The sequence below is a fragment of the Aristolochia californica genome, unplaced genomic scaffold, assembly GCF_029961685.1.
Source record: "Aristolochia californica isolate CCGP_79_NKW_82.1479 unplaced genomic scaffold, dmAriCali1.0.hap1 SCAF_2, whole genome shotgun sequence".
In the NCBI taxonomy this organism is placed as follows: domain Eukaryota; kingdom Viridiplantae; phylum Streptophyta; class Magnoliopsida; order Piperales; family Aristolochiaceae; genus Aristolochia; species Aristolochia californica.
In genome coordinates, this window is record NW_027181881.1 from 15,247,833 (window position 1) to 15,392,011 (window position 144,179).

A 144,179-nucleotide genomic window follows, 5' to 3' on the forward strand; every position below is an offset into this window, starting at 1 on the left:
TAAGTGTTGACTCCCTATCCATAATTCATTTATTACAAAAATATAGCCCGTTACGCATGATTGACCAATAAATCAGTTTAAAATCATCTATGATTATTAGGTCAGCTTTTTGTAAATGGGCAAAATAATGGCATGTTTGACTCGGGTAAATATCCTACCACAAGTTCACTTGAGAATTTAACGAGCATTAGTTATTCTCTTTAAAAGGTTTGGATCCATAGGTCATTTGCATCTTTAACATGTTTCAAGCATGCATATCCATATTTAAAGCATGTGTAGAAATCTCTTTCTTATAAAATTCCAAGCTATTAGGGTTGAACTAGTGGAATTTCCCAAACTTGGATAAAAAAACTTTTTTTTTCATTTGAGGTGTGTGAATAAATCTTTTTTACTTACATTTGTTATTCATTTAAATTTTTTCCATTCATAAATTCTAAAATTTTCATTTTGTTGTGATTTATTTCCCATCTTTTTAAAATTGTTTAGGGGATCAGGGGAAAGTGAAAACTCAAGTTTTGATTAAAAAAAAGCATACATCTAAAATGAAAATGCACAAATGTAAAGAGAGATAATTCCAAAAAGTGTGTAATTTTTAGGGATTGTATACTCGTTTAAGTTTTTATATATTTTATTTTCCAATCGTTGGGAAAAGGGGGAAGCGGGGGATTTTTAATTGAGTGTTGACTCCTAATCCATAAGTCATTTTGTGGTGTGTGAATAAATTTTCCTTACTTACATTTGTTAATCTTTTAAATTTTTTCCATACATTAACTCTAAAATTTTCATTTTGTTTTGATCTATTTGCCAACTTGTCAAAATTGTTGACGAGATGAAGGGAAAGTGAAATCTCAAGTTTTGATTTAAGAAAATAGAATACATCTAAAATGGAAATGCAAAAAAGTAGAGAGAGATAATTCCAAAAAGGGTTTGTAATTTTTAGGGATTGTAAACTCTTTTTAGTTTTTATATATTTTATTTTGCAATCATCGGCAAAAGGAGAAGGTGAGGGATTTTTAACTGAGTGTTGAATCCCAATCCATAAGTCATTTCTTACAAAAATATAGCCCATTATGCATGATTGTATGATAAATCACTTTACAATCATCTATGATTGTTAGATCAGCTTTATGTAAATGGGCAAAGTAATGGCTTGTTTCACTCGGGTAAACATCCCACCGCACGTTCACTAGAGAATTTAATGAGCATTTGTTATTCTCTTTAAAAGGTTTGGATCCATAAGTCATTTGCATCTTTAACATGTTTCAAGCAAGCATATCCATTTTTAAAACATGTTCTTATTAAATTCCAAGCTATTAGGGTTGAACTAGTGGAAATTCCCAAACTTGGATAACAAAACTTTTGTCATTATTTGTGGTGTGTCAATAAATTTTCCTTAATTTCATTTGTTATTCTTTTAATTTTTTTCCATACATAAACTGTAAAATTTTCATTTTGTTCTGATCTATTTGCCATCTTGTCAAAAGTGTTTACGAGATGAAGGGAAAGTGAAAACTCTAGTTTTGATTTAAGAAAAAAGTATACATCTAAAATGGAAATGCCAAAATGTAAACAGAGATAATTCCCAAAAGTGTCTGTAACTTTTAGGGATTGAAAACTCTTTTTACTTTTTATATAACATGTTTTGTAATCATCTGATAAAAGGCGAGGCGGGGAATTTTAACTGAGTGTGGACTCCCAATCCATAAGTCATTTCTTACAAGAATATAGTCCGTTACGCATGATTGACCGATAAATCGGTTTAAAATCATCTATGATTGATAGGTCATCATTTTTTAAATGGGCAAAATAATGGCTTGTTTGAATCGGGTAAATATCCCACCACACGTTCACTTGAGAATTAAATGAGCATTTGTTATTCTCTTTAGCAGGTTTGGATCCATAGGTCATATGCATTTTTAACATGTTTCAAGCTTGCATATCCATTTTTAAAACATGTGTAGAAATCTCTTTCTTATAAAATTCCAAGCTATTAGGGTTGAACTAGTGGATTTTCCAAAACTTGGATGACAAAAATTTTGTGATCATTTGTGGTGTGTGAATAAATTTTCCTTAATAACATTTGTCATTCTTTTAAACTTTTTCCATACATAAAATCTAAAATTTTCATTTTATTGTGATCTATTTTCCATCTTGTCAAAAGTGTTTACGAGATGAAGGGAAAGTGAATACTCTAGTTTTGATTCCAAAAACTGTCTGTAACTTTTAGAGATTGTAAACTCTTTTTAGTTTTTCTATTTGAGGTTTTGCAATCGTCGGGTAAAGAGGGAGGCGGGGGATTTTTAACTAAGTGTTGACTCCCAATCCATAAGTTATTTCTTACAAATATAGCTTGTTACGCATGACTGACCAATATATCACTTTAAAATCATCTATGATTGTTAGGTCAGCTTTTTGTAAAAGGGAAAAATAATGACTAGTTTGACTCGGGTAAATATCCCACCTCACAGTCACTTTGAGAATATAATGAGCATTTTTTTCTCTTTAAAAGGTTTGCATCCTTAGGACATTTGCATCCATAGGACATTTGCATCTTTAACAAGTTTCAGGCATGCATATTCATATTTAAAACTTGAGTAAAAATCTCCTTCTTATAAAATTTCAAGCTATTAGGGTAGAACTAGTGGAATTTCCAAAACTTGGATAAAATTTATTTTTTGTTCATTTGAGGTGTGTCAATAAATCTTCTTTACTTACATTTGTTATCCATTTAACTTTTTTCAATTCATAAACTCTAAAATTTTCATTTTGTTGTGACCTATTTGCCATCTCTTCAAAATTGTTTACGAGATCAGGGGAAAGTGAAAACTCAAGTTTTTATTTAAGAAAAAAGCATACATGTAAAATGGAAATGCACAAATGTAGAGAGAGATAATTCTAGAACGTGTCTTTAATTTTTAGGGATTGTAAAGTCTTTTTAGTTTTTATATATTTTATTTTACATTCGATGGGAAAAGGCGGAGGCAGGGGATTTTTAATTGAGTGTTGACTCCCAATCCATAAATCATTTCTTTAAAAAATATAGCCCGTTACGCATGATTGACCAATAAATCACATTACAATCACCTATGATTGTTATTTCTGAATTTTGTAAATGGGAAAAATAATGGCTTGTTTGACTCGGGTAAATATCCCATCGCACGTTCATTTGAGAATTTAATGAGCGTTTGTTATTCTCTTTAAAAGGTTTGGATCCATAGGTCATTTGCATCTTTAACATGTTTCAAGCATGCATATCCATTTTTAAAACATGTGGAGAAATCTCTTTCTAATAAAATTTCAAGCTATTAGGGTTGAACTAATGAAATTTCTCAAACTTGGATAACAAAACTTTTGTGATCATTTGTGGGGTGTGAATAAATTTTCCTAAATTACATTTGTTATTCTTTTAAAAAATTTCAATACATAAACTCTAAAATTTTTATTTTGTTGTGATCTATTTGCCATCTTGTCAAAATTGTTTACGAGATGAAGGGAAAGTGAAAACTCTAGTTTTGATTTAAGAAAAAAGTATACATATAAAATGGAAATGCACAAATGTAGAGAGAGTGATAATTCCAAAAAGTGTCTGTAATTTTTAGGGATTGTAAACTCTTTTTAGTTTTTATATATTTTATTTTGCAATCGTCGGCAAAAGGGAGAGGTAGGGGATTTTTAACTGAGTGTGCACTCCCAATCCATTAGTCAGTTCTTAAAAAAATATAGCCTGTTATGCATGATTGACTGATAAATCAATTTACAATCATCTATGATTGTTAGGTCAGCTTTTTGTAAATGGGCAAAATAATTGCTTGTTTGACTCATGTAAATATCCCACCACACGTTCACTTGAGAATTTAATGAGCATTTGTTATTCTCTTTAAAAGGTTTGGATCTGTAGGTCATTTGCATCTTTAGCATGTTTCAAGCATGCATATCCATTTTTAAAACATGTGTAGAAATCTCTTTCTTATAAATTCCAAGCTATTAGGGTTGTTCTAGTGGAATTTCCCAAACTTGGATAACAAAAATTTTGTGATAATTTCTATTGTGTGAATATATTTTCCTTAATAAAATTAGTTATTCTTTTAAATTTTTTCCAAACATAAACTCTAAAATTTTCATTTTGTTGTGATCTATTCGCCATCTTGTCAAAAGTGTTTATGAGATGAAGGGAAAGTGAAAACTCTTGTTTTGATTTAAGAAAAAAGTATACATCTAAAATGGAAATGCACAAGTGTAAACAAAGATAGTTCCCAAAAGTGACGGTAACTTTTAGGGATTGTAAAAACTTTTTAGTTTTTATATATCATGTTTTGCAATCGTCGGATAAAGGGCGAGGCGGGGGATTTTTAACTGAGTGTTGACTCCCAATCCATAAGTCATTTGTTAAAAAAATATAGCCCATTACGCAAGATTGATCGATAAATCAATTTCAAATCATCTATGATTGTTAGGCCAGCTTTTTGTAAATGGGCAAAAAATGGCTTGTTTGACTTGGGTAAATATCCCACCACACGTTCACTTGAAAATTAAATGAGCATTTGTTATTCTTTTTAACAGATTTGGATCCATAGGTCATTTCCATCGTTAACATGTTTCAAGCATGTATATCCATATTTCAAACATGTGTGGAAATCTCTTTCTCATAAAATTCCAAGCTATTAGGGTTGAACTAGTGGAATTTCCCAAACTTGAATAAAAAAACTTTTTTTTTCTTTTGAGTTTTGTGCATAAATATTCTTTACTTACATTTGTTATTCATTAAAAATATTTCCATTCATAAACTAAAAAATTTTCATTTTATTGTGATCTATTTGCCATCTTGTCAAAATTGTTTACGAGATGAAGGGAAAGTGAAAACTCTAGTTTTGATTTAAGAAAAAAGTACACATAAAAAATGGAAATGCACAAATGTAGAGAGAAAGATAATTCCAAAAAGTGTCTGTAATTTTTAGGGATTGTAAACTCTTTATAGTTTTTATATATTTTATTATACAATCGTCAGGAAAAGGGGGAGGTGGGGGATTTTTAACTGAGTGTTGACTGCCAATCCACAAGTCATTTCTTACAAAAATATAGCCCGTTATTCATGATTGACTAATAAATTACTTAACAATCATCTATGACTGTTAGGTCAGCTTTTTGTAGATGGGCAAAATAATGGCTTGTTTGACTTGGGTAAATATCTCACCGCACGTTCACTTGAGAATTTAATGAGAATTTCTTATTCTCTTTAAAATTTTTGGACCCATAGGTAATTTGCATAATTTCCATGTTTCTAGCATGCATATGCATTTTTAAAACATTTGTACAGATCTCTTTCGTATAAAATTCCAAGCTATAAGGGTTGAACTAGTGGAATTTCCCAAACATTGATAACAAAAATTTTGTGATCATTTGTGGTGTGTGAATAAATTATCCTTAATTACATTTGTTATTCTTTTAAATTTTTTACAAACATAATTTCTAAAATTTTCATTTTGTTGTGATCTATATTCCATCTTGTAAAAATTGTTTACGAGATGAAGGGAGAGTGAAATCTCAAGTTTTGATTTCATAAAAAAAAATACATCTAAAATAAAAATGCACAAATGTAGAGAGAGATAATTCCAAAAAGTGATTGTAATTTTTAAGGATTTTAAACTCTTTTTAGTTTGTATATTTTTTATTTTGCAATTGTCGGGAAAAGGGGGAGGCGGGGGATTTTTAACTGAGTGTTGACTCCCAATCAATAAGTAATTTCTTACAAAAATATAGCCCGTTACGCATGATTGAATGATAAATCACTTTACAATAATTTATGATTGTCAGGAAAGCTTTTTGTAAATGGCCAAAATAATGGCTTTTTTTTATTGGGGTAAATATCCCACCGCACGTTCACTTGAGAATTTAATGAGCATTTTTTATTCTCTTTAAAAGGGTTGGATCAATAGGTCATTTGCATCTTTACCATGTTTCAAGCATGCATATCTATTTTTAAAACATGTGTAGAAATCTCTTTCTTATAAAATTCCAAGCTATTAGGGTTGAACTAGTGGAATTTCCCAATACTTGATCACAAAATGTTTTTAATCATTTGTGGTGTGTGAATAAATTTTCATTAATTACATTTGTTATTCTTTTAAATTTTTGCAATAAATAAACTCTAAAATTTTCATTTTGTTGTGATCTATTTTCCACTTTGTCAAAAGTGTTTATGGGATGAACGGAAAGTGAAAACTCTAGTTTTGATTTAAGAAAAAATTATACATCTAAAATGGAAATGCACAAATGTAAAGAGAGATAACCCAACAATGTCTGTATCTTTTAGGGATTGTAAGCTCTTTTTAGTTTTTATATATCATGTTTTGCAATCGTCAAATAAAGGGGGAGGCGGAGGATTTTTAACTGAGTGTTGACTCCCAATCCATAAGTCATTTCTTACAAAAATATAGATCGTTACGCATGATTGACCAATAAATAATTTTAAAATCATCTAGGATTGTTAGGTCAGCTTTTTTTAAAAGGACAAAATAATGGCTTGTTTGACTCGTGTAAATATCCCACAACACGTTGACATCAGAATTTAATGAGCATTTGTTATTCTCTTTAAGTCAATTCTTACAAAAATATAGATCGTTACGCATGATTGACCGATAAATAAGTTTAAAATCATTTGTGATTCTTAGGTCAGGTTTTTTTAAAAGGGCAAAATAATGGCTTGTTTTACTCGTGTAAATATCCCACAACACGTTGACTTGAGAATTTAATGAACATTTGTTATTCTCTTTAAAAGGTTTGGATCCATAGGTCATTTGCATGTTTAAAATGTTTCAAGCATGCATATCCATATTTAAAATATGTGTAGAAATCTTTTTCTTATAAAATTCCAAGCTATTAGGGTTGAACTAGTGGAATTTCCCAAACTTGGATAAAAAATTTTCTGGTTCATTTGACGTGTGTGAATAAATTTTCTTAACTTACATATGTTATTCTTTTAAATTTTCATTTTGTTGTGAAAACTCAAGTTTTGATTTAAGAAAAAAGCATACATCTAAAATAGAAATGCACAAATGTAGATAGGGATAATTCCAAAAAGTGTTAGTAATTTTTAGGGATTGTAAAATCTCTTTAGTTTTATATATTTTATTTCTTAATCGTCGAGTAAAGGGGGAGGTAGGGGATTTTTAACTGAGTGTTTACTCCAGATCCATAAGTGATTTCTTAAAAAAATATAGCCCGTTACGCATGATTGACTGATAAATCACTTTACAATCATCTATGACTGTTAGGTCTACTTTTTGTAAATGGGCAAAAAAATGGCTTGTTTGACTCGGGTAAATATCCCACTGTACGTTCACTTGAGAATTTAATGAACATTTTTTATTATCTTTAAAAGGTTTGGATCCATAGGTCATTTGCATCTTTAACATGTTTCAAGCATGCATTTCCATTTTTAAAACATGTGGATAAATCTCTTTCTTATAAAATTTCAAGCTATTAGGGTTGAACTAGTGGAATTTCCCAAACATTGATAACAAAACTTTTCTGATAATTTGTGGTGTGTGAATAAATGTTCCTTAATTAAATTTTTGATTACTTTAAATTTTTTCCATACGTAAAGTTTAACATTTTTTGTTTTCTTGTGATCTATTTGCCATCTTGTCAAAAGTGTTGACGAGATGAAGGGAAAGTGATAACTCTAGTTTTGATTTAAGAAAAAAGTATACATCAAAAATGGAAATGCACAAATGTAAAAAAGAGATAATTCCCAAAAGTGTCTTTAACTTTTAGGGATTATAAACTATTTTTAGTTTTTATATATCATGTTTTTAAACCACGCATATCCTTTTTTAAAACATGTGTAGAAATGTCTTTCTGATAAAATTCCAAGCTATTAGGGTTGAACTAGTGGAATTTCAAAAAATTGGATAACAAAACTTTTGAAATAATTTGTGGTGTGTGAATAAATTTTCCTTAATTACTTTTTTTATTCTTTTAATTTTTTTCCTTACATAAACTCTAATATTTTCATTTTTTTGTGATCTATTTGCCATCTTGTCAAAAGTGTTTATGATATGAAGGGAAAGTGAAAACTCTAGTTTTGATTTAAGAAAAAAGTATACATCTAAAATGGAAATGCACAAATTTAGAGAGAGATAATACCAGAAGGTGTCAATAACTTTTAGGAATTGTAAACTTTTTTTACTTTTTATATATAAGGCTTTGCAATCGTCAGGTATAGGGGGAGGCAGGGGACTTTTAACTGAGTGTTGACTCCCAATCCATAAGTCATTTCTTACGAAAATATTGCCCATTATGCATGATTGACCAATAAATCACTTTAAAATCAACTAGGATTGTTAGGTTATCTTTTTGTAAATGGGCAAAATAATGGCTTGTTTGACTCGGGTAAATATCCCACCACACGTTCACTTGAGAATTTAATGAGCATTTGTTATTCTCTAGAAAAAGGTTTGCATCTATAGGTCATTTACCTCTTTAACATGTTTCAAACATGCATATCCATATTTAAAACATATGTAGAAATATCTTTCTTATAAAATTCCAAGCTATTAGGGTTGAACTTGTGGAATTTCCAAAACTTGGATAAAAAGACTTTTTGGCTCATTTGAGGTGTATGAATAAATCTTCTTTACTTAAATTTGTTATTCATTTAATTTTTTTTCCATTCATAAACTCTAAAATTTTCATTTTGTTGTGATCTATTTTCCATCTCTTCAAAATTGTTTACGAGATCAGGGAAAACTGAAAACTCATGTTTTGATTTAAGAAAAAAACATACATCTAAAATGGAAATGCACAAATGTAGAGAGATACATTTCCAAAAAGTGTTTAATTTTGAAGGATTGTAAACACTTTTTAGATTTTATATATTTTATTTTGCATTCGACGGGAAAAGGGGGAGGCTGGGGATTTTTAACTGAGTGTTGACTCCTAATCCAAGAGTCATTTCTTACAAAAATATAGCCCATTACGCATGATTGATCGATAAATTACTTTACAATCATCTATGGCTATTGGGTCACCTTGTGGTAAAAGGGCAAAATAATGGCTTGTTTGATTCAGAAAATATCCTGTCGCACGTTCACTTAAGAATTTAATGAGCATTTGTTATTCTCTTTAAAAGGTTTGGATCCATAGGTCATTTGAATCTTTAACATGTTTCAAGCATGCATATCCATTTTTAAAACATGTGTAGAAATCTCTTTCTTTAAAATTCCAAGCTATTAGGGTTGAACTAGTGAAATTTCCTAAACTTGGATAACAAAAATTTTGTGATCATTTGTGGTGTGTGAATAAGTTTTCTTTAATTACATTTGTTATTCTTTTAATTTTTTTCCATACATAAACTCTAAAATTTTCATTTTGTAGTGATCTATTTGCCATCTTGTCAAAAGTGTTTACCGGATGAAGGGAAAGTGAAAACTCTAGTTTGATTTAAGAAAAAATTATACATCTAAAATGGAAATGCACAAATGTAAAGAGAGATAATTCCCAAAAGTGTCTGTAATTTATAGGGATTGTAAACTCATTTTATTTTTTATATATCATGTTTTCCAATCGCCGGGTAAATTGGGAGGCGGGGGGTTTTTAATTAACTGTTGACTCCCAATCCATAAGTCATTTGTTACTAAAATATTGCCCATTACACATGATTGTCCGATAAATCAATTTAAAATCATCTATGGTTGTTAGGTCAGCTTTTTGTAAATGGGCAAAATAATGGCTTGTTTGACTATGGTATAAATCCCACCACACGTTCACTTGAGAATTTAATGAACATTTGTTATTCTATATAAAATGTTTGGATCCATAGGTCATTTGAATATTTCACATATTTCTGACATGCATATTCATATTTAAAACATGTGTAGAAATCTCTTTCTTATAAAATTCCAAGCTATAAGGGTTGAACTAGTGGAATTTCCCGAACTAGGAAAAAAAACTTTTGTGTTAATTTGAGTTGTGTGAATAAATTTTCATAACTTACATTTGTTATTCTTTGAAATTTTTTCCATACATAAACTCTAAAATTTTCATTTTTTTGTGCTCTTTTTGCCATCTTGTCAAAAAAATTTACGAGAACAGGGGAAAGGGAAAACTCAAGTTTTAATTTAATAAAAAAACGTACATCTAAAATGGAAATTCACAAATGTAGAGAGAGATAATTCCAAAAAGTGTATGTAATATTTAGGGATTTTAAACTCTTTTTAGTTTTTATATATTTTATTTCGCAATCGTTGAGAAAATGGGGAGGCGGGGGATTCTTCATTGAGTCTTGACTCCCAATCCAAAAGTCATTTCTTAAAAAAATATAGCTCATTATGCATGTTTGATAGATAAATCACTTTACAATCATCTATGATTGTTAGGTCCGCTTTTTGTAAATTGGCAAAATAATGACTTGTTTGAATCGGGTAAATATCCCACAACATGTTCACTTGAGAATTTAATGAGCATTTGTTATTCTCTTGAAAAGATCTGGATCCGTAGGTCATTAGCTTCTTTAACATGTTTCATGCATGCATATCTATATTTAGAACATGTGTAGAAATCTCTTTCTCATAAAATTCCAAGCTTTTAGGGCTGAACTTGTGGAATTTCAAAAATTTGGATAAAAAACCTTTTTTATTCATTTGATGTGTGTGAATAAATCTTCTTTACTTTCATTTGTTATTCATTTAAATTTTCTCCATTGAAAAACTCTAAAATTTTCATTTTGTTGTGATCTATTTGCCATATCTTCAAAATTGTTTACGAGATCAGGGGAAAGTGAGAACTCATGTTTTCATTTAGGAAAAAAACATACATCTAAATTGGAAATGCACAAATGTAGAGAGAGATAAGTTCAAAAAGATTCTGTAATTTTTAGGGATTGTAAACTCTTTTTAGTTTTTATATATTTTATTTTGCAATCGTCAGGAAAAGGGGGAGGCGGGGGATTTTTAACCGAGTGTTGACTCCCAATACATATGTCATTTATTTCAAAAATATAGCCCGTTATGCATGATTGACCGATAAATCACTTTAAATTCATCTATGATTGTTAGGTTAGGTTTTTGTAAATGGGAAAAATAATAGCTTGTTTGACTCCGGTAAATATCCCATTGCAAGTTCACTTGAGAATTTAAAGAGCATTTGTTATTCTCTTTAAAAGGTTTGGATCCATAGGTCATTTTCATCTATAACATGTTTCAAGCATGCATATCCATTTTTATAACATGTTTAGAAATCTCATTCTTATAAAATTTCAAGCTATTGGGGTTGAACTAATGGAATTTCCCACACTTGGATAACAAAACTTTTGTGATCAATCATTTGTGGTGTGTGAATAAATTTTTCATAATTACATTTTTATTCTTTTAAACTTTTTAAATACATAAACTCTAAAATTTTCATTTTGTTGTGATCTTTTTGCCATCTTGTCAAAATAGTTTACAAGATGAAGGGAAAGTGAAAACTCTTGTTTTGATTTAAGAAAAAAGTATACATCTAAAATAGAAATAAACAAATGTAGAGAGAGATAATTCCAAAAAGTGGCAATAATTTTTAGTGATTGTAAACTCATTTTAGTTTTTATATATTTTATTTTGCAATCGTCGGGAAAAGGGGGGAGGCAGGGGATTTTTAACTGAGTGTTGACTCCAAATCCATAAGTCATTTCTTACAAAAATATAGCCCGTTATGCATGATTGACTTATAAAATACTCTACAATCATCTATGACTGTTAGGTCAGCTTTTTGTAAATGGGAAAAATAATGGCTTGTTTGACTCGGGTTAAAATCCCACTGCACGTTTAATTGAGAATTTAATGAGCATTTTTTATTCTCTTTAAAAGGTTTGGATCCATCAGTCATTTGCATCTTTAGCATGTTTCAAGCAAGCATATCCATTTTTAAAAAATGTGTAGAAATCTCTTTCTTATAAAATTCCAAGTTATTAGGGTAGAACTAGTGGAACTTCCCAAACTTGGATAACAAAAAGTTTGGGATCATTTGTGGTGTGTGAATAAATTTTTCTTAAATACATTTTTTATTCTTTTAAATTTTTTCCATACATAAACTCTTAAATTTTCATTTTTTTGTGATATATTTGCCATCTTGTCAAAATTGTTTTCGAGATTAGGGGAAAGTGAAAACTCAAGTTTTTATTTAAGAAAAAAACATATTTCTAAAATGGAAATGCACAAATATAGAGAGAGATAAATCCAAAAAGTGTATGTAATATTTAGGGATTGTAAACTCTTTTTAGTTTTTATATATTTTATTTTGCAATCATCGGGAAAATGGGGAGGTGGGGGATTTTTAATTGAGTCTTGAATCCCAATCCATAAGTCATTTCTTACAAACATATAGCCCGTTTCACATGAATGACCGATAAATCACTTTACAATCATCTATGATTGTTAGTTTAGCTTTTTGTGAATGGGTAAAATAATGGCTTGTTTGACTCGAGTAAATATCCAACCCCATGTTCACTTGAGAATTTAATGGGCATTTATCATTCTCTTTAAAAGCTTTGGATCCACAGGTCATTTGCATCTTTAACATGTTTCAAGCACGCATATCAATTTTTAAAACATGTGTAGAAATGTCTTTCTTATAAAATTCCAAGCTATTAGCGTTGAACTAGTGGAATTTCCCAAACTTGGATAACAAAACTTTTGAAATCATTTGTGGTGTGTGAATAAGTTTTCCTTAATTACATTTTTATTATTTTATATTTTTTCCATAAATAAAACCTAATATTTTAATTTTGTTGTGATCAATTTGCCATCTTGTCAAAAGTGTTTATGAGATGAAGGGAAAGTGAAAACTCTAGTTTTGACTAGTCTTGATTTAAGAAAAAAGTATCCATCTAAAATGGAAATGCATAAATGTAGAGAGAGATAATTCCAAAAAGTGTCTGTAACTTTTTTGGATTGTAAACTCTTTTTAGTTTTAATATATCAGGTTTTGCAATCGTCGGGTAAAGGGGGAGGCGGGCTACTTTTAACAGAATGTGGACTCCCAATCCATAAGTCATTTCTTACAAAAATATAGCCCGTTATGCATGATTGACCAATAAATCACTTTAAAATCATCTATGATTGTTAGGACGACTTTTTGTAAATGGGCAAAATAATGGCTTGGTTTACTCGGGTAAATATCCCACCACAAGTTCACTTGCGAATTTAATGAGTATTTGTTATTCCCTTTAAAAGACTTGGATCCATAGGTCATTTGCCTCTTTAACATGTTTCAAACATGCATATCCATATTTAAAACATGTGTAAAAATATCTTTCTTATAAAATTCCAAGCTATTAGGGTTGAACCAGTTGAATTTCCCAAACTTGGATAAAAAACATTTTTTGTTCATTTGAGGTGTGTTAATAAATGTTCTTTACCTAAATTTGTTATTCATTAAAATATTTCCTTTCATAAACTTTTAAATTTTCATTTTGTTGTGATCTTTTTGCCTTCTCTTCAAAATTGTTTACGAGATCAGGGGAAAGTGAAAACTCATGTTTTGATTTAAGAAAAAAGCATATATCTAAAATGGAAATACACAAATGTAGAGAGTTATAATTCCAAAAAGTGTCGGTAATTTTTAGGGATTGTAAACTCTTTTTAGTTATTATATATTTTTTTTCGCAATCGTCAGGAAAAGGGGAGGCAGGGTATATTTAACTGTGTTTACTCCTAATCCATAAGTCATTTCTTACAAAAATATAGCCCATTACAGATGATTGACCGATAAATCACTTTACAATCATCTATGACTGTTAGGTCAACTTTTTGTAAATGGGCAAAATAATGGCTTGTTTGACTCGGGTAAATATCCCACCGCACGTTCACTTGAGAATTTAACGAGCATTTGTTATTCTCTTTAAAAGGTTTGGATCCATAGGTCATTTGCATCTTTAACATGTTTCAAGCATGTATATCCATTTTTAAAACATGTGTAGAAATCTCTTTCTAATAAAATTCCAAGCTATTAGGGTTGAACTAGTTGAATTTCCAAAACTTGGATAACAAAAATTTTGTGGTCTTTTGTGGTGTGTGAATAAATTATCCTTAATTACATTTTGTTATTATTTTAAATTTTTTCCATTCAAAAACTCTAAAATTTTTATTTTTTTGTGGTCTATTTGCCATATTGTCAAAAGTGTTTACCAAATGAAGGGAAAGTGAAAACTCTAGTTTGGATTTAAGAAAAAAGTATACATCTAAAATGGAAATGTACAATTGTAAAGAGAGATAATTCCCAAATGTGTCTATAACTTTTAGGGATTGTAAACTCATTTTAGTTTTTATATTTCATGTTTTGCAATCGTTGGGTAAAGGAGGAGGCAGGGGATTTTTAACTGAGTGTTGACTCCCAATCCATATGTCATTTGTTACTAAAATATAGCCGTTTACGCATGATTGACCGATCAATCAATTTAAAATATCTATGGTCGTTAGGTCAGCTTTTTGTAAATAGGCAAAATAATGGCTTTTTTGACTTTGGTAAATATCCCACCACACGTTCACTTGAGAATTTAATGAGCATTCGTTATTCTATTTAAAAGGTTTGGATCCATAGGTCATTTGGATCTTTAACATGTTTCAGGCATGCATATCCATATTTCAAACATGTTTAGAAATCTCTTTCTTATAAAATTCCAACCTATTAGGGTTGAACTAGTGGAATTTCCCAAACTTGGAAAAAAAACTTTTGTGTTCATTTGAGGTGTGTGAATAAATTTTCTAAACTTACATTTGTTATTCTTTTAAATTTTTTCCATACATAAACTCTAAAATTTTCATTTTTTCGTGATCTGTTTGCCATGTTGTCAAAAATGTTTACGAAATCAGGGGAAAGGGAAAATTCAAGTTTTGATTTAAGAAAAAAACTTACATCTAAAATGGAAATGCACAAATGTAGAGAGAGATAATTCCAAAAGTGCGTGTAATTTTTAGGGATTGTAAACTCTTTTTAGTTTTTCTATATTTTATTTTTCAATCGTCGGGAAAAGGGGGAGGCAGGGTATTCTTCATTGCGTCTTGACTCCCAATCCATAAGTAATTTCTTACAAAAATATAGCCTATTACGCATGATTGACCGATAAATCACTTTACAATCATCTATGATTGTTAGGTCAACTTTTCGTAAATAGGCAAAATAATGGCTTGTTTGACTCGGGTAAATATTCCATAGCATGTTCACTTGAGAATTTAATGAGCATTTGTTATTCTCTTTAAAAGGTTTGGATCCATAGGTTATTTGCATCTTTAAAATGTTTCAAGCATGCATTTGAATATTTTAAAACATGTGTAGAAATCTCTTTCTCATAAAATTCCAAGATATTAGGGTTGAACTAGTGGAATTTCCCAAATTTGGATAAATTTTTTTTTGTTCATTTTATGTGTGTGAATAAATCTTCTTTACTTACATTGTTATTTATTTAAATTTTTTCCATTTATCAACTCTAAAATTTTCATTTTGTTGTGATCTATTGCCATCTCTTCAAAATTGTTTACGAGATCAGGGGATAGTGAAAAATCATGTTTTGATATAAGAAAAAAACATACATCTAAATTGGACATGCACAAATGTAGAGAGAGAGAATTCAAAAAACAGTTTGTAATTTTTAGGGATTGTATACTCTTTTTAGTTTTTATATATTTTATTTTGCAATCACCGGGAAAAGGGGGAGACGGGGGATTTTTAACTGAGTGTTTACTCCCAATCCATAAGTCATTTCTTACAAAAATATAGCCCTTTATGCATGATTGACCGATAAATCACTTTACAATCACTTATGATTGTTAGGTCAACTTTTTGTAAATGGGCAAAATATTGGCTTGTTTGACTCGGGTAAATATCCAACTGCAAGTTCACTTGAGAATTTAATGAGCATTTGTTATTCTCTTTGAAAGGTTTTGATTCATAGGTCATTTGCATCTTTAACATGTTTCAAGCTTGCATATCCATTTTTAAAACATGTGTAGCAATCTTTTTCTTATAAAATTCCAAGCTATTAGGGTTGAAGTAGTGGAATTTCCCAAACTTGGATAACAAAACTTTTGTGATTATTTGTGGTTTGTGAATAAATTTTCCTCAATTACATCAGTTATTCATTAAAATTTTTTCCATACATAAACTCTAAAATTTTCATTTTGTTGAAATATATTTGCCTTTTTTGTGTACGGGGTGGAGGGAGAGCGAATAATCAAAGTTTTGATTTAAGAAAAAAGTATACATCTAAAATGGAAATGCGCAATGCACAAATGTAGAGAGAGATAATTCTAAGGAGTGTCTGTAATTTTTGGGGATTGTAAACTCTTTTCAGTTTTTATATATCTGGTTTTGCAATCGTCGGGAAAAGGGGGAGGTAGGGGATTTTTAACTGAGTATTGACTCCCCATCCATAAGTCATTTCTTACAAAAATATAGCCAGTTACGCATGATAAATCATTTTACAATCATCTATTATTTCGGTCAGTTTTTTTTTAAATGGGCAAAATAAGGGCTTGTTTGACTCTGGTAAATATTCCACCGCAAGTTCACTTGAGAATTTAATGAGCATTTTTTATTCTCTTTAAAATGTTTTGATTCATAGGTCATTTGCATCTTTAACATGTTTCCAACTTGCATATCCATTTTTAAAACATGTGTAGAAATCTTTTTCTTATAAAATTCCAAGCTATTAGGGTAGAACTTATGGAATTTCCCAAACTTGGATAACAAAACTTGTGATCATTTGTGGTGTGTGAATAAAATTTCTTTACTTACATTTGTTATTGTTTTAAATTTTTTCCATACATAAACTCTAAAATTTTCATTTTGTTGTGATCTATTTGCCATCTTGTGAAAAGACTTTACGAGATGAAGGGAAACTTAAAACTCTAGTTTTGATTTAAGAAAAAAGAATACATCTAAAACGGAAATGCAGAAATGTAGAGAGAGATAATTCCAAAAAGTGTCTATACCTTTTAGGGATTGTAAACTCTTTTTAGATTTTATATATCAGGTTTTACAATTGTCCGGTAAAGGGGGAGGTGAGCGATATTTAACTGAGTGTTGACTCCCAATCCATAAGTCATATCTTACAAAAATATAGCCCGTTACGCATGATTGACTAATAGATAACTTTTAAAATCTTCTATGATTGTTAGGTCAACTTTTTGTAAATGGGCAACATATTGCTTGTGTGACTCGGGTAATTATCCCATCACACGTTCACTTGAGAATTTAATGAGTCTTTGCGATTCTCTTTAAAAGGTTTGGATCCATAGGTCATTTGCATCTTTAATATGTTTCAAGCATGCATATCCATTTTAAAACATGTGTAGATATCTCTTTCTTATTAAATTCTAAGCTTTTAGGGTTGAACTAGTGGAATTTCCCAAACATGGATAAAAATTTTTTTTTGTTCATTTGAGGTGTGTGAATAAATTTTGTTTACTTACATTTGTTATTCTTTTAAATTTTTTTCCATTCATAAAATCTAAAATTTTCATTTTGCTGTGATCTATTTGTAGAATTTAGGATCTCATGAAAGGAACTTTAGATCAACAAGAAAGAAGAAGAAGAAGAAGAGAGAAGGACAAGAAAAGAAGAAGAACGTGGAAGGAGAGAGTTTGGATTAAGGGAGAAGAGGGTTGCGTCAAAAAGAAAAATGAGGGATGGACGAATTTGTGGAAAGAGAGGAGAGTGCTTCAATGCCCTACCTCTTAGCCAATGCCTTTATTTATAGTTTTACAATGCCCTTAGGGCTACAACTTGTTAAAACAAAAGACATAACAGAAACACATATTTACACTTCTATGCCATCTTTATGGAAAGTACCATATTTTACACATATGCCACTCCTTTGACGTGTGGGCTTCTTGTCTTGAGCTCGTGGGCTTGAGCCCATCTTCCAACACTCCCCCTCAAGCTAGAGGAGAAAAGACATCATAAATACCCAGCTTGCCACATATAAACAATAGGATTTTAGATGTAACGGGTTTAGTGAGAATATCAGCTACTTGCTCTTGAGATGACACATGTTTGAGAGAGATTATTCGTGCTTGAAACTTCTCCCATATAAAATGACAATCCACCTCAATATGTTTAGTTCTTTCATGAAAAACTGGATTTGAACTGATATGAATGACTGCTTCATTATCACAATGCAGATTCATGGACCCCTTTTTATAAAAACCTAGTTCGGTAAGAAGGGTCCTGACCCATAAAAGTTCAATAACGGTATGGGCCATAGCTCTGTATTCTGCTTCGGTGCTAGATCTTGCAACCACATTTTGCTTCTTACTTTTCCATGTAACCAAGTTTCCCCCAACCAGAGTACAATATCTTGTTGTAGATTTTCTATCATCAGGAGATCCAGCCCAATCTGCATCTGAGAAGCCTTCTATGTTGAAGTGCCCATGTTTTTTATACAAAAATCCTCTTCCTGGAGCTCCTTTTAGATAACGTAATATTCTCTCTAAAGTCTGCTAGTGGGTAATTTGTGGTTTGTGCATGAATTGACTCACCACACTTACAGCATATGATATGTCTGGCTTAGTTACCATGAGATAAATCAGTTTTCCCACGAGTCTTTGATATTTGCCAATATCAATATCTTCTTCATTTGTGGCACATAATTTTACATTTGTATCCATAGGTATGTCAACTGGTCTACAACCCTTCATTCTTGTTTCTTCAAGGAGATCCAAGACATATTTCCTTTGAGACAATATTATCCCATGTTAGGATTGAAGAACTTCTATACCCAAAAAATATTTAAGCATACCAAGGTCTTTAGTCTTGAATTCCTGACATATCATCTGCTTCACCTCTTGTATGCTCAAAGCATCATCATCGGTTAAGATAATATCATCCACATATACGGCCAATAATATTTTCCCTTTGACCATATCTTTATAATATACAGAATGATCAACTGAGCACCGATGAAAACCAAACCATAGGAGTGTTTGACAAATTTTATCAAACCAAGCCCGAGGGGACTGCTTAAGCCCATATAAAGACTTTTTTAACCAGCATACTGACTCCCCCTCAACCACATAACCAGGTGGTTGAACCATATAAATTTCCTCACTCATATCACCATTTAAAAAAAGCATTTTTAACATCCAACTGATAGACGGGCTATGAGGAGTTAGCAGCAATAGATAAGATGATGCGTACCGAATTCAATTTTGCAACTGGAGAGAAGGTCTCCTCATAATCTATCCCATAGCACTGTGTATATCCCTTAGCAACCAGCCGAGCATTAAGACGAGCAACCGATCCATCCGGATTATGTTTAACCAAAAAAACCCATGACAACCCACCGGTCTTTTACCTTTCAGGAGTGATGTTAAGTATCAGGTTTGGTTTTCGTATAAGGTGTGCATTTCTTCATCCATAGCCACCTTCCATCCTGGATGTCTTAGGACCTCCTGATTCGACTGCGGAACGGAAGTAGAAGAAAGGGACGCAAGAAACTGAAAACACTCGGAAGACAAGCGATGGTGAGACATAAAATTTGAGATAGGATGCAAAGTAGTACATGAGCGACATTCTTTTCTTAAAGCAATAGACCGAGTATCAAATTCAGGCCCATACATAGGAGGAGAAGGACTTACCTCAGGTGGATATGACAACTCCACAGGTGAAGGTACGGCCGGTGCATCAGGGGATGGTTTCACTTCAAGATTGAATGACACAAGTGGACAAGGAGTAGTAGAAGGACAAGTCCATCCTGGAGGAGCATCATGGGAGGAGTAGAAGGGGGTGTCCTCAAAGAAAGTCACATCCCTAGAGATAAACATCCTCTGAAGGGTAGGATTGTAATAGACATAACCTTTCTGGGTGCGAGAGTACCCCAAAAAAATGCACCTCATAGACCGAGGATCAAGTTTATTTTTATGTGGGAATGTAACATGAACAAAACACGTACATCCAAACACTTTCAAAGGAAGAGAAAAAGGATCATCACCATTAAATAACACGAAGTAAGGAGTTTTATGATGAATGATTGATGAAGGTAACCTATTAATTAGAAAGCATGTTGTAAGTATAGCATGAGGCCAATAGAAATAGTGTACCTTCATGGAGTAGAGGAGGTCCCGAGCAACTTCAAGAAGATGACGCTTCTTTCTTTCAGCAACACTATTTTGTTGAGGAGTATAGGCACATGATGTTTGATGAATAAGCCCATTACTCTCACAAAATGATTTGAAGTCATGAAACATGTATTCCTTAGCATTATCAGATCTAAGGGTTTGAATTTTCTTCCAAATTGTGTCAAGACCATAGCATGAAAATTTTTAAACAAAGAAAGAATTTTGGAACGCTCTTTAAATAGATATAACCAAGTCACTCGAGTAAAATAATCTACAAAAATGACAACATATTTAACTTGGGAAATATTTGAGACAAATAAAGGGCCCCCATACATCAGAATGTACTAGCTCAAATAGAGCAGTACTTGTAGTTGTAAGACGAGGAGAATATGTACTCCTGACATGTTTACTTAATTGACAAACCTCACAGCTGAAATTAGAAAGTCCTTTTAAAGATGGAACCAAAGAACAAAGTGAAGGGGTAGATGGATGACCAAGTCGGTTGTGCCAAAGTTGGGCCTCAGATGTGGTGGACGATAATGCAGCTAATGGTGGAAGAGTGAAGTAGTACAAACCCACCTTTTCATGGCCACCACCAATCACCCACTTCATAGTGAGATCCTGAAAGACACAAGAAGACGGTGAGAAGGTGATAGAGCAATTTAATTGTTTGGTCAATTGACTAACCGAGAGTAAATTTAGAGGAAATTGAGGAACAAACACAACATCTTGAAGGGGAATAGATGAAGTAAGAGAGGAGGAACCTTTGCCAAGGACCTTGGTTTGGGTACCATCAGCAATAGTAACAAATTTATGAGGATAACAAGGATATAAGGACTACAACAAGTGTTTGTTACTTGATAGATGTTCGGAGGCCCCGGAGTCGATGATCCAAGAGGAAGAGGAAGAAGAGGAAGAAAGCATACCTAAGGCAATAGTAGTGGCAGCAGTAGATGATGAGGGAATAGATGATTCCATGAAGGACTTCATTTCTGAAATGCAGCATAGTCCTCAGCCGTAAGAGTCACATTTCCGGATGATGATTCAGCCTTATCTTCATTTTTCTCAACGTGAACCGAGACTGGGTTAGCTGTGGCCCAATCAGGATTGCCATGAAGTTTCCAACATGATGCCACAAGGTGGTTCTGACAGCCACAATATGTGCAAAGTTGAGGCTCAGTACGAAAAGAATTCTGAATCGTTCTACTACTTCTATTTTCCGCCCCTCTCATTGTTCGACCCCTCTCATATTTCTGCCCCATCCTCGGGATGAGGAAGATGTTCCCCGTTTTCCAGAGAACATTGCTGATGGAGCATCAATAGGAGAAGGAGGGGATGGATCCGGTATCCGAAGTAATGTAGCACTAATATCATCGAAGGATGGAAGAGCAGAAGAACTTAGAAGCTGAGTTTTGGCCACCTCAAGGTATGGTTTAATATTCGATAAGCAAATGGCTTCTGCCAAAGCTTCTCTTTGTCGTTCTTGAACGACAATATCAGTGGAATATGGCTGAGCTAGTTTCCATTTTTGAAGAAGACCTCAAAACCGTGCCAAAAATTCGTGAATATTATCTCCATGTTGGGTATGCAGCATGTTTTGTAAGACATCATATATTTTTTGTAATGACACAGTGCTTGAGTAAAGTTTGGCACAAGTGTCCCATATGTTCTTGGCGATTTCCAAGTGGACCACATTGTTGGCCACCTGCTCTTCCATGCTATTAATGAGCCAACTTATCACCATGTTATCATCCTTAACCCACTTATGGTAGGATGCATCTTCTTCATCAATCAGAGGAGGAAAGTTAACAACTTGGCTCAAGAGGTCATGAGTAATAAGAACCCTTTGAACCGATTGTGAGTAGCTCATGTAATTGGAGAGACCTCTAAGTGGAATTGTAGTAATACGGAGTATATCACTCTTATTACTATTGTATCCAATCTCCATGATGAGGCAAGTAAAATATGGAGGTCAAGGGAAAATGCCTTCTTCAAAGAACAATTACTCAATGTAATTTGAAGAACCCGTAGACCAAATCAGTCACCAACAAAAGAGAACAAGAACCAATTTATTTCACGGGGGAAAGCACCAAATTATCAATAAATTTGTGCCTTTAGAAAGTGATAATAATATCCAGCCATCACTCAACTTCTCTTGTATTCATAAGAACAAAGAGAAGAAAGTATATGCAACCAATTAGGCCTTAATCCAAACTCCAACACAAACGAGCAATAAACAAAATTTAGAGAAGATTTAATGGCAAACCAAGACACTTGGAAGAGATTTATCTTCGGGTCATGGGAGACTTCAACATAAACAAAAATTCAATTGTTGAAGTTAAAAAAAAGGGAACTACAAAGGGTACATAATTGCTAGAATTTCATCGAACATATAATGGGCATCCAACAACATAACACAAACCCATGAGCAACCTTAAGTAGGAGAAGATACAACAACATGTGCTGGAATTCTACCTCAAATGAGATGGATCCAAATTACATAAAGGTAATTGAATTTCACCTACCAATCTTAATAAGATGGAAACAACAAAGGATCTTGATCACTCTTGTAATTGATTTACAAGAAGTCAAGATTATAATATCAATTTAGTCATAGAAATAAATCTTTACAACATATAAAGATTTATCTTGACTTGATGTGACTAAAAATTCATGAAGTAAAGAAAAACAGTAAAAAGGAGTATGAAAATAAGAAAAGGAAACAAAAAAAAAAACGTAAATGAGAAAAGCATGAACTTATCTCTTCATGACTGAACTCCTTTTACAACTTCTTGAATAGATTTCATAATAACTCCATGAAAAGTGATCCTAAACTCCTTGCTCTAATACCATGTAGAATTTAGGATCTCATGAAAGAAACTTTAGATCAACAAGAAAGAAGAAGAAGAAGAAGAGAGAAGGAGAAGAGAAGAAAAAGAACGTGGAAGGAGAGAGTTTGGATTAAAGGATAAGAGGGTTGCGTCAAAAAGAAAAATGAGGGCTGGATGAAGGAAGGAGAGTGCTTCAATGCCCTACCTCTTAGCCAATGCCTTTATTTATAGTTTTGCAATTCCCTTAGGGCTACTACTTGTTAAAACAAAAGACATAAATGAAACACATATTTACACTTCTATGCCATCTTTATGGAAAGTACCATATTTTACACGTATCCCACTCCTTTGACGCGTGGGCTTCTTGTCTTGAGCTCGTGGGCTTGAGCCCATCTTCCAACACTATTTACCATCTTTTCAAAATTGTTTACGAGATCAGGGGAAAGTGAAAACTCAAGTTTTGATTTAAGAAAAAAGCATACATCTAAAATGGAAATACAAAAATGTAGAGAGAGATAATTCCAAAAAGTGTCTATAATTTTTAGGGATTGTAAACTATTTTTAGTTTTTATATATTTTAATTTGCAATCGTCGGGAAAAGGGGGGAGGTGGGGGATTTTTAACTGAGTGTTGACTCCCAATCCATAAGTCATATCTCACAAAAATATAGCCCATTACGCATGATTGACCGTTAAAACACTTTACAATCATCTATGATTCTTAGGTCAGCTTTTTGTAAATGGGCAAAATAAAGGCTTGTTTGACTCGGGTAAATATCCCACCGCACGTTCACTTGAGAATTTAATGAGAATTTATTATTCTCTTTAAAAGGTTTGGATTCATATGTCATTTGAATTTTTAACATGTTTCAAGCATCCACATCCATTTTTAAAACTTGTGAAGAAATGACTTTCTTATAAAATTCCAAGCTACAAGGGTTGAACCAGTGGAATTTCCCAAACTTGGATAAAAAAACTTTTGTGATCATTTGTGGCGTGTGAATAAATTTTCCTTAATTACATTTGATATTCTTTTAAATTTTTTCCATACATCAACACTAAAATTTTCATTTTGTTGTGATCTATTTGACATCTTGTCAAAATTGTTTATGAGATGAAGGGAAAGTGACATCTCAAGTTTTGATTTAAGAAAAAAGCATACATATAAAATGGAAATGCACAAATGTGGAGAGTGATAATTCCAAAAAGTGTTTGTAATTTTCTGGGATTGTAAACTCTTTTTAGTTTTTATATATTGTATACTGAAATCGTGGAGAAAAGGGGGAGGCGGGAGATTTTTAACTGAGGGTTGACTCCCAATCCCTAAGTCATTTCTTAAAAAAATATAGCCCGTGACGTATGATTGACCTATAAATCACTTTACAATCATCTATGATTGTTGGATCAGCTTTTTTTAAATGGGCAAAATAATGGCTTGTTTCTCGGGTAAATATCCCACCGCACGTTCACTTGAGAATTTAATGAGCATTTGTTATTCTCTTTAAAAGGTTTGGATCCATAGGTCATTTGCATCTTTAACATGTTTCAAGCATGCATATCCCTATTTAAAACATGTGTAGAAATCTCTTTCTTTGAAAATTCCAAGCTATTAGGGTTGAACTAGTGGAATTTCCTAAACTTGGATAACAAAAATTTTGTGATCATTTGTGGTGTGTGAATAAATTTTCCTTAATTACATTTGTTATTCTTTTAAATTTTTCCATACATAAACTCTAAATTTTTTTTTGTTGTTGTGATCTATTTGCCATCTCGTGAAAAGTGTTTACCAGATGAAGGGAAAGTGAAAACTCTAGTTTTGATTTAAGAAAAAAATATACATCTAAAATGGAAATGCGCAAATGTAAAAAGAGATAATTCCCAAAAGTTTTTGTAACTTTTAGGGATTATAAACTCATTTAGTTTTTATATATCATGTTTTGCAATCGTTGGGTAAAGGGGGAGGTGGGGGATTTTTAACTAAGTGTTGACTTCCAATCCATAAGTTATTTGTTACAAAAATATAGCCTGTTACACATGATTGACCGATAAATCAGTTGAAAATCATCTATGGTTGTTAGGTCAGCCTTTTGTAATTGGGCAAAATAATGGCTTGTTTGACTCGGGTAAATATCCCACCACACTTTCATTTGAGAATTTAATGAGCATTTGTTATTCTATTTAGAAGGTTTGGATCCATAGGTCATTTGCATTTTTAACATGCTTCAAGCATTCATATCCATATTTAAAACATGTGTAGAAATCTCTTTCTTATAAAATTCCAAGCAATACGGGTGAACAAGAGGAATTTCCCAAATTGAATAAAAAAAATTTGTGTTCATTTGAGGTGTGTGAATAATTTTTCTTTACTTACAATTGTTATTTTAAATTTTTTCCATACATAAAATCTAAAATTTTCATTTCGTTGTGATCTATTTGCCATCATGTCAAAATTGGTTACAAGATCAGAGGAAAATCAAAAATCAAGTTTTGATTTAACAAAAAAAGCATGCATCTAAAATGCAAACACACAAATGTAGAGAGAGAAAATTCCAAAAAGTGTCTGTAATTTTTAGGGATTGTAAACTCTTTTTAGTTTTTATATATCATGTTTTGCAATCGTCGGGTAAAGGGGGAGGCCGGGGAGTTTTAACTGAGTGTTGACTCCCAATCCATAAGTCATTTCTTTAAAAAATATAGCCCGTTAAGCCTAATTGAACAATAAATCACTTTAAAATCATATATGATTGTTAGGTCAACTGTTTGTAAATGGGCAAAATAATAGCTTGTTTGACTTGGTAAATATCCCACAACACATTCACTTGAAAATTTAATGAGCGTTTGATAGCCTCTTTAAAAAGTTTGGATCCATAGGTCATTTGCATCTTTAACATGTTTCAAGCAGGCTTATCCATTTTTAAAACATGTGTAGAAATCACTTTCTTATAAAATTCCAAGCTATTAGGTTGAACTAGTGGAATTTCCCAAACTATGATAAAAAAACTATTGTGATCATTTGTGGTGTGTGAATAAATTTTCCTTTATTTCATTTTTTATTCTTTTTAAATTTTTTCCTTACATAAACTCTGAAATTTTCATTTTGTTGTGATCTATAAGCCATCTTGTCAAAATTGTTTATGAGATGAAGGGAAAGTGAAATCTCAAGTTTTGATTTAAGAAAAAAACATACATCTAAAGAGAAAATGCAAAAATGTAGGGAGAGATAATTCAAAAAACTGTCTGTATTTTTAGAGATTGTAAAATCTTTTTAGTTTTTAAATATTTTATTTTGCAATCGTCGGGAAAAAGGGGAGGCGAGGGATTTTTAACTGAGTGTTGACTCCCAATCCATAAGTCATTTTTAAAAAAACAAAATAGCTCGTTACACATGATTGATGGATAAATCACTTTAAAATCATCTAAGATTATTCGGTCAGCTTTTTGTAAATGGGCAAAATAAAGGCTTGTTTGACTTGGGTAAATATCCCACCACACGTTCACTTGAGAATTTAATGAGCATATGTTATTCTCTTTAAAAGGTTTGGATCCATAGGTCATTTACCTCTTTAACATGTTTCAAGCATGCATATCCATATTTAAAACATGTGTAGAAATATCTTTCCTATAAAATTCCAAGCAATTAGGGTTGAACTAGTGGAATTTTCCAAACTTGGATAAAAAAACATTTGTATTCATTTGAGGTGTGTGAATAAATTTTCTTTACTTACATTTGTTATTCTTTTAAATTTTTTCCATACCTAAACTCTAAAATTTCATTTTGTTGTGATCTATTTGTTGTGAAAACTCAAGTTTTGATTTAAGAAAAAAGCATACATCTGAAGTGGATATGCACAAATGTAAAGAGAGATAGTTCCAAAAAGTGTCTGTAATTTTTAGGGATTGTAAATTCTTTTTATTTTTTATATTTTTTATTTTACAATTGTCGGGAAAAAGGAGGAGGTGGGGGATTTTTAACTGAGTGTTGACTCCCAATCTAGAAGTCATTTCTTACAAAAATATAGCCCTTTACATAAGATTGACCGATAAATCACTTTACAATCATCAATGCTTCTTAGGTCAGCTTTTTTTAAATGGGCAAAGTAATGGCTTGTTTGACACGAGTAAATATCCCACAACACGTTCACTTGAGAATTTAATGAGCATTTGTTATTCTCTTTAAATGGTTTAGATCCATTGGTCATTTTCATCTTTAACATGTTTCAAGCATGCATATCCATATTTAAAACATTTGTAGAAATTGTTTCTTATAAAATTCCAAGCTATTAGGGTTGAAGTAGTGGAATTTTCAAAACTTGGATAACAAAACTTTTGTGATCATATGTGGTGTGTGAATAAATTTTCCTTAATTGCATTTGTTATTCTTTTAAATTTTTTCCCTACATAAACTCTAAAATTTTCATTTTGTTCCGATCTATTTGTCTTCTTGTCAAAAGGGTTTACGAGATTATGGAAAAATTAAAACTCAAGTTTTGATTTAAGAAAAAAGTATACATCTAAAATGGAAATGCACAAGTACAGAGAGATAATTCAAAAAAGTGTCTGTATTTTTTAGGGATTGTAAATTCTTTTTAGTTTTTATATATTTTAATTTACAATTGTCGGGAAAAGGGGGAGGCGGGGGATTTTTAACTGAGTGTTGATTCCCTATCCATAAGTCATTTCTTACAAAAATATAGTCTATTACGCATGATTGCCCGATAAATCACTTTACAATCATCTATGATTTTTAGGTCAACTTTTAGTAAATGGACAAAATAATTGCTTGTTTGACTTGGGTAAATATCCCACCGCACGTTCACTTGAGAATTTATTGAGGATTTGTTATTCTCTTTAAATGGTTATGATCCATAGGTCATTTTAACCTTTAACATGTTTCAAGCATGCATTTCCTTATCTAAAACATGTGAAGAAATCTGTATCTTAAAAAATTCCAAGCTATTAGGGTTGAAGTAGTCGAATTTGCAAAACTTTAATAAAAAAACTTTTGTGATCATTTGTGGTGTGTGAATAAATTTTCCTTAATTAAATTTTTTATTCTTTAAAAATTTTCTATATATAAAGTCTAAAATTTTCATTTTGTTGTGATCAATTTGCCTTCTTGGCAAAAGTGTTTACGAGATCAAGGGAAAGTGAAACATTAAGTTTTTTATTAAATAAAAAAGTATACATCTGAAATGGAAATGCTCAAATGTAGAGAGAGATAATTCCAAAAAGTGTCTATAACTTTTAGGGATTGTATACTCTTTTTAGTTTTTATATATCAGGTTTTGCAATCATTGGGTAAAGGGGGAGGCGAGGGATTTTTAACTGAGTCTTGACGCCCAAACCATAAATCATTTCCCACAAAAATATAGCCCGTTATGCATGATTGACCGATAAATCACTTTACAATCATCAATGCTTCTTAGGTCAGCTTTTTTTAAATGGGCAAAGTAATGGCTTGTTTGACTCGAGTAAATATCCCACCACACGTTCACTTGAGAATTTAATGAGTATTTGTTATTCTCTTTAAAAGGTTTAGATCCATAGGTCATTAGCATCTTTAACATGTTTCAAGCTTGCATATCAATATTTTAAATATGTGCAAAAATCTCTTTCTTATAAAATTCCAAGCTATTAGTGTTGAACTAGTGGAATTTCCCAAACTTGGATAAAAAAACTTTTGTGTTCATTTGAGGTATGTGAATAAATTTTATTTTTTTATATTTTTTATTCTTTTAAATATTTTTCATACATAAACTCTTAAATTTTCATTTTTTTGTGATATATTTGCCATCTTCTCAAAATTGTTTACGAGATCAGGGGAAAGTGAAAACTCAAGTTTTGATTGAAGAAAAAAGCATACATCTAAAATGCAATTGCACAAATGTTGAGAGAGATATTTTCAAAAATTGTATGTAATTTTTAGGGATTGTAAACTCTTTTTTAGATTTTATATATCAGGTTTTGCCATCGTCGGGAAAAGGGGGAGGCAGGGCATTTTTAACAGTGTGTTGACTCCCAATCCATAAGTCATTTCTTACAAAAATATAGCCCATTATGCATGATTGACCAATAAATTACTTTACAATCATCTATGATTGTAAGGTCAGCTTTTTGTAAATGGGCAAAATAATGGCTTGTTTGACTCGAAAAAATATCCCCCCGCACATTCACATGATAATTTAATGTGCATTGGTTATTCTCTTTAAAAGGTTTGGATACATAGGTCATTTGCATCTTTAACATGTTCCAAACATGCATATCCATATTTAAAACATGTGTAGAAATCTCTTTCTTATAAAATTCCGAGCTATTAGGGTTGAACAAGTGGAATTTTCCAAACTTGGATAAAAAAACTTTTGTGTTCTTTTGAGGTGTTTGAATAAATTTTCTATACTTACATGAATTATTCTTTTAAATTTTTAACATACTTAAACTCTAAAATTTTCATTTTGTTGTGATCTAATTGCCATCTTGTCAAAATGGTTTACCTGATCAGGGCAAAGTGAAAACTCAAGTTTTTATTTAAGAAAAAAGCATACATCTAAAATGGAAATGCACAAATGTACTGAAAGATCATTTCAAAAAGTGTCTATAATTTTTAGGGATTGTAAACTCATTTTAGTTTTTATATATTTTATTTTGCAATCGTCGGGAAAACGGGGAGGAGGCGTGGGTTTTTTAACTGAGTGTTGACTCCCAATCCATAAGTCATTTATTACAAAAATAAAGTGCTTTATGCATGATTGACCTATAAATCACTTTAAAACCATCTATGATTTTTAGGTCAGCTATTTTGTAAATGGGCAAAATAATGGCTTGTTTGACTTAGGTTAATATCCCACCAAACATTCACTTGAGAATTTAATGAGCATTTGTTATTCTCTTTAAAAGATATGTATCCATAGGTCATTTTCATCTTTAACATGTTTCAAGTATGCATATCCATATTTAAAACATGTGTAGAAATCTCTTTCTTATAAAATTCCACGCTATTAGGGTTGAACTAGTGGAATTTCCCAAACTTGGATAAAAATTTTTTTGTTAATTTCAGGTGTGCGAATTTTTTTTCTTTACTTACATTTGTTATTCTTTTAAATTTTTTCCATACATATCATTTTGTTGTGATCTATTTGCCATCTTTTCAAAATTGTTTACGAGATCAGGGGAAAGTGAAAACTCCAGTTTTGATTGAAGAAAAAAGCATACATCTGAAATGGAAATGCAATAATGTACATAAAGATAATTCCAAAAAGTTTTTTTAATTTTTATGGATGGTAAATTCTTTTTAGTTTATATATTATAACTTACAATCGTCGGGAAAAGGGGGAGGCGGGGGATTTTTAACTGAGTGTTGACTCCCAATCCTTAAGTCATTTATTTAAAAAATATAGCCTGTTACGCATGATTGACCGATCAATTAATTTACAATCATCTATGATTTTTAAGTCAACTTTTTGTAAATGGACAAAATAATTGCATGTTTGACTCAGGTAAATATCCCACCGCATGTTCACTTGAGAATTTAATGAGCATTTGTTATTCTATTTAAATGGTTTGGAACCATTGGTCATTTTCATCTTTAACATGTTTCAAACATGCATATCCATATTTAATACATGTGTAGACATCTATTTCTTATCAAATTCCAAGCTATTAGGGTTGAACTTGTGGAATTTCCCAAACTTGGATAGCAAAACTTTTGTGATCATTTGTGGTGTGTGAAAAATTTTCCTTAATTACATTTGTTATTCTTTTAAATTTTTTACATGCATCAACTCTAAAATTTTCTTTTTGTTGTGATCTATTTGCCTTCATTTCAAAAGTGTTTACGAGATCAAGGGAAAGTGAAAAGTCAAGTTTTGATTTAAGAAAAAGTATATATCTAAAATAGAAATACACAAATGTAGAGAGAGATAATTCCAAAAAGTGTCTATAAATTTTAGGGATTGTAAACTCTTTTTATTTTTTATATATCAGGTTTTGCAATCATCGGGTAATGGGGGAGGCAAGGATTTTTAACTGAGTCTTGACTCCCAATCCATAAGTCATTTCTTACAAAAATATAGCCCATTACACATGATTGACCTATAAATCACTTTACAATCATCAATGATTCTTAGGTGAGCTTTTTTTAAATGGGCAAAATAATGACTTGTTTGGCTCGAGTAAATATCCCACCACACGTTCACTTGAGAATTTAATGAGCATTTGTTATTCTCTTTAAAAGGTTTGGATCCATAGGTCATTTGCATCTTTAACATGTTTCAAGCATGGATATCCATATTCAAAACATGTGTAAAAATCTCTTTCTTATAAAATTCCAGGCTATTAGGGTTGAACTAGTGGAATTTCCCAAACTTGGATAAAAAAACATTTGTGTTCATTTGAGGTGTGTGAATAAATTTTCTTTTCTCAAATTTGTTATTCTTTTAAATTTTTCCCACACAAAAACTCTAAAATTTTTATTTTGTTGTGATCTAATTGCCATCTTATCAAAATTGTTTACTAGATCAGGGGAAAGTGAAAACTCAAATTTTGATTTAAGAAAAAAGCATACATCTAAAATCGAAATGCACAAATATAGACAAAGATAATATAAAAAGTTTCTGTAAATTTTAGGGATTGTAAACTCTTTTGAGCTTTTATATATTTTATTTTTCAATCGTGAGGAAAGGGGGCGGCGGAGGATTTTTAACTGAGTGTTGAGTCCCAATCCATAAGTCATTTCTTAAAAAAATATAGCCCGTTACGGATGATTGATCGATAAATCACTTTATAATCATCAGTGATTGTTAGGTCCACTTTTTATAAATCGACAAAATAATGGCTTGTTTGACTCGGGTAAATATCCCACCGCACGTTCACTTGAGAATTTAATGAGCATTTGTTATTCTATTTAATAGGTTTCGATCCATAGGTCATTTTCATCTTTATCAAGTTTCAAGCATGCATATCCATTTTTAAAACATGTGTAGAAATCTCTTTCTTATAAAATTACAAGCTATTTGGGTTGAACTAGTGAAATTTCCCAAACTTGGATAACAAAGCTTTTGTGATCATTTGTGGTGTTTGAGGTGTGTGAATAGATTTTCCTTAATTAAATTTGTTATTCTTTTAAATTTTTTCCATACATAAACTCTAATATTTTCATTTTGTTGTGATCCATTTGCCATCTTGTCCAAATTGTTTACAAGATGAACGGAAAGTGAAATCTCATGTTTTGATTTAAGAAAGAAGCATACATCTAAAATGGAAATGCACAAATTTTGAGTGAGATAATTCCAAAAAGTATCCGTAATTTGTAGGGATTTTAAACTCTTTTTAGTTTTTATATTTTATTTGGCAATCGTCAGGAAAAGGGGGAGGCGGGGGACTTTAACTGAGTGTTGACTCCCAATCCATAAGTAATTTCTTAAAAAAATATAGCTTGTTACACATGATTGATCGATAAATCACTTTAAAATCATCTATGATTGTTAGGTCAACTTTTTGTAAATGGACAAATTAATGGCTTGTTTAAGTCGGGTAAATATCCCACCGCAAGGTCACTAGAGAATTTAATGAGCATTTGTTATTCTCTTTATAACGTTTGGATCCATAGGTCATTTGAATCTTTAACATGTTTCAAGCAGGCATATCCATATTTAAAACATGTGTAGAAATTTATTTCTTTTAAAATTCCAAGCTATTAGGGTTGAACAAGAGGAATTTCCGAAACTTGGATAAAAAAAAATTTGTGTTCATTTGAGGTGTGTGAATAAATTTTCTTTAGTTACATTTGTTATTCTTGTAAATTTTTTCAATACATAAGCTCTAAAATTTTCATTTTGTTGTGATCTAATTGCCATCTTGTCAAAATTGTTTTCGAGATCAGCGGAAAGTGAAAACTCAAGTTTTGATTTAAGAAAAAGCATACATCTAAAATGGAAATGCACAAATGTAGAGAGAGATAATTTCAAAAAGTGTCTATAATTTTTAGGGATTGAAAACCCTTTTTTTATATATTTTATGTATAAACGTCGGGAAATGGGGGAGGCGGAGGATTTTTAACTGATATTTGACTCCCAATCCATAAGTCATTTTTCACAAAAATATAGCCCGTTATGCATGATTGACCGACAAATCATTTTACAATCATCTATGATTGTTAGGTCAACTTTTAGTAAATGGACAAAATAATAGTATGTTTGACTCGGGTAAATATCCCACCGCACGGTCACATGAGAATTTAATGAGCATTTTTTATTCTGTTTAAAAGTTTGGATCCATAAGTCATGTGCATCTTTAACATGTTTCAAGCATGCATATCCATATTTAAAACATGTGCAGAAATCTATTTCTTATCAAATTCCAAGCTATTAGGGATGAACTAGTGGGATTTCCAAAACTTTGATAATAAAACTTTTGTGATCATTTGTGGTGTGTGAATAAATTTTCCTTAATTGCATTTTTTATTCTTTTAATTTTTTTTTCATACATAAACTCTAAAATTTTCATTTTTTTGTGATCTATTTGCCATCTTATAAAAAGTGTTTACGAGATCGGAGGAAAGTGAAAACTAAAATTTTGAATTAAGAAAAAAGTATACATCTAAAATGGCAATGCACTAATGTAGAGAGAGATAATTCCAAAACAGTGTTTGTAACTTTTAGGGATTGTTAACTCTTTTTAGTTTTTATATATTAGGTTTTGCAATCGACGGGTAAAGGGGGAGGAGGGGGATTTTTATTTGAGTCTTGACTCCTAATCTATAACCCGTTACACATGATTGATCGATAAATCTCTTTATATTTGGTCAGCTTTTTGTAAATGGGCGAAATAATGGCTTGTTTGACTCGGGTAAATATCCCACCACACGTTCACTAGAGAATTTAATGAGCATTTGTTATTCACTTTAAAAGGTTTGGATCCATAGGTCATTTGCATCTTTAACATGTTTCAAGCATGCATATTTATATTTAAAACATGAGTAGAAATCTCTTTCTTATAAAATTCCAAGCTATTAGGGTTGAACTAGTTGAATTTCCCAAACTTGGATAAAAAAAAATTTGTGTTCATTTGAGGTGTGTGAAGAAATTTTTTCCGTACATAAACCCTAAAAGTTTCATTTTGTTGTGATCTATTTTCCTTCTTGTCAAAATTGTTTACGAGATCAGAGGAAATTAAAAACACAAGTATTGATTTAAGAAAAAAGAATACATCTATAATGCAAATGCACAAATGTAGAGAGATAATTACAAAAAGTGTTTGTATTTTTTAAGGATTGTAAACTCTTTTTAGATTTAATATATTAGGTTTTGCAATCGTCGGGTAAAGGGGGAGGCAGGGGATTTTTAATTGAGTGTTGACTCCCAATCCATCAGTCATTTCTTAGAAACATTTAGCCCGTTACACATGATTGACCGATAAATCACTTTACAATCATCTATGATTGTTAGTTCAGCTTTTGTTAAATAAAGATTTGTTTGACTCGGGAAAATATCCGCCGCACATTCACTTGAGAATTAAATGAGCATTTGTTATTCCCTTTAAAAGGTTTGGATCCATAGGTCATTTAGTCTTTAACATGTTTCAAGAATGCATATCCATATTTAAAACATGTGTAGAAATCTCTTTCTTATAAAATTCCAAGCTATTAGGGTTGAACTAGTGGAATTTCCCAAACTTGGATAAAAAAACTTGTGTTATTCTCTTAAATTTTTACCATACATAAACTCTAAAATTTTCATTTTGTTGTGATCTAATTGCCATCTTATCAAAATTGTTTACCAAATCAAGGGAAAGTGAGATCTCAAGTTTTGATTTATGAAAACATCATACATCTACAATGGAAATGCACAAATGTAGAGAGAGATAATTTAATAGTGTCTGTAATTTTAAGGGATTCTAAACTCTTTTGAGTTTTTATATATTTTATTTTGCAATCGTCAAGAAAAGGGGGAGGCAGATCATTTTTAACGGAGTGTTGACTCCCAATCCATATGTCATTTCTTACAAAAATAGTGCCTGTTACGCATGATTGACCGATAAATCACTTTAAAATCATCTATGATTGTTAGGTGAGCTTTTTGTCAATGGGCAAAATAATAGCTTGCATGACTTGGGAAAATATCCCACCGCACATTCACTTGAGAATTTTTTGAGCATTTTTTATTCTCTTTAAAAGGTTTGGATCCATAGGACATTTGCATCATTAAAAAGTTTCAAGCATGCATGTCCATTTTTAAAACATCAGTAGAAATATCGTTCTAATAAAATTCCTAGTTATTATAGTTGAACTAGTGGGATTTCCCAAACTTCGATCACAAAACTTTTGTGATCATTTGTGGTGTGTGAATAAATTTTCTTTTATTACATATTTTATTGATTTAAATTTTTTCCATACTTTAAACTCTAGAATTTTCATTTTGTTGTGATCTATTTGACATCTTGTCAAAATTGTTTACGAGATCAGGGAAAAGTGAAAACTCAAGTTTTGATTTAAGAAAAAAAATCATACATCTAAAATGCAAATGCACAAATGTAGACAGAGTTAATTCCAAAAAGTGCCTATAATTTTTAGGGATTGTAAACTCTTTTTAGATTTTATACATCAAGTTTTGCAATCGTCGAGTAAAGGCGGAGGCGGGGGATTTTTAACTGAGTGTTGACTCCCAATCCATAAGTCATTTCTGACAAAAATATAGCCCGTTATGCATGATTGACCGATAAATCACTTTACAATCACCGATGATTGTTAGGTCAACTTTTTGTAAATGGAAATAATAATGCCTTGTTTGACTCGGGAAAATAATCTCCCGCACATTGACTTGAGAGTTTCATGAGCAATTGTTAGTCTCTTTAAAATGTTTGGATACATAGGTCATTTGCATCTTTAACATGTTTCAAGCAGGCATATCCATATTTAAAACATGTGTATAAATCTCTTTCTTATAAAATTCCAAGCTATTAGGGCTGAACTAGAGGAATTTCCCAAGCTTGGATAAAACAACTTTTGTGTTCATTTGAGGTGTGTGAATAAATTTTCTTTACTTAGAGTTAATATTCTTTAAAATTTTTTCCATACATAAACTCTAAAATTTTCATTGTGTTGTGATCTAATTGCCATCTTGTCAAAATTGTTTACCAGATGAAGGGAAAGTGAAAACTCATGTTTTGATTTTAAAAAAAATCATACATCTAAAATATAAATGCAAAAATGTAGAAAGAAATAATTCCAAAAAGTGTCTGTAATTTTTAGAGATTGTAAACTCTTTTAATTTTTATATTTTATTTTGCCATCATCGGGAAAAGGGGGAGGCAAGGGATTTTTAACTGAGTGTTGACTCCCAATCAATAAGTCATTTCTTAGAAAAATATAGATCGTTACGCATGATTGACCTATAAATCACTTTCCAATCATCTATTATTGTTAGGTCAGTTTTTTGTAAATGGGCAAAATAATGACTTGTTTGACTCGGGTAAATATCCCCCCACATGTTCACTTGAGAATTTAATGAGCATTTTTTATTCTCTTTAAAAGGTTTGGATCCATAGGTCATTTGCATCTTTAACATGTTTCAAGCATGCATATTCATATTTAAAACATGTGTAGAAATCTCTTTCTTATAAAATTCCAAGCTATTAGGGTTGAAATTTCCCAAACTTGGATAAAAAAAATTTTGTGTTCATATGAAGTGTGTGAATAAATTTTCTTTTTTTACATTTTTTATTCTTTTAAATTTTTTCCATCCATAAACTCTAAATTTTCATTTTGTTGTGATCTATTTGCCATTTTGTCAAAAATGTTTACGAGATCATAGGAAATTGAATACTCAAGTTTTGATTTAAGAAAAAAGCATACATCAATAATGCAAATGCACAAATGTAGTGAGAGATAATTCCAAAAAGTGTATGTTATTTTGAGGGATTGTAAACTTTTTTTAGTTTTTATATATCAAGTTTTGCAATCATCGGGTTAAGGGGAAGGTGGGGGATTTTTAACTGAGTGTTGACTACCAATCCATCAGTCATTTCTTACAAAAATATAGCCCGTTACACATGATTGAGCGATAAATGACTTTATAATCATCTATGATTGTTAGGTCAGCTTTTTGTAAATAATGTCTTGTTTGACTCGATAAAACTATCCACCGCACATTCACTTGAGAATTTAATGAGCATTTGTTATTCTCTTTAAAAGGTTTGGATCCATAGGTCATTTCATCTTTAACATGTTTCAAGCATGCATATCCATATTTAAAACATGTGTAGAAATCTCTTTCCAACAAAATTCCAAGCTATTTGGTTTGAACTAGTGGAATTACCCAAACATAGATAAAAAAACGTTTGTGTTCATTTGAGGTGTGTTAATAAATTTTGTTTTTTTACATTTGTTATTCTTTTAAATGTTTTCCATTCATAAACTCTAAAATTTTCATTTTGTGGTGATCTATTTTCCATCTTGTCAAAATTGTTTACGAGATGTGGGGAAATTGAAAACTCAAGTTTTGATTTAAGAAAAAAACATACATCTATAAAAAAATGCATAAATGCAGCGAGAGATAATTCCAAAAAGTGCCTGTAATTTTTAGGGATAGTAAACTCTTTTTTGATTTTAAATATCAGGTTTTTCAAATGTCCGGTAAAGTGGGAGGCATGGGATTTTTTAATGAGTGTTGACTCCCAATGCATATGTCATTTCTTACAAAAATATAGCCCATTAAGTATGATTGACCGATAAATCACTTTACAATCATCTATGATTGATAGGTCAGTGTTTTGTTAATGGCTTGTTTGACTCGAGAAAATATCCCGCCACACATTCTCTCGAGAATTTAATGAGCATTTGTTATTCTCTTTAAAAGGTTTGGATCCACAGGTTATTTCATCTTTGACATGTTTCAAGCATGCATATCCATATTTAAAACATGTGTAGAAATCTCTTTCTTATAAAATTCAAAGCTATAAGGTTTGAACTAGTGGAATTTCCCAAACTTAGATAAAAAAATATTTGTGTTCATTTTTGGTGTGTGAATAAATTTTCTTTACTTACATTTGTTGTTCTTTTAAATTTTTTCCATACATAAACTCTAAAATTTTTATTTTGTTGTGATCTAAATTCCATCTTGTCAAAATTGCTTACAAGATCAAGGGAAAGTGAAAACTCAAGTTTTGATTTAAGAAAAAAATATACATCTAAAATGGAAATGCACAAATGTAGAGAGAGATAATTTCAAAAAGTGTCTGTAATTTTTAGGGATTGTAAACACTTTTCAATTTTTATATATTTTATTTTGCAATCATCGCGCAAAGGGGGAGACGGAGGATTTTTAACTGAGTGTTGACTCCCAATCCTTAAGTAATTTCTTACAAAAATATAACCTATTACGCATTATTGACAGACAAATCACTTTACAATCATCTATGATTGTTAGGTGTGCTTTTTGAAAATGGGCAAAATAATGGATTGTTTCACTCGGGAAAATATCGCACCGTACATTCACTTGAGAATTTAATGAGCATTTGTTATTCTCTTTAAAAGATTTGGATCCATAGGTCATTTGCATCTTGAACATGTTTCAAGCATGCACATCCATTTTTAAAATATGTGTAGAAATCTCTTTCTTATAAAATTTCAAGCTATTAGGTTGAACAAGTGGAATTTCCCAAACTTGGATAAAAAAACTTTTGTGATCATTTGTGCTGTGTGAATAAATTTTCCTTAATTAAATTTGTTATTCTTTTAAATTTTTTCCATACATAAACTCTAATAATTACATTTTGTTGTGATCTTTTTGCCACCTTGTCAAAATTATTTACCAGATGAAGGGAAAGTGAAATCTCTAGTTTTTATTTAAGAAAAAAACATACATCTAAAATGGAAATGCTCAAATGTAGAAAGAGATAATTCTAAAAAGTGTCTGTAATTTTTAAGGATTGTCAACTCTTTTTAGTTTTTATATTTTATTTTGCAATCTACGGGAAAAAGGGGAGGTGGGGGATTTTTAATTGAGTGTTGACTCCGAATCCATATGTAATTGTTTACAAAAATATTGCCCGTTACGCATGATTGACCGATAAATCACTTTACATTCATCTATGATTGATAGGTCAACGTTTTATAAATGGAAAAAATAATGGCTTGTTTGACTCGGGTAAATATCCCACCGCATTATCTCTTGAGAATTTAATGAGTATTTGTTATTCTCTTTTAAAGGTTTGGATCCATAGGTCATTTGCATCTTTAACATTTTTGAAGCATGCATATCCATATTTAAAACATGTGTAGAAATCTATTTCTTATAAAATTCCAAGCTATTAGGGTTGCACTAGTGGAATTTCCGAAACTTGGATAACAAAACTGTTGTGATCATTTGTAGTGTGTGAATAATTTTTCCTTAATTACATTTTTTATTCTTTAAAATTTTTTCTATACATAAACTCTAAAATTTTGATTTTGTTCTGATCTATTTGCCAGCTTGTCAAAAGTTTTTACGAGATCAGGGAAAGTAAAAACTCGATTTTAGAATTAAGAAACAAGTATACAACTAAAACGGAAATGCACTAATGTAGAGAGAGATAATTCAAAAAAGTGTATGCAACTTTGAGGGATTTTAAACTCTTTTTAGTTTTTAAATATCAATTTTTGCAATCGTCAGGAATAGGGGGAGGTGGGGGATTTTTAATTGAGTGTTGACTCCCAATCCATAAGTCATTTCTTAAAAAAATATAGACCGTTATGCTTGATTGACCGATAAATCACTTGACAATCATCTGTGATTGTTAGGTCAGCTTTTTGTAAATGGGCAAAATAATGCTTTGTTTGACTCGGGTAAATATCCCACCACACGTTAACTTGAGAATTTAATGAGCACTTGTTATTCTCTTTAAAAGGTTTAGATCCATAGGTCAATTGCATCTTTAACATGTTTCAAGCATGCATATCCATATTCAAAACATGTGTAGAAATCTCTTTCTTATAAAATTCCAGGTTATTAGGGTTGAACTAGTGGAATTTCAAAAACTTGGATAAAAAAATTTTCTGTTCATTTGAGCTGTGTGAATAAATTTTCTTTACCTACATTTGTTATTCTTTTAAATTTTTTTACATACATAAACTCTATAATTTTCTTTTTGTTGTGATGTATTTGCCATCTTGTCAAAATTGTTTTCGAGATCAGGGGAATGTGAAAACTCTAGTTTTGGTTTAATAAAAAAACATACATCTATAATGGAAATGCACAAATGTTGAGAGAGATAATTCCAAAAAGTGTCTATAATTTTTAGGGATTGTAAACTCTTTTTAGTTTTTATATATTTTATTTTGCAATCGTCGGGAAAAGGGCGATGCTGGGTATTTTTAATTGAGTGTAGACTCCGAATCCATAAATCATTTCTTACAAAAATATAGCCCATTACACATGATTGACCGATAAATCACTTACAATCATCTAAGATAGCTAGGTCAGCTTTTGGTAAATGGAAAAATTATTACTTGTTTTACTCGGGTAAATATCCCTCTACACGTTCACTTGAGATTTTAATGAGCATTTGTTCTTCTCTTTAAAAGGTTTGGATCCATAGGGCATTTGCATCTTTTACATGTCTCAAGCATGCATATCCATATTTAAAACATGTGTAAAAATCTCTTTCTTATAAAATTCCAGGCTATTAGGGTTGAACTAGTGGAATTTCCCAAACTTGGATAAAAAAAGTTCGGTGTTCATTTGAGGTGTGTGAATAAATTTCCTTTACTCAAATTTGTTTTTCTTTTCAATTTTTTCCGTACCTAAACTCTAAAATTTTCATTTTGTTGTGATCTAATTGCCATCTTGTTAAAATTGTTTACCAGATCCAGGGAAAGTAAAAACACAAATTTTGAATTAATAAAAGAGCATGCATCTAAAATGGAAATGCACAAATGTAGAGAGAGATAATTCCAAAAAGTGTCTGAAATTTTTAGGGGTTGTAAACTTGTTCTAGATTTTATATGCCACGTTTTGCAATCGTCAAGTAAAGAGGGAGGATGGGGATTTTTAACTGAGTGTTGACTGCCAATCCATAAGTCATTTCTTACATAATTGTAGCCCGTTACGCATGATTGACCGATAAATCACTTTACAATAATCTATGATTGTTAGGTCAGCTTTTTTTAAAAAATGGCATGTTTGACTAAGGAAAATATCCCGCTGCAGTTTCACATGAGAATTTAATGAGCATTTGTTATTCTCTTTAAAAGGTTTGGATCCATAGGTCATTTCATCTTTAACATGTTTCAAGCATGCATATCCATATTTAAAACATGTATAGAAATCACTTTTTTATAAAATTCCAAGCTATTACGGTTAACTAGTAGAAATTCTTCTAAACTTGGATAAAAAATATTTTGTGATCATTTGAGGTGTATGAATAAATTTTATTTACTTAAATTTTTTATTCTTTTAAATTTTTTCCATACACAAAATCTAAATTTTTTATTTTGTTGTGATATAATTGCCATCTTATCAAAATTGTTTACAAAATCAGGGGAAAGTGAAAACTCAAATTTTGATTAAAGAAAAAAGCAAACATCTAAAATGGAAATGCACAAATGTAGACAGAGATAATTTAAAAAAGTGTCTGTAAATTTTAGGGATTGTAAACTATTTTGAGGTTTTATATATTTTATTCGCAATCGTCGGGAAAAGGGGGAGGCGTAAGATTTTTAACTGAGTGTTGACTCCCAATCCATAAGTCATTTCTTAAAAAAAATAAAGCCCGTTATGGATGATTGACGGGTAAATCACTTTACAATCATCAATGATTGTTAGGTCCACTTTTTGTAAACGGATGAAATAATGGCTAGTTTGACTCAGGTAAATATCCCACCGCATGTTCACTTGAGATTTTAATGAGCATTTTTTATTCTCTTTAAAAGGTTAGGATCCATAGGTCATTTTCATCTTTAACATGTTTCACGCATGCATATCTATTTTTAGAACATGTGTAGAAATCTCTTTCTTATAAAGTTCCAAGGTATTAGGGTTGAACTAGTGAAATTTCCCAAACTTGGATAACAATGCTTTTGTGATCATTTGTGGTGTGTGAATAAATTTTCCTAAATTACATTTGCTATTCTTTTAAATTTTTTCCATACAGACACTCTAAAATTTTCATTTTGTTCTGATCTATTTGTCATCTTGTCAAAATTGTTTACGAGATGAAGGGAAAGTGAAATCTCAAGTTTTTATTTAAAAAAAAGCATACATCTAAAATGAAAATGCTCAAATGTTGAGTAAGATAATTCCAAAAAGTATATGTAATTTTTAGAGATTGTAAACTCTTTTTAGATTTTAGATTTTAGTTTGCAATCATCGGGAAAAGGGGGAGGCGGGGGATTTTTAACTGAGTGTTGACTCCCAATCCATAAGTAATTTCTTACAAAAATATAGCCTATTACGCATGATTGACCGATAAATCACTTTACAATCATCTATGATTGTTATGTCATTTTTTTTAAATGGACAAACTAATGGCTTGTTTGAGTCGGGTAAATATCCCACCGCACGCTCACTTGAGAATTTAATGAGCATTTGTTATTCAATTTGAAAGGTTTGTATCCATAGGTCATTTGCATCTTTAACATGTTTCAAGCATGCATATCCATATTTGAAACATGTGTAGAAATCTATTTCTTATAAAATTCCAAGCTATTAGGGTTGAACTAGAGGAATTTCCGGAACTTGGATAAAAAAAAATTTGTGTTCATTTGAGGTGTGTGAATAAATTTTCTTTACTTACATTTGTTGTTCTTATAAATATTTTCCATACAAAAACAATAAAACTTTCATTTTGTTGTGATCTAATTGCCACCTTGTCAAAATTGTTTACCACATCAGGGGAAAGTGAAAACTCAAGTTTTGATTTAAGAAAAAAGCATACATCTAAAATGGAAATGCACAAATGCAGAGAAAGATAATTTCAAAAAGTGTCTATAATTTTTAGGGATTGTAAACTATTTTTAGTTTTTACATATTTAATCTTAGAAACGATGGGAAAAGGGGGAGGTGAAGGATTTTCAACTGAGTGTTGATTCCCAATCCATAAATCATTTCTTACAAAAATATAGCCTGTTACGCATGATTAACCGATAAATCACTTTACAATCATCTATGATTGTTAGGTCAAATTTTTGTAAATGGACAAAATAATGGCTTGTTTAGCTCGGGTAAATATCCCACCGCACGGTCGCATGAGAATTTAATGAGCATTTGTTATTGTCTTTAAAAGGCTTGGATCCATAGGTCATTTGCATCTTTAACATGTTTCAAGCATGGGATATATTTAAAACATGTGTAGAAATCTATTTCTTATAAAATTCCAAGCTATTAGGGTTGAACTAGTGGGATTTCACAAACTTGGATAACAAAAATTTTGTGATTATTTGTGGTGTTTGAATAAATTTTCCTTAATTACATTTGTTATTCTTTTAAATTTTTTCCATACATAAACTCTGAAATTTTCATTTTGTTGCGATCTATTTGCCATCTTATACAAAATGTTTACGAGATCAGGGGAAAGTGAAAACTCAATTTTTCAATTAAAAAAAGTATACATCTAAAATGGAAATGCACTAATGTAGAGAGAGATAATTCCAAAAAGTGTCTGTAACTTTTGGGGATTTTAAACTCTTTTTAGTTTTATATATTAGGTTTTGCAATTGTCGGGTAAAGGGGGAGGAGGGGAATTTTTAATTGAGTCTTGACTCCCAATCTATATGTCATTTCTTACAAAAATATAGCCCGTTACGCATGATTGACCGATAAATCATTTTAAAATCATCTCTGATTGTTAGGTCAACTTTTTGTAAATGGGCAAAATAATGGCTTGTTTGACTCGGGTAAATATCCCACCACACGTTCACTTGAGAATTTAATGAGCATTTGTTATTCTTTTAAAAGGTTTGGATCCATAGGTCATTTGCATCTTTAACATGTTTCAAGCATATCTATATTTAAAACATGTGTAGAAATCTCTTTCATATAAAATTCCAAGCTATTAGGGTTGAACTAGTGGAATTTCCCAAACTTGGATAAAAAAACTTTTGTGATCATTTGAGGAGTGTGAATAAATTTTATTTAATTACATTTATTATTCTTTTAATTTTTTTCCGTACATAAACCCTAAAAGTTTCATTTTGTTGTAATCTATTTGCCATCTTGTCAAAATTGTTTACGAGATTCGAAGAAATTGAAAACTCAAGTGTTGATTTAAGAAAAAAGCATACATCTATAATGCAAATGCACAAATGTAGAGAGAGATAATTCCAAAAATTGTATGTATTTTTTAGGGATTGTAAACTCTTTTTAGAATTTATATATCAAGTTTTGCAATCATCGGGTAAAGGGGGAGGCAAGGGATTTTTAATTGAGTGTTGACTCTGAATCCATCAGTCATTACTTACAAAAATTTAGCCCGTTACGCATGATTGACTGATAAATCACTTTAAATTCATCTATGATTTTTAGGTCAGCTTTTTTTAAATAATGGTTTGTTTGACTCGGGAAAATATCCCGCCGCATATTCACTTGAGAATTTAATGAGCATTTGTTATTCTCTTTAAAAGGTTTGGATCCATGGGTCATTTCATCTTTAACATGTTTCAAGAATGCATATCCATATGTAAAACATGTGTAGAAATCTCTTTCTTATAAAATTCCAAGCTATTAGGGTTGAACTAGTGGAATTTCCCAAACATGGATAAAAAAACTTTTGTGTTCATTTGAGGTGTGTGAATAAATTTGCTTTACTTACATTTGTTATTTTTTTAAATTTTTACCATACATAAACTCTGAAATTTTCATTTTGTTGTGAACTAATTGCCATCTTGTCAAAATTGTTTACCAGATAAGGTGAAAGTGAAAACTCAAGTTTAAATTTATGAAAACAGCATACATCTAAAATGGAAATGCACAAATATAGAGGGAGATAATTTCAAAAAATGTCTGTAATTTTAAGGGATCGTAAACTCTTTTGAGTTTTTTTATATTTTATTTTGCAATCATCGGGAAAAGGGGGAGGCGGAGGATTTTTAACGGAGTGTTGACACCCAATCCATAAGTCATTTCTTACAAAAATATAGTCTGTTACGCATGCTTGGCCGATAAGTCACTTTACAATCATCTATGATTGTTAGGTGAGCATTTTGTAAATGGACAAAATAATAGCACGCTTGACTCGGGAAAATATCTCACCGCACATTCACTTGAGAATTTTATTAGCATTTTTTATTCTCTTTAAAAGGTTTGGTTGCATAGGACATTTGTATCATTAAAAAGTTTCAAGCATGCACATCCATTTTTAAAACATCTGTAGAAATCTCTTTCTTATAAAATTCCAAGCTATTAGGGTTGAACTAGTGGAATTTCCCAAACTTGGATAAAAAACTTTTCTGATCATTTGAGGTGTGTGAATTAATTTTCCTTAATTACATTTGTTATTCTTTTAAATTTTTTCCATACGTAAACTCTATGTTGGAAGATGGGCTCAAGCCCACGTGCTCAAGACAAGAAGCCCACACGTCAAAGAAGTGGCATATGTGTAAAATATGGTACTTTCCATAAAGTTGGCATAGAAGTGTAAATATGTGTTCCTTTTATGTCTTTTGTTTTATCAAGTTGTAGCCCTCAGGGCATTGTAAAACTATAAATAAAGGCATTGGCTAAGAGGTAGGGCATTGAAGCACTCTCCTCTCTTTCCACAAATTCGTCCAGCCCTCATTTTTCTTTTTGACACAACCCTCTTCTTCCTTAATCCAAACTCTCTCCTTCCACGTTCTTCTTCTTCTCTTCTCCTTCTCTCTCTCTTCTTCTTCTTCTTCTTTCTTGTTGATCTAATGTTCCTTTCATGAGATTCTAAATTCTGTGGAGGAAATATGTCTTGGATCTCCTTGAAGAAACATGAATGAAGGGTTGTAAACCAATTGGCACACCTATGGATAAAAATGTAAAATTATGTGCCACAAATGAAGAAGATATTGATATTGGAAAATATCAAAGACTCGTGGGAAAACTGATTTATCTCGCGGTAACTAGGCCATACATATCATATGTTGTAAGTGTGGTGAGTCAATTCATGCACAAACCACAAATTACCCACTGGCAGGCTTTAGAGAGAATATTTCATTATCTACAAGGAGCTCCAGGAAGAGGATTGTTGTATAAAAAACATGGTCACTTCAACATAGAAGGCTTCTCTGATGCAGATTGGGCTGGATCTCCTAATGATAGAAAATCTACATCAGGATATTGTACTCTGGTTGGGGGAAACTTGGTTACATGGAAAAGTAAGAAGCAAAATGTGGTTGCAAGATCTAGCACTGAAGCAGAATACAGAGCTATGGCCCATACCGTTAGAAAACTTTTATGGGTCAGTACCCTTCTTAAAGAACTAGGTTTTTATAAAAAAGGGGTCGATGAATCTGCATTGTGATAATCAAGCAGCCATTCATATCACTTCAAATCCAGTTTTTCATGAAAGAACTAAACATATTGAGGTGGATTATCATTTTATATGAGAGAAGTTTCAAGTATGAATAATCTCCCTCAAACACGTGTCATCTCAAGAGCAAGTAGCTGATATTCTCACTAAACCCGTTACATCTAAATACTATCGTTTATATGTGGCAAGCTGGGTATTTATGATGTCTTTTCTCCTCCAGCTGGAGGGGGAGTGTTGGAAGATGGGCTCAAGCCCACGAGCTCGAGACAAGAAGCCCACATGTCAAAGGAGTGGCATATGTGTAAAATATGGTACTTTCCATAAAGATGGCATAGAAGTGTAAATATATGTTCCTTTTATGTTTTTTATTTTATCAAGTTGTAGCCCTTAGGGTATTGTAAAACTATAAATAAAGGCATTGGCCTTAAGGTAAGGCATTGAAGCACTCTCCTCCCTTTCCATAAATTCGTCCAGCCCTCATTTTTCTTTTTGACGCAACCCTCTTCTCCCTTAATCCAAACTCTCTCCCTCCACGTTCTTCTTCTTCTCTTCTCCTTCTCTCTTCTTCTTCTTCTTCTTCTTTCTTGTTGATCAAAAGTTCCTTTCAAGAGATCCTAAATTCTACAATCTAAAAATTTCATTTTGTTGTGATCTATTTGCCACCTTGTCAAAATTGTCTACGCGATGAAGGGAAAGTGAAATCTCAAGTTTTTATTTAATAAAAAAGCATACATCTAAAATGGAAATGCACATATGTAGAGAGAGATAATTCCAAAAAGTGTCTGTAATTTTTAGGGATTGAAAACACTTTTTCTTTTTTATATTTTATTTTACAATCGTCGGGAAAAGGGGGAGGTGGGGGATTTTTAATTGAGTGTGGACTCCCAATCCATAAGTCATTTCTTACAAAAATATTTCCCGTTACGCATGATTAACCGATAAATCACTTTACAATCATCTATGATTGTTAGGTTAACTTTTTGTAAATGGACAAAATAATGGTTTGTTTGACTCAGGTAAATATCCCACCGCATGGTCACTTGAGAATTTAATGAGCATTTGTAATTCTCTTTAAAAGGTTTGGATCCATAGGTCAGTTGCATTTTTAACATGTTTCAAGCATGCATATCCATATTTAAAACATGTGTAGAATTCTATTTCTTATAAAATTCCAAGCTATTAGGGTTGAACTTGTGGAATTTCCGAACTTGGATAACAAAACTATTGTGATCATTTGTGGTGTGTGAATAAATTTTCCATAATTATATTTGTTATTCTTTTAAATTTTTTCCATACATAAACTCTAAAATTTTCATTTTGTTGTGATCTATTTGTTAGCTTGTCAAAAGTGTTTACAAGATCAGGGGAAAGTGAAAACTAATAATTAGAATTAAGAAAAAAGAATACATATAAAATGGAAATGCACTAATGTAGAGAGAGATAATTCAAAAATTCCAAGTTATTAGGGTTGAACTAGTGGAATTTTCCAAATATTGTTAACAAAACAATTGTAATCATTTGTGGTGTGTGAATAAATTTTCCTTACTCACATTTTTCATTCTTTTAAATTTTTTCCATACATAAACTCTAAAATTTTAATTTTGTTGTGATCAATTTGCCATCTTGTTTAAAAATTTTACGAGATGAAGGGAAAGTGAAATCTCTAGTTTTGATCTAAGAAAAAAGCATACATCTAAAATGGAAATACACAAATGTAGAGAGAGATAATTCCATAAAGTGTCAGTAATTTTTAGTGATTGTAAACTCTTTTTAGTTTTTATATATTTTATTTTGCAATTGTCGGGAAAAGGGAGAGGCGGGAGATTTTTAACTGAGTGTTGACACCCAATCCATAAGTCATTGCTTTAAAAAATATAGCCCGTTACGCATGATTGACCGATAAATCACTTTCAATCATCTATTATAGTTAGGTCAGCTATTTGTAAATGGGCAAAATAATGGCTTGTGATACTCAGGTAAATATCTCACCACACATTCACTCGAGAATTTAATGAGCATTGGTTATTCTCTATAAAAGGTTTGAATGCATAAGTCATTTGCATCTTTAACATGTTTCAAGCATGTATAACCATATCTAAATCATGTGTAAAAATCTCTTTCTTATAAAATTCCAAGCTATTAGGGTTGAACAAATGGAATTTGCCAAACTTGGATAAAAAAACCTTTGTGTTCATTTGAGGTGTGTAAATAAATTTTCTTTAATTACATTTGTTATTTTTTAAAAAAATTTCATAAAAAAATTATAAAATTTTCATTTTATTTTGATCTATTTGCCATCTTGTTAAAATTGTTTACGAGATCAGGGGAAAGTGAAAACTCAAGTTTTGATTTAAGAAAAAAGAGTACAATGAAAATGGAAATGCACATATGTTGAGGGTGATAATTCCAAAAAGGCTCTATAATTTTTAGGGATTTGAAACTCTTTCTATTTTTTATATATTTTATTTTGCAATCGTCGAGAAAAGGAGGTAGGGGATTTTTAACTCAATGTTGACTCGCAATCCATAAGTCATTTCATACAAAAATATAGCTTGTTATGCATGATTAACCGATAAATCACTTTACAATCATCCATGATTGTTTAGTGAGTTTTTTGTTAATGGGCAAAATAATTGCTTGTTTGACTAGGGTAAATATCTCATCGCACGTTCCCTTGAGAATTCATTGATCATTGGTCATTCTCTTTAAATGGTTTGGATCCATAGGTCATTTTCATCTTTAACATGTTTCAAGCATGCATATCAATTTTTAAAACATGTGTAGAAATCTTTTTCTTATTAAATTCCAAGCTATTAGGGTTGAACTAGTGGAATTTCCAAAACTTGGATAAAAAAACTTTTGTGTTCATTTGACGTGTGTGAATAAATTTTCTATACTTACATTTGTTGTTCTTTTAAATTTTTTCCATTCATAAACTCAAAAATTTTCATTTTGTTGTGATGTATTTGCCATCTTGTCAGAATTGTTTATGAGATCAAGGGAAAGTTAAAACTCAAGTTTTAAATTAAGAAAAAAATAAACTTTTAAAATGGAAATGCACAAATGAAGAGAGATAATTCCAAAAAGTGTCTGTAATTTTTAGAAATTGTAAACTCTATTTAGTATTTATATATTTTATTTTGCAATCGTCGGGAAAAGGGTGAGGCAAGGGATTTTTAACTGAGTGTTGACTCCCAATCCATAAGTCATATCTTACAAAAATACAGCCCGTTACGCATAATTGACCAATAAATAACTTTACAATCATCAATGATTGTTAGGCCAGTTTTTTTTAAATGGGCAAAATAATTGCTTGTTTGACTCGGGTAAATATCCCATCACACGTTCACTTGAGAATTTAATGAGCATTTGTTATTCTTTTTAAAAGGTTTGGATTCTTAGGTCATTTTCATCTTTAACATGTTTCAAACATGCATATTCATTTTTAAAACATGTGTAGAAATCTTTGTTATAAAATTCCAAGCTATTACGGTTGTAGTGGAATTTTCCAAACTTGGACAACAAAACTTTTGTGATTATTTTTAGTGTGTGAATAAATTTTCCTTAATTACATTTGTTATTCTTTTTAATTTTTTCCATACATAAACTCTAAAATTTTCATTTTGTTGTGATATATTTGGCATCTTGTCAAAATTGTTTACGATATGAAGAGCAAGTGAAATCTCAAGTTTTGATTTAAGAAAAAAGAATACATCTAAAATGGAAATGCACAAATATAGAGAGAGATAATTCCAAAAATTACTTGTAATTTTTAGGGATTGTAATTTCTTTTTAGTTTTTATATATTTTATTTTGCAATCATCGGGAAAAGGGGGAGGTCGGGGATTTTTAACTGAGTGTTGACTCCCAATCCATAAGTTACTTCTTACAAAAATATAGCTCGTTACGCATAATTGACCGATAAATCACTTTACAATCAAATATGATTGTTAGGTCAACTTTTTGTAAATGGGCCAAATAATGGCTTGTTTGACACGGGTACATATCCCACCGCACGTTCACTTGAGAATTTAATGAGCATTTGTTATTCTCTTTAAAAGGTTTGGATCCATAGTTCATTTGCATCTTTAATATGTTTCAAGCATGCATATCCATTTTTAAAACATGTATAGAAATCTCTTTCTTATAATAATCCAAGCTATTAGGGTTGAACTAGTGGGGTTTCCCAAACTTGTATCACAAAACTTTTGTGATTAGTTGTGGTGTGTGAATAAATTTTCCTTAATTACATTTGTTATTCTTTTAAATTTTAACTCTAAAATTTTCATTTTGTTGTGACCTATTATCCATCTTGTCAAAATTGTTTATGAGATGAAGGGAAAGTGAAAACTCTAGTTTTGATTTAAGAAAATAACATACAACTAAAATGGAAATGCAGAAATGCAGAGAGAGATAATTCCAAAAAGTTTCTGTAACTTTAAGGGATTGTAAACTCTTTTTAGTTTTTATATATCAAGCTTTGCAATCATCGGGTAAAGGGGGAGGCGGGGGATTTTTAACTGAGTGTTGAGTCCAATTCCATAAGACATTTCTTAAACTAATATAGCCCGTTATGCATGATTGACCGATAAATCACTTTACAATTATCTTTGATTGTTAGGTCAGCTTTTTGTAAATGGGCAAAATATTCGCTTGTTTGACTTGGGTAAATATCCCACCACACGTTCACTTGAGAATTTAATGAGCATTTTTTATTCTCTTTAAAAGGTTTGGATCCATAGGTCATTTGCATCTTTAACATGTTTCAAGCACGCATATCCATATTTAAAACGTGTAGAAATCTCTTTCTTATAAAATTCCAAGCGATTTGGGTTGAATTAGTGGAATTTCCCAAACTTTGATACAAAAAGAACTTTTTGTTCATTTGAGGTGTATGAATGAATTTTATTTACTTACATTTGTTATTCATTTAAATTTTTTCCATTTGTAAACTCTAAAATTTTCATTTTGTTGTGATCTATTTTCCATCTCTTCAAAATTGTATACGAGATCAGGGGAAAGTGAAAACTCAAGTTTTGATTTAAGAAAAAAAGCTTACATCTAAAATGGAAATGCACAAATGTAGAGAGAGTTAATTCCAAAAAGTTTCTATAATTTTTAGGGATTTAAACACTTTTTATTTTTATATATTTTATTTTGCAATCGTCAGGAAAAGGGGGAGGCGGGTTATTTTTAATTGAGTGTAGACTCTCAATCCATAAGTCATTTGTTACAAAAATATAGACTGTTAAGCTTGATTGACCGATAAATCACTTTAATATTATAATACTTTTGTGATCATTTGTGGTGTGTGAATAAATTTTCCTTAATGACATTTCTGAGTCTTTAATTTTTTTCCAAACGTGGACTCTAAAATTTTCATTTTGTTGTGATCTATTTGTAACCTTGTCAAAACTGTTTACGAGCTGAAGGGAAAGTGAAATATCAAGTTTTGAATTAAGAAAAAAAATACATCTAAAATGGAAATTCACAAATGTAGAGAGAGATAATTCTAAAAAGTGTCTGTAATTTTTAGGGATTATAAACATAGTTTTTATATATTTTCTTTTGCAATCGTCAGAAAAAGGGGAAGGCGTGGGATTTTTAACTGGTTGTTGAATTCCAATCCATAAGTCATTTCTTAAAAAAATATAGCCCGTTACACATGATTGACAGATAAATCACTTTACATTCATTTTTGATTTGTAGGTCAGCTTTTTGTGAATGGGCAAAATAATGGCTTGTTTGACTCGGGTAAATATCCCACCGCACGTTCACTTGAGAATTTAATGAGCATTGGTTATCCTCTTTAAAAGGTTTGGATCCATAGGTCATTTGCATCTGTAACATGTTTCAAGCATGCATATCCATTTTTAAAACATGTGTAGAAATCTTTTTCTTATAAAATTCCAAGTTATTAGGGTTGAACAAGTAGAATTTCCGAAAGTTGGATAACAAAACTTTTGTGATCATTTGTGGTGTGTGGATAAATTTTCCTTAATAATATTATTTATTTTTAAAAATTTTTTCCATACATAAACTCTAGAATTTTCATTTTGTTGTGATTTATTTGCAGTCTTGTCAAAATTGTTTACGAGATTAGGAGAAACTGAAAACTCAATTTTTGAATTAAGAAAAAAGTATACATCTAAAATGAAAATACAATAATGTAGAAAGAGATAATTCAAAAAAGTGTCATTAACTTTTAGGGATTGTAAACACGTTTTAGTTTTTTTATATCAGGTTTTGCAATCGTCGGGTAAAGGGGCAGGCGGGGGATTTTTAAATGAGTCTTGACTCCCAGTCCATAAGTCATTTCATACAAAAATAAAGCCCCTTACGCATGATTGACCAATAAATCACTTTACAATCATCAATGATTGTTAGGTCAGCTTTTTTCTAATGGGCAAAATAATGGCTTGTTTGACTCGGGTAAATATCCCACCACGCATTCACTTGAGAGTTTAATTAGCACTTGTTATTCTCTTTAAAAGGTTTGGATCCATAGGTCATTTGCATCTTTAATGTGTTTTAAGAATGCATATCCTTATTTCAGGCATGTGTAGAAATCTCTTTCTGATAAAATTCCAAGTTTTTAGGGTTATACTAGTGGAATTTCACAACTTGGATAAAAAAAGTTTTGTTTTCGTTTGAGGTGGGTGAATAAATTTTATTTACTTACATTTTTTATTCTTTTAAATTTTTTCCATACACAAACTCTAAAATTTTCATTTTGTTGTGATCTATTTGCTATCTTGTCAAAATTGTTTTGTTGATCAGGGGAAAGTGAAAACTCAAGTTTTGATTCAAGAAAAAAGCCTACATCTAAAATGGAAATTCACGAAGGTAGAGAGAGATAATTTCAAAAAGTGTCTGTAAGTTTTAGGGATTGTAAACTCTTTATAGTTTTTATATATTTTATTTTGGAATCGTCGGGAAAAGAGGCAGGGGATTGTTAACTGAGTGTTGACTCCAAATTCATACGTCATTTCTTAAAAAAATATAGCCCGTTACGCATGATATACCAATATATAACTTTACAATCATCTAAGATTGTTAGGTCAACTTTTTGTAAATGAGAAAATAATGTCTTGTTTGACTCGAGTAAATATCCCACCGCACTTTCACTTGAAAATTTAATGAGCATTTGTTATTCTCTTTAAAAGGTTTGCATCCATAGGTCATTTGCATCTTTAACATGTTTCAAGAATGCATATCTATTTTTAAAACATGTGTAGAAATCTCTTTCTTTTAAAATTCCAAGCTATTAGGGTTGAACTATTGGAATTTCCTAAACTTGGATAACCAAACTTTTGTAATCATTTGTGGTGTGTTAATAAATTTTCCATAATTAAATTTTTTATTCTTTTAAATTTTTTCCATATATAAACTCTAAAATTTTCATTTTGTTGTGATCTATTTGCCATCTTGTCAAAATTGTTTACGAGATGAGGGGAAAGAGAAATGTCATGTTTTTATTTAAGAAAACAACATAATTCTAAAATGAAAATGCACAAATGTTGAGAGACATAATTCCAAAAAGTGTTTGTAATTTTTAGGGATTGTAAACTCTTTTTATTTTTTAGATATTTTATTAAGCAAGTGTTAGGAAAAGGGGGAGGCGGGGGATTGTTACTTGAGTGTTGACTCCCAATCCTTACGTCATTTCTTACAAAAATATAGCTTGTTATGCATAATTGACCGATAAATCACTTTACAATCACCTTTGATTGTTAGGTCAGCTTTTTGTAAATGGGCAAAATAATGACATGTTTTACTCAGGTAAATATCCCACCGCATGTTAACTTGAGACTTTAATGAGAACTTGTTATTCTCTTTAAAGGGTTTGGATCCATAGGTCATTTGTGTCTTTAACATGTTTCAAGCATGCATATCCATTTTTAACACATGTGTAGAAATCTCTTTCTTATAAAATTCCAAGCTATTAGGGTTGAACAAGTGGAATTTCCCTAACTTGGATAACAAAACTTTTCTGATCATTTCTGTTGTATGAATAAATTTTCCTAAATTACATTTGTTATTCTTTTAAATTTTTTTCCATACTTAAACTCTAAAATTTTCACTTTGTTGTGACCTATTTGCCATCTTGTCAAAATGTTTTATGACATGAAGGGAAAGTGAAATCTCATGTTTTTATTTAAGAAAAAAGCATACATCTAAAATGTAAATGCACAAATGTAAAGAGTGATAATTCCAAAAATTGTCTGTATTTTCTAGGGATTGTAAACTATTTTTGGTTTTTATATATTTTATTTTAAAATCATCAGGAAAAGGGGGAGGCAGGGGATTTTTAACTGAGTGTTGACTCCCAATCCATAAGTCAATTCTTACAAAAAGATAGCCCGTTACACAAGATTGACCGATAAATCACTCACAATCATCTATGATTGTTAGGTCATATTTTTTGTAAATGGGCAAATAAATGGCTTGTTTGACTTGGGTAAATATCCCACCGCGCCTTCACTTGAGAATTTAATATGCATTTGTTATTCTCTTTAAAAGGTTTGGATCCAAAGGTCTTTTGCATCATTAACATGTTTCAAGCATACATATCCATTTTTAAAACATGTGTGGAAATCTCTTTCTTATCAAATTCCATGCTATTAGGGTTAAACTAGTGGAATTTCCAAAACTTGGATAACAAAACTTTTCTGATCATTTGTGGGGTGTAAATAAATTTTCCTTAATTACATTTGTTATTCTTTTAAATTTTTTCCACAATTAAACTCTAAAATTTTCAATTTGTTGTGATCTATTTGCCAACTTGTCAAAAGTGTTTACGAGATGATGGGAAAGTGAAAACTTTAGTTTTTATTTAAGAAAAAAGTATACATCTAAAATGGAAAGGCACAAATGTAGAGAGAGATAAATCTAAAAAGGGTATGTAACTTTTAGGGATTGCAAACTCTTTTTAGTTTTAATATATCAGGTTTTGCAATAGTAGGGAAATGGGGGATGCGGGGGATTTTTAACTGAGTGTTGACTCCCAATCCATAAGTCATTTCCTTAAAAAATATAGCCTGTTACGCATGATTGATCGATAAGTCACTTCACAATCATCTATGATTGTTAGGTCAGATTTTTGTAAATGGGCAAAATAAAGGATAGTTTGATTTGGGTAAATATCCCACCGCACGTTCACTTCAGAATTTAATGAGCATTTGTTATTCTCTTTGAAAGGTTTTGATCCATAGGTCATTTGCATCTTTAACTTGTTTCAAGCTTTCATATCCATATTTAAAACATGTGTGGAAATATCTTTCTTATAAAATTCCAAGCTATGAGGGTTAAACAAGTGGAATTTCCGAAAATTGGATAACAAAACTTTTGTGATCATTTGTGGTGTGTGAATAAATATTCCTTAATTACAGTTATTATTCTTTTAAATATTTTCCATACATAAACTCTAAAATTTTCATTTTTTTGTAATCTTGTTTCCATCTTGTTAAAATTGTTTACGAGATCAGGGGAAAGTGAAAACTCATGTTTTGATTTAAGAAAAAAAGCATACATCTAAAATGGAAATGCACTAATGTAGAGAGAAATAATTCCAAAAGTGTCTATGGATTGTAAACTCTTTTTAGTTTTTATATATCAGGTTTTCCAATAGTCGGGTAAAGGCGGAGGTGGGGGATTCTTAATTGAGTGTTGACTCCCGATCCATAAGTCATTTCTTACAAAAGAATAGCCCATTACGCACGATTAGCCGATAAATCACTTTAAAATCATCTATGATTTTTAGGTCAACTTTTCGTAAATGGGCAAAGTAATGGCTTGTTTGACTCTGGTAAATATCCCACCACACGTTTACGTGAGAATTTAATGAGTATTTTTTCTCTTTAATAGGTTTGGATCCATAGGTCATTTGCATCTTTAACATGTTTCAAGCATGCATATCCATATTTAAAACAAGTGTAGAAATCTCTTTCTTATAAATTCCAAGCTATTTGGGTTGAACTAGTGGAATTTCCCAAACTTGGATAAAAAATATTTTTGGTTCATTTGAGGTGTGTGAATAAATTTTCTTTACTTACATTTGTTATTCTTTTAAATTTTTTCAATTCATAAACTATAAAATTTTCATTTTTTTGTGATCTATTTGCCTTCACCTCAAAATTTTTTATGAGATCAGGGGAAAGTGAAAACTCAATTTTTGATTTAAGAAAAAATCATACATATCTAAAGTGGAAATGCACAAATGTAGAGAGAGTCAATTCCAGAAAGTGTCAGTAATTTTTGCGGATTGTAAACTCTTTTTAGTTTTTATATATTTTATTTTGTAATAGTCGAGAAAGGGGGAGGCGGGGGATTTTTAACTAAGTGTTGACTCCTAATCCATAAGTCATTTCTTACAAAAATATAGCCCGTTAGTCATGATTGACCGATAAATCACTTTACAACCATCTATAATTGTTAGCTTAGCTTTTTGTAAATGGGCAAAATAATGGCTTGTTTGACTTGGGTAAATAGCCCACTACACGTTCACTTGAGAATTTAATGAGCATTTGTTATTCTCTTTAAAAGGTTTGGATCCATAGGTCATTTGCATCTTTAAAATGTTTCATGCATGCATATCCATTTTTAAAACATGTGTAGAAATCTCTTTCTTATAAAATTCCAAGCTATTAGGGTTGAACTAGTGGAATTTTCCAAACTTGGATACCAATACTTTTGTGATCATTTGTGGTATGTGAATAAATTTTCCTTAATGACATTTATCATTCTTTTAAATTTTTTCCATACATAAGCTCTAAAATTTTCATTTTGTTGTGAGCTATTTCTCCTCTTGTCAAAATTGTTTACGAGATGAAGGGAAAGTGAAATATGAAGTTTTTATTTAAGTAAAAAACATCCATCTAAAATGGAAATACACAAATGTAGAGAGAGATAATTACAAAAAGTGTCTGTAATTTTTAGGGATTATAAACTCTTTTTATTTTTTATAAATTTTATTTTTCAATCGTTTGGAAACGGGGGAGGCGTGGGATTTTTAATTGAGTGTTAACTCCCAATCCATAAGTCATTTCTTACAAAAATATAGCCCGTCACGCTTGATTGACCAATAAATCACTTTAAAATCATCTATGATTGTTAGATCACGTTTTTGTAAATGGGAAAAATAATGGCTTGTTTGACTCGGGTAAATATCCCACCACACGTTCACTTGAGAATTTAATGTGCATTTGTTATTCTCTTTAAAAGGTTTGGATCCATAGGTAATTTGCAACTTTAACATGTTTCAAGCATGCAGATCCATATTTAAAACTTGTGTAGAAATCTCTTTCTTATAAAATTGCAAGCTATTAGGGTTGAACAAGTGGAATTTCCCAAACTCTGATAAAAACACTTTGGTGTTCATTTGAGGGTGAATAAATTTTCTTTACTTAAATATGTTATTCTTTTAAATTTTTTCCTTACATAAGCACTAAAATTTTCATTTTGTTGTGATCTAATCGCCATCTTGTCGAAATTGTTTACGAGTTCAGGGGACAGAAAAAATGATGTTTTGATTTAAGAAAAAAGAATACATCTAAAAAGGTAGTGTACAAACGTAGAGAGTGATAATTCCAAAAAGTGTCTATAATTTTTAGGGATTGTAAACTCTTTTTAGTTGTTCGATATTTTATTTTGCAATCGTCGGGAAAAGGGGGAGGTAGGGGATTTTTAACTGAGTGTTTACTCCCAATCCATAAGTCATTTTTACAAAAATATAGCTCGTTAAGCATAATTGATTGATATATCACTTTACAATCATCTATGATTGTTAGGTCAGCTTTTTGTAAATGGGCAAAATAATGGCCTGTTTGACTCGAGTAAATATCCCACCACACGTTCACTTGAGAATTTAATAAGCATTTATTATTCTCTTTAAAAGGTTTGGATCCATAGGTCATTTGCATCTTTAACATGTTTCAAACATGCATATCCATATTTAAAACATATGTAGAAATCTCTTTTGTTGAATTTATGGAAAAGAGAAATAACTTGTTATAATCAGAGTACATGAACCTCTATTTATAATAGGGAAGGTTGTAGAGTCCAATTACAATAAAACTACCCTTGTCCCAATTACACCCAAACTCTAACACTTAAAGATAAGTCCTAACATAATCAAATAACTCAATATAGATAAAATACAAACATAACTCAAACTAAAACTCTTCTTGGTCGTGACCTAAGATAAATATACTTTTGAGAGTCCTTCTAGATCTTCCAACTGATGTCATAAGGATGCCAAGTCATGGTAATCGGTGTGGGTCCTACTTCTCATGGGCTTGGGCCCATATTGTGGGCCTACCTCGATCATGTGGCATCTTATAATAATCTTAGATATGTGGGCCTTCCTTGGTCATGTTGGCTTGAGCTTATCTTCCAACATCTTTCTAATAAAATTTCAAGCTATTAGGGTTGAACAAGTGGAATTTCCCAATTTTCGATAAAAAACTTTTATGTTCATTTGAGGTGTGTGAATAAATTTTATTTTTTCATATTTATTATTATTTTAAATTTTTTCCATACATAAACTCTAAAATTTTCATTTTGTTGTGATATATTTGCCATCTTGTCAAAATTGATTACGAGATCAGGGGAAAGTGAAAACTCAAGTTTTGATTTAAGAAAAAAGCTTACATCTAAAATGGAAATGCACAATTATAGAGAGAGATAATTCCAAAAAGTGTCAGTAATTTTTAGGGATTGTAAACTCTTTTTACATTTTATATATCAGGCTTTGCAATCGTCAGGTAAAAGGGGAGGTGGGGGATTTTTAACTGAGTGTTGACTCCCAATCCATAAGTCATTTCTTACAAATATATAGCACGTTCCGCATGATTGACCGATAAATCACTTTACAATCATCAATGATTGTTAGGTCAACTTTTTGTCAATGGGCAAAATAATGGCTTGTTTGACTCAGGTAAATATCCCATCACACTTGAGAATTTATGCTTTTGTCATTCACTTTAAAAGGTTTGGATCCATAGGTAATTTGCATCTTTAACATGTTTCAAGCAGGCATATCCATATTTAAAACATGTGTAGAAATCTCTTTCTTATAAAATTCCAAGCTATTAGGGTTAAACAAGTGGAATTTCCCAAACTTGGATAAAAAAACTTTTGTGTTCATTTGAGGTGTGTGAATAAATTTTCTTTACTTACATTTGTTATTCTTTTAAATTTTTTCCATACATAAACTCTAAAATTTTGATTTTGTTGTGATCTAATTGCCATCTTGTCAAAATTGTTTATGAGATAAGGGGAAGTGAAAACACAAGTTTTGATTTAAGAAAAAAAGCATACATCTAAAAAGGAAATGCACAAATGTAGAGAGAGATAATTCCAAAAAGTGTCTATAATTTTTAGGGATTGTAAGCTCTTTTTAGTTTTTATATATTTTATTTTGCAATTGTCGAAAAAAGGGGGAGGCGGGGGATTTTTAACTAAGTGTTGACTCCCAATCCATAAGTCAATTTTATTGAATATATGGAAAAGTGAAATACTTCATTGACATTAATAACTTGTTGTAATCAGAGTCCATGATCCTCTATTTATAATAGAGGAAGGTAGTAGAGTCCAATTATAATAAAACTACCCTTGTCCCAATTACAACCAAACTCTAACACTTAAGGTAAGACCTAACATAATTAGGTAACTCAATATTGATAAAAGACAAATATAACTTAAACTAAAACTCTTCTCAGTCATGACCGTAAGATAAAGATACTTTTGTGAGTCCATCTTGATCTTCCAATAGATGTGATAAGGATGCCAGCTCTTGGTAACCATTCTAGGTCCTACTTCTTATGGGCGTGGGTCCATCTTGTGGGCCTTCCTTGGTCATGTGGCCCATCTTATAATAATCATACATATGGGAGCCTGCCTTGGCCGTCGGGAAAAGGGAGAGGCGAGGGATTTTTAACTAAGTGTTGACTCCCAATCCATAAGTCATTTCTTACAAAAATATAGCCTGTTACGCAAGATTGACTGATGAATCACTTTACAATCATCTTTGATTGTTAGGTCACTTTTTTGTAAACCTGCAAAATAACTGTTTGTTTGACTCAGATAAATATCCCACAACACGTTCACTTGAGAATTTAATGAGCATTTGTTATTCTCTTTAAAAAGTTTGGATCCATAAGTCATTTGCCTCTTTAACATATTTCAACATTGCACATCCATTTTTAAAACATGTGTAGAAATCTCTTTCTTATAAAATTCCAAGCAATTAGGGTTGAACTAGTGGAATTTCCAAAACTTGGATAACAAAACTTTTTTGATCATTTGTGCTGTGTGAAAATTTTTTCCTTAATTAAATTAGTTATTCTTTTAAATTTTTTCCATACATAAACTCTAAAATTTTCATTTTGTTATGATCTATTTGCCATCTTGTCAAAATTGTTTACGAGATGAAGGGAAAGTGAAATATCAAGTTTTGATTTAAGAAAAAGCATACACCTAAAATGGAAATGCACAAATATAGAGAGTGATAATTCCAAAAAGTGTTTCTTTTATTTAGGGATTCTAAACTCATTTTAGTTTTTAGATATTTTATTTTAAAATTGTAGGCAAAAGGGGGAGGCGGGGGATTTTTAACTGAGTGTTGACTCCCAATCCATAAGTCATCTCTTAAAAAAATATAGCCTGTTACACATGATTGACCGATAAATCACTTTACAATCATCTATTATTTTTAGGTCAGCTTTCTGTAAATGGGAAAAATAATGGCTTGTTTGACTCGTGTAAATATCCAATCGTACGTTCACTTGAGAATTTATTGAGTATTTTTTATTCTCTTTAAAAGGTTTGGATCCATGGGTCATTTGCATCATTAACATGTTTCAAACATGCATATCCATTTTTAAAACATGTGTAGAAATCTCTTTCCTATAAAATTTCAAGCTATTAGGGTTGAACTAGTGGAATTTCCAAAACTTGGATAAAAAAACTTTGTGATCATTTGTGGTGTGTGAAAATTTTTTCCCTAATTACAATTGTTATTCTTTTAAATTTTTTCCATACATAAACTCTAAAATTTTCATTTCGTTGTGATATAATTGCCATATTGTCAAAAATATTTACGAGATGAAGGGAAAGTGAAAACTCTAGTTTTGATTTTAGAAAAAAATATACATCTAAAATGGAAATGCACAAACGTAGTGAGAGATAATTCCAAAAAGTGTCTGTAACTTTTAGGGATTGTAAAATCTTTTTAGTTTTGAAATATCCAGTTTTGCAATCGTCAGGTAAAGAAGGAGGTGGAGGATTTTTAACTTGGTATTGACTCCCAATCCATAAGTCATTTTTTTACAAAAATATAGCCCGTTACGCATGATTGACCGATAAAACACATTACAATAATCTATGATTCTTAGGTCAGCTTTTTGTAAATAGGCAAAATAATGGCTTGTTTGACTCGGGTAAATATCCCACCGCACGTTCACTTGAGAATTTAATGAGCATTTGTTATTCTTTTTAAAATGTTTGGATCCATTGGTCATTTTGCATTTTTAACATATTTCAAGAATGCATATCCATTTTTTAAACATGCGTAGAAATGTCTTTCTTATAAAATTCCAAGCTATTAGGGTTGAAGTATTGGAATTTCTCAAACTTGGATAACAAAACTTTTGTAATCATTAGTGGTGTGTGAATAAATTTTCCTTAATTACATTTGTTATTCTTTTAAATTCTTTCCATACATAAACTCTAATATTTTCATTTTGTTGTGATCTATTTGCCATCTTGTCAAAATTGTTTACGAGATGAAGGGATAGTGAAATATCAAGTTTTGATTTAAGAAAAAAGCATACATCTAAAATGGAAATGCACAAATATAGAGAGTGATAATTCCAAAAAGTGTTTCTTATTTTTTAGGGATTCTAAACTCTTTTTAGTTTTTAGATATTTTATTTTAAAATTGTAGGGAAAAGGGGGAGGTGGGGGATTTTTAATTGAGTGTTGACTCCCAATCCATAAGTCATTTCTTACAAAAATATAGCCCGTTACACATGATTGACCGATAAATCACTTTAGAATCATCTATTATTGTTAGGTCAGCTTTTGTAAATGGGCAAAATAATGGCTTGTTTGACTCGGGTAAATATCCAACCGCAGGTTCACTTGAGAATTTAATGAGTATTTGTTATTCTCTTTAAAAGGTTTGGATCCATAGGTCATTTGCATCATTAAAATCTTTCAAACTTGCATATCCATCTTTAAAACATGTGTAGAAATCTTTTTCTTATAAAATTTCAAGCTTTTAGGGTTGAAATAGTGGAATTTCCCAAACTTGGATAAAAAAACCTTTGTGATCATTTGTGGTGTGTGAAAATTTTTTCCTTAATTACAATTGTTATTCTTTTAAATTTTTTCCATACATAAACTCTAAAATTTTCATTTCGTTGTGATCTATTTGCCATATTGTCAAAAATATTTACGAGATGAAGGGAAAGTGAAAACTTTAGTTTTGATTTAAGAAAAAAATATACATCTAAAATGGAAATGCACAAATGTAGTGAGAGATAATTCCAAAAAGTGTCTATAACTTTTAGGGATTGTAAAATCTTTTTAGTTTTTAAATATCCAGTTTTGCAATCGTCTGATAAAGGAGGTGGAGGATTTTTAACTTGGTATTGACTCCCAATCCATAAGTCATTTTTAACAAAAATATAGCATGTTACGCATGATTGATCGATAAAACACATTACAATAATCTATGATTGTTAGGTAAGCTTTTTGTAAATAGGCAAAATAATTGCTTGTTTGACTCGGGTAAATATCCCACCGCATGTTCATTTGAGAATTTAATGAGCATTTGTTATTCTCTTTAAAAGGTTTGGATCCATTGGTCATTTGCATTTTTAACATATTTCAAGCATGCATATCCATTTTTAAAACATGCGTAGAAATGTCTTTCTTATAAAATTCCAAGCTATTAGGGTTTAAGTATTGGAATTTCTCAAACTTGGATAACAAAACTTTTGTAATGATTAGTGATGTGTGAATAAATTTTCCTTAATTACATTTGTTATTCTTTTAAATTTTTTCCTTACATAAACTCTAAAATTTTCATTTTTTTGTGATTTATATGGCATCTTGTCAAAATTGTTTACGAGATGAAGGGAACGTGAAATCTTAAGTTATGATTTAAGCAAAAAGCATACATCTAAAATGGAAATGCACAAATGTGGAGAGAGATAATTCCGAAAACTCTCTGTAATTTTTAGGGATTGCAAACTCTTTATTATTTTTTATATTTTTTATTTTGCTGTCATTGAGAAAAGAGGGAGGTGGCGGATTTTTAACTGAGTGTTGACTCCCAATCCACAAGTCATTTCTTACAAAAATATAGTCTATTACACATGATTGACCAATAAATCACTTTACAATCATCTATTATTATTAGGTCAGCTTTTTGTAAATGTGCAAAATAATAGCTTGTTTGAAGTGGGTAAATATCCAACCGCACGTTCACTTGAGAATTTAATGAGTATTTTTTATTCTCTTTAAAAGGTTTGGATCGATAGGTCATTTGCATCTTGAACATGTTTCAAACATGCATATCCATTTTTAAAACATGTGCAGAAATCTCTTTCGTATAAAATTCCAACCTATTAGGGTTGAACTAGTGGAATTTCCACAACTTGGATAAAAATAATTTTGTGATCATTTGTGGTGTGTGAATACATTTTCCTTAATTACAATTGTTATTCTTTTAAATTTTTTCCATACATAAGCTCTAAAATTTTCATTTCATTGTGATCTATCTACCATATTGTCAAAAATATTTACGAGATGAAGGGAAAGTGAAAAATCTTGTTTTGATTTAAGAAAAAAATATACATAAGAAATGGAAATGCACAAATGTACTGAGAGATAATTCCAAAACGTGTCTGTAACTTGTAGGGATTGTAAAATCTTTTTAGTTTTTATATATCCAGTTTTGCAATCGTCGGGTAAAGAAGGAGGTGCAGGATTTTTAACTTGGTATTGACTCCCAATCCATAAGTCATTTTTTTAAAATAATATTGCCTGTTACGCATGATTGACCGATACAACACATTACAATAATCTATGATTTTTAGGTCAGCATTTGGTAAATAGGCAAAATAATGGCTTGTTTGACTCGGGTAAATATCCCACCGCACGTTCACTTGAGAATTTAATGAGCATTTGTTATTCTCTTTAAAAGATTTGGATCCATTGGTTATTTTGCATTTTTAACATATTTCAAGCATGCATATCCATTTTTAAAACATGTTTAGAAATGTCTTTCTCATAAAATTCCAAGCTATTAGGGTTGAAGTATTGGAATTTCTCAAACTTGGATAACAAAACTTTTGTAATCATTAGTGGTGTGTGAATAAATTTTCCTTAATTAAATTTGTTATTCTTTTAAATTTTTTCCATACATAAACTCTAAAATTTTCATTTTGTTGTGATCTTTTTGCCATCTTGTCATAATTTTTTATGAGATGAAGGGAAAATGAAATCTCAAGTTTTGATTTAAGAAAAAAGCATACATCTAAAATGGAAATACACAATGTAGAGAGAGATAATTCCAAAAAGTGTCTCTAACTTTTAGGGATTGTGCACTCTTTTTAGTTTTTATATATTGGGTTTTGCAATCGTCGAGTAAAGGGGGAGGCAAGGGATTTTTAACTGACTGTTCGCTCCCAATCCATAAGTCATTTCTTACAAAAATATAGCCCGTTACGCTACATCACTTGACAATCATCAATGATTGTTAGGTCAGTTTTTTGTAAATGGGTAAAATAATGGCCTGTTTGACTCAGGTAAATATCCCACCCCACGTTCACTTGAGAATTTAATTAGCATTTGTTATTCTCATTAAAATGTTTGTGTCCATAGGTCATTTGCATCTTGAACATGTTTCAAGCATGCATATCCATATTTAAAGAGAATTACAAATGCTCATTAAATTTTCAAGTGTACGTCCAATGGGAAATTTACACGAGTCAAACATGCCATTATTTTGCCTATTTGCAAAAGCTGACCTAACAATCATTGATGGTCGTAAAGTAATTTATCGGTCAATCATGCGTAACGGGCTATATTTTGGTAAGAAATGACTTATGGATTGGGAGTCAACACTCTATTAAAAATCCCCTGCTTCCTCCTTTTCCCGACGATTGCCAAATCGAGAATATAAAAACTAAAAAGAGTTTACAGTCCCTAAAAATTATAATATTTTTTGGAATTATCTCTCTCTGCAATTGTGCATTTTAATATTAGAAGTATACTCTTTTCTTAAACCAAAACTAGAGTTTTCCCTTTCCCTTCTTCTCATAAATAATTTTGACAAGATGGCAAATAGATCACAACAAAATGAAAATTTTACAGTTTATGTATGGAAAAAATTTTAAAAAATAACAAATGTAAGTAAAGAAAATTTATTTACACACCAAAAATGAACACAAAAGTTTTGTTATCGAAGTTTGGGAAATTCCATTAGTTCAACCCAAATAACTTTTAATTTTATAAGAAAGGATTTCTACACATGTTTTAAAAATGGATATGCATGTTTGAAACATGATAGATATGCAAATGGCATGTGGATCTAAACCTTTTAAAGAGAATAACAAATGCTCATTAAATTCTCAAGTGAACGTGCTCTTGGATATTTACCCGACTTAAACAAGCCATTATTTTGCCCATTTACAAAAAGCTGACCTAACAATCATAGATGATTGTAAAGTATTTTATCAATCAATCATGCGTAATGGCCTATATTTTTGTAAGAAATGAATTATGGTTTGGAGGTCAACACTCATTTAAAAATCCCCCACCTCCCTCTTTTCTCGACGATTGAAAAACCCAATATATAAAAACTAAAACGAGTTTTCAATACCTAAAAATTATAGACACTTTTTGGAATTATCTCTCACTACATTTGTGCATTTCCATTTTAGATGTATGCTTTTATCTTAACTCAAAACTTGAGTTTGCACTTTCCTTCATCTCGTAAACAATTTTGACAAGATGACAAATAAATCTCAACAAAATGAAAACTTTAGAGTTTATGTATGGAAATTTTTTTTAAAAATAACAAATGTAAGTAAAGAAAATTTATTCACACACCACAAATGAAGACAAAAGTTTTGTTATCCAAGTTTGGGAAATTCCACTAGATCAACCCTAATAGCTTGGAATTTTATAAGAAAGAGATTTCTTCTACACATGTTTTAAAAATGGATATGCAAGCTTGAAAAATGTTAAAGATGCAAATGATATATGGATCCTAACCTTTTAAAGAGAATAACAAATGCTCATTAAACTCTCAAGTGAACGTGCGGTGGGATATTTACCCTAGTCAGACAAGCCATAATTTTGCCCATTTACAAAAAACTGACCTAACAATCATAGATGATTGTCAAGTGATTTATCGGTTAATTACGCATAACGGGCTATAGTTTTGTAAGAAATGGCTCATGGATTAGGAGTCAACCCTTAGTTAAAAATCCCCCACGTCCCCCTTTTCCCGACGATTGCAAAACCTAATATATAAAAACAAAAAAGAGTTTACAATCTCTAAAAATTACAGAAATTTTTTTGAATTATCTCATGGTACATTTGTGCATTTCCATTTTAGATGTATGCTTTATTCTTAAATCAAAACATGAATTTTCAGTTTCCCTTCATCTTGTAAATAATTTTGACAAGATGGCAAAAAGATCACAACAAAATGAAAATTTTAGAGTTTCTGTAAGGATAAAATTTAAAACATTAAAAAATAAAAGTAAAGAAAATTTATTCATACACCACAAATGAACACAAAAGTTTTGTTATCCAAGTTTTGGAAATTCCACTAGTTCAACCCTAATAGCTTGGAATTTTATAAGAAAGATTTCTACACATCTTTTAAATATGGAAATGCATGCTTGAAACATGTTAAAGGTGCAAATGACCTATGGATCCAAATTTTTTAAAGAGAATAACAAATGCTCATTAAATTCTCAAGTGAACATGCGGTGGTATTTTCACCTGAGTCAAACAAGCAATCATTTTGCCCATTAAAAAAAACTGACCTAACAATCATAGATGATTGTAAAGAGATTTATTGGTCAATCATGCGTAACGGGCTATATTTTTGTAGGAAATGATTTATGGATATGGAGTCAACACTCAGTTAAAAATCCTCCGCCTCCTCCTATTGTCGACGATTGCAAAACCTAAAATACAAATACAAAAAAGAGTTTACAATCCCTAAAAATTGCAGACACTTTTTGGAATTATCTCTGTCTACATTAGTGCATTTCCATTTTAGATGTATGTTTTTTTCTTAAATCAAAACTTGATTTTTCACTTTCCTTTCATCTCGAAATTTTTTTTGACAAGATGGAAAACAAATCACAACAAAATGAAAATTTCAGAGTTTATGTATGGAAAAAATTTAAAGATTCAAATGCCCTATCGATCCAAACCTTTTAAAGAGAATTAAAAATGATCATTAAATTCTCAAGTGAACGTGTGGTGGGAAATTTACCAGAGTTAAACAAGCCATTATTGCGCCCATTTCCAAAAAGCTGACCTAACAATCATAGATGATCATAAAGTGATTTATCGGTCAATCATGCGTAGCTGGCTATATTATGATAAGAAATGACTTATGTATTGGGAGTCAACACGCAGTTAAAAATCTCATGTTTACCCCTTTTCCCGACAATTGTAAAACCTAATATATAAAAACTAAAAAAGAGTTTACAATCCCTAAAAATTACCGACACTTTTCTGAATTATCTCTCTCTACATTTGTGGATTTCCATTTTAGATGTATACTTTTTTTTTAAATACAAACTTGTGTTTTCACTTTCCCTTCTTTTGGTAAATAATTTTGACCAGATGGCAAATAGATCATAACAAAATGAAAATTTTAGAGTTTATGTATGGAAAAAATTTAAAACGATAACAAATGTAAGTAAATAATATTTATTCACACACCACAAATGAACACAAACATTTTTTTATCCAAGTTTGGGAAATTCCACTTGTTCAACCCTAATAGTATTTACTTTTATAAGAAAGAGATTTCTACACATGTTTTAAAAATGGATATGCATGCTTGAAACAAGATAAAGATGCAAATGGCCTATGGTTCTAAACCTTTTAAAGAGAATAACAAATGGTCATTAAATTCTCAAGTGAACGTGTGGTGGGATATTTATCTGAGCTATTATTTTGCCCATTTACAAAAGCTGACCTAACAATCATAGATGATTGTAAAGTGATTTATCGGTAAATCATGCGTAACGGCCTATATTTTTGTACAAAATGAATTATGGTTTGGGAGTCAATACTCAGTCAAAAATCCCCCGCCTCCCTCTTTTCCCAACAATTGCAAAACCTAATATATAAAAACTAAAAAGAGTTTACAATCCCTAAAAATTACAGATACATTTTGGAATTATCTCTCTCTACATTTTTGTATTTCCATTTTAGATGTTAAAGATGCAAATGACCAATGGATCCAAACCTTTTAAAGAGAATAAAAAATGCTCATTAAATTCTCAAGTGAACGTGCGGTGGGATATTTACCTGAGTCAATCAAGCCATTATTTTGCCTATTTAGAAAAATCTTACCTAACAATCATAGATGATTGTAAAGTGATTTATCAGTCAATCATGCGTAACGGGCTATATATTTGAAAGAAATGACTTATGGATTGGGAGTCAACACAGTTAAAATTCCCCCGCCTCCCCTTTTTCCCGACGAGATCAAAACCTAACATATAAAAATAAAAAAGAGTTTACAATCCCTAAAATTACAGACACTTTTTGGAATTATCACTCTCTACATTTGCGCATTTCCAATTTAGATGTATGCTTTTTTATAAAATCAAAACTTGAGTTTTCACTTTCCCTTCATGCTGTAAACAATTTTGACAAGATGGCAAAGAAATCACAACAAAATGAAAATTTAGAAGTTTATGCATGAAAAAAATTTAAAACAAAAACAAACGTAAGTAAAGAAAATTTATTCACACACCACAAATGAACATAAAAGTTTTGTTATCCAAGTTTGGGAAATTCCACTAGTTCAACCCTAATAACTTTGAATTTTATAAGAAAGGGATTTTTACTCTCGTTTTAAATATGGATATGCATGCATGAAACATGTTAAAGATGCAAATGACCTATGGATCCAAACCTTTTAAAGAGAATAACAAATGTTGATTAAATTCTCAAGTGAACGTGCGATGGGATATTTACTCGAGTCAAACAAGCCATTATTTTTCCAATTTACAAAAAGCTGACCTAACAATGATAGATGATTGTAAAGTGATTTATCGGTCAATCATGTGTAACGAGCTATATTTTTTTAAGAAATGACTTATGGATTGGGAGTCAACACTTAGTTAAAAAGCCACCACTTCCCCCTTTTCCCCAAAATTGTAAAACCTAATATATAAAAACTAAGAAGAGTTTACAATCCCTAAAAATTTGAGACACTTTTTGGAATTTTCTCTCTCTACATTTGTGCATTTCCATTTTAGATGTATGTTTTTTTCTTACATCAAACTTGACTTATCACTTTCCCTTCATTTTGTAAACAATTTTGACAAGATGTCAAATAGATCACAGCAAAATGAAAATTTAAGAGTTTATGTATGGAAAACATTTAAAAAAAGCAAATGTAAGTAAAGAAAATTTATTCAAACACCACAAATGAAGACAATTTTTTTTTATCCAAGTTTGGGAAATTCAACTACCTCAACCCTAATAGCTTGGAATTTATTTGGAAAGAGATTTCTACACTGTTTTAAAAATGGATATGTATTCTTGAAACATGTTAAATATGCAAATGACCTATGGATCAAAACCTTTTATAGAGAATAACAAATGCTCATTAAAATCTCAAGTGAACGTGCAGTGGGAAATTTACCTGAGTCAAACAAGCCTTTATTTTGCCCATTAACAAAAAGTTTACCTAACAATCATAGATGATCGTAAAGATATTTATCGGTCTACAATGCATAACGGGCTATATTTTTGTAAGAAGTTTCTTATGGATTGGGAGTCAACACTCTGTTCAAAAATCCCCCACTTTCCCCACTTTTCCCTACGATTGCAAAAGCAAATATATAAAAAAAAAAAGAGTTTACAATCCCTAAAATTACAAACACTTTTTGGAATTATGTCTCTCTACATTTGTGCATTTCCATTTTAGATGTATGTTTTTTTCTTAACTCAAAACTTGAGTTTTCACTTTCCCTTCTTCTTGTAAACAATTTTTACAAGATGGCAAATAGATCACAACAAAATGAAAATTTTAGAGTTTATGTATTGAGAAATTTTAAGAAAATAAAGAAAGTAAGTAAAGAAAATTTATTCACTCACCACGAATGAACACAAAAGTTTTGTTATCCAAGGTTTGGAAATTCCACAAGCTCAACCCTAATAGCTTGGAATTTTATAAGAAAGAGATTTCTACACATTTTTTAAAAATGGATATGCATGCTTGTAACATGTTAAAGATGCAAATGACCTAGGGATCCAAACCTTTTAAAGAGTAAACAAATGCTCATTAAATTGTCATGAACGTGCGGTGGGATATTTACCCGAGTCAAACAAGCCATTATTTTGCCTATTTACCAAAAGCTGACCTAACAATCATAGATGATTTTAAAGTGATTTATCAGTCAATCTTGCATAACGGGTTCTATTTTTTTAAGAAATGAATTAAGGATTGGGAGTCCACACTCAATTAAACATCCCCCGCCTCGCCCTTTTCTCGACGATTGCAAAACCTTATATATAAAAACAAAAAAGAGTTTACAATCCCTAAAAATTACATACACTTTTTGGATTTATCTCCTTCTACATTTGTGCATTTACATTTTAGATGTATGCTTTTTTCTTAAATCAAAACTTGAGTTTTCACTTTCCCTTTATCTCGTAAAATATTTTGACAAGATGGAAAATAGATCACAACAAAAAGAAAATTTTAAAGTTTATGTATGGAAAAAATTTAAAACAATAACAAATGTAAATTAAGAAAATTTCTTCACACACCACAAATGAACACAAAATTTTTGTTATCCATGTTTGGGAAATTCCACTAGTTCAACCCTAATAGCTTGGAATTTTATAAGAAAGATTTCTACACGTGCTATGCATGCTTGAAAAATGTTAAAGATGCAAATGACCTATGGATCCAAACCTTTTAAAAAGAATAAAAAATGCTCATTAAATTCTGAAGTGAACATGTGGTGGGATATTTACCTGAGTCAAACATGTTATTATTTTGCCCATTTACAAAAAGCAGACCTAACAATCATAGTTGATTGTCAAGTGATTTATCGATCAAACATGCGTAATGGACTATATTTTTTTAATAAATGACTTATGGATTGGGAGTCAACACTCAGTTAAAAATCACCTGCCTCCCTCTTTAATCGACGATTGCAAAACCTAATATATAAAAACTAAACAGAGTTTACAATCCCTAAAAATTACTGAAAGTTTTTGGAATTATCTCTCTCTACATTAGTGCATTTCCAATTTAGATGTATGTTTTTTTCTTAAATCAAAACATGATTTTTCACTTTCCCTTCATCTCATTAACAATTTTGACAAGATGTCAAATAGATCACTACAAAATGAAAATTTCAGAGTTTATGTATGGAAAAAATTTAAAAGAATAACAAAAGTATGTAAAGAAAATTTATTCACACACCACAAATGAAAACAAAAGTTTTGTTATCCTTGTTTGGGAAATTCCACTAGTTGAACCCTAATAGCTTGGAATTTTATAAGAAAAAGATTTCTTCACATGTTTTAAATATGGATATGCATGCTTGAAACAAGTTAAAGATGCAAAATGACATATGGATCCAAACCTTTTAAAGAGAACAAAAAATGCTCATTAAATTCTCAAGTGAACGTGCGGTGGGATATTTACCTAAGTCAAACAAGCAATTATTTTTTCCATTTATAAAAAGCAGACCTAACAATCATAAATGATTGTAAATTGATTTATCGGTTAATCATGCATAATGGGCTATATGTTTGTAAGAAATGACTTATGGATTGGGAGTCAACACTCAGTTAAAAATCCCCAGCTTCCCCCTTTTCTCGACGATTGTAAAACTCAATATATAAAAACTAAAAGGAGTTTACAATCCCTAAAAATTAAAGACATATTTTGAAATTATCTCTGTCTAGATTTGTGCATTTCAATTTTAGATGTATATTTTTTTCTTAAATCAAAACTTGAGTTTTCACTTTCCCTTTTTCTAGTAAACAATTTTGACAAGATGGCAAATAGATCACAACAAAATGAAAATTTTAAAGTTTATGTATGGAAAAAGTTTAAAACAATAACAAATGTAAGTAAAGAAAATTTATTCACACACCACAAATGAACACAAAAGTTTAGTTATCCAAGTTTGGGAAATTCCACTAGTTCAACCCTTATAGTTTTGAATTTTATAAGAAAGATATTTCTACACATGTTTATAAAATGGATATGCATGCTTGAAACACGATAAAGATGCAAATGGCCTATGGACCCAAACCTTTTAAAGAGAATAACAAATGCTCATTAAATTCTCAAGTGAAAGTCCGATGGGATATTTACCTGAATGAAACAAGCCATTATTTTGCCCATTTACCAAAAGCTGACCTAACAATAATAGATGATTGTAAAGTGATTTATCGGTCAATCATGCGTAACGGGCTATATTTTTTTAAGAAATGAATTATGGTTTTGGAGTGAACACTCAATTAAAAATTCTCCGCCTCCCTCTTTTCCCGACGATTGCAAAACCTAATATATAAAAACTAAAAAGAGTTTACATTCCCTAAAAATTACATACTCTATTTGGAATTATCTCTCTCTACATTTGTACATTTCCATTTTAGATGTATGGTTTTTTCTTAACTCAAAACTTGAGTTTTCATTTTCCCTTAATCTCGCAAACAATTTTGAATAGATGGCAAATAGATCACAAAAAAAATGAAAATTTTAGAGTTTATGTACTGAAAAAATTTAAAACAATAACAAATGTTAGTGAAGAAAATTTATTCACACACCACGAATGAACATCAAATTTTTTTTATCAAAGTTTTGGAAATTCCACTAGTTCAACCCTAATAGCTTGGAATTTTATAAGAAAGATATTTCTACACATGTTTTAAAAATGGATATGCATGCTTGAAACATGTTAATGATGCAAATGTGTTATGGTCCTGAGGTTAAGTACCTATGCCTTCTGCTCCTAACCAGTAGTCTTTTGGGTAGTATTGGATCGGTGCTTAATATTTGGTGTCAGAGTGGGCGCTATGTCCCACGTTCGAGTCCCCGTGTGCGCAAGAGGACCGCACGCTCCAGGCATTGGGCCGTAAGGGATTATGGGATCCTGACCCGGCTCTCATTGCTGTGTTATTTCTACAATGGTTGTCGGCTCGGGTGGGCGGGGTGTATATTTATAGTCTTGGGGTTAAGTACCTATACCTTCTGCTCCTAACAGGCCTGTCTTTTGGGTAGTATTGGCTAGGTCTTTGACAGGACCACCCTCTTCCCATGAAGATTTGTGTCATGTCGTTGAGGAGTTGCATCATAGTGTTGAGACAAATTGAAGTCGAACTGGCGAACTTCAATCAGTAGTGTCCGCCATCAATGACACTCTTCAACACTTACTTCGGTGAGTGGAGGAAGGTTTTGCTCGAGGTCCTACACAGCAGGGCAGTTCAACACTTCCTGCCGAGCCCCAACCTCCCCACCCGCACCCACCTCCACCACATCTGCACCACCAACCTCCAGGTGCCATGGGACCCCGTGCACCACGCCACAATATGGTGCCCAAGTATGCAAAGCTCGACTTTCCTACCTATGACGGGTCTACGGATCCCTTGATTTGGTTACACCACTGTGACCAGTTCTTTTATAATCAAAGAACGCATGCTGCTGATCGAGTCCACTTAGCTGCCTTTCATATGCTTGATGAAGTGCTCCTATGGTACCAGCAATTTCATTCGGAGCAGCATATTCATGATTGGGATTTATTTAAAGAATATTGCATGTTGAGGTTTGGCCCTCCTACACGTAGCAACCCTTTGGGGGATCTGGTGAATTTAAAACAGACAGGGACCATTGAGTTGTATCAGAAGCAATTTCAGGAACGCCTGACCAACGCCAATCGATTTGTGCCTCCTACACAATATGTAAATTTATTCATTGCTGATTTAGTGGAGGCCTTGCGTTTGGAAATAGAACTGCATGATCCTCCAGACCTGGCCCATGCTATGAACCTTGTTGGGACTATAGATACAAATCAACGTGTCCTAAAGGTGTCTCTGGTCCGACGACCATCTTGGCCAAGTAGGGCACCCACTAGTGCCCCCACATCCTATTCAGCATCTCCACGCTATGGCCAAAATCCAGCAATGCGTGCTGACAATTCGACTTCCACTCCACCAGCACAATATATCCGTCGCCTGTCTAGACCCGAGATGGAACAGAGACAAGCCAAGGGGCTTTGTTACAATTGTGATGAGCAATATGTCCAGGGCCACCAATGCAAACATTTATTTTGGTTGGATGTACTGAATGAGGGAGAGGAAGATCCACAGTTGGAAGATAGTCCTTAACCAAACTCAGAAGAATCCCCCATTTCCCTCCATGCTATGACAGGCATGCACAACTCCAACACTATGCAAGTCAGTGCCGGATTGCAGCAACTCCAGTTACTAGCATTAGTGGATTCTGGCAGTACTCACAATTTCATTAGCCAGCAAGCCGCTCAACAACTTGGTTTGGTGGTTCAAAATAACACCGGCATTTCAGTATCCGTTGCCACTGGGGAAAAAATTTCAAGTGCGGGCATTTCTCACTCTACTGAATTTCATATTGAAGGGCACTCATTTGTAGCAGATTTTTTAGTCATGCCACTGGCTGGGTTTGACTTGGTACTGAGCATTAAATGGCTCCAGACATTGGGGCCCATATTATGGGATTTCAAGGCACTACTATGACTTTTATGTACCAACAACATCCTATTACACTTCATGGCACTCATGCTCCCACATCATGTACTCTTCAGGAAATTCAAATCCTGGACGCATATCACTGTAAGTTAAATTTCTTAATTGCATAATTTGGTGAATTATTTCTGGCGCCTACTGCACTTCCTCCTTTCAAAAATTGTGATCACCGTATCCGTTTGAAATAAAGCACTGAGCTTGTGGTGGTAAGGCCTTATCGTTACCCCCACTTACAAAAGATGAAATTGAGCGACAATGCCAGACTATGCTCGCACAAGGGATTATTCAGTCCAGCAGGTCTCCCTTTTCTTCACCAGTGTTATTCATCAAGAAACATGACAAATCCTGGCGGTTTTGTGTTGACTACAGAGAGCTCAATGCTCATACCATCAAAGATAAATTTTCCATTCCAGTGGTGGATGAACTATTAGATGAATTGCACGGGGCCAACTTATTGACCAAGCTGGATTTGAAATCACGGTATCACCAAATTCGAGTTCACTCTTCTGACGTGGAGAAGACAACGTTTTGCACGCACCATGGGCATTCCGAGTTTTTAGGCATGCCATTTGGTCTATCCAACGCATCTTCCACCTTCTAGGCCCTCATAAATGAGGTATTTCATTCCATCTTATGGAAGTTTGTTTGTGTTCTTTGATGATATTCTGGTTAATAGTGACCACTGGGACGAGCACCTTCAACATCTGTGCCAGGTGTTCACTCTCCTATGTTATCATCATTTGGTTCTCAACCAATCCAAATGCTCAATGGGAACTTCAGAGGTAGCATATTTGGGCCACATCATATCAGCCTCTGGCGTGAAGGTAGACCATAGCCAAATTTTGGTAGTGGTCGACTGGCCTACTTCCACATCAGTCACAGCGTTAAGGGGGTCCTTGGGACTCGCAGGTTACTATAGAAAATTCATTCGTAACTATGGACAGATTGCTGCTCCACTCAACAATCTCCTTAAGCGCAATGCATTCACACGGTCTGACACAACTGCGTCCTCCTTTGAGGACTTGAAGGCAGCATAATCATCCACCCCGGTACTCCAGCTTCCCAACTTTGATGAATTTTTTGTTATTGAATGTGATGCATCAGGTGGAGGTATTGGCGCAGTCTTACAGCAGCAAGGACACCCCATAGCTTATTTTAGCAGGCAGCTAGGCCAACATCACCAAAAATTAGCTGCCTATGAAAGGAAACTGATCGGCTTAGCAAAATCCATTCAGCACTGGAGGCCTTATCTCTGGGGGTGCCCCTTTGTAATAGGGACCGATCATTGCAGTTTGAAGTACTTACTCAAGTAGCGTCTCACCACTTCCCCCCAGTAGCATTGGTTGAGCAAATTGATGGGATTTGATTTTATTGATGAGTATAAACCAGGCCACCTCAATGTGGGTGCAGATGCCTTGTCCCGCAGGGACCTGTCTGAGCCTCATCTACACGCAATTATTCAGCCACGATTTCTTTTTGGACTCCATTCAGGATGGAACTCAGCAACAACACGAGGTCCTTGAATTATATCACAATATTGAGCAGAAAACATTGGATAGCAATTTGACCATTCAGGACCGACTCATATTGTTCAAGAATTGGATTTATCTCCATCTGACTTCGCCCCTCATTCAAAACATATTATCTATGTTTCATGGCAGCACACATGAGGGCCGACAAAAAACATATTTTCGTATAAGTCAAGATTTTTACTGGCGGGGCATAAAAAGTTGTGTGGCGGACTATGTGACAGCTTCCCATATTTGTCAGCGGAGCAAAGCGAAGTCCATAAGTCCCACAGGGTTGCTGCAACCACTTCAGTTACCTTCACATGTATAGGCAGATCCATGGACTTTATTGATGGCCTTCCCCCATCCTCAGGCAAATCAGTCATTTTTGTGGTGGTCGACCGCTTCTCTAAATATGGACATTTCTTGCCCCTGGTGCATCCATATATAGTGACTCATGTGGCCTAGCTCTTCCTGGATCAAATTGTCAAACTACATGGCATGCCTTGTCTATTACAAGTGACAGAGATGCAATCTTCACAAGTACTTTCTAGAAAAAAACTATTCAAGTTGCATGGGACAAAGTTGGCATTCTCCTCAGCCTACCACCAGTAGATTGATGGACAAACAGAGGTCGTCAACCGTATCATTGAGATGTATCTCCGTTGTTTTTTCGGGGATTTGCCTAAAGGTTGGGTCCGGTGGCTATCATGGACGGAGTTTTTTTATAATACCTCATACCACACAACACTCGGCACAACTCCTTTCAAAGTCGTTTATGGCAGAGATCCCCCTTGACTCTTATCATATGAACCTGGTTCTTCTAGGGTGGCAGCTCTTGACCAGGCCTTGGCAGAACGAGATGGAATGATCCACCAGGTCCGAGACCATTTACAGGAAGCTCAACATACAATGAAAGAAAATTATGATAAATGGCATCGCGATCTTGGCTTCGTCTCCAACATTACCGCCAGCTCTCCCTTACGGCCTCCAAACGTCACAAATTGTCCCCAAAATTTTATGGGCCATTCCAAGTACTGGAACGCATTGGCATTGTGGCCTACCGTTTGCAGCTTCCACTAGATGCAAAGATCCATGACGTTTTCCACATTTCACAATTGAAGGCCTTCCAGGGTGACTCTCCATTGCTCCACACCCCTTTGCTACCACTTTAGGAGGGGCGTGTGCTTCCCACCCAGCTCAGGTGTTGCAGGCTCGCCGAGTCCAGGGCGACTGGAAGCTTTTAGTATAGTGGGCCAACACAGACCCACTTGACACTACATGGGAGCCCTTGGCATCTTTCAGGGCTCTCTACCCAACTTTTGAGCTTGAGGACAAGCTCTTTCTCTAGGAGGGGGGTGATGTTATGGACTCCATAGCATCTCAAGTAATAAGCAGACACAAGAGTTAATTTACGTAATTTGATTTTAATGTGTTTGGATGGTTTACTTTTAATTTTCTTATAACTAGTGCCCCTTGGTTTGGGCTTGATATTTTGTGTCCCTAATCTTTTTGTATGGAGGAAAACAGGCTGGAAAGAGAATTAAGCATTGAATCAATTAGTTTAGTTGGTTGGATTCTCCCTCTCTGAGGTCCAAGGTTGAGCCTCCTTCAAGGCTCATTCCATCCCAAGCTATTGGGCGTTCCAAGCACAGAAATTTCCTCTCTTCGTCCGTAGCAAATGTGGAGGAAAGAGGAGAAAGAAGGGTGACGAGATCCATGGCAAAGGTAGAACCTAACATTTTGTATCAGAGTAGGTGCTACGTCATGCGTTGAAGTCCCCGTCAGTGCAGGAGGACCGCATGCCCTTGGTGTTGGGCCGTAAAGGATTATGGGATCCTGACCCAGCTCTAGTTGCTGTGTTATTACCATCGTGGTCGTTGACTCGGGTGGGCGAGGTGTATTGTTATGGTCCTGGTATTAGGTACTTATGCCTTCCGCTCCTAACAGGCCAGTTTTTTTTGTAGTATGACTAGGTGCCTAACAAAATGACCTATGGATCCAAACATTTTAAAGAGAATAACAAATGTTCATTGAATTCTCAAGTGAACGTGCGGTGGGATATTTACTCGAGTCAAACAAGCCATTATTTTTCCTATTTAAAAAAAGCTGACCTAACAATCATAGATGATTGTAAAGTGATTTATCGGTCAATCATGCATAACGGGCCATATTTTTGTAACAAATGACTTATGGATTGGGAGTCCACACTCAGTTAAAAATCCCCCGTCTCTCCCTTTTCTCAATGATTGCTAAACCTAATGTATAAAAACAAAAAAGAGTTTACAATCCCTAAAAATTACAGACAACTTTTGGAATTATCTCTCTCTATAATTGTGCATTTCCATTTTAGATGTATGCTTTTTTCTTAAATCAAAACTTGAGTTCTCACTTTCCCTTCATCTCGTAAACTGTTGAATTTATGGAAAAGTGAAATACTTCATTGACATCAATAAATTGTTGTCATCAGGGTACATAAATGTTATGGACTCCATAGCATCCCAAGTTATCAACAGGCGTAGGAATTAAATTATGTTATTTCCCTTTTCATGTATTTCAATTTGGTTTGGTTTGGTTTGGAGTTAATTTGGCGTGAACCAATTGACCCATGGGTCAAGATGAATGAAGGTTAAGCATTGAGAAATTTAGTTAAGATAGGTCAGATTCTCCCTCCAAGATCTAGGTCATATTTCCCTTTGAGGTCCAGGTCGAATCTCATTCAAGGTTCAATCCATTCCATTCCAATTTCCACCATTACACGTTCAAGGAACACGAACCCTCTTCCAGCATCAACAGGCAATCTGGAGGGAAGAGAGGGAAGAAGGGTGACACGACCCATGGCTCGGGACGATCCCAACATCATGGTATCAGACAGGTCCACCCTTGGGGGTTCCTCTTCCCAGAGGATCTGCGATAGATAATTGATGAAAATTGCCACAGATCAGAGGCAGATCTTGCTGCTCAGCGCCAAAAAATTGATGACCTACAAACCACGATGAACACCATGGATTCATCCTTACAACAAATTTTGTGGCAACTTGTTGTGCTTGGGGGTCGAGGGCCACTTCTGCCAGTAGACGATTCTCCTCAGGCCGAGCAACACCTCCACCAGCCACCACCACTGCGCCAGCCCCATCCCCCAATGCCTCCTCACGCACAGGGACCAAATTCGGTTCCCAGGTATTTCAAACTAGACTTTCCTACATTTGATGGGTCTAAGGACCTCTTGATCTGGTTACACAAATGTGACCAGTTCTTTTCCCATAAAAAACCATTGGCGGATGACAGGGTTCATTTTGCCGCATACCACATGCTTGATGAAGCGCTCCTATGGTATCACCAATTCCAAAATGAACCTTTGGTTCATGATTGGGCGACCTTTAAACAATCTTTCATGTTGATGTTTGGTTCTCTAGCTAGTAGTAATCCATTGGGTGAATTGATCAATTATAAATAGACTGGTCCCCTAGATGTGTACCAAAAGACCTTCCAGGAACGTTTTTCCAGAGCTAGTGATTTTGTCAAACCCTCCCAGTATGTTCAAATCTTTATTGCTGGCTTGACAGAGGCTTTGCCTCTGGAAGTTGAATTACATGGTCCTACAAAATTGGACCACGCCATGAATTTGGTCAGGGCAATTGATAATAAACAGGGTGTTTTAAAGGAGTGATTGGTCAGAAAATCAGTTTGGCCAAACAGGACAACCTCCACTGTGCCTTCACCATATTCAGGGCCTCCACGACCCAGTGCAGCACAGCGTGCAGAAAGTTCTACCTCTATGCCACCAGCCCCTTATATAAAAAAATTGAATAGACAAGAGATGGAACAAAGAAAGGCCAAGGGCCTTTGTTTTAATTGTGATGAACAGTATGTCCAGGGTCACATATGCAAAAGATTATTCAGTGTGACTCTTTGGGAGGATTGTAAGGACATATTACCCGACGAAGACATTGTTGATACAAAACAAGAGGGCCTAGAGATTTCACTTCATGCCATGCCATGACTGGCTGGCACAGTTCTAACACCATGCAAGTTTCGGCACAGTTGCACCATCTCCAGTTATTAGCATTAGTTGACTCTGGCAGCATGCATAACTTCTTCAGTCAGCCAGCGGCCGTGCAGCTTGGGTTAGTAGTCTAGCAGACCATAGCCCTCTCAGTCTCAGTCACCAATGGGGAGAAAATCATGAGTGTGGGTATTTCTATAGCCACCCACTTTTATATTGAGCGCCACTCCTTTAGTGCCGATTTCTTGGTGATTCCACTAGCAAGATTTGATTTGGTACTTGGAGTTAAATGGCTCCAACAGTTGAGGCCCATTTTGTGGGATTTCCAGGCCCTGACCATGACCTTCACAGAAGCCCAGCATCAAATCACCTTGCAAGGCACACAGGCTACAGTGCCCTACGCACTTCAGTCAATTCAGGTCCAAAGCACCGAACACTGTAAGTTATCTCACTTACTTACAGATTTTAAAGATTTATTTCAAGATCCTACTACTCTTCCGCCTATTCACCACTGTGATCACCGTATCAGATTGAAGATGGGAATTGAACCTGTGGTGGTTTGGCCTTACCGTTACCCCCACTTACAGAAGGATGAAATTGAGAGGTAGTGCCAAAATATGCTCGCCCAGGGAATTATTCAGCCAAGTAGGTCTCCTTTCTCATCCCCGGTATTACTGGTCAAAAAGCATGATAAGTCGTGGAGGTTTTGTGTGGACTACCGGCAACTCAATGCGCACACTATTAAAGACAAATTTCCCATCCCAGTGGTGGACAAGTTGTTAGATGAGTTACACGATGCCACTATATTTACCAAGCTGGATTTGAAGTCAGGCTATCAACAAATTCTCGTTCATCCTTCAGATGTGGAGAAGACCGCGTTCCGCACACACCACGGTCATTTCAAGTTCCTCGTGATGCCCTTTGGTCTCTCCAATGCCCCATCCACATTCCATGCCCTTATGAATGAGGTAGTATTTAGCTCTATCTTGCAGAAATATGTTCTCGTATTTTTTGATGATATATTGGCGTATAGCCAACATTGGGACGAGCATATTCAGCACCTTCACCAGGTCTTTACTCTTCTCCGCTCCCATTATTTGGTTTTAAATAAGTCCAAATGTTCTATGGGCACCTCCGAGGTGGCATACTTGGGCCACATTATTTCAGCAGTTGGGGTGAAGGTTGACCAAAGTAAGATGCAGGCTGTCACAGATTGGCCTCCCCCTACATCCATGACAGCGTTAAGGGGATTTTTGGGCCTCGCGGGGTATTATAGAAAATTTATCCGCAGCTATGGTCAGATTGCAGCACCACTCAACAACCTACTTAAGAAAAATGCCTTCACCAGGTCTGAGACAGGGGATCATTCTTTTCAGCAATTGAAGCACGCCTTATCATCAGCGCTGGTTTGGCAACTACCAGAATTTGATGAGTTATTTGTGGTGGAATGTGATGCTTCAGGTGGCATTATTGGTGCAGTGTTACAACAACAGGACCACCAGATCGCTTACTTTAGCCGCCAGCTTGGCCTCCACCATCACAAGCTAGCAACTTATGAGACGGAATTCATCGGTTTAGCTAAAGCAATACAGCATTGGCGGCCTTATCTTCGGGGGCACACATTTCTAATTCGAACCGATCATTGCTGCCTAAAGTATCTTCTAGAGCAGCGCCTCACCACCTCCCTTCGGCAGCATTGGTTGAGTAAACTGATGGGGTTTGACTTTACAGTTGAACATAAATCTGGCAGTTTGAATGTGGGGGCTGATGCTTTGTCTCATCGGGACCTTCCAAAGTCGCACTTACATGCTATCAGTCAGCCCAGAGTTGTCTTGTTGGATTCTATTAGGGAGGAGACACAACAGTATCCCGGAACTTTTTGCATTATATCATGAGACTCAGCAGGGGACATTGGAGTGGCATTGGACGATCCAGGATCGTCTAATCCTATTCAAAACCGGATTTTTTTGCACCACACGTTGCCACTTATTACCAGCATTTTAGCCTCTTTCCATGGTAGTACACATGAGGGCCGATAGAAAACATATTTTTGGATCAATCGGGACTTTTATTGGAAGGGCATGAAGCGTAGTGTAGCTGATTATGTGACGGCTTGCCAGATTTGTCAACAGAATAAAGCTAAATCTTTAAGTCCAGCAGGGTTGCTCCAACAACTTCAGCTACCGTCACAAGTCTGGTTCGATATATCCATGGACTTCACTGATGGCCTTCCCCCCTCATCTAGAAAATTAGTTATATTTGTAGTGGTTGACCGTTTCTCAAAGTATGGCCATTTCCTCCCTCTGGCGCATCCTTACACTATAGCTCAAGTAGCTCACCTATTCATGGATAATATTGTCTAGTTACATGGGATGTCAGCCTCCATTACTAGTGACAGGGATGCTATTTTTTTTAGTATGTTCTGCAAGGAACTATTCAAGCTGCAAGGCACGAAGTTGGCGTTCTCTTCCGCCTACCATCCACAGACTGATGGACAGACCGAGGTCGTTAACTGAACGATTGAGATGTATCTCCGTTATTTTGTGGGGGACTCACCTAAACGGTGGGTTAAGTGGCTGGCTTGGGCAGAATTCTGTTACAACACATTTATATGGCAGAGATCCGCCTCGACATTTATCGTATGAACCAGGTGCATCCAAGGTTGCCACCTTGGACCAGGCTTTACCAAAAAGGGACGCCATGCTCAGTGAGGTGTGCACTAATCTCCAAGAGGCCCAACATACTATGAAATTCTATTATGATAAGCAGCACCGAGAAGTATTCTTTTCTCCAGGAGATTATGTATGGCTGTGTCTCCAACTTTACAAGCAGCTTTCACTGACAACCTCCAAATGCGACAAGCTATCTCCAAAGTATTATGGTCCCTTTCAGGTGTTAGACCGCATTGGCACAGTCGCCTACCACTTGCAGCTTACGCCAGAAGCAAAGATCCACAATGTGTTTCACGTCTCCCAACTGAAGACCTTCCAGGGCGACACCCCCTTGCTACACACTCATCTGCCACCAATACATGAGGGACGTGTCCTTTCTACTCCAGCTCAGGTGTTGAAGGCTCATCGCATTCAGGGCAATTGGGACGTACTCGTGCAATGGGCTGCCGCTGACCCCAATGACACTACATGGGAGCCCTTAGCAATTTTTCGGTCTCTATACCACTCTTTTGAGCTTGAGGACAAATTTTTTATCCAGGAGGGGGGTGATGTTATGGACTCCATTGCATCCCGAGTTATCAACAGGAGTAGGAATTAAATTATGTTATTTCCTTTTTCATGTATTTCAATTTGGTTTGGTTTGGTTTGGAGGTAATTTGGCGTGAACCAATTGACCCATGGTTCTAGCTTGTATTTTCATTCCCAAACCTATTTATTGGGACGTCAAGATGAATGAAGGTTAAGCATTGATAAATTTAGTTTAGACAGGTCGGATTCTCCCTCCGAGGTCTAGGTCGGGTTCTCGCTTTGAGGTCCAAGTCGAATCTCCTTCAAGGTTCAATCTATTCCATTCTGATTTCCACCATTACACGTTCAAGAAACAAGAATCCTCTTTCAGCGTCAACAGGCAATCTGGAGGGAAGAGAGGGAAGAAGGGTGACACGATCCATGGCTCGGGAAGATCCCAACAATGCACCTCTATTTATAATAGAGGAAGTAGTAGCGTCCAATTACAATAAAACTACCCTTGTCCCATTTACACCCAAACTCTAACACTAGTCCTAACATAATTAAATAACTCAATATAGATAAAAGACAAACATAACTCAAACTAAAACTCTTCTTGGTCATGACCCTAAGATAAAGATACTTTTTGTGAGTCCTTGATCTTCCAACTGATATGGTAAGGATGCTAGCTCATGGTAATCATTGTGGGTCCTACTTATGGGATTGGACCCATTTTGTGGGCCTTCCTTGTTCGTGTGGCCCATCTTATAATAATCCTAGAGATGTGGGTCTTCCTTGGTCGTGTGGGCTTGAGCTTATCTTCCAACATAAACAATTTTGACAAGATGGCAAATAGATCACAACAAAACGAAAATTTTAGAGTTTATGTATGGAAAAAATTTAAAACAATAACAAATGTAAGTAAATAATATTTATTCACACACCACAAATGAACACACCAGTTTTGTTATCCAAGTTTGGGAAATACCACTAGTTCAACGCTAATACCTTGGTATTTTGTAAGAAAAATATTTCCACACATGTTTTAAAAATCGATATGAGTGCTTGAAAAATGTTAAAGATGCAAATGACCTATGGATCCAAACCTTTTATAGAGAATAACAAATGCTCATTAAATTCTCACGTGAACATGCGGTGGGATATTTACCCGAGTCAAACATGCCATTATTTTGCCAATTTACAAAAAGATGACCTAACAATCATAAATGATTATTGTAAAGTGATTTATCAGTCAATCATACTTAACGGGTTATATTTTTGTAAGAAATGACTTATGGATTGGGAGTCAACACTCAGTTAAAAATCCCCTGCCTCCCCCATTTCCCGATGATTGCAAAACCTTATATATAAAAACTAAAAAGAGTTTACAATCCATAAAAATTCAGACACTTTTTGGAATTATCTCCCTCTACATTTGTGCATTCCCATTATAGGTGTATGTTTTTTTACTAAATCAAAACTTGAGTTTTCACTTTCCCTTCTTCTTGTAAACAATTTTGACAAGATGGCAAATAGATCACAACAAAATGAAAATTTTAGAGTTTATGTATGGAAAAAATTTTAAAAAATAACAAATATAAGTAAAGAAAATTTATTCACACACCACACATGAACACAAAAGTTTTGTTATCCAAGTTTGGGAAATTCCACTAGTTCAACCCTAATAGTTTAGAATTTAATAAGAAAGAGATTTCTACACATCTTTTAAATATGGTTATGCATGTTTGAAGCATGTTAAAGACGCAAATGACCTATGGATCCAAACCTTTTAGAAAGAATAACAAAAGCTCATTGAATACTCGAGTGAACGAGCGGAGGGATATTTACCTGACTCAAACAAGTGATTAGTTTTGCCCATTTAACAAAAGCTGGCCTAACAATCATAGATGATTGTAAAGTGATTTATCAATCAATCATGTGTAATGGGGTATATTATTGTAAGAAATGATTTATGGATAGGGAGTCAACACTTAGTTAAAAATCCCCCGCCTCCCCCTTTCCCCGACGATTGCAAAACCTAATATATAAAAACTGAAAAGAGTTTACAATCGCTAAAAATTACAACCACTTTTGGAATTATCTCTCTCTAAATTTGTGGATTTCCATGTTATATGTATACTTTTTTCTTAAAACAAAACTTGAGTTTTCACTTTCTCTTCATCTCGTAAACAATTTTAATAAGATGGCAAAAAAGATCACAACAAAATCAAAATTTTAGAGTTTACGTATGGAAAAAAAATTTTAAAACAATAACAAATGTAAGTAAATAAAATTAATTGACACACCAGAAATGAACACAAAAGTTTTGTTATCCAAGTTTGGGAAATACCACTAGTTCCACCCTAATAGCTTGAAATTTTATAAGAAAGAGATTTGTACACATGTTTTAAATATGAGAACGCATGCTTGAAACATGGTTAAAGATGCAAATGACCGATGGATCCAAACCTTTTAAAGAAAACAACAAATGCTCATTAAATTCTCAAGTGAACGTCTGGTGGGATATTTACTTGAGTCAACAAGCCCTTATTTTGCCCATTTATAAAAAACTGACATAACAATCATAGATGATTGTAATGTGATTTATCGGTCAATCATGCATAACGGTCTATATTTTAGTAAAAAATGACTTATGGATTGGGAGTCAACACTCAGTTAAAAATCCCCCGCCTTCTCCCTTTCCCGATGAGTGCAAAACCTAATATATAAAAACTAAAAAGAGTTTACAATCCCTTAAAACTACAGACACTTTTTGGAATTATCTCTCTCTACATTAGTGCATTTCTATTTTAGATGTATGCTTTTTTCTTAAATAAAAACATGACTTTTCACTTTCCCTTCATCTCGTAAACAATTTTGACAAGATGGCAAATAGATCACAACAATATGAAAATTTTAGAGTTTATGTATGGAAAAAATTTAAAAGAATAACAAATGTAAGTAAAGAAAATTTATTCACACACCACAAATGAACACAAAAGTTTTGTTATCCTAGTTTGGGAAATTCCACTAGTTCAACCCTAATTGCTTGAAATTTTATAAGAAAGAGATTTCTACACATGTTCTAAAAATGGACATGCATTCTTGAAACATGTTATAGGTGCAAATGACCTATGGATCCAAACCTTATAAAGAGAATAAAAAATGTTCATTAAATTCTCAAGTGAACGTGCGGTGGGAAATTTACCCAAGTCTAACAAGACATTATTTTGCCCATCTACAAAAAGCTGACCTAACAATCATGCGTAATGGGCTATATTTTTGTAAGAAATGTCTTATGGATTGGGAGTCAAAACTTAGTTAAAAATCACCCGCTTCCCCCTTTTCCCGACGATTGCAAAAGCTAATATATAAAAACTAAAAAGAGATTAATATCCCTAAAAATTACAGACACTTTTTGGAATTAACTCTCTCGATATTTGTGCATTTTCATTTTAGATGTATACTTTTTTTTTAAAATCAAAGCATGAGTTTTCACTTTCCCTTCTTCTCGTAATTTTTTTTTACAAGATGGCATATAGATCACAACAAAAGGAAAAATTTTGAGTTTATGTATGGAAAAAATTTAAAACAATAACAAATTTAAGTAAAGAAAATTTATTCACACACTAAAAATGAACACAAAAGTTTGTAAGGGATTTGTACACATGTTAAAGAAAGGGATTTGTACACATGGTTTAAAAATGGATATGCATGCTTGAAACATGTTAAAGATGCAAATGACCTATGGATCCAAACCTTTTATAGAGAATAACAAATGCTCATTAAATTCTAAAGTGAACTTGCGGTAGGATATTTACCCGAGTCAAACAAGTCATTATTTTGCCCATTTACAAAAAGCTAACCTTAATTTCATAGATCATTGTAAAATGATTAATCTGTCAATCATGCGTAACGGGATATATTTTTGTAAGAAATGAATTATGGTTTGGGAGTCAACACTCGGTTAAATATCCCATGCCTCCCTTTTTACTCGATGATTGTAAAACCTAATATATAAAAGCTAAAAAGAGTTTACAATCTCTAAAAATTACAGAAACTATTTGGAATTATCTCTCTCTACATTTGTGCAGTTCAATTTTAGATGTATGTTTTTTTCCTCAATCAAAACTTGAATTTCCACTTTCCCTTCATCTCGTAAACAATTTTGACAAGATGGCAAATAGATCACAACAAAAGGAAAATTTTAGAGTTTATGTATGGAAAAAGTTTAAAACAATAACAAATGTAAGTAAATAAAATCTATTCCCACACCACGAATGAACACAAAAGTTTTGTTATCCAAGTTTGGGAAATTCTACTAATTCAACCCTAATAGCTTGGAATTTCTTAAGAAAGAAATTTCTACACATGTTTTAAATATGGATATGCATGCTTCAAACATGTTAAAGATGCAAATGACCAATGGATCCAAACATTTTAAAGAGAACAACCAACACACATTAAATTCTCAAGTGAACGTGTGGCGGGTTATTTACCCGAGTCAAACAAGTTATTATTTTTCCAATTTACAAAATGTTGACCTAACAATCATAGATGATTTTAAAGTGATTTATCGGTCAATCATGCATAACGGGCTATATTTTTGTAAGAAATGACTTCTGGATTGGGAGTCAACACTCAGTTAAAAATCCCCCACCTCCCCCATTTCCCTACTATTGCAAAACATAATATATAAAAACTAAAAAGAGTTTACAATCCAAAAAAATTACAGATACTTTTTGGAATTATCTCCCTCTACATTTGTGCATTTCCATTTTAGATGTATACTTTTTTCTTAAATCAAAACTTGAGTTTTTACTTTCCCTTCATCTTGTAATAAATTTTGACATGATGGAAAATAGATAACAACAAAATGAAAGTTTTAGATTTTATGTATGGAAAAAATTTAAAACAATAACAAATTGTAAGTAATGAAAATTTATTCACACACCACAAATGAACACAAAAGTTTTGTTCTCATAGTTTGGCAAATTCCACTACTTCAACCTAAATAGCTTGGAATTTTATAAGAAAGAGATTTCTACACATGTTTTAAAAATGGATATGCTTGCTTGACACATGTTAAATATGCAAATGACCTATGGATTAAAATCTTTTAAAGAGAATAACAAATGCTCATTAAATTCTCAAGTGAACCAATGGTGGGATATTTACCCGAGTCAAACAAGCCATTTAAGAACCAACTTATGGATTGGGAGTCAACACTCAGTTAAAAATCCCCCGGTTTGTGCAATTCCATTTTAGATGTATGTTTTTTTTCTTAAATCAAAACTTAAGTTTTCACTTTCCCTTCATCTCACAAATATTTTGACAAATGGAAAATAGATCAAAACAAAAAGAAAATTTTAGAGTTTATGTATGAAAAAATTTAAAACAATAAAAAATGTAAGTAAAGAAAATTTATTCACACACCACAAATGAACAAAAAAGTTTTGTTATCCAAATTTGGGAAATTCCACTAGTTCAACCCTAATAGCTCTGAATTTTATAAGAAGGAGATTTCTGCACATGTTTTTAAAATGATATTAACACTTGCAACATGTTAAAGATGCAAATGACCTATGGATGCAAACCGTTTAAAGAGAATAAAAATTCTCATTAAATTCTCAAGTGCACGTGCGATGGGATATTTACCCGAGTTAAACAAGCCATTATTTTACCCATTTATAAAAAGTTGACCTAAATTTCATAGATGATTGTAAAGTGATTTATCGGTCAATCATGGGTAACGGGCTATATTTTTGTAAGAAATTACTTATGGATTTGGAGTTAACACTCAGTTAAAAATCCACCGCCTCCCCCTTTTCCTGACTATTACAAAACATAATATATAAAAACAAAAAAGAGTTTACAATCCCTAAAAATTACAAATACTTTTTGGAATTATCTCTTTCTACATTGTGTATTTCCATTTTAGATGTATACTTTTTTCTTAAATCAAAACTTGAGTTTTCACTTTCCCTTCATCTCGTAAACAATTTTGACAAGATGACAAATAGATAACAAAACAATGAAAATTTTAGATTTTATGTAGGGAAAAAAATTAAAACAATAACAAATGTAAGTAAAGAAAATTTATTTACACACCAGAAATGAACACAAAATTTTTGTTCTCCAAGTTTGGGAAATTCAACAAGTTCAATCCTAATAGCTTGGAAATTTATAAGAAAGAGATTTCTATACATGTTTTAAATGTGGATATGCATGCTTGAAACATGTTAAAGATGCAAATGACCTATGGATCCAAACCTTTTAAAGAGAACAACAAATGCTCACTAAATTCTCTAGTGAAGTGCGTTGGGATATTTACCCAAGTCAAACATGCTATTATCTTGCCCATTTATAAATAGCCGACCTAACAATCATAGATGATTGTAAAGTGATTTATCGGTCAATCATGCATAACGGGCTATATTTTTGTAGCAAATGACTTTTGGATTGGGAGTCAACACTCAGTTAAAAATCCCCTGCCTCCCCCTTTTCCCAACGATTGTAAAACCTAATATATAGAAACGTAAAAGAGTTTACAATCCCTTAAAATAACAGGCACTTTTTGGAATTATCACTCTCAACATTAGTGCATTTCCATTTTAGTTGTATGTTTTTTTCTTAATTAAAAACTTGAGTTTCTACTTTCCCTTCATCTCGTAAACAATTTTGACTAGATGGCAAAAAGATCACAACAAAACAAAAATTTTCGAGTTTATGTATGGAAATTTTTAAAAGAGTAACAAATGTAAGAAAAGAAAATTTATTAACACACCACAAATGAACACAAAAGTTTTGTTATCCAAATTTTGGAAATTCCACTACTTCAACCCTATTATCTTGGAATTTTATAAGAAAGAGATTTCTACACATGTTTTAAAAATTAACATGAATTTTTGAAACATGATAAGATGCAAATGACCTATGTATCCAAACCTTTTAAAGAGAATAAAAAATGTTCATTAAATTCTCAAGTGAATGTGCGGTAGGATATATACCCGAGTCAAACAAGCCATTATTTTTCCCATTTACAAAACGCTGACCTAACAATCATAGATTTTTGTAAAGTGATTTATCATGTAATCATACCTAACGGGTTATATATTTGTAAGAAATTATTATGGATTAGGAGTCAATACTCAGTTAAAAATCCCCCGCTTCCCCCTTTTCCCGACAATTGCAAAACCTAAAATATAAAAACTAAAAAGAGTTTACAATCCCTAAAAATTACAAAAACTTTTTCGAATTATGTCTCACTACATTTGTTCATTTCCATTTTAGATGTATGCTTTTTTCATAAATCAAAACTTGAGTTTTCACTTTCCCTTCATCTCGTAAACAATTTTGACAAGATGGCAAATAGATCACAACAAAATGAAAATTTTAGAGTTTATGTATGGAAAAAATTTTAAAAAATAACAAATGTAAGTAAAAAAAATTTATTCACACACTACGAATGAACAAAAAAGTGTTGTTATCCAAGTTTGGGAAATTCCACTAATTCAACCCTAATAGCATGGAATTTTATAATAATGAGATTTCTACACAGTTTTAAATATGGATATGCATACTTGAAACATGTTAAAGAGGCAAATGACCTAAGGATCCAAAATTTTTAAAGAGAACAACCAATGAACATTAAATTCTCAAGTGAACTTGCGGTGGGATATTTACCCAAGTCAAACAATCTATTATTTTTCCCATTTACAAAACGCTGACCTAACAATCATAGATTTTTGTAAAGTGATTTATCATGTAATCATACCTAACGGGTTATATATTTGTAAGAAATGATTATGGATTAGGAGTCAATACTCAGTTAAAAATCCCCCGCTTCCCCCTTTTCCCGACAATTGCAAAACCTAAAATATAAAAACTAAAAAGAGTTTACAATCCCTAAAAATTACAAACACTTTTTCGAATTATGTCTCACTACATTTGTGCATTTCCATTTTAGATGTATGCTTTTTTCATAAATCAAAACTCGAGTTTTCACTTTCCCTTCATCTCGTAAACAATTTTGACAAGATGGCAAATAGATCACAACAAAATGAAAATTTTAGAGTTTATGTATGGAAAAAATTTAAAACAATAACAAATGTAAGTAAAAAAAATTTATTCACACACTACGAATGAACAAAAAAGTGTTGTTATCCAAGTTTGGGAAATTCCACTAATTCAACCCTAATAGCATGGAATTTTATAATAATGAGATTTCTACACAGTTTTAAATATGGATATGCATACTTGAAACATGTTAAAGAGGCAAATGACCTAAGGATCCAAAATTTTTAAAGAGAACAACCAATGAACATTAAATTCTCAAGTGAACTTGCGGTGGGATATTTACCCAAGTCAAACAATCTATTATTTTTCCCATTTACAAAACGCTGACCTAACAATCATAGATGATTGTAAAGTGATTTATCGGTCAATCATGTGTAACGGGCTATATTTTTTTTAAGAAATGACTTATGGATTGGGAGTCAACACTCAATTAAAAATCCCCCACCTCCCCCTTTTCCCGACGATTGCAAAACCTTATATAAAAAAACAAAAAAGATTTTACAATCCATAAAAATTAAAGATACGTTTTGGAATTATCTTTCATTACATTTGTGCATTTCCACTTTAGATGTGTACTTTTTTCTTAAATTGAAACTTGAGTTTTTACTTTCCCTTCATCTCGTAAACAATTTTGACAAGATGGCAAATAGATCACAACAAAATGAAAATTTTACATTTTATGTATGAAAAAAATTTAAAACAATAAAAAATTGTAAGTCATGAAAATTTATTCACACACCACAAATGAACACAAAAGTTTTGTTCTCCAAGTTTTTGAAATTCCACTACTTCAACCCTAATGGCTTGGAATTTTATAAGAAAGAGATTTCAACACATGTTTTAAAATTGGATATGCAAGCTTGAAACATGTTAAAGATGCAAATTACCTATGGATCAAAACCTTTTAAAGAGAATAACAAATGCTCATTAAATTCTCAAGTGAACCTGCATGGGATATTTACCTGAGTCAAACAAGCCATGATTTGGCCCATTTACAAAAAGCTGACCTAACAATCATAGATGATTATAAACTGATTTATCGGTCATCATGAGTAACGGGCAAAATTTTTGTAAGCAACGATTTATGGATTGGGAGTCAACACATAGTTAAAAATCCGCCGACTCACCCTCTTCCTAACGATTGTAAAACCTAATGCATTAAAACTAAAAAGAGTTTACAATTTCTTAAAATTACAGACACTTTTTGGAATTTTCTCTTTCCACATTTGTGCAATTCCATTTTAGATGTATGCTTTTTTTCTTAAATCAAAACTTGAGTTTTCACTTTCCTTTCATCTCGTAAACAATTTTGACAAGATGGCATATTGATCACAACAAAAAGAAAATTTTAGAGTTTATGTATGGAAAAAATTAAAAACAATAACAGATGAAAGTAAAGAAAATTTATTCACACACCACAAATGAACAAAAATGTTTTGTTATTCAAGCTTTGGAAATTCCACTAGTTCAACCCTAATAGCTTGGACTTCTATAAGAAAGAGATTTCTGCACATGTTTTAAAAATGGATATGAAACCTTCCTATGGAACCAAACCTTTTAAAGAGAATAACAAATGCTCATTAAATTCTCAAGTGAATGTGATATGGGATATTTACCCAAGTCAAACAAGCCATTATTTTGCCTATTTATAAAAAGTTGACCTAACAATCATACATGATTGTAAAGTGATTTATCGGTCAATCATGCTTAACGAGCTATAATTTTGTAAGAAATGGCTTATGGATTGGGAGTCAACACACAGTTTAAAATCCTTCACCTCCCCCTTTTCCCGACGATTGAAAAACCTAATATAAAAACTAAAAAGTGTTTAAAATCCCTAAAAATTACAGATACTTTTTGGAATTATCTCTCTCTACATTTGTGCATTTCCATTTTAGATGTATACTTTTTACTTAAATCAAAACTTGAGTTTTCACTTTCCCTTCATCGCATAAACAATTTTGACAAGATGGCAAATAGATAACACCAAAATGAAAATTTTAGATTTTATGTATGGGAAAAAATTAAAACTATAACAAATGTAAGTAAAGAAAATTTATTCACACACCACAAATGAACACAAAAGTTTTGTTATCCAAGTTTGGGAAATTCCACTAGTTCAACCATAATAGCTTGGAATTTTATAAGAAAGAGATTTCTACACATGTTTTAAAAATGGATATGCATGCTTGAAACATGTTAAAGATGCAAATGACCTATCAATCATAACTTTTTAAAGAGAACAACAAATGCTCTTTAAATTCTCAAGTGAACGTGCGGTGGCATATTTACTAGAGTCAAACAAACCATTATTTTGCCCATTTACGAAACACTGGCCTAACAATCATAGATGATTGTAAAGTTATTTATCGATCAAGCATGCATAATAGGCTCTATTTTTGTGAGAAATGACTTATGGATTGGGTGTCAACACTCAGTTAAAAATCCCCCACCTCTCCCTTTTCTCGACGATTGCAAAACATAATATATAAGAACTAAAAAGAGTTTACAATCCTTAAAAATTATAGATACTTTTTGGAATTATCTCTCTCTACACTTGGGAATTTCCATTTTAGATGTATATGTTTTTCTTAAATCAAAACTTGAGTTTTCACTTTCCCTTCATTTGTAAACAATTTTTACAAGATGGCAAATAGATCACAACAAAATGAAAATTTAAGAGTTTATGTAAGGAAAAAAAATTAAAAAATTACTAATATAAGTAAAAAAAATTAATTCACATACCACAAATGAACACAAAAGTTTTGTTACAAATGTTTTGGAAATTCCACTAGTTCAACCCTAATAGCTTGGAATTTTATAAGAAAGAGATTTCTACACATGTTTTAAATATGGATATGCATGCTTGAAACATGTTAAAGATGCAAATGACCTATGGATCCAAACCTTTTAAAGATAATAACAAATGGTCATTAAATTCTCAAGTGAACGTGCGGTGGGATATTTACCTGAGTCAAACAAGCCATTATTTTGCCCATTGACAAAAACATTGACCTAACAATCATAGATGATTGTAAAGTGATTTATCTGTCAATCATGTGTAACGTGCTATATTTTTGTAAAAAATGACTTATGGATTGGGAGTCAACACTCAGTTAAAAATCCCATGCCTCCCCATTTTCCCGATGATTGCAAAATAAAATAAATAAAAACTAAAAAAGAGTTTACAATCCCTAAAAGTTACAGAGACTTTCTGGAATTATCTCTCTCTACATTAGTGCATTTCCATTTCAGATGTATCTTTTTTTTGTTAAATCAAAACTTGAGTTTTTACTTTCCCTTCAGCTCGTAACCAATTTTGACAAGATGGCAAATAGATCACAACAAAATGAAAATTTAAGAGCTTATGTATGGAAAAAATTTAAAAGGATAACAAATGTAAGTAAAGAACATTTATTCACACAACACAAATGAACACAAAAGTTTTGTTATCCAAATTTTTGAAATTCCACTAATTCAACCCTAATATCTTGGAATTTTATAAGAAAGAGATTTCTACACATGTTTTAAAAATTGATATGAATGCTTGAAACATGTTAAACATGCAAATGACCTATGGATCCAAACCTTTTAAAGAGAATAAAAAATGCTCATTAAATTCTCAAGTGAACGTGCGGTGGGATATATTCCCGAGTCAAACAAGCCATTAATTTGCCCATTTACAAAAAGCTAACCTAACATTCATATATGGACGTAATGTGATTTATCAGTCAATCATGCGTAATGGGCTATATTTTGGTAAGAAATGAATTACGGTTTGGGAGTCTACACTCAGTTAAAAATCCCTGGCCTCCCTCTATTCCCGACGATTGCAAAACCTAATATATAAAAACTAAAAAGAGTTTACTGTCGTGAACAAAGATTGGTTTTACTCTGTTATGTTGTGGGACCCTCCATGGAGGCACAAGCTGGTGGGACCCACCATGAGATTTTGTGGGACCCACATGGGTACCCACAAGTTGGCAATCTATCCTAGAAGGGCAGATGGTTAGAAGAACTCTTGGGATCCACAAGGATATCCACGAGTTGGCAACTTATCCTAAAAGATCACATTGCATTATATTAGGATTCAATTTACGTCAAGTTATCTTATGTTTTTTCCTTTAATTGAATGTAATTAGGGAAAGGGATTTATTCTACCTAGATTCTACGACATCCTCCATTATAAATAGAGGACTTGTACACGGATTAGAGGACTTTTGATCATTATTCATATTGAGAAACTATTCTTCTTGAGTTCTTGAAGAAACTTTTCGAACTTATCAAGGTTTTTCTTGTGGCGTTCAAAATGACTTATCAAATGGATTGTCCATCCCCATTTGTGGTGTCTCTAGTATACCAAGATTCTTGCTTTGCTAAGCAACAGGTTGCGGTTTCCTTCCAAAATTGAAAGGTCTTGGGGACGATTACCAGATTTGGTATCGGGTTTCGTTATGGGTTGATGTGGTTTGTATGAGTTGGTATCAAAGCTTTGGTTAATCAGGTTTGCCTATCTTTTTTTTTCTTCCTTGTAAAAAAAAATTCTTAAAAAAAATTCTGAAAAAAAAATCCAAAAAAGAAATCAAAATAAGAAAAGAACGACTGAAGTCGTTGCCAAGAAGAAAAAAAATGAACGATTGAAGCCGAGAAGAAGAAGAAAAAAAAAAAACGACTAAAGCTAGTTGCTGCCAAGAAGAAGAAGAAAAAAAAGAGAAAGAGCGAATGTCTGGTTCTCTCTATTCGTGCCGACTATGAAGAAGGAGGATAGAAGCTTTGCGTCGTCGCCGAAGAAGCCTTCTCTTTTGAGTGGTGGAGCCTAGCCCACACCACTCGAGTTTATTTGCGTTAGCATATGCCTCACTCAAAGGGAAAATTAAGTTTCCCTCTATGTTGATATTTATCTTTTCCGAACTGATCGACACTGCAAAAAATAGGGCTCCATCGGGACTTCTAGAGACTGCAGCAAAAGAGAAACAGACAAGCTTCTTGGAGACATCTCGGTGCTGGGAGAAAATCAGAGGTAAGCTTGGGACTCTTGGCGCCGGGAGAGAAACAGAGGGACGCTTGGGTCTCGGCGCCGTGAGCACTGTCGCTGGGCGCAGCTGTCGAAACAGAGCAGGTTAGGGTCTAGCTCGGGATGAGTGTCGTAGGTGCCAGAAGAGAGGAGGTTTCTCACCGTCGTGAGGAGCGACGCCATTGCCTGAGCAGAGAAGTTTTCTCAGAACTCTCTCATGATTTTGTATCAGTGCCTGTGTGTGCGCCAGGAAGAAGAAGAGGGAACGAGCTTCGGTCTCGGCAGGATGACAAAGCAGTGAGCTTCGGTCTTGCCAGGAAGACGAAGCAGTGAGCTTCGGTCTCACTGGGACTCACGGGTGCTGGAAGAACAGGATCAATGTCAGTGGGAGCTGCGGAAGAGAGAGACTAGTTGCGTGCTATTGAAAAGAAACAAAGATGCTATAGAGAAGGATCTCTGCAGCGTCTCTCAGGTCAACGCAGTAGAGAAGGGACTCTCCAGTCGACGCCAAAGAGAGAGCATCAACACTAACGCTGCAGGGAGCAGCCCAGGAGTGCATCGCCAATGCTAGAAGACAGAGTCTATGGGACTCTAATTTTTTCCATAATAGAGGGACGCCGATGCCGTTGCCAGAAGAGACAGAGCCGTGGAGGCTCACCATTGCCGGAAAGAGGGCTCGAGGAGCGACGCTGATGCTAAATAGTGTCGTTGTGCGCTGCTGGCCTTGCTATGAGAGAAAGTTGTTAGAGACAGCAAGGAGCCTTTCCAGGAGGCTGCTGGTAGAGGTAGAAAGGAGGTTTTCCAGGAGGCTGCTGCTGGTAGAGGCAGCAAGGACGCTTTCAAGGGGCTGCTGGTAGAGGCAGTAGGGAGGCTTTCTTGGGGCTACTGGCAGAGGTAGCATGGAGCTGTTCCATGTGCTGCTATTAGAGACAGCAGGGAGCCATTCCAGATGTTGCTGGTAGAGACAGCAGGGAGCCGTTCTAGATGTTGTTGGTAAAGACAGCAGGGAGCCGTTCCAGATGCTGCTAGTAGAGACAGTAGGGAGCCATTCTAGGTGGTTCTGGTAGAGATGGCAGGGAGCCGTTCCAGATGCTGCTGGTAGAGACAACAGGGAGCCGTTCCAGATGTTTTTGGTGGAGATAGAAGGAAGCCATTTCAGATGCTGCTGGTAGAGACAATAGGGAACCGTTCCAGGTGTTGCTTTTAGAGACAGCAGGGATCCGTTCCTGGTGCTACTGGTAGAGACAGTAGCGAGCCGTTCCAGGTGCTGTTGGTAGAGACAACAGGGAGCTGTTCCAGGTGCTACTGGTAGAGGCAGCAGGGAGTTGTTGATGTGAGAGACAGTGTCATTACTGTGAGAGATAGTGGGATGATGTTGCTGCTATAACAGATAAGCCTCCTTATTGTATTGTGATCCTCAATTGATTTGAAATGAAATTCTCTGCAGCTCCCATGGAAATAGGCAATTTGCCGAACCACATAAAATATTGTGTCGTTGTTACTTGTCTTGTTGTCATCGTATGTTTTTCCCTAACATTCTTGACGCCGAAGAAGGAGGATAGAAGCTCTGCGCCATCGCCGGATAAGGAGAAGTTCTGTTCGGGGCCGTTGCCAAAGAAACTGAGGAAAAAAAATTTTGCGCCGACGAAGATGACGTCCACTGAGCCGCCAGATTATCACTAACCTTTCGGTTGGTTCTTCCGAGCTATTCTGATAGTTCCTTTATCTTTGGTCTCGATGCGTGAGGAAGACGAAGACCTTATCAGTGGTGTGAGGAAGAGGAAGACCGCTCTGTTCGGTGCCGTGAGGGAAAACAAAACGACCGTCGGTCATCCTATTTAGAGCCTTGAAGCAAGGATCAGCTATCGACAAGGTTTCCGAGCTTACATACACCTGCACTGTTTGGATCGGCAGAAGGAAGAAGAAGGTTGCTGATTAAATTTTTTCATAAGTTAGGAAAATTTTAATCAACACCGGGTCATGCCTCTTCAACTCAGTGAGCTAAGGCTTGCGCTGGACCAGGCCGACTTGGGTAAAAAACAAAAAGAGTATTCCTAGGTCAACTCGGACCGGGTCAACTCAGTGAGTCAACCCGGGTAAAAAAAAAGAGTACTTGACCCATTCTCTTTTGCATATTATCCTAACCTTGTTTTCAAATTTTTAATCATGTGGCAAGATCAAGAGATTCCATCATCAGGTGTTCCGAATCTGCAAATGCAAGCACTAATGGGGGAGATGAGATGAATGATGAGGGAGGAGTTAAAAGATATACATGGGAGGTTGGATAGGGCAGAAAATGGAGCACAACGGGTGCAACCATCATTGGTTCCGAATATCCAAAGGAGGAACTAGTTGTACCAAATGGAAGTTGAGGATATGGGTGAATTTGACGATTTCAAGGAGTATGATTGGATGTCAATCGCCAGCCATAGGAGATATGATCGGAATCGAGAAGCTAGGAACCGTGTAGATAACAACTTGGGAAGTATCAAGATAAAAATTCCTACGTTTCAGGGAAGAAGTGATCCTGAAGCGTACCTCGAGTGGGAAAAGAAGATGGAGTTGGTTTTCGATTGTCACGACTACTGCAAATTCAAGAAGGTAAAACTTGCTACAATTGAATTTACTGATTAAGCTATTGTGTGGTGGGACTAGTTGTGCATCAACAGGAGGCGGAATGGAGACTGTCCTATTGAAAATTTGGATGAGATGAAGAAAGTGATGAGACGACGATATGTGCCAAGTCATTACTATGGGGATCTATACCTCAAGCTGCAAGGTCTCTATCAAGGTAACCGAAGCGTTAATGATTATTATAAAGAGATGGGGATGGCTATAATTAGAGCCAATGTGAAGGAGGATCGAGACGTGACAATGGCTAGATTTTTTAATTGTTTAAACCAAGAGATTGCTAACACAATCGAGATACACCGTTATGTGGATTTTGAGGATTTGGTGCATATGGCAATCAAAGTTGAGAGGCAACTCAAGGGGGGTGGTACACAGCCAAGACCCGAGAATTCGAGTGCTGCCCCTTGGAGGTCAAACTACCCATTGAAAGAAGAAAATCCGTCCACCATCAAGGCCAAACTCGAACCCAAAACAGTCACCACTACCATGGATTTTCAAGGTAAATCAGCCCCTATTTCAAATCATTCTAGTGAGATTAATTGTTTCAAATGTCAGGGGAGAGAACACATAGCTAGCCAATGTCCAAACCAGCAAGTTATAATGATCCAGGAAAATGGTGAAATTTTTTTTGAAGACGAAGCTGATCTAGATTACATGCCCCCATCAGAGTTGAGGAGTTCGGAGCATATAATGTTAAGATGCTTGAACTAGTCGCACGACGTGCCTTAAGCTTGCCAGCTAAAGAAGAGGAAGCAGAAGTATAGCGGGAGAATATCTTTCACACTCACTGCCACATGAAAGACAAGGTTGTGATACCGTTTCGAATTGGAAAATATGAATAGGAGGTATTGTACGATGAGGTACCCATGCAAGCAGAACATCTCCTCTTAGGAAGACCGTGGAAATTTGACAGACGTGTGCAACATGACGGCTTCACCAACGTGTACTCATTCGTGCCCAATCAGCGAACGATCTCTCTAGTTCCGATGCCACCAAAACAAGTATAAGAGGATCAAGAGAGGTTGCAACAATTGAGTAAAGTCGACCCTGGTGAGGATTTGAGGACAAATCCTTCTCAAGAGGGGGGGAATGATGCGAACAAAGGTTGGTTTTACTCTGTTATATTGTGGGACCCACCATGGAGGCACAAGCTAGTGGGACCCACCATGAGGATGTGGGCTAGATTTACTCTACTACAATGTGGGACCAACCATGTAGGCACAAGTTGGTGGGACCCACCATGAGATTTTGTGGGACCCACAAGGTTAGCCACGAGTTGGCAATCTATCCTAGAAGAGCAGGAAGTTAGAATATCTCATGGGATCCACAAGGATATCCACGAGTTGGCAACTTATCCTAAAAGATCACGTTGCATTATATTAGGATTCTATTTACGTCAAGTTACCTTAAGTTTTTTACTTTAATTGAATGTAATTAGGTAAAGTGATTTATTCTTCCTAGATTCTACCACATCCTCCATTATAAATAGAGGACTTGTACACGGATTAGAGGACTTTTGATCAGTATTGATATTGAGAGATTATTCTTCTTGAGTTCTTGAAGAAACTTTTTGAACTTATCAGGGTTTTTCCTATGGCTTTCAAAACGACTTATCAAACGGATTGTCCATCCTCGTTTGTGGCGTCTTCACCATACCAAGGTTCTTGCTTTTCTTAGCAACGGGTCACAGTTTCAATCCAAACTTGAAAGGTCTTGGGGACGATTACCAGATTTGGTATCAGGTTTCGTCATGGGTTGACGTGGTTCGTATCATTTACAATCCCTAAAAATTACAAAGACTTTTTGGAATTATCTCTTCCTACATTTGTGCATTTCCATTTTAGATGTATGCTTATTTCTTAAATCAAAACTTGAGTTTTCACTTTCCCTTCATCTTGTAAACAATTTTGACAAGATGGCAAATAGATTACAACAAAATGAAAATTTTAGAGTTTATGTATGGAAAAAATTTAAAACAATAACCAATGTAAGTAAACAAAATTTATTCACACATCACGAATGAACACAAAAGTTTTTTTATACAAGTTTGGGAAATTCCACTAGTTCAACCCGAATAGCTTGGAATTTTATAAGAAAGAGATTTCTACACTTGTTTTAAAAATGGATGTGCATGCTTGAAACATGTTAAAGAGGCAAATGACCTATGGATCCAAAATTTTTAAAGAGAATAACAAATGCTCATTAAATTCTCAAGTGAACGTGCGGTGGGATATTTACCCGAGTCAAACAAGCCATTATTTTGCCGATTTACAAAACACTGACCTAACAATCATAGATGATTGTAAAGTGATTTATGGATTGAGAGTCAACACTCAGTTAAAAATCCCATGCCTCCCCCTTTTCTCGATGATTGTAAAACTTAATATATAAAAACTAAAAAAAGTTTACAATCCCTAAAAATTCAAGGCACTTTTTGGAATTATCTCTCTCTACATTTGTGCATTTCCATTTTAAATGTATGCTTTTTTATTAAAACAAAACTTGAGTTTTCACTTTCCCTTCATCTCGTAAAAAATTTTGACATGATGGCAAATAGATCACAACAAAATGAAAATTTTAGAGTTTATGTATGGAAAAAAATTGAAACAATAACAAATGTAAGTAAAAAAAATTTATTCACACACCACGAATGAACACAAAAGTTTTGTTATCCAAGTTTGGGAAATTCCACTAGTTCAACCCTAATAGCTTGGAATTTTATAAGAAAGAGGTTTTTACACACATTTAAATATGGATATGCATCCGTGAAACATGTTAAAGATGCAAATGACCTATGTATCCAAACCTTTTAAAGAGAACAAAAATTGCTCCTTAAATTCTCAAGTGAACGTGTGGTGGGATATTTGCTCGAGTCAAACAAGCCATTATTTTTCCCATTTACAAAAAGTTGAACTAAAAATCATAGATGATTGTAAAGTGATTTATCAGTCAATAATGCATAACGGTGATATTTTTGAAAGAAATGATTTACAGATTGGGTTTCAACACTCAGTTAAAAATCCCCCACCACCCCCTTTTCCCGACGATTGAAAAATCTAAGATATAAAAACAAAAAAGAGTTTACAATCCCTAAAAATTTCAAACACTTTTTGAAATTATGTCTCTCTACATTAGTGCATTTCCATTTTAGATGTATGTTTTTTTCATAAATCAAAACTTGAGTTTTCACTTTCCCTTTATCTCGTAAAAATTTTTGACAAGATGGAAAATAGATCACAACAAAATTAAAATTTTAGAGTTTATGTATGGAAAAAATTTAAAACAATAAAAAATGTATATAAAGAAAATTTATTCACAACCACGAATGAGCACAAAAGTTTTGTTATCCAAGTTTGGGAAATTCCACTAATTCAACCCTTGTAGCTTGGAATTTTATAAAAAAGAGATTTCTACACATGTTTTAAATATGGATATGCATGTTTGAAAAATGTTAAAGATGCAAATGACCTATGGATCCAACCTTTTTAAGACAACAACAAATGCTCATTAAATTCTCAAGTGAACGTGCGGTTTGATATTGACTCAAGTCAATCAAGCCATTATTTTGGCCATTTACAAAACGCTGACCAAATAATTATAGATGATTGTAAAGTGAGTTATCGGTCAATCAAGCGTAACGGGCTTTATTTTTGTTAGAAATGACTTATGGATTAGGAGTCAACACTCAGTTACAAATTGCCCGCATCCCCTTTTCCCAACGACTACAAAACGTAATATATAAAAACTAAAAAGAGTTTACAATCCCTAAAAATTACAGTCACTTTTTGGAATTATCTCTCTCTATATTTATGCATTTCCATTTTAGATGTATGTTTTTTTCTTAAATCAAAACTTGAGTTTTCCCTTTCCCTTCATGACGTAAACAATTTTGAAAAGATAACAAATAGATCACAACGAAATGAAAATTTTAGAGTTTATGAATGGAAAAAATTTAAATCAATAACAAATGTAAGTAAAAAACTTTTATTCACACACCACAAGTGAACACAAAAGTTTTGTTATCCAAGTTTGGGAAATACCACTAGTTCAACCCTAATAGCTAGGAATTTTAAAAGAATGAGATTTCTACACATGTTTTAAAAATGGATATGCATGATTGAAACATCTTAAAGATGCAAATGACCTATGGATCCAAACCTTTTAAAGAGAATAACAAACGCTTATTAAATTCTCAAGTGAACATGCGGTGGGATATTTGCCCGAGTCAAACAAGCCATTATTTTGCCCATTTACAAAAAGCTGACCTAACAATCATAGATGATTGTAATGTGATTTATAGGTCAATCATGCGTAACGGGCTATATTTTTGTAAGAAACGACTCATGGATTGGGAGTCAACACACAGTTAAAAATCCCTCGACTCTACCTTTTCCCGAAAATTGCAAAACCTAATATATAAAAAATAAAAAGAGTTTATAATCCTTGAAAATTACAGACACTTTTTGCAATTATCTCTCTCTACATTTTTGGATTTCCATTTTAGATGTCTGCTTTTTTGTTTAATCAAAACTTGAGTTTTTCACTTCCCCTTCACCCCGTAAACAATTTTGAATAGATGGCAAATAAATAAAAACAAAAAGAAAATTTTATAGTTTATGAATGGAAATTTTTTTAATAAAAACAAATGTAAGTAGAGAAAACTTATTCACACACCATAAATGAGCACAAAAGTTTTATTATCCAATTTTGGGAAATTCCACTTGTTCAACCCTAATAGCTTGGAATTTTAAAAGAAAGAGATTTCTACAAATGTTTTAAAAATGGATATGAATGCTTGAAACATGTGAAAGATGCAAATGACCTATGCATCCAAACCTTTAAAAGAGAATAAAAAATGCTCATTAAATTTTCAAGTGAACGTGCGATGGGATATTTACCTGAGTGTAACAAGCCATTATTTCGCCAATTTATAAAAAGCTGAGCTAACAATCATAGATGATTGTAAAGTGATTTATCGGTCATTCACGCGTAACGGGCTATTTTTTTTGTTAGAAATGACTTATGGATTGGGAGTCATCGCTCAATTAAAAATCCTCCGCCTCCCCCTTTGCCCGACGATTGCAAAACCTAATATATAAAAACTAAAAAGAGTTTACAATCCCTAAAAATTACAGACACTATTTGGAATTATCTCTCTCTAGGTTTGTACATTTCCATTTTAGATGTATGCTTTTTTCTGAAATCAAAACTTGAGTTTTCACTTTCCCTTCATCTCGTAAACAATTTTGACAAGATGGCAAATAGATCACAACAAAATGAAAATTTTAGAGTTTATGTATGGAAAAATTTTAAAATAGTAACAAATTTAAGTAAAGAAAATTTATTCACACACCACAAATGAAGACAAAAGGTTTGATATCCAAGTTTGGAAAATTCTACTAGTTCAACCCTAATAGTTTGGAATTTTATAAGAAAACGATTTCTTCACATGTTTTACATATGGATATGCATGCTTGAAACGTGTTAAAGATGCAAATCACCTATGGATCCAAACCTTTTGAAGAGAACAACAAATGCTCATTAAATTCTCTAGTGAACGTGCGGTAGGATATTTACCCGAGTCAAACATGCCATTATTTTTCATATTTATAAAAAGCAGACCTAACAATCATAGATGATTGTAAAGTAATTTATTTGTCAATCATGCATAACAGGTTATATTTTTGTAAGAAATGACTTATGGATTGGGAGTCAACACTCAGTTAAAAATCCCATCCATCCCCCTTTTCCCAACGATTGCAAATCCTAATATATAAAAACTAAAAAGAGTTTACAATCCCTTAAAATTACAGACATTTTTGGGAATTATCTCTCTCTACATTAGTGCATATCCCTTTTAGATGTATGTTTTTTTCTTAAATCAAAATTTGAGTTTTCACTTTCCCTTCATCTCATAAACAATTTTGACAAGATGGCAAATAGTTCACAAGAAAATGAAAATTTTAGAGTTTATGTAAAGAAACAATTTAAAACAATAACAAATGTAAGTAAAAACAAATTATTCATACACCACGAATGACCACAAAAGTTTTGTTATCTAAGTTTTGGAAATTCCATTAGTTCAACCCACATATCTTGGAATTTTATAAGAAAGAGATTTGTACACAGGTTTTAAAAGTGGATATGCATGATTGAAACATGTTAAAGATGCAAATGATCTTTGCATCCAAACCTTTTAAAGAGAATAACCAATGCTCATTAAATTCTAAAGTGAACGTGCGCTGGGATATTTACCCGAGTCAAACAAGCCATTATTTTTCCTATTTAAAAAAAGATGACCTAATAAACATAGATGATGGTAAAGTGATTTATCCTTAAATTATACGTAATGGGAAATATTTTTGAAAGAAATGACTTATGGATTGGGAGTCAACACTCAGTTAAAAATCCACCACCTCCCCCTTTTCTCAATGATTGCAAAACCTAATATATAAAAATTAAAAATAATTTACATTCCCTAAAAATAATAGACACTTTTTGGAATTATCTCTTTCTACATTTGGGCATCTCCATTTTAGATGTATGCTTTTTCCTAAAACCAAAACTTGAGTTTTTACTTTCCCTTCATCTCGTAAACAATTTTAGAGTTTATATATGGAAAAAGTTTAAAAGAATAACAAATGTAAGTAAAGAAAATTTATTCACACACCACCAATGAACACAAAACTTTTGTTATCCAAGTTTGGGAAATTTCGCTTATTCTAGCTTGGAATTTTATAAAAAAGAGATTTCTACACACGTTTTAAATATGGATATGCATGCTTGGAACATGTTAAAGATGCAAATGACCTATGGATCCAAAACTTTTATAGAGAACAACAAATGCTTATTAAATTATTAAGTGAACGTGCGATGAGATATTTACTCGAGTCAAACATGCCAATATTTTGCCCATTTACAAAAAGCTGACCTAACAATCATAGATGATTGTAAAGTGATTTATCGGTCAACCATGCATAACGGGCTATATTTTGGAAAGAAATGACTTATGATTTGCGAGTCAATAGTTAGTTAAAAATCCCCTGCCTCCCCTTTTCCTAACGATTGCAAAACCAAACATATAAAAAATAAAAAAGAGTTTACAAACCCTAAAAATTACAGAAACTTTTTGGAATTATGTCTATCTATATTTGTGCATTTCCATTTTAGATGTTGGCTTTTTTCTTCAATCAAAACTTGAGTTTTCACTTTCCCTTCATCTCGTCAACAATTTTGACAAGATGGCAAATAGATCGCAACAAAATGAAAATTTTAGAGTTTATGTATGGAAGAAATTTAAAACAAAAACAAATATAAGTAAATAAAATATATTCACACACCACAAATGAAGACAAAATTTTTGTTATCCAAGTTTGGGAAAGTCCACTAGTTCAACCCTAATAGCTTGGAATTTTATAAGAAAAAAATTTCTACACATGTTTTACATATGGATATGCATGCTTGAAACATGTTAAAGATGCAAATGACCTATGGATTCAAACCTTTTAAAGACAACAACAAATGCTCATTAAATTCTCAAGTGAACGTTCGGTAGGATATTTACCCGAGTCAAACATGCCATTATTTTGCCCATCTTTAAAAGGCAGACCTAACAATCATAGATGTGTGTAAAGTGATTTATCGGTCAATCATGTATAACGGGGTATTTTTTGTAGGAAGTGAGTTATGGATTGGGAGTCAACTCTTTGTTAAAAATCCCATGCCTCCCCCTTTTCCCGACGATTGCAAAACCTAATATATATAAACAAAAAAGAGTTTAAAATCCCTTAAAATTACAGACACCTTTTTTAATTATCTCTCTCTTCATTAGTGCATTTCCATTTTAGATTTATGCTTTTTTCTTAAATCAAAACTTGAATTTTCAATTTCCCTTCATCTCGTAAACAATTAGATCACAACAAAATGAAAATTTTAGAGTTTGTGTATGGACAAAATTTAAAACAATACCAAATGTAAGTAAAGAAAATTTATTCACACACCACGAATGAACACAAGAGTTTTGTTATCCAAGTTTGGGAAATTCCACTAGTTCAACCCAAATAGCTTGGAATTTTATAAGAAAGAGATTTGTACACATGTTTTAAAAATGGATATGCATGCTTGAAACATGTTAAAGATGCAAATGATCTATGGACCCAAACCTTTTAAAGAGAATAACAAATACTCATTAAATTTTAAAGTGAACGTGCGGTGGGATATTTACCCGAGTCAAACAAGCCATTATTTTGCCTATTTTTAAAAAGCTGGCCTAACAAACATAGATGATGGTAAATGATTTATCCTTCAATTAGGCATAACGAGAAATATTTTTGAAAAAAATGACTTATGGATTGGGAGTCAACACTCAGTTAAAAATCCACCGCCTCCCCTTTTTCTCGACGATTGCAAAACCAAATATATAAAAATTTAAAAGAGTTTACAATCCCTAAAAATAACATAAAAAAAAAAATTGGAATTATCTCTCTCTACATTTGTACATTTAAATATCAGATGTATGCTTTTTTCTTAAACAAAAACTTGAGTTTTCACTTTCCCTTCATCTCGTAAACAATTTTGACAAGATGGATCACAAAAAAATAAAAATATTAGAGTTTATGTATGTAAAGAAAATTTATTCACACACCACCAATGAACACAAAACTTTTGTTATCCAAGTTTGGAAAATTCCGCTTGTTCTAGCTTGAAATTTTATAAAAAAAGAGATTTCTACACACTTTTTAAATATGGATTTGCATGCTTGAAACATGTTAAAGATGCAAATGACCTATGGGTCCAAAACTTTTATAGAGAACAACATATGCTCATTAAATTATTAAGTGAACGTGTAATGGGATATTTGCTCAGTTAAAACATGTTAAAACATGCAAATGACCTATGGATCCAAACCTTTTAAAGAAAATAACAAATGCTCATTAAATTCTCAAGTGAATGTACGGTGGGATATTTACCCGAGTCAAACAAACCATTATTTTTTCCATTTACAAAAATCTGACATAACAATCATATATGATTGTAAAGTGATTTATCGGTCAACCATGCGTAACGGGCTATATTTTAGAAAGAAATGACTTATGATTTGTGAGTCAATACTTAGTTAAAAATCCCCTGCCTCCCCCTTTTCTTGATGATTGCATAACCAAACATATGAAAAATAAAAAGAGTTGACAAACCCTAAAAATTACAGATACTTTTTGGAATTATGTCTATCTACATTTATGCATTTCCATTTTAGATGTTGACTTTTTTCTTCAATCAAAACTTGAGTTTTCACTTTCCCTTCATCTCGTAAACAATTTTGACAAGATGGCAAATAGATCACAACAAAATGAAAATTTTAGAGTTTATGTATGGAAAAAATTTAAAACAATAACAAATGTAAGTAAATAAAATTTATTCACACACCACAAAGGAAGACAAAAGTTTTGTTATCCAAGTTTGGGAAATTCCACTAGTTCAACCCTAGTAGCTTGGAATTTTATAAGAAAAAGATTTCTACACATGTTTTATATATGGATATGCATGCTTGAAACATGTTAAAGATGTAGATGACCTATAGATTCAAACCTTTTAAATAGAACAACAAATGCTCATTAAATTCTCAAGTGAACGTTTGGTAGGATATTTACCCGAGTCAAACCTGCTATTATTTTGCCCATCTTTGAAAAGCAGACCTAACAATCATAGCTGAATGTAAAATGATTTATTGGTCAATCATGCATAACAGGGTATATTTTTTTAGGAAATGATTATGGATTGGGAGTCATCTCTCAGTTAAAAATACCTTGCCTCCCCCTTTTTCCCGACGATTGAAAAACCTAATATATATAAACTAAAAAGAGTTTATAATCCCTTAAAATTACAGACACCTTTTTGAATTATCTCTCTCTACATTAGTGCATTTCCATTTTATATTTATGCTTTTTCTTAAATAAAAACTTGAGTTTTCAATTTCCCTTCATCTTGTAAACAATTTTGACAAAATGGCAAATAGAACACAACAAAATGAAATTATAGAGTTTATATATGGAAAAAATTTAAACCAATAACAAATGTAAGTAAAGAATTTTTATTCACACACCATGAATGAACACAAAAGTTTTGTTATCCAAGTTTGGGAAATTCCACAAATTCAACCCAAATAGCTTGGAGTTTTATAAGAAAGAGATTTGTACACATTTTTTAAAAATGGATATGCATGCTTGAAACATGTTAAAGATGCAAATGTCCTATGGATCCAAACCTTTTAAAGAGAATAACAAATGCTCATTAAATTCTCAAGTGAACGTGTGGTGAGATATTTACCCGAATCAAACAAGCCATTATTTTGCCTATTTACAAAAAGCTGACCTAACAAACATAGATGATTGTAAAGTGATTTATCGGTCAATTATGTGTAACGGGAAATATTTTTGAAAGAAATGACTTATGGATTGGGAATCAACACACAGTTAAAAATCCCCCGCCTCCCCCTTTTCTTGAGGATAGCAAAACCTAATATATAAAAATAAAAAAGAGGTTACAATTCCTAAAAATTACAGACACTTTTGGAATTATCTCTCTCTACATTTGTGCATTGCCATTTTGGATGTATGCTTTTGTCTTAAACCAAAACTTGAGTTTTCACTTTCCCTTTACCTCATAAAAGTTTTTGACAAGATGGCAAATAGATCACAACAAAATAAAAAATTTAGAGTTTATGTATGGAAAAAATTTGAAAGAATAACAAATGTAAGTATAGAAAATTTATTCACACACCACGAATGAGCACAAAAGTTTTGTTATCCAAGTTTGGGAGATTCCACTAGTTCAACCCTAATAGCTTGGAATTTGATTAAAAAGAGATTTCTACACATGTTTTAAATATGGATATGCATGCTTGAAACATGTTAAAGATGCAAATGTCTTATGGATCCAAAACTTTTATAGAGAACAACAAATTCTCATTAAATTATCAAGTGAACGTGCGATTGGATATTTACTCGAGTCAAACAAGCCATTATTTTACCCATTTACAAAAAAAGCTGACCTAACAATCATAGATGATTGTAAAGTGATTTATAAGTCAATCATGCGTAACGGGCTATTCTTTTGAAAGAAATGACATATGAATTGGGAGTCCATACTCAGTTAAAAATCCCCCGCCTCCTCCTTTTCCTGACGATTGTAAAACCAAATATATAAAAAATAAAAAGAGTTTACAATCCCTAATAATTACAGACACTTTTTGGAATTAAGTCAATCTACATTTGTGCATTTCCATTTTTTATGTATGTTTTTTTCCTAAATCAAAACTTTAGTTTTCACTTTATCTTCATCTCGTAAACTATTTTGACAAGATGGCAAATAGATCAAAACAAAATGAAAATGTTAGATTTTATGAATGGAAAAAATTTAAAACAATAAAAATATTAGTAAAGAAAATTTATTCACACACCACGAATGAACACAAAAGTTTTGTTATCCAAGTTTGAGAAATTCCACTAATTCAACCCTAATAGATTGGAATTTTACAAGAAAGAGATTTTTACACATGTTTTAAATATGGACATGCATGCTTGAAACATGTTAAAGATGCAAATGACCTATGGATCCAAACCTTTTAAAGTGAACAACACGTACGGTGGGATATTTACTCGAGTAAAACAAGCCATTATTTTTCCTATTTAGAAAAAGCTGACCTAACAATCATAGATGATTGTAAAGTGATTTATCGGTCAATCTTGCGTAAAGGGCTATATTTTTGTTAGAAATGACTTATGGATTGGGGGTCAACACTAAGTTAAAAATCCACCGCCTTCCCCTTTTCCCAACTATTGCAAAACCTAATATATAAAAACTAAAATTTTTTTACAATCCCTTCAAATTATAGACACTTTTTAGAATTATCTCTCTCTATATTTGTGCATTTCCATTTTAAATGTATGTTTTTTTCTTAAATCAAAATTTGAGTTTTCTCTTTCCATTCATCTCGTAAAAAATTTTGACAAGATGGCAAATAGATCACAACCAATAGAAATTTTTTGAGTTTATGTGTAGAAAAAAATTTAATGAATAACTAATGTAAGTCAAGAAAATTTATTCACGCACACCAAATGAACACAAAATTTTTGTTATCCAAGTTTGGGAAATTCCACTAGTTCATGATGCGAACAAAGGTTGGTTTTACTCTGTAATATTGTGGGACCCACCATGGAGTCACAAGCTAGTGGGACCCACTAACATAAGTTGGTTTTACTCTGTTATGAACAAAGGTTGGTTTTACGCTGTTATATTGTGGGACTCACCATGGAGTCACAAGCTAGTGAGACCCACCAACATAGGTTGTTTTTACTTTGTTATATTGTGGGACCCACCATGGAGGCACAAGCTAGTGGGACCCACCATGAAGACATGGGCAAGATTTAATCTACCACAATGTGGGACCGACCATGGAGGCACAAGTTGGTGGGACCCACCATGAGATTTCGTGGGACCCACAAGGATAACCACGAGTTGGCAATCTATCCTAGAAGGGCAGGTGGTTAGAAGATCTTGTTGGATCCACAAGGATATCCACGAGTTGGCAACATATCTTGGAAGATCTCGTTTGCATTATATTAGGATTCTATTTACATCAAGTTACCGTAAGTGGTTTTCTTTAATTGAATGTAATTAGGGAAAGTTTCCACGTCCTCCATTATAAATAGAGGACTTGTACAAGTATTTAAAAACCTTTGATTTTATTCATAATTGAGAGTTATTCTTCTTGAGTTCTTGAAGGAACTTTTTGAACTTATCAGGGTTTTCCTGTGGTGTTCATTCGACTTATCAAACAGATTTTCATCCCCGTTTGTGGTGTCTTCACTATACCAAGGTTCTTGCTTTTCTAAGTAATGGGTCGTGGTTTCCATCCAAACTTGAAAGGACTTGGAAACGATTACTAGATTTGGTATCAGGTTTCGTCACATGTTATGTGGCTCGTATCAGTTGGTATCAAAGCTTTGGTTTATCAGCTTTGTCTAGCCTTTTTGTTTTATTTTTTTATAAACAAAATCCAAAAAAAAGGAGATGAACGTCTGATTTAGGCATTGCCGATAAGGAGAAAAACAAATCCGAAAAAAAAAAAAAGAACGACTATTTTAGTCGTTAAGGAGGAGAAAAAAAAAGCTCTTGTTCGGCTGCTTCTGTTCGTGCCGTCACTGAATAAGGAGGTCGTTTTGCTCCATTGCCGAAGAAAAAAAAAAGAGACGACGCTGCTGTCTCAAGAAAAAGAAGGAGAAGGAGTTTTGTTTCTCTGTTCGTACGTTGCTGAAGAAGGAGAAGCCTTCTCGACGTCGTCGCCGGAGAAGGAGAAGCTCTGTTCGGAGCCGTTGCCGAAGAAGCTGAAGAAAAAAAAAAACAATTTGCACCGACGAAGATGACTGCCACTGAGCTTCCGAGCAAGTTTGACATTCCTTTATCCTCGGAGAACCACTGGATTGCCGTCGCTGGTTTCAGTGCCGTGAGGAAGACGAAGACCGTCCTCAATTCGGTGTCGTGAGGGAAGGATTGACAGATTTCCGGAACTTACCGTCGCCCGCATTGTTCGCGATTGGCAGCAGTCCCGATCTATTCGTTGCCACGAAGGAAGGATCAGCGGTCGACAAGGTTTCCAAACTTACGACACCCGCACTGTTCGGGATTCGGCAGAAGGAGGAAAGTTGAAGATGACGTTGTTGCCTGATTAAATTTTTTTCCTAAGTTAGGAAAATTTTAATCAGCGCCAGGTAGCGCCTCTTCAACGCAGACCGAGGCGACTGAACTGAGTCAACCCAGACCAACTCGGACCGGGTCAACTCGGTAACAAAAAAAAGAAAAAAAAAAGAAAGAGTACTCCAAGGCCAACTCGGACCAGGGCAACTAAGTGGGTCAAGTCGGGTCAAAGAAAAAATAAATAAATAAATAAAAATAAAATAAAATAAAAGAGTACTTGTCTCATTCTCTTTTGCATGTTATTCTAACTTTGTTTGCAAATTTTCAATCATGCCGCATGATCAAGAGATTTCATCATCCGGTGTTCCAAATCTATAAATACAAGCATTAGTAGGGGAGATGAGACGGATGATGAGGGAGGAGTTCAAAGATATACATGGGAGGTTGGATAGGGCAGAAAAGGGAACACAACGGGTGCAACCATCATTTGTTCCGATCAACCCAATGAGGAACAAGTTGCATTGAAGAGAAGTTGAGGATATGGATGAATTTGATGATTTATATGAGTCTGAGAGGATGTCATTGGGCAGCCATAGACGATATGACCGGAATCGAGAAGCTAGGAACCAGGTAGATAACAACTTGGGAAGTGTCAAGATGAAAATTCCTACGTTTCAAGGAAGAAGTGATCCTGAAGCATACCTCGCGTGCGAAAAGAAGATGGAGTTGGTTTTTGATTTTCACGACTACTCCGAATTCAAGAAGGTACAACTCGCTACAATTGAATTCACTGATTATGCTATTATGTTGTGGGACCAGTTGTGCATCAATAGCAGGCGGAATGGAGAACGTCCTATTGAAAATGGGGATGAGATGAAGAAAATGATGAGACGACGATATGTGCCAAGTTATTACTATTGGGATTATTATAAAGGTCTCTATCAAGGTAACCAAAGCGTTTATGATTATTATAAAGAGATGGAGATGGTTATGATTAGAGCCAATGTGGAGGGGGATCGGGAGGCGACAATGGTTAGATTTTTGAATGGTTTAAACCGAGAGATTGCTAACGCAATTGAGATACACCATTATATGGGATTAGAAGATTTGGTATATATGGCTATCAAAGTTGAGAGGCAACTCAAGAGCGGTGGTATACGGCCAAAACCAGCTCCACAGAATTTAAGTACAACTCTATGGAGATCAAACTACCAAAGAAAGAAGAAAATCCGTCCACCATCAAGGCCAAACATGAACCCAAAACAACCACCGCTACCACGACGTCTCAAGGTAAATCAGTTCCTCTTTCGATTCATTCTAGTGAGATTAAATGTATCAGATGTCAAGGGAGAGGACACATAGCTAGCCAATGTCCAAACCAGGAAGTTATAATGATCCAGGAAAATGGTGAAATTGGTTATGAAGGTGAAGCAGATCTATATGACATGCCACCATTGGAGGATGCCCCCCATCAGAGTTCAGGAGTTCGGAGAAAATAATTGTGAGATGCTTGGACTAGTCGTACAAGGTGCCTTATGCTTGCCAGCTAAAGAAGAGGAAGCAGAAGTACAATGGGAGAATATCTTTTACACTCACTGCCACATGAAAGAAGAGGTATGTAGTACTATTATCGATGGCGGTAGTTGCACTAATGTTGCTAGTACTTCCATGATTGAAAAGCTAGGGTTCACAACTCTTAAGCACCCTCGTCCATACATGCTGCAATGGTTGAATGATAGTGGTGAAGTAAGGGTTACGACACAGGTTGTTGTACCATTACGAATTGATAAATATGAGGATGAGGTATTGTGTGATGTGGTACTAATGCAAGTTGGACATATCTTCTTAGGAAGACCTTGGCAATTTGACAAATGTGTGCAGCATGATAGCTTCACCAACATGTACTCATTCACGCACAATCAGTGGACAATTATTCTAGTTCTGATGACACCAAAACAAGTATACGAGGATGAAGTGAGGCAGCAACAATTGCGTAAGGTCGACCTTGGTGAGGATTTGAGGACAAATCCTTCACAAGATGGGGGGAATGATGCGAACAAAGGTTGGTTTTACGCTATTATATTGTGGGACCCACAAACATAGGTTGGTTTTACTCTGTTATGAACAAAAGTTGGTTTTGTGCTATTAAATTATGGGACCCACCATGGAGTCAAGAGCTAGTGGGACCCACCAACATAGGTTGGTTTTACTTCGTTATATTTTGGGACCCACCATGAAGACATGGGCAAGATTTACTCTACTACCATGTGGGACCCACCATGGAGGCACAAGCTGGTGGGACCCACCATGAGATTTCGTGGGACCGACAAGGATAGCCACGAGTTGGAAATCTATCCTAGAAGGGCAGGTGGTTAGAAGATCTTGTGGGATCCACAAGGATATCCACGAGTTGGCAACATATCTTGGAAGATCTTGTTTGCATTGTGTTAGGATTCTATTTACATCAAGTTACCGTAAGTAGTTTTCTTTAATTGAATGTAATTAGGGAAAGTTACCACGTCCTCCATTATAAATAGAGGACTTGTACACAGATTTAAAACCTTTGCTTTTATTCATAATTGAGAGTTATTCTTCTTGAGTTCTTGAAGGAACTTTTTGAACTTATCAGGGTTTTCCTGTGGCGTTCATTCGACTTATCAAACGAATTTCCATCCCCGTTTGTGGTGTCTTCACTATACCAAGGTTCCTGCTTTGCTAAGTAACGGGTCACAGTTTCCTCCCAAACTTGAAAGGTCTTGGGGATGATTGCAAGATTTGGTATCGGGATTCGTCACAGATTGAAATGGTTTGTATCAGTTCAACCCTAATAGCTTGGAATTCTATAAGAAAGAGATTTCTACACATGTTTTAAAAATGGATATGAATGCGTGAAACATTTTAAAGATTCAAATGACCTATGGATCCAAACATTTTAAAGATAATAACAAATGCTCATTAAATTCTCAAATGAATGTGCGATGGGATATATACCCGAGTTAAACAAGCCATTAATACAAAAAGCCGACCTAACAATCATAGATGATTGTAAAGTTATTTATCGGACATTCATGTGTAATGGGCTATATTTTTGTAAGAAATGACTTATGGATTGGAAGTCAACACTCAGTTAAAAATCCTCTACCTCCCCCTTTTCTCGACGATTGCAAAACCTTATATATAAAAACTAAAAAGAGTTTACAATCCCTAAAAATTACAGACAATTTTTGGAATTATCTCTCTCTACATTTGTGCATTTCCATTTTAGATGTATTCTTTTTTATTAAATCAAAACTTGAGTTTTCACTTTCCCTTCATCTCGTAAACAATTTTGACAAGATGGAAAATCGATCACAACAAAATGAAAATTTTAGAGTTTATGTATGGAAATTTTTTTAAAAAAATAACAAATGTTATTAAAGAAAATTTATTCACACACCACAAATGAACACAAAAGTTTTGTTATCCAAGTTTGTGAAAGTCTACTAGTTCAACCCTAATAGCTTGGGATTTTATAAGAAATAGATTTCTAGACATGTTTTAAATATGGATATGCATGCTTGAAACATGTTAAAGATTCAAATGACATATGGATCCAAACCTTTTATAGAGAATAAGAAATTCTCATTAAATTCTCCAATGGACGTGCAATGGGATTTTTACCCGTGTCAAACAAGCCATTGTTTTGCCCATTTACAAAAAGCTGACCTAATAATCATAAATGATTGTAAAGTGATTTATCAGTCAATCATGCATAACGGGCTATATTTTTGTTAGAAATTACTTATGGATTTGGGGTAACCACTAAGTTAAAAATATATAAAAAACCGAATATATTTTTGTTAGACATGACTTATGGATTTGCGGTCCCCCTGTTCCTGACGATTGCAAAACCAAATATATAAAAACTAAAAAGAATTTACAATCCCAAAAAATTACAGACACTTTTTGAAATTATCCCTCTCTACATTTGTGCATTTCCTTTTTAGATGTATGCTTTTTTCTTAAATCAAAACTTGAGTTTTCACTTTCCCTTCATCTTGTAAACAATTTTGACAAGATGGCAAATAGATCACAACAAAATGAAAATTTTAGAGTTTATGTATGGAAAAAATTTAAAACAATAACAAATGTAAGTAAAGAAAATTTATCACACACCACAAATGAACACAAAATTTTGTTATCCAAGTTTGGAAAATTCAACTAGTTCAACCCTAATAGCTTAGAATTTTATAAGAAAGAGATTTCTACACATGTTTTAAATATGGATATGCATGCTTAAAACATGTTTAAGATGCAAACGACCTATGGATCCAAACCTTTTAAAGAGACCAACAAATGCTCATTAAATTCTCAAGTGAACGTACAGTGGGATATTCACCCGAGTAAAAAAAGTCTTTATTTTGCCTGTTTATAAAAAGTTGGCCTAACAATCATAGATAATTGTAAACTTATTTATCGGTCAATCATGCGTAACGGGCTAAATATTTGTAATAAATGACATATGGATAGGGAGTAAACACTCAGTTAAAAATCCCCCCCCCCCCCCCCCCCCCCCCCCCCCCCCCCTCCCCCTTTTCCCGACGAATGCAAAACCTAATATATAAAAAACTAAAAAGAGTTTGCTATCCCTTAAAATTACAGAGACTTTATGGAATTGTCTCTCTCTACATTAGTTCATTCACAAATTAGATGTATGTTTTTTTCTTAAATCTAAACTTTAGATTTCCTCTCCCTTCATCTCGTAAACAATTTTGACAAGAAGGAAAATAGATCACAACAAAAAAAAATTTAGAGTTTATGTATGGAAAATATTTAAAAGAATAACAAATGTAAGTAAAAAAATTATTCACACACCACAAATGAACAAAAAAATTTTGTTATCCAAGTTTGGGAAACTCCACTAGTTCATCCCTAATAGCTTGGAATTTTATAAGAAAGAGATTTCTACACAAGTTTTAAAAATGGAAATGAATGCTTGAAACTTCTTAAAGATGCAAATGACCTATGGATCCAAAACCTTTCAAAGAGAATAACAAATGGTCATTAAATTCTTAAGTGATCGTGCGATGGGATATTTACCTGAGTCAAACAAGCCATTATTTTGCCCATTTAAAAAAAGCTTACCTAACAATCATAGATGATTGTAAAGTGATTTATCGGTCAATCATGCGTAATGGGCTCTATTTTTGTAAGAAATGACTTATGGATTGGGAGTTAGCACTCAGTTAAAAATCCTCCACCTCCCCCTTTTCCCGATGATTGCAAAACCTATTTTATAAAAACTAAAAAGAGTTTACAATCCCTAAAAATTTCAGACACTTTTTCGAAATATCTTTCTCTACATTTGTGCATTTCCATTTTAGATGTATGCTTTTTTATTAAATCAAAACTTGGGTTTTCACTTTTCCTTCTTCTCGTAAACAATTTTAACAAGCTAGCAAATAAATCACAACAAATGAAAATTTTAGAGTTTATGTATAGTAAAAATTTAAATGAATAACAAATGTAAGTAAAGAAAATTTATTCACACACACTAATGAACAGAAAAGTTTTGTTATCCAAGTTTTGAAATTTCCACAAGTTCAAACCTAATAGCTTGGAATTTTATAAGAAAGAGATTTTTACACATGTTTTAAAAATGGATATACATGCTTGAAACATGTTAAAGATGCAAACGACCTATGAATCCAAACCTTTTAAATAAAATAACAAATGGTCATTAAATTCTCAAGTGAACATGCAGTGGGATATTCACCCCGAGTAAAAAAAGCCATTATTTTTCCAATTTAAAAAAAGTTGGCCTAATAATCTGAGATAATTGTAAAGTGATTTATCGGTGAATCAAGCGTAACGGGCTATATTTCTTTAAGAAATGACTTATGGATAGGGAGTACACACTCAGTTAAAAATCCCCCGCCTCCCCCTTTTCCCGAAGATTTTAAAACCTAATATATAAAAAAATTAAAAAGAGTTTACAGTCCCTTCAAATTATGGAGACTTCATAAAATTATCTCTCTCTACATTTGTTCATTTCACTAATTAGATGTATGTTTTTTTCTTAAATCAAAACTTTATTTTAAACTTTCCCATCATCTCGTAAACAATTTTGACAAGATGGCAAATAGATCACAACAAAATGAAAATTTTAGAGTTTATGTATGGAAAAAATTTAAAACAAAAACAAATTGAAGTAAAGAAAATTTATTCACGCACCACAAATGAACACAAAAGTTTTGTTATCCTAGTTTTGGAAATTCCACCAGTTCAACCCTAATAGCTTGGAATTTTATAAGAAAGAGATTTCTACACATGTTTTAAAAATGGATATGCATGCTCAAAACATGTTAAAGATGCAAATGACCTATGGATCCAAATATTTTAAAGAAAATAAAAAATTCACATTAAATTTTCAAGCGAACGTGCGGTGGGATATTTACTTGAGTCAAACAAGCCATTATTTTGCCCTTTTATAAAAAACTGAACTAACAATCATAGATGATTGTAAAGTGATTTATCGGTCAATCATGCGTAATGGCCATATTTTTGTAAGAAATGACTTATGGATTGGGAGTCAACACTTAGTTAAAAATCCTCCGCCTCCCCCTTTTCCTGATTATTGCAAAACCTCATATATAAAAAACTAAAAAGAGCTTGCTATCCCTTAAAATTACAGACACTTTATGGAATTGTTTCTATCTACATTTGTTCATTTCACAAATTAGATGTATGCTTTTTAATTAAATTAAACCTTTAGTTTTCACTTTCCCTTCATCTCGTAAACAACTTTGTCAAGATGGAAAGTAGATTACAAAAAATGAAAATTTTAGAGTTTATGTAAGGACAAAATTTAAAAGAATAACAAATTTATTCACACACCTCAAATGAACACAAAGTCTTGTTATCCAAGTTTGGGAAATTCCACTAGTTCAACCCTAATTGTTTGGAATTTTATAAGAAAGAGATTTCTACACATGTTTTAAAAATAGATTTGAATGCTTGAAACTTGTTAAAGATGCAAATGACCTATTGATCCAAACCGTTTAAAGAGAATAAAAAATGCTCATTAAATTCTCAAGTGAACTTGCGATGGGATATTTGCCCGAGGTAGACAAGCCATTATTTTGCCCATTTAAAAAAAGTTGACCTAACAATCATAGATGATTGTAAATTGATTTATCCGTTAATCATGCGTAATGGGCTATATTTTTGTAAGAAATGACTTATGGATAAGGAGTAAACACTCAGTTAAAAATCCCCCGCCTCCCCCTTTTCCCGACGATTGAAAAACCTAATATATAATAAAACTAAAAAAATTTTACAATCCCTTAAAATTACAGAGACTTTATGGAATTATCTCTCTCTACATTTGTTTGTTTCACAAATTAGATGTATGTTTTTTTCTTAAATCTAAACTTTACTTTTCAGTTTCCCTTCATCTCGTAAACAATTTTGACAAGATGGAAAATAGATCACAACAAAATGAAAATATAAGAGTTTTTGTATGGAAAAAATTTAAAAGAAAAAAAAAATGTAAGTAAAAAAAATTAATTCACACAGCACAAATGAACAAAAAAGTTTTGTTATACAAGTTTGGGAAATTCCACTAGTTCAACCCTAATAGCTTTGAATTTTATAAGAAAGAGCTTTCTACACATGTTTTAAAAATGGAAATGAATGCTTGAGACTTCTTAAAGATGCAAATGACCTATGGATCCAAACCTTTCAAAGAGTATAACAAATGCTCATTAAATTCTTAAATGAATGTGCGATGGGGTATTTACCCGAGTCAAACAAGCCATTATTTAGCCCATTTAAAAAAAGCTGACCTAACAATTATAGATGATTGTAAAGTGATTTATCGGTCAATCTTGCGTAATGGGCTATATTTTTTTAAGAAATGACTTATAGATTGGGGTCAATCTTGCGTAACGGGTTATATTTTTGTAAGAAGTGACTTATAAATTGGGAGTCAACACTCAGTTAAAAATCCGCCTCCTCCCCATTTTCCCGATGATTGCAAAACCTATTTTATAAAAACAAAAAAGGGTTTCCAATCCCTAAAAATATCAGACACTAATTGGATTATCTTTCTCTACATTTGTGCATTTCCATTTTAAAGGTATGCTTTTTTCCTAAATCAAAACTTGGGTTTTTCACTTTCCCTTCTTCTCATAAACAATTTTGAAGAGATGGCAAATAGATCACAACGAAATGAAAATTTTAAAGTTTATGTATAAAAAAAATTTAAACGAATAACAAATGTAAGTAAAGAAAATTTGTTCACACACCACAAATGAACATAAAAGTTTTGTTATCCAAGTTTTGAAAATTCCACTAGTTCAACCCTAATAGCTTGGAATTTTATAAGAAAGATATTTCTACACATGTTTTAAAAATGGATATGCATGCTTGAAACATGTTAGAGATGCAAATGAGTCATTATTTTAGTGGGATATTTACCCGAGTCAAACAAGCCATTATTTTGCCCATTTACAAAAAGCTGACCTAATAATCATAGATGATTATAAAGTGATTTATCGGTCAATCATGCGTAACGGGCTATATTTTTGTAAGCAATGATCTATGGATAGGGTCTAAACATTCAGTTAAAAATCCCCCCACCTCCCCTTTATCCCGACGATTGCAAAACCTAATATATAAAAAACTAAAAAGAGTTTACAATCCCTTAAAATTACAGAGACTTCATAGAATTATCTCTCTCTACATTTTTTCATTTCCCAAATTAGATGTGTGCTTTTTTCTTAAATCAAAACTTTTGGTTAAACTTTCTCATCATCTCGTAAACAATTTTGACAAGATGGCAAATAGATCACAACAAAATGAAGATTTTAGAGTTTATGTATGGAAAAAACTTATAACAATAACAAATGTAAGTAAAGAAAATTTATTCACACACCACAAATAAACACAAAAGTTATGTTATCCTAGTTTTGGAAATTCCACTAGTTCAATCCTAATAGCTTGGAACTTTATAAGAAAGACATTTCTACACATGTTTTAAAAATGGATATGCATGCTCAAAACATGTTAAAGATGCAAATGACCTATGGATCCAAACATTTTAAAGAAAGTAACAAATGCTCATTAAATTTTCAAGCGAACGTGCGGTGGGGTATTTACCTGAGTCAAACAAGCCATTATTTTGCCCATTTAAAAAAAGCTGACCCAACAATCATAGATGATTGTAAAGTGATTTATCGGTCAATCATGCGTAACGGGATATAGTTTTTTTAGAAATGACTTATAAATTGGGAGTCAACACTCAGTTAAAAATCCTCCGCCTCCCCCTATCCCTTAAAATTACAGACACTTTCTGGAATTATCTCTCTCTCCATTTTTTCATTTAAAAAATTAGAAGTATGCTTTTTTCTTAAATTAAACCTTTAGTTTTCACTTTCCGTTCATCTTGTAAACAATTTTGACAAGATGGAAATAGATCGCAAAAAAATGCAAATTTAAAAGTTTATGTATGGAAAAAAATTTCACTCAGTTAAAAATAACCCGCCCACCCCTTTTCCTGACGATTGCCAAACCTAATATATAAAAACTAAAAAGAGTTTAAAATCCCTAAAAATTAAAGACACTTTTTGGAATTATCTCTCTCTACATTTGTGCGTTTCCATTTGAGATGTATGCTTTTTTCTTAAATCAAAATTTGAGTTTTCACTTTCCCTTCATCTCGTAAACAATTTTGACAAGATGACAAATAGATCAAAACAAAATGAAAATTTAAGAGTTTATGTATGGAAAAAATTTAAAATAATAACAAATGTAAGTAAATAAAATTTATTCACACACGAAAAATAAACACAAAAGTTTTGGCATCCAAGTTTGGGAAATTCACCTAGTTTGACCCTAATAGTTTGGAAATTTACAAGAAAGAGATATCTACACATGTTTTAAATATGGATATGCATGCTTGAAACATGTTAACGATGAAAATGACCTATGAATCCAATCCTTTTAAAGAGAACAACAAATCCTCATTAAATTCTCAAGTGAACGTGGAGTGGGATATTTACCCGAGTCAAGAAAGACATTATTTTGCCCATTTATAAAACGTTGTCCTAACAATAATAGATAATTGTATAAAAAGTTGTCCTAACAATCTTAGATAATTGTAAAGAGATTTATCGGTCAATCAAACTTAGCAGGCTATATTTTTGTAGTAAATGAATTATGGATTCAGAGTCAATACTAAGTTAAAAATCCCCTGCCTCCCCCTTTTTCCGACGATTGCTAAACCTAATATATAAAAATCTTAAAAAGGTTTACAATCCCATAAAATTACAGAAACTTTATGGAATCATCTCTCTCTACATTTTTTCATTTCCAAATTAAATGTATGTTTTTTTCTTAAATATAAACTTTAGTTTTCACTTTCCCTTCATCTCGTAAACAATTTTGACAAGAAGGAAAATAATTCACAACAAAATAAAATTTTTGGATTTTATGTATGGAAACATTTAAAAGAATCTCAAATGTAAGTAAAGAAAATTTATTCACACTCCACAATGAGCACAAAAGTTTGGTTATCCAAGTTTGGGAAATTCCACTAGTTCAAGCCTAATTGCTTGGAATTTTATAAGAAAGAGATTTCTACACATGTTTTAAAAATGGATATGAATGCTTGAAATATGTTAAAGATGAAAATGACCTATGGATCCAAACCTTTTAAAGAGAACAACAAATGCTCATTAAATTCTCAAGTGAACGTGTGATGGGATATTTACCCGAGTCAAACAATCCATTATTTTGCCCATTTACAAAAAGCTGACCTAACAATCATAGATGATTGCAAAGTGATTTATCGGTCAATCATGCGGAACGGGCTATATTTTTTTAAGAAATGACATATGGATTAGGAGTCAATACTCAGTTAAAAATCCCCCGCCTCCCCTTTTTCCTGACGATAGCAAAACCTAATATATAAAACTAAAATGATTTTACACTCCCTTAAAATTTCACACACATTTTGGAATTATGTCTCTATAAATTTGTGCATTTGCATTTTAGATGAATGTTTTTTTCCTAAATCAAAACTTGAGATTTCACTTTACCTTCTTCTCACAAACAATTTTGACAAGATGGCAAATAGATCACAACAAAAAGAAAATTTTAGAGTTTATGTATGGATAAAATTTAAAACAATAACAAATGTAAGTAAAGAAAATTTATTCACCACAAATGAACACAAAAGTTTTGTTATCCAAGTTTTGGAAATTCCACTAGTTCAACCCTAATAGCTTCGAATTTTATAAGAAAGAGATTTCTACACATCTTTTAAATATGTATGCATGCTTGAAACATGTTAAAGATCCAAATGACCTATGGATCCAAACCTTTTAAAGGGAATAACAAATGCTCATTAAATTCTCAAGTGAACGTGTGGTGGGATATTTACTTGAGTCAAACAAGCCATTATTTTGCTCGTTTACAAAAAGCTGACCTAACAATCATAGATGATTGTAAAGTGATTTATCAGTCAATCATGCGTAATGGGATTTATTTTTTAAGAAATTATTTATGGATAGGGAGTCAATACTGAGTTAAAAATCCCCCGCCTCCCCCTTTTCCCGATGATTGCGGAACCTAATATATAAAAACTAAAAAGAGTTTACAATCCCTTAAAATTAAAGAAACATTTTGGAATTATCTCTCTCTAGATTTGTGCATTTCCATTACAGATGTATGTTTTTTTCTTAAATCAAAACTTGACTTTTGACTTTCCCTTCATCTCATAAAATTTTTGACAAGATGGCAAATAGATCACAACAAAATGAAAATTTTAGAGTTTATGTATGGAAATTTTTTTAAAAATAACAAATGTATGTAAATAAAATTTATCCACACACCACGAATGAACACAAAAGTTTTGTTACCAAAGTTTGGGAAATTCCACTAGTTCAACCCTAATGGCTTGGAATTTTATAAGAAAGAGATTTCTACACATGTTTTAAAAATGGATATGCATGCTTGAAACATGTTAAAGGTGCAAATTACCTATGGATCCAAACCTTTTAAAGAGAATAACAAATGCTCATTAAATTCTATAGTGAATATGCGATGGGATATTTACCTGAGTCAAACAAGCCATTATTTTGCCTTTTTACAAAAAGCTGACCTAACAAACATAGATGATTGTAAAGTGATTTATCGGTCAATCATGCGTAACAGGCAATATTTTTGAAAGAAATGACTTATGGATTGGGAGTCAACAATCATTTAAAAATCCCCCACCTCCCCCTTTTCCTGACGATTGAAAAGCCTTATATATAAAAATTAGAAAGAGTTTACAATCCCTAAAAATTACAGACACTTTTTGTAATTATCTCTCTCTACTTTTGTGCATTTCCATTTTAGAAGTATGTTTTTTTCTTAAATAAAAACTTGAGTTGTCACTTTCCTTCGTCTCGTACACAAGTTTGACAAGATTGCAAGTAGATCAAAACCAAATGAAAATTTGAGAGTTTATGTGCAGAAAAAATTTAAAACAAAAACAAATGTAAGTAAAAGAAATTTATTCACACACCACGAATGAACACAAAGGTTTTGTTATCCAAGTTTGGGAAATTCCACTAGTTCAACCCTCATAGTTTTGAATTTTATAAGAAAGAGATTTCTACACATGTTTTAAAAATGGATATGCATGCTTGAAACATGTTAAAGATGCAAATGACCTATGGATCCAAAACTTTTAAAAAGAACAACAAATGGTCATTAAATTCTCAAGTGAATGTGCGATGGGATATTTACTCGAGTGAAACAAGCCATTATTTTGCACATTTATAAAAAGCTGACCTAACAATCGTAGATGATTGTAAAATGATTTATTGGTCAATCTTGCGTAACAAGCTATTTTTTTGAAAGAAATGACTTATGGATTGGGAATCAACACACAGTTAAAAATCCCCCGCCTTCCCCTTTTCCCGATGATTGCAAAACCTAATATAGAAAAAATAAAAACAGTTTACAATCCCAAAAAACTATAGACTCTTTTTGGAATTATGTCTCTCTAAATTTGTGCATTTCCATTTTAGATGTATGATTTTTTCTTAAATCAAAACTTGAGTTTTCACTTTCCCTCCATCTTGTAGACAATTTTGATAAGATGGCCAATAGATCACAACAAAATGAAAATTTTAGTGTTTCTGTATGGAAAAAATTTAAAACAATAGCCACACACCACAAATGAACCCAAAAGTTTTGTTGTCCAAGTTTGGGAAAGTCCACTAGTTCAACCCTAATAGCTTGGAGTTTAATAAGAAAAAGATTTCTACACATGTTTTAAATATAGATATGCATGCTTGAAACATGTTAAAGATGCAAATAACTTATAGATCTAAACCTTTTAAGGAGAATAAAAAATGTTCATTAAATTCTCAAATGAACGTGCGGTGGGATATTTACCCGAGTCAAACAAGCCATTATTTTGCCCATTTACAAAAAGTTGACCTAACAATCATAGATGATTGTAAAGTGATTCATCGGTCAATCATGCGTAACAGGCTACATTTTTGTAAGAAATTACTTTTAGATTGGGAGTCAACACTCAGTTAAAAATCCCTCGCCTCCTCCTTCTCCAAACGATTGAAAAACCTAATAAATAAAAACTAAAAAGAGTTTACAATGACTAAAATTTTCAGACACTTTTTGCAATTATCTCTCTATGTATTTGAGTATTTCCATTTTAGATGTATGCTTTTCTCTAAATAAAAACTTGAGTTATCACTTTTCCTTCTTCTCGTAAATTTTTTTGACAAGATGCCAAATAGATCACAACAAAATGAAAACTATAGAGTTTATGTTTGGAAAAATTTTAAAACAATAACAAAAGTAAGTACAGAAAATTTATTCATAAACCACAAATGAACACAAAAGTTTTGTCATCCAAGTTTGGGAAATTCCACTAGTTCAAACCTAATAGCTTAGAATTTTATAAGAAAGAGATTTCTACACGTGCTTTAAAAATGGATATGCATGCTTGAAACATGTTAAAGATGCAAATGACCTATGGATCTAAACCTTTTAAAGAGAATCACAAATGCTCATTAAATTCTCAAATGAACATGCGATGGGATATTTGCCCGAGTCAAATTCTCAAATGAACGTGCGGTGGGATATTTACCCGAGTCAAACAAGCCACTATTTTTCCCATTTACAAAAGCTCACCTAACAATCATAGATGATTGTAAAGTGATTTATCAATCAATCATCACGTAACGGGCTATATTTTTGTAAGAAATGGCTTATGGATTGGGAGTCAACACTCAGGCAAAAATTACCAGCCTGCCCCTTTTCCAAGTGACTACAAAACCTAATATATAAAAAATAAAAAGAGTTTATAATTCCTAAAAATTGTAGACACTTTTGGAATTATCTCTCTCTACATTTGTGCATTTCCATTTTGGATGTATGCTTTTTTCTTAAATCAAAACTTGAGTTTTCACTTTCCCTTCATCTCGTAAACCATTTTGACAAGATGGCAAATAGATCACAACAAAATGAAAATTTTAGAGTTCTGTATGGAAAAAATTTAAAACAATAACAAATGTACGTAAAGAAAATTTATTCACACAACACAAATGAACACAAAAGTTTTGTTATCCAAGTTTGGGAAATTCAACTTGTTCAACCCTTATAGCTTGGAAATTTATAAGAAAGAGATTTCTACACATGTTTTAAATATGGATATGCATGCTTAAAACATGTTATAGGATCAAATGAGCTATGGATCCAATCCTTTTAAAGAGAACAACAAATGCTCATTAAATTTTCAAGTGAACGTGGAGGGCGATATTTACCCGAGTAAAAATAGCCATTATTTTGCCTATTTATAAAAATTTGTCCTAACAATCATAAATAATTGTATAAAAAGTTATCGTAACAATCTTAGATAATTGTAAAGTGATTTATTAGTCAATCATGCATAACAGGTTATATTTTTGTAAGAAGTGACTTATGGATTGGGAGTCAACACTCGGTTAAAAATCCCATGCCTCCCTTTTCCCGATGATTGCAAAACCTAATATATAAAAAATATAAAAGAGTTTAAATCCCTTAAAATTACAGACACTTTATGGAATTATCTCTCTCAACATTTGTTCATTTCCAAATTAGAAGTATGCCTTTTTCTTAAATCAAAACTTTGGTTTTCACTTTCCCTTCATCTCGTTAACAATTTGGACAAGACGAAAAATAAATCACAACCAAAAGAAAATTTTAAAGTTTATGTATTTTAAAATAAAAACAAATGTAAGTAAAGAAAATTTATTCACACTCCACAAATGGACACAAAACTTTTGTTGTCTAAGTTTGGGAAATTCCACTAGTTCAACCCTAATAGCTTGGAATTTTAAAGAAAGAGATTTCTACACATAAAAATGGATATGAATGCATGAAACATGTTAAAGATGAAAATTACCTATGGATCCAAACCTTTTAAAGAGAATAACTAATGCTCATTAAATTTTCAAGTGAACAAGCGGTGGGATTTTTACCCGAGTCAAACTAGCCATTATTTTGCCCATTTATAAAAGATGACCTAACAATCATAGATGATTGTAAAGTGGTTTATCGGTCAATCATGCGTAACGGGCACTATTTTTGTAATAAATGACTTATGGATTGGGAGTCAACACTCAGTTAAAAATCCCCCGCTTCCCCCTTTTCCCGACGATTACAAAACCTAATATATAAAAAAAAAGAGTTTACAATCCCTTAAAATTATAGAAACTTTTCGGAATTATCTCTATCTACATTAATGCATTTCCATTTTAGATGTATGCTTTTTTCTTCAATAAAACTAGAGTTTTCACTATACCTTTATCTCATAAACAATTTTGACAAGATGGAAAATAGATCACAACAAAATGAAAATTCTATAGTTTATGTATGGAAGAAATTAAAAAGAATAACAAATGTCAGAAAAGAAAATTTATTCTCACATTACAAATGAACAGAAAAGTTTTGTTATTCAAGTTTGGGAAATTCCACTAGTTCAACCGTAATAGGTTGAAATTTTATAAGAAAGAGATTTCTACACATGTTTTAAAAATGGATATGAATTCTTGAAACATGTTAAAGATGCAAATGACCAATGTATCCAAACCTTTTAAAGAGAATAACAAATGCTCATTAAATTCTCAAGTGAACGCGTGATGGGATATTTACCCGAGTCAAACAAGCATTTATTTTTCCATTTAAAAAAAGCTGACTTTATAATCATAGATGCTTGTAAAGTGATTTATCAGTCAATCATGCGTAACGGGCTATATTTTTTTAAGAAATGACTTGTGGATTCGGAGTCAACACTCAGTTAAAAATCTACCGCCTCCCCCTTATCCCGAAGATTAGAAAATCTAATATATAAAAAATAAAAATAGTTTACAGTCCCTAAAAATTATAGACACGTTTTGGAAATATCTTTCTCTGCATTTGCGCAATTCCATTTTAGATGTATACTTATTTCTTAAATCAAAACTTGGGTTTTCACTTTGCCTTCATCTCGTAAAACGTTTTACCAGAATGTCTAATATATCACAACAAAATGAAAAAATTAGATTTTATGTATGGAAAAAATTTAAAACAATAAAAAATGTAAGTAAAGAAAATTTATTCACACATCAAAAATGAACACAAAAGTTTTGTTTTCCAAGTTTTGGAAATTCCACTAGTTCAACCCTAATAGCGTTGAATTTTATAAGAAAGATATTTCTACACATGTTTTAAAAATGGATATGCATGCTTGAAACATGTTAAAGATGCAAATGACCTATGGATCCAAACCTTTTAACTTTACAACAAATTCTCATTAAATTCTCAAGTGAACATGCAGTGGGATATTTACCAGAGTCAAACAAGCCATTATTTTGCCCATTTACAAATAACTGACCTAATAATCATAGAAGATGGTAAAGTGATTTATCTGTGAAGCAAACGTAACAGGCTATATTTTTGTAAGAAATGACTTATGGATTTGGAGTCAACACTCAGCTAGAAATCCCCCACCACCCTCTTTACCCGACGATTGCAAAATCTGATATATAAAAACTAAAAAGAGTTTACAATCCCTAAAAGTTACAGTCACATTTTAGATGTATACTTTTTTCTTAAATCAAAACGAGAGTTTTTACTTTCCCCTCATCTCGTAAACAATTTTGACAAGACGACAAATAGATCAAAACAAAATGAAAATTTTAGAGTTTATGTATGGAAAATTTTTTAAAAAATAACTAATGTAAGTAAAGAAAATTTATTCACATACCACAAATGAACACAATAGTTTTGTTATCCAAGTTTGGGAAATTCCACTACTTCAACCATAATAGCTTGGACTTTTATAAGAATGAGATTTCTACACATGTTTTAAGAATGGATATGCATGCTTGAAACGTGTTAAAGATTCAAATGACCAATGGATCCAAACCTTTTAAAGAGAATAAAAAATCCTCATTAAATTTTCAAGTGAACGTGCAGTGGGATATTTACCTAAGTCAAACAAGCCATTATTTTTCCCATTGATAAAAAGTTGACCTAACAATCATAGATGATTGTAAAGTGATTTATTGGTCAATCATGTGTAACGGGCTATATATTTCTAAGAAATGACATATGGATTGGGACTCAACAATCATTTAAAAATCCTTTACCTTGCCCATTTTCAGAAGATTGCAAAACCTAATACATAAAAACTAAAAAGAGTTTACAATCCCTCAAAATTACAGATACTTTTTGGAAATACCGTTGTCTACATTTGTGCAATTCCATTTTAGATGTATGCTTTTTTCTTAAATCAAAACTTGAGCTTTCACTTTCCCTTCTTCTCATAAAATTTTTTGACAAGATAGCAAATAGATCACAACAAAATGAAAATTTTAGAGTTAATGTACCAAAAAAATTAAAAACAATAACAAATGTAAGTAAAGAAAATTTATTCAAACACCATGAACGGACACAAAAGTTTTGTTATCCAAGTTTCGAAAATTCCACTAATTCAACCCTAATTGCTCGGAATTTATAAGAAAGAGTTTTCTACACACATTTTAAATATGGATATGCATGCTTGAAACATGTTATAGATGCAAATGACCTATGGACCCAAACCTTTTAAAGAGAATAACAAATGCTCATTAAATTCTCAAGTGACCGTTGGGTGGGATATTTACCTGAGTCAAACAAGCCATTATTTTACCTATTAACAAAAATCTGACCTAATAAGTATTGATGATTGTAAAGTGATTTATCGGTCAATCATGCGAAACGGGCTATATCTTTGAAAGAAATGACTTATGGATTTGGTATCAACACTCAGTTAAAAATCACTCGCCTTCCCCTTTTCCCATTGATTGCAAAACCTAATATATAAAAACTAAAAATTGTTTACAATCCCTAAAAATTACTGACACTTTTTGGAATTATGTCTCTCTACATTAGAGCATTTTCCATTTTAGATGTATGCTTTTTTCATAAATCAAAACTTGAGTTTTGACTTTCCCTTCATCTCGTAACGATTTTGACAAGATGGCAAATAGACCAGAACAATATGAAAATTTTAAATTTTATGTATGCAAAAAATTTAAAACAATAACAAATGTAAGTAAAGAAAATTTAATCACCACGAATGAACACAAAAGTTTTGTTATCCCTATTTGGGAAATTCCAATAGTTCAACCCTAATAGCTTGGAATTTTATAAGAAAGTGATTTCTACACATGTTTTAAATATGGATATGCATGTTTGAAACATGTTAAAGATGAAAATGGCCTATGGATCCAAAACTTTTAAAGAGAACAACAAATGCTCATTAAATTCTCAAGTGAACATGCAATGGGATATTTACTCGAGTCAAACAAGTCATTATATTGCCCATTTACAAAAAGCTGACCTAACAATCATAGATGATTGTAAAGTGATTTATCTATCAATCATGCGTAACGGGCTATATTTTGGTAAGGAATGACTTATAGATTGGAATTCAACACTCAGTTAAAAATCCCCAACCTCCCCCATATCCCGACGATTGAAAAACCAAATATATAAAAACTAAAAAGAGTTTACAATCCCTAAAAATTACAGACATTTTTAGGAATTATCTCTGTCTACATTTGTGAATTTTAATTTTAGATGTATGTTTTTTTCTTAAATCAAAACTTGAGTTTTCTATTTCCCTTCATCTCGTAATTTTTTTGACAAGATAGCCAATTGATCATAGCAAAATTAAAATTTTAGAGTTTATGTATGGAAAAAATTTAAAACAAAAACAAATGTAAGTAAAGAAAATTTATTCACACACCACAAATGAACACAAATGTTTTGTTATCCAAGTTTGGGAAATTCCACTAGTTCAACCCTTATAGCTTGGAATTTTATAAGAAAGAGATTTCTACACATGTTTTACATATGGATATGCATGCTTGAAACATGTTAAAGATGCAAATGACCTATGGATCCTAACCTTTTAAAGAAAATAACAAATGCTTATTAAATTCTAAAGTGAACGTGTTGTAGGATATTTACCTGAGTCAAACATGCCATTATTTTGCCCATTTATAAAAAGCAAACCTAACAATCATTGATGATTGTAAAGTGATTTATCAGTCAATCATGCTTAACGTGCTATATTTGTGTAAGAAATGACTTATGGATTGGGTGTCCCCCTTTTCCCGACGATTGCAAAACCTAATATATTAAAAAGATTTTACAATCCATTAAAATTACATGAACTTTTTGGAGTTATCTCTCTCTACATTAGTGCATTTACATTTTAGGTGCATGTTTTTTTCTTAAATCAAAACTTGAGTTTTCACTTTCCCTTCATCTCGTCAACAATTTTGACAAGATGACAAATAGATCACGAAAAAATGAAAATTTTAGAGTTTATTTATGGAAAAAAATTTAAAAAATAACAAATGTAAGTAAAGAAAATTTATTCACACACCACAATTGAACACAAAAGTTTTGTTATCCAAGTTTGGGAAATTCCACTAGTTCAACCCTAATAGCTTTGAATTTTATAAGAAAGAGATTTCTACACATGTTTTAAAAATGGATATGCATGCTTGAAACTTGTTAAAGATGTAAATGACCTATGGGTCCAAACCTTTTAAAGAGAATAACAAATGTTCATTAAATTCTCAAGTGAACATGCGGTGGGAAGTTTACGAGAGTCAAATAAGCCATTATTTTCACAAAAAGCAGACCTAACAATCATAGATGATGGTAAAGTGATTTATCGATCAATCATGCGTAATGGGCAATATTTTTTAAAGAAATGACTTACGGATTGGGTGTCAATACTCAGTTAAAAATCCCTTGCCTCCTCCTTTTCCCAACGATTGCAAAACATAATATATAAAAACTAAAAAGAGTTTACAATCCCTTAAAATTACAGACACTTTTTGGAATTATCTCTCTTTACATTTGTGCATAGCATTTTTAGATGTATGCTTTTTCCTTAAATGAAAACTTGTGTTTTGACTATCTCTTCGTCTCGTAAACAATTTTGACAAGATAGCAAATACATCACAACAAAATGAAAATTTTAGAGTTTATGTATGGAAAAATTTTAAAACAATAAAAAATTTAAGTAAAGAAAATTTATTCACGCATCACGAATGAACACAAAAGTTTTCTCATCCAAGTTGTGAAAATACCACTAATTCAACCCAAATAGCTTGCAAGTTTATTAGAAAGAGATTTCTACACATGTTTTAAATATGGAGATGCATGCTTGAAACATGTTAAAGATGCAAAAGACCTATGGATCCAAACCTTTTAAAGAGAATAACAAATGCTCATTAAATTCTGAAGAGAACGTGCGGTGGGATATTTACCCGAGTCAAACATGCCATTATTTTGCCCATTTACAAAAAGCTGACCTAATATTCATAGATAATTATAAAGTGATTTATTGGTCAATCATGAGTAACGGTCTATATTTTTATAAGAAATAACTTATGGATTGGGAATCAACACTCAGTTAAAAATCCCCCACCTCGCCCTTTTCCCGACGATTGTAAAACCTAATATATAAAACTGAAAAGAGTTTATAATCCCTAAAAATTTTAGATATTTTTGGAAATATCTCTCTCTACATTTGTGCATTTCAATTTTAGATGTATGCTTTTTTCCTAAAACAAAACTTTAGTTTTCACTTGCCCTTATTCTCATAAACAATTTTGACAAGATGGAAAATAGATCACAACAAAATGATAATTTTAGAGTTTATGTATGGAAAAAATTGAAAGAAATAAAAAATGTTAGTAAAGAAAATTTATTCACACACACAAATGAACACAAAAGTTTTGTTATCCAAGTTTGGGAAATTCCACTAGTTAAACCCTAATAGCTTGGAATTTTATATGAATGATATTTCTACACATCTTTTAAATATGGATATGCATGCTAGAAACATGCAAAAGATGCAAATGACCTATGGATCCCAAACTTTTAAAGAGAATAAAAAATGCTCATTAAAGTCAAGAATGAATGTATGGTGGGATATTTACCCGTGTCAAATTCTCAAATGAAGGTGCGGTGGGATACTTACCCGAGTCAAACAAGCCATTACTTTGCCCATTTACAAAAAGTTGATCTAACAATTATAGATGATTGTAAAGTGATTTATCAATCAATCATCCGTAGTGGGCTATATTTTTTTAAGAAATGACTTTTGGATTGGGAGTCAACACTCAGTTAAAAATTACCCGCCTCCCCCTTTTCCAGACGATTGAAAAACCAAATATATAAAAATTAAATTGAGTTTACAATCCCTGAAAACTACAGACAATTTTTGGAATTACCTCTCTCTACATTTGTGCATTTCCATTTTAGATGTATGCTTTTTTCTTAAATCAAAACTTGTGTTTTCGCTTTCCCTTCATCTAGTAAACAATTTGACAAGATGGCAAATAGATAACAAAAAAATTAAAATTTTAGATTTTATGTATGGAAAAAATTTAAAACAATAACAAATATAAGTAAAGAAAATTTATTCACACACCACAAATGAACACAAAAGTTTTGTTATGCAAGTTAGGGAAATTCAACTAGTTAAACCCTAATAGCATGGACTTTTATAAGAAAGAGATTTTTACACATGTTTTAAATATTGATATGCATGCTTGAAACATTTTAAAGATGCAAATGACTTATGGAGCGAAACCTTTTGAAGGGAACAACAAATGCTCAGTAAATTCTCAAGTGAACGTGTGGTGGGATATTTACCTGAGTCAAAAAAGCCTCCTTTATTTTGCCCATTTATAAAAACTTGGCCTAAATATCATAGATAATTGGATAGTGATTTATCGGTTAATCATGCTTAACGGGCTATATGTTTGTAAGAAATGATTTATGGAGTGAGAGTCAACACTCAGTTAAAAATCTCTCACCTCCCCCTTTACACAACGATTGTAAAACCTAATATATATGAACTAAAAAGAGTTTACAATCCTTAAAAATTATAGACACTTTTTGGAATTATCTCTCTCTACATTTGTGCATTTCCATTTTTTATGAATGTTTTTTTCTTAAATCAAAACTTTAATTTTCACTTTCCCTTCATCAAGTAAACTATTTTGATAAGATGGAAAATAGATCACAACAAAATGATAATTTTAGAGTTTATATATGGAAAAAATTTAAAAGAATAACAAATGTCAGTTAAGAAAATTTATTCAGCCACCACAAATGAACACAAAAGTTCTGTTATCCAATTTTGGGAAATTCTACAAATTCAACCCAAAGAGCTTGGAATTTTAAAAGAAAGAGAATTCTGCACATGTTTTTAATATGGATATGCATGCTTGAAATATGTTAAAGATGCAAATGACCTATGGATCCAAACCTTTTAAACAAAACAACAAATGCTCATTAAATTCTCAAGTTAACATGCGGTGGTATATTTAACCAAGTCAAACAAGCCATTATTTTGCCCATTTACAAAAAGTTGACCTAACAAAGATAGATGATTATAAAGTGATTTATCGGTCAATCATGCGTAACGGGCTAGATTTTTGTAAGAAATTACATATGGATTGGGAGTCAACACTCAGTTTAAAATCCACCCGCCTCCCCCTTTTCCTGACGATTGCAAAACCTAATATATAAAAGCTAAAAAGAGTTTACAATCCCTAAAATTTACAGACACTTTTTGGAATTATCTTTCTCTACTTTTGTGCATTTCCATTTTAGATGTATGCTTTTTTCTTAAATCAAAATTGAGTTTTGCTTCCCCTTCATCTCGTAAACAATTTTGACAAGATGGCAAATAGATCAAAATAATTTTAGAGTTTATGTATTATAAATATTTAAAACACTAACAAATGTAAGTGAAGAATATTTATTCACACACCACTAATGAACACAAAATTTTTTTTTCCAAGTTTGGGAAATTCAACTAGTTCAACCCTAATAGCTTGGAATTTTATATGCAAGAGATTTTCACCCATGTTTTTAATATGGATATGCATGCTTGAAACATGTTAAAGATGCAAATGACCTATGGATCCAAACCTTTTAAAGAGAACAACAAATGCTCGTTAAATTCTCAAGTGAACGTGCGGTGGGATATTTACCCAAGCCAAACAAGCTATTATTTTGACCATTTACAAAAAGTTGGCCTAACAGTCATTGATGATTGTAAAGTGATTTATCGGTCAATGTTGCGTAACGGGCTATATTTTTGTATTAAATGACTGATGGATCTGGAGTCAACACAGTTAAAAATCCCTAGCCTCCCCCTTTTCCCAATGATTGCAAAACCTAATATATAAAAACTAAAAAGAGTTTACAATCCCCTAAAATTACAGACACTTTCTGGAATTATCTCTCTCTACATTTGTGCATTGCTATTTTAGATGCATGCTTTTTTCTTCAATCAAAACTTTAGTTTTCACTTTCCCTTCATCACGTAAACAATTTTGACAAGATGGAAAATAGATAACAACAAAATCAAAATTTTAGAGTTTATATATGGAAAATTTTAAAAGAATAAAAAATATAAGTTAAGAAAATTTATTCACACTCCACAAATGAACACAAAAAATTTGTTATTCAACTTTGGGAAATTCCACTTGTTCAACTCTAATAGCTTGAAATTTTATAAGAAAGCGATTTTTACACATGTTTTAAATATGGATATTCATGCTTGAAATATGTTAAAGATGCAAATGATGTTTGGATCCAAACCTTTTCCAGAGAATAACAAGTGCTCATTAAATTCTCAAGTGAACGTGCGGTGGGATATTTACCCGTGTCAAACAAGCCATTATTTTGCCCATTTACAAAAAGCTGACCTAACAATCATAGATGATTGTAAAGTGATTCATCACGCGTAATGGGCTATATTTTTGTAAGAAATGACTTATGGATTGGGAGTCAACACTAAGTTAAAAATCTCCCGCCTCTCTCTTTTCCCAACGATTGCGAAACCTGATATATTAAAGCTGAAAAGAGTTTACAATCTCTAAAAATTACAGACACACTTTGGAATTATCTCTCTCTAAATTTGTGCATTGTGTATTTCCATTCTAGATGTATACTTTTTTCTTAAATCAAAACCTTGAGTTTTCACTCTCCCTTCATCCTATAAACAAAAGAGGAAAATAGATCACAACAAAATGAAACTTTTAGAGTTTATGTATGGAAAATTTTTATAATAATAACAAATATAAGAAAAGAAACTTTATTCACACACCCCAAATGAAGACAAAAGTTTTGTTCTCCAAGTTTGGGAAATTTCACTAGTTCAACACTAATTGCTTGGAATTTTATAAGAAAGGGATTTCTACACAAGTTTTAAAAATAGATATGCATGCTTGAAACATGTTAAAGATGCAAATGACCTATGGATCCAAAACTTTTAAAGTGAACAACAAATGCTCATTAAATTCTCAAGTTAACGGAGGTGGGATATTTACCTAAGTCAAACAAGCCATTACTTTGCTCATTTACAAAAAGCTGACCTAACAATCATAGAAGATTGTAAAGTGATTTATCGATTAATGATGCAAAATGGGCTATATTTTTGTAACAACTGACATATGGATTGGGAGTCAACACTCAATTAACAATCCCCCGCCTCTCCCTTTTCCTGAGGATTGTTAAACCTAATATATAAAAACGAAAAAGAGTTTACAATCCATAAAATTACAGACATATTTTAGAATTATATGTCTCTACATTTGTGCATTTCCATTTTAGATGTATGCTTTTTTCTTAAAAAAAACTTGAGTTCTCACTTTCCCTTCATCTCGTAAACAATTTTTACTAGATGGCACAAAGATCACAACAAAATGAAAATTTTAGATTTTATATTTGGAAAAAATTTAAAACAACAGCAAATGTAAGTAAAGAAAATTTATTCACAAACCCCAAATGAAGACAAAAGTTTTGTTCTCCAAGTGAAATACCACTAGTTCAACCCTAATAGGTTGGAATTTTATAAGAAAGAGATTTCTATAAATTTTTTAAAAATAGATATGCAAGCTTGAAACATGTTAAAGATGCAAATGACCCATGGATCCAAACCTTTTAAAGTGAACAACAAATTCTCATTAAATTCTCAAGTGAACGTGGGGTGGAATATTTACCCGAGCCAAACAAACCATTATTTTGCTCATTTTAAAAAAACTGACCTAACAATCATAGTTGATTGAAAAGTGATTTATCGATCATTCACGCGTAACGGGCTATATTTATGTAACAAATGACTTATGGATTGGGAGTCAACACTCAATTAAAAATCCCCGCCTCCCCCTTTTCCTGACGATTGCAAAACCTAATATATAAAAACTAAAAGGAGTTTACAATCCATAAAAATTAAAGACATATTTTGGAATTATCTTTCTCTACATTTTTTAATTTCCATTTTAGATGTATATTTTTTTCTTAAATCAAAACTTGAGTTTTCACTTTCCCTTCATCTCATAAAAAATTTTGACAAGATGGCAAATAGATCACAACGAAATGAAAATTTTAGATTTTATGTATGGAAAAAATTTAAAACAACAACAAATGTAAGTAAAGAAAATTTATTCACACACCACAAATGAACACTAAATTTTTGTTATACAAGTTTTTGAAATTCCACTAGTTCAACCCTAATAGCTGTGAATTTTATAAGAAAGAGATTTCTACACATGTTTTAAAAATGGATATGCATGCTTGAAACATATTGAAGATGGAAATGACCTATGGATCCAAACCTTCTAAATAGAATAACAAATGCTCATTAAATTTTCAAGGGAACGAGCGGTGGGATATTTACCTGAGTCAAACAAGCCATTATTTTGCCCATTCATAGAAAGCTGACCTAACACTCATAAATGATTGTAAAATGATTTATCGGTCAATCATGCATAACAAGGTATTTTTTTGTAAGAAATGACTTATGGATTAGAAGTCAAGACTCAGTTAAAAATCCTCCGCCTCCCCCTTTTCCAGTTGATTGCAAAACCTAATATGTAAAAACTAAAAAGAGTTTACAATCTCTAAAAATTACAAAAACTTTTTGGAATTATCTCTCTCTACATTTGTGCATTTCCATTTTAGAAGTATGTTTTTTTCTTAAATATAAACTCGAGTTTTCACTTTCCCTTTTTCTCGTAAACAATTTTGAAAAGATGGCAAATAGATCACTACAAAATGAAAATTTTAGATTTTATTTATAGAAAAAATTTAAAACATCAACAAATGTAAGTAAAGAAAATTTATTCGCACACCACGAATGAACACAAAAGTTTTGTTATCCAAGTTTCGGAAATTCCACTTGTTAACCCCTAATTGCTATGAATATTAAAAGAAAGAGATTTCTACACATGTTTTAAAAATGGATATGCATGTTTGAAACATGATAAACATGCAAATGACCTATGGATCCAAACCTTTTAAAGAGAATAACAAATGCTCATTAAATTCTCAAGTGAACGTGCAGGTGGGATATTTACCCGAGTCAAACAAGCCTTTATTTTTCCCATTTACAAAAAGCTGACCTAACAATCATAGTTGATGGTAAAGTGATTTATCGATCAATCATGCGTAACGGGCTATATTTTTTTAAAAATGTATTATGGTTTGTGAGTCAACTCTGAGTTAAAAGTCCCCCGCCTCCCTCTTTTCCTGACGATTGCAAAACCTAATATATAAAAACTAAAATGAGTTTACAATCCCTAAAATATAAAGACACTTTTTGGAATTATTTCTCCCTACATCTAAGCATTTCAATTGTTGATGTATAATTTTTTCTTAAATCAAAACTTAAGTTTTCACTTTCCCTTCATCTCGTAAACAATTTTGACAAGATGGCAAACAGGTCACAACAAAATGAAAATTTTAAATTCTATGTATGGAAAAAATTAAAAGCAATGACAAATGGATGTAAAGAAAATTTATTCACACACCACAAATGAACACAAAATTTTTGTTCTCCAAGTTCTGGAAATTCCACTAGTTCAACCCTAATAGCTTGGAATTTTATAAGAAAGAGATTTTCACACATGTTTTAAAAATGGATATGCATGCTTGAAACATGTTAAAGTTGAAAAAGACCTATTGATCCAAACCTTTTAAAGAGAACAACAAAGGCTCATTAAATTCTCAAGTGATGGTGCGGTGGGATATTTAACCGAGTCATACAAGCCATTATTTTTCCCATTAACAAAAGCGGACCTAACAATCATAGATGATTGTAAACCGATTTATCGATCAATCAAGCGTAATGGGATATATTTTTGTCACAAATGACTTATGCACTGGGAATCAACACTCAGTTAAAAATCCCCGCCTCCCCCTTTTCCTGACGATTGCAAAACCTAATATATAAAAAATAAAAAGAGTTCACATTCCACAAAAATTATAGACATACTTTGGAATTATCTCTCTCTTCATTTGTGGATTTCCACTTTAGATGTATGTTTTTTTCTTAAATCAAAACTTGAGTTTTCATTTTCCCTTCATCTCATAAACAATTTTGACAAGATGGCAAATAGATCACAACAAAAAAAAAAAAATTTTAAGTTTATGTATGGAAAAAATTTAAAACAATAACCTATGTAAGTAAAGAAAATTTATTCACACACCACAAATGAACACAAAAGTTTTGTTATCCAAGTTTGGGAAATTCCCCTAGTTCAACCCTAATAGCTTGGAATTTTATAAGAAAGAGATTTCTAAACATGTTTTAAAAATGGATATGCATGCTTGAAACATGTTAAAGATGCAAATGACCTATGGATCCAAACTTTTTAAAGAGAACAACAAATGCTTGTTAAATTCTCAAGTGAACGTGCGGTGGGATATTTACTCGATTCAAACAAGCCATTATTTTGTCCATTTATAAAAAGTTGGCCTAACAATCATAGATGATTGTAAAGTGATTTATCGGTAAATGTTGCGTAATGGGCTATATTTTTGTATTAAGTGACTGATGGATCTGGAGTCAACATTTAGTTAAAACTCCCCCGCTTCTCCCTTTTCCCAGTGATTGCAAAAAATAATATATAAAAACTAAAAAGAGTTTACAATTCCCTAAAATTACAGACACTTTCTGGAATTATCTCTCTCTACATTTGTGCATTCCTATTTTAGAAGTATGCTTTTTTCTTCAATCAAAACTTTAGTTTTCACTTTCCCTTTATCGCGTAAACAATTTTGACAAGATGGAAAATAGATAACAACAAAATCAAAATTTTAGAGTTTATATATGGAAAAATTTAAAAGAATAAAAAATATAAGTTAGGAAAATTTATTCACACTCCACAAATGAACACAAAAAGTTTGTTATTCAAGTTTGGGAAATTCCACTTGTTCAACTCTAAGAGCTTGAAATTTTATAAGAAAGATATTTTTACACATGTTTTAAATATGGACATGCATGCTTGAAATAAGTTAAAGATTCAAATGACGTTTGGATCCAAAACTTTTAAATAGAATAGCAAATGCTCATTAAATTCTCAAGTAAACGTGCGGTGGGATATTTACTCGAGTCAAACAAGCCATTATTTTGCCCATTTACAAAAAGTTGACCAAACAGTCATAGATGATTGTAAAGTGATTTATCATGAGTAACGGGCTACATTTTTGAAAGAAATGACTTATGCTCTGGGAGTCAACACTCAGTTAAAAATCCCCTGCCTCCCCCTTTTCCTAATGATTGCAAAACCTAATGTATAAAAAGTAAAAAGAGTTCACATTCCACAAAAATTACAGACATATTTTGGAATTATCTCTCTCTTCATTTGTGGATTTCCACTTTAGATGTATGCTTTTTTCTTAAATCAAAACTTGAGTTTTCACTTTCCCTTCATCTCGTAAACAATTTTGACAAGATGGCAAAATAATCACAAAAAATAGAAAATTGTAAAGTTTATGTATGGAAAAAATTTAAAACAATAACCCATGTAAGTAAAGAAAATTTATTCACACACCACAAATGAACACAAAAGTTTTGTTATCCAAATTTGGGAAATTCCACTTGTTCAACCCTAATAGCTTGGAATTTTATAAGAAAGAGATTTCTTAACATGTTTTAAAAATGGATATGCATGCATGAAACATGTTAAAGATGCAAATGACCTATGGATCCAAACCTTTTAAAGAGAATAACGAATGCTCATTAAATTCTCAAGTGAACGTGCGGTAGGATATTTACCCTAGTCAAACAAGCCATTATTTTGCCCATTTACAAAAAGCTGACCTAACAATCATAATTGATTGTAAGGTGATTTATCAGTCAATCATGTGTAACGGGCTATATTGTTGTAAGAAATGACTTATGGATTGGTAGTCAACACTCTGTTAAAAATTACCCGCCTCCCCATTTTCCCGATTATTGCAAAACTAAATATATAAAAACTAAAAAGATTTTACAATCCTTGAAAATTACAGACATTTTTTGGAATTATGCCTTTCTACATTTGGGATTTCCATTTTAGATGTATGCTTTTTTCTTAAATTGAAACTGGAGTTTCCACATTCTCTTCATCACATAAACAATTTTGACAAGATGGCAAATAAATCACAACAAAAGGAAAATTTTAGAGTTTATTTAAGGAATAAATTTAAAAGAATAACAAATGTATGTAAAGAACATTTATTCACACACCACAAATGAACACAAAAGTTTTGTTATCCAAGTTTGGGAAATTCCACTAGTTCAACCCTAATAGCTTGGAATTTTATAAGAAAGAGATTTCTACACATGTTTGAAAAATGGATATGAATGCTTGTAACATGTTAAAGATGCAAACGACCTATGGAAGCAAACCTTTTAAAGAAAATAACAAATGCTCATTTAATTCTCAAGTGAACGTGTGATGGGATATTTACCCAAGTCAAACAAGCCATTATTTTGCCCATTTACAAAAAGCTGACCTAACAATCATAGATGATTGTAAGGTGATTTATCAATCAATCATGCGTAACGGGCTATATTTTTGTAAGAAATGACTTATGGATTTGGAGTCAACACTTTGTTAAAAATTACCCGCCTTTGCATAACTAAATATATAAAAAATAAAAAGAGTTTACAAACCCTAAAAATTACAGACACTTTTTTGAATTATGCCTCTCTACATTTGGGATTTCCATTTTAGATGTATGTTTTTTTCTTAAATCGAAACTTGAGTTTTCACATTTCC

At 32.5% G+C, this 144,179-nt stretch overlaps 3 protein-coding genes across 3 annotated transcripts; all 3 read left to right on the top strand.

The window, feature by feature from the left end:
- Positions 1 to 75,054: 75,054 nt before the first annotated feature.
- Positions 75,055 to 75,402, top strand: LOC137954925 (uncharacterized). The gene has a single exon (XM_068801814.1). It carries the CDS (start codon positions 75,055 to 75,057, stop codon positions 75,400 to 75,402), a length of 348 nt encoding a protein of 115 aa, XP_068657915.1.
- Positions 75,403 to 76,022: 620 nt separating this feature from the next.
- LOC137954926 (uncharacterized mitochondrial protein AtMg00860-like) lies at positions 76,023 to 76,448 on the top strand. The gene has a single exon (XM_068801815.1). It carries the CDS (start codon positions 76,023 to 76,025, stop codon positions 76,446 to 76,448), a length of 426 nt encoding a protein of 141 aa, XP_068657916.1.
- Positions 76,449 to 99,558: 23,110 nt separating this feature from the next.
- On the top strand, positions 99,559 to 100,539 carry LOC137954927 (uncharacterized). The gene is made up of 2 exons (XM_068801816.1): positions 99,559 to 99,798; positions 99,853 to 100,539. The coding sequence occupies exons 1-2, from the start codon at positions 99,559 to 99,561 to the stop codon at positions 100,537 to 100,539; spliced, it is 927 nt and encodes a 308-aa protein (XP_068657917.1).
- Positions 100,540 to 144,179: the final 43,640 nt, after the last annotated feature.

Excerpts from the sequence above, each read along its gene's own strand:
- LOC137954925 (XM_068801814.1), top strand. The coding sequence starts at position 75,055 with ATGACAGGCATGCACAACTCCAACACTATGCAAGTCAGTGCCGGATTG.
- LOC137954926 (XM_068801815.1), top strand. The coding sequence starts at position 76,023 with ATGAGGTATTTCATTCCATCTTATGGAAGTTTGTTTGTGTTCTTTGAT.
- LOC137954927 (XM_068801816.1), top strand. The coding sequence starts at position 99,559 with ATGGAAGTTGAGGATATGGGTGAATTTGACGATTTCAAGGAGTATGAT. Across the intron at positions 99,799-99,852 it reads ACTACTGCAAATTCAAGAAG|TTGTGCATCAACAGGAGGCG; the intron begins GTAAAACTTGCT and ends TGGTGGGACTAG.